We start from the raw sequence: 136,561 nt of genomic DNA, 5'->3' as shown, positions 1-136,561 counted from the left end.
AGAGAAGGGAGCTGGGGATTTGGGGGCGCACAGAGGGAGGAACGCGTGGCCGAGGCCGCAGGCAGAGGCTGGAGAGACGGGACTGCGGCCACCAGCCCCGGGAGAGAGGCCAGGAAGGGCCCCTCAGAGCCACCAGGCAGCGAGAGGACACACGCCCGCTGTTTTGTCACGGCAGCCCGGGAAGCTCACACACCCTGTTACATACGGTCAGTGGTGGAGACATGCTGTGTCCTTCCCTGTCTTCATGTCCCCTGAGGTCACCGTGTGCCTCCAGAGTCAGGGCTGGAGCTGCCCTCGTGGCCAGGCAGCAGCTCACCAGGGGGCTCCCAGGCTCCTGTATCTCGTAGCCGGGACTGGACAGGTGACCCTGTACGTCCGGCTTACGTCAGGGTGGACAGTGCTGCTCCGTCTCCCTGATGGCGGCTGTGATGGGCGTACGCACTAGGACGGAGGGGACAGCTCTCAGTCTTGCTTCCGCAGCCCTCTCCTTGTCCCCTGTGTCCCGCCCCAGCGTGGGGCTTAGGACCCGGCTCCGGCCTGAGGACTCAGCGTGAGCAGCCCCTGGGGCCACGCCGGAACAGACCGGGCTCCCAGCGAGGACACAGTCAGGACGCGCCTCCGTCTGAGACACGCCTGTGTCCCCTGGTGGGTGCTTTCGGGCACCTGCAGGGAGGAGCCGTCCTCCCAGGTCCCCAAGGCCTTGCAGGGCTCTCTCCCAGCCCTGTGTCATGCGTCCCCTCACACGGGCAGCGTGTCTGCTCCCTCCTCGGGGTGGGGGGGCGGAGACATAGGCTTTCCCTGGAGCCTGAGCCCGGAGGCCCTGCCACCCAGACTGCCCTGCCCACGCCTCCAGCCCCACCGTGGGGACAGGAGGACCCCATGACTGTGGCAGACAGCCCCACAAGCTGACGGTGACAGGTGAGGAGCCACTTCAGCGTCTGAGACCAGCTTCCGCACTGAACATGGCTCCTGCCTGGAGAGGAGGCCGTTAAAGGCCAACAGGCGGGGGAGGCGGCCACACCTGCCGTCCCCGCACTCTGGCGGCCGAGGCGGGAGGACCACTGGAGGCCAAGGTTCAAGGTTACAGTGAGCTATGATGGCGCCACTGCACTCCAGCCTGGACAACAGAGTGAGACCCTGTCTCAAAAAAAAAAAAACAACCCCAAACCAGACCATGGCCGGCAGCTGCCCCTGCTCAGCTCAGGCCCTGGCCGGCAGTCAGGAGCTCCGGGCATTTCTTTCTTCACCTTGTGAGGCTTCTCAGGCATGTCCCAACCTCACCTCAGTGTCCCCGGGAGCCCTCACCCCCACAGCCAGGTGCTGGGGAGGGTGAGACAGGACCCGCGGGCCGCATGCAGTGGGGCTGCAGGCAGAGGCCCAGCACTGGCTTCGCACTCTGGTGACGTTCAGCGGCGCACTCACACCCCCCTCCCAGAGCCACCTCCGCCTCCCACGGAGTCCTGCAAAAAAAAGTCCTGCAGAGCTTTCTGCCCTAGAAATAGCATCTTCTCGTCCTTTCAGGCAGGAGCCCAAATACTGCCACCAGGAGGGGCGGGGAAATTCCACGGTTTTATTACAGTGAGGTGTGTGTTAGATGCGTCTTTCTGGAACACAGCTGTGCATGCGCACGTGTGTGTGTGTGTGTGTGTGCACACGCTTGTGCGACAGAGAGACAGAGACAGAGCCGGAGCAGCCACCCGGCCAGCAGGCGAGCACAGAGCGCCCAGCGCTGCGGCAGGCGGACTGGGCGGGCAGGTTCCCCAGGAGAGAACAGGAGCGGCTGCTCGCCCCGCCCCCCTCACCTGGCTCGTGACTCAGCCCAGGAAGACGCCGCAGCCGCCGCACCGACTCCTCTGGGAGACGAGGAGGAGGAACACATCTGGGGACATGGCGCCTCCCTGTTCCTCCCCCTGCACCACTGCAGGATCCAGGAACGGGAGAGACTGGGTGGTGCGTTGAGGCTGAAGGAGGCCCCTTTCTTGTCACACCCTGGCCCTGCCTCCGGCCGGGGTGTGGCGAAGGACAGCCCGCCTCCTGCAGCCGGAGCACTAGCGCGGCTTCCAGTCCTGCCCTGGCCACTCGCTCCGCAGCTGCCCGGCCAGGAGCTGGGTGCTTCACCGCCCGAGCCATCAGCGTCTGTATGAAGAGGACACTGGTGACCCTGGGCCTGCAGGTCACAGGAGGATGCAACTGGTCAGACATGTAAAGTTGAGGACAGGGCGCCAGGCACGCTGCCAGCCGATACACGCTGTTGTGCCTTCCGATGAGCTACCATGCCCTGGCGCGTAGCCAGGCTTTGAATTTCGCCCAGCCCCGCCACCTGGGTGGGGGGAGTTATCCCGTTGCCCAGGTGAGGAACCTGGGACCCCAAGCCCAGACTCACCCACTGCTGCCAGGAGCAACAGGGCAGGTGCCCCACGAGGAGTCGGGGACCCAACCAAGTCCAGCTGTGCCCTTTACTACTCAGGCCTCAGTTTCCTCATCTGCAAAATGGGGAGAAATCACCACTGTTGCTGCAGCTGGCTTGGCGAGGCCTAAATGAGGTGATAGGTGTGAAGGCACCTTGCCCCACACCTGGCTCCACGTCTCTCTCCCTCATGACCACACCCAGCCACGCCCACCCCGAGCGGCTGGAGCCCCGAGGAAGGCATCCCTGAGGGGCCTTCTGTGAAAGGGGCCCCGGTACGCTCCAACGTGCCCTGGCCACCCCAGCTTTCCCAGGGAGGCAGCCAGGCGCAGTGGGAGAGGCGGGGGCTTCCGGGGGTCTCCGCTGAGCTTGGGGATCTTCATTATTAACTAGGCAGCAGAGCACAGCGGTTTCGAGCACAGCTCTGCAGCCCAAGCCCTGGGGAGCCAAGCCTTACTCACCTGCTTTGCCTCGGTTTCCCCACCTGTAAAATGGAGCTGACTATGACAAAACCAGCCTCATAGGACTGTCAGGCAGCTTAAATGAGTCCAGCGTCTAAAGCCCTGGGAAAGGGGACAGGTGTCTGATGTGAGAAGGTGCCAACAGCTGTGTCATTAACCCCACGTGGTCAGGAGACGAGATGCATAGAACCTGGGACAGGGCAGGGGCTCCACAACAGGAGGCCGTGGGGTCCTCCCGCAACCCCACAGACCAGCGTGCCCAGCAGTTGCCAGCGTGGCGATTTCTGGAACCTCAGCGCCACCAGCCTTTGCGGCCACTCGCTCTTTGTCCTGGGGGCTGTCTGTGCCACAGGGTGCGTAGCAGCATCCTTGGCCTCTGCCCACTAGATGCCATTAGCACCCCCGAAATTATGACACCCCAAACTGTGTCCCGACATTGCCCAGTGTCACCTGGGTACGGGAGGCAAACTCGCCCCTCTGAGAACCGCTGTCCCAGGGAGCTGGACTGAAACAGTCCCGGCCGGGGACTGCGCTCGGCCTGCTGCAGGGCAAGGCCCTCCGCGTTCTGCATCGCAGACACACCTGTGTGGATCATCCATCCGGACTGGGCAGCCGGGCGGTGCCAGCCGGTCCTCCTCACAGCTGGGCTCTCGGCCCCCAGCGTTCCCTAAGGCCACCGCTCACTGGGGACTCGGCAGCTCACGAGGTGGAAACCGCTGTCGGCATCGTGGCCTATTACGGGTGAGGAAACCGAGGCACAGGGAGTGGCACGAACCTACCCAAGGCCTGCGCGGTGTGCTCCCAAAGCTGGTGCCATCAGCACCCGGCTCCGCCAGGCTCTGCGGCTCTTCACGCTCCGCTTCCTGCGACAGCCACCCCCACACGCGCGGTGTCCCTTTGACAGCCGAGGAAGTCAAGGCCCGGAAGGAACAAGTCGCTGCCCAGGGATAGAGCCACTTCCCGGCGGCAGCAGGATTCAGACTCACCTCTAGTCAGGGCTGTCCCCTTCACCTCGCTGCCTCTCCAAAACCGGGCAAGCAGCTGGCAGGGGCTCCCTAAAGCGTCAAGACTTGCTGTGCAGCGGGATGGACTCCGGACACCTGTCGCTGCACCCAGCGGGCGGCACACCCTTATTTCTCGTGTGGCCGTCTGGCTGTTGCCGGACTCTACCAGAGAAGGGCTCAAGCTTCGTCCAGACTCCACCCCCTGAGCCCCCGCCCTGCTGTCATCTCTGGGCCCTTCCCACACTCAGCCAGGTGTCCCTTTGACCTCTGCCCTCAGTAGTGTCATTTCATGACATCCAGGCCCCACATAGCCAGCATCAAGTGCCTGGCAACTTGCCCTGCCTTGGCCCCTGAGCCCTGTGCCCTGGGGGATAGGAGCTTTGTTTTTTCCCCCAATTCCCTGCGGATTGGCCCCAGCAACCAGCAATTTACCAGGCTCCTGGCGGTGGCACCCCAGCTTGGGCAGAGGCTTCGAGGAGCAAACTGGCTGGTCTTGGCTGATCCCACGCTGTGCAGACCCTCTCCCGGGGAGGTGGAGGCCGCCTGCCGCGGACCCCACGGAGCAGGGTCCCACCATGGCGCTGAGCATCTTGTCTGAGCAGCTCTGCATCCCAAGGCCTCGAAAGGTGACTGTGGGGTTGGACGCGGCTAGCCCCAGGGTAAGCTTAGAGCAGGTCCAGGCAGCCCACCCACCTCCTTAACCCGTGCCCGCCCTGCCCGCCCGCCCATTGGGCAGCTGGTGCTTCTGCCCCCAGCTGGAGACCCAGCATGGGGTCTATGGGCTGGGCCTGGGCGTGGCTGAGGCTCAGAGGGGAAGAGGGGTTTGGCCGGCTGGGGGCAGAGCGCCCACATGTTGTTGCTCCAGCTCCAGGGGCTGGGCAGTGGGACGGCAGGCTCACCCCCACAGCCTTGCCTTCTGGTCTTGCATTCTGGCCCTGGTCCCCAGGCTTGGGGGCCCCCGAATGCACCTGCAACCCAGCAGGGCGTGAAGACGTGGCAATGCGCCTGTTGGCAGCAGAGCCAGACCGTGGGAAGGAGGCTGGGGCTCTCTGCCCAGGGTCAGCCCTGGCCCTTTTAAAGTTCTGTTTGGAAAAGGCTCCTCACCCTCCCAAGTTCTGCCTGCATCCGGGGACATGCCTGACAAAGTGGGCCCAGCTCCCAACTCGCCTGGCCGCTTGGGGACAGACACTAGAAGGAGGACCCGGAAGGGTCCCAGAGCACCTCAGGCTTGGGGGGTACTGCTGGGCTCAACCAGGAGCTCACACCCACCTCAGGGCCATGGGCCAGGGAAGGGCTTCTGCGCTCCTATCTGGGGGCTGTTCAGAAGAATTAGAAAAATTGTCTTTAGGTGCAAGAGGACGAGGGGGGGCTCTAAAAAGGTCCTGGGGGGCAGAAGGGATGAGGGGGAACACAGGACGAAATGCACCGGAAGATGCGTCCTAAGTGCCCCCATAGAGAGGTGCAGTTAGAAACATGCAGTGTGGCGGAGGGTCCTTCTTAGCACACGCAGGTCAGGGACAATGGGCTGGGGGTTCTGGAGTTCCCCTGTGTTCTGGTGGCTTCCGTGACTGGGGGAGAGAGTGTTACAGGTTCCTGGGCTCAGGAAGGTAGAGGAGGCACCTCCTTCTGGCTAGCGTGGGGTGGGGCGTGCACCCCTACATGCAGAACCCCGGAGGCTGAGCCCACGCCACTGTGCACCCCGCCCAGCCTCGAGGCCACTTTCAGCGGAGCGTCCCGACCCGTGGCCGTCAGGGTGCGCGGGAGCCCCGGAGCGCGCCAGCGGGAGGGGAGGGCGGCCCCGCGCGGCAAGGACCGGGGTCTCCGCGGCGCCCGCTCCGGCGCGGCCGATCCGCCCGGGTTTTGCGGCCGCCGCGCCCTGCTCCCTCCGCCCCCTCGCCCGCTCGGCCTCCTCCCGCTCCCTCGCTCCGCCTCGCGCGGTCGGATCCGTCCTCTGGCATTTCCTGCGGCCGGGCCGCGCCGCCCGCGGAGACCCCGCGCGCCGGGTCCGAGCCGGAGCTGGCTGCACCGTGGGCGCACGGTAGGCGCGGCCGGGCGCGGCGGCGAGGGGCCGGGGCCGGCGGGAGGGCCGCGGGGCCGGAACGTGCGGCGGGCGGCCGGGGCCGGCGGCGGGGTCGGGGGAGCCCGCGCCGCAGCCCCGCACCAGGGCCGGGGAGCAGCCCGCGGCCCCTGCCGGTGCCAGCGGGCGTCCGCCCGGGCGGCGGGCCGGGGAGCTGGGGGCGCCTGCGGACGTCCCGGGCCGAGCTGGTCGGCGCCCGGCGCGCTGGGGCGCGGGTGGGGCCCGTGGGTGAGGAGCGGCGCGCCCAGCCCGGCTCCCTACTTGGTGGGGCTTAAAGAAGCCGGAACTGGAGGGAGGGTGGCTGGGTCCGACCGCCACAGACCCTGGCTAGTGGCGGGGTCTGCGTCCCCAGCTCGGCAGACCCAGGTTCTGGAAGGGGCCGGTGCGGGGGACGCGCGTCTGGATCGGGGTCTAGGATGTGGGGTCTGGCATACCGGCTCCCGGCTTGGTTTGGAGGGGGCTTGCCTGGGTCCCCAGAGTGGGGATCTGCCCCTAAAGATATGGAGCCTCAAAAATTGTTGGGAGGACTTGAGTCTCCAAGAGGGTCTTGTGCACTCGAGGATTCCCTGCGGTGGGGGAGGGTGGGACGTGCAGGTGGGAGGCTGGAGGTGGGCAGCCCCTCCCAGGCACAGGCCTGCCTGGGCTTCCCAGGCGCTGCCCTGCCTCCCCGCCCCGCCCCCCACCCCAGCCAGCTGGGCTGTCTGCTGTCAGTTGCTGCTGGAGTTGGGGTTTTGGTGGCTCCTACGGTGCGGACAGGTCCCTCCAGGGAGGAGGCGGCTCCTCTGCCCCTCACCATCCTGGGGCTCAGCTGGCCTTGCTGGAGCAGCTGGGTGGATTTCTTCTCTTTGGCCATCTCAGGGTGTCACTAACTTGCTACTCTCTTGTCTCCCTAAGATGTAAGTTATGTCTGTCCTGCCTGAGCCCCCTCAAGGTGTCTTCTACAGGCAGACTTCTGTGACTGTCCCTGCTCGTTCAGCCCCAGCCAGGGGCCGGTGGCACATTGGGGCCTGGAGAAGTGGGCGCAGCCTTTGGGGCGGAGCGTTTGCCCTCTGGAGTCTGGCTGCACTGGGGCAGATCCAGGTCCCAGACTGAGGAGAGACCCTGTCCCTCCAAGGATCACGGGCCCCCGCCCGTCTGTCTTTGCCCTGTGTTCACCCCACTTCCTTGTTTATGCAGGGCCTTGCTGTTCCTTGAGCTTGACAGGGCGAGAAGAGCCGAGGGCTTTGCAGGTGTGAGGCAGGTGGGCGGCGGGGTGGCGGCAGGTGCCTGGCTGCTCCAGCTCTGCTCTGCAGTCTATTGTCTGCTGCACGTGTGTGAGGCCGGCGGGGTGCCCAGGAGGCAGGCTCTGTGTGTGTCTGTCCGGTCTGTCTTGCAGGGCTGTGTCAGGAAAGGTGACAAGGCAGAGCAGATGGGCAGGCCCCTGCGGCCTGCAGGCCCAGGCCTGGTCTCAGAGAGGCTGCTTGCCGGCGTCTGGGCGTCCAGCGCAGGCTCCTTCCTAGGCTCAAACTGGGCCATGAATCAGCCGAGTTCCGAGCACGCTCTCTCTGCAGAAGGCCCGGACGCAACAGCCCCGCCCCCACCCCGCCCGGGAGTGTACTGACTACGCTGGGAACGTCTGGGATCAGTTTCTCGTCTGCAATCCGGGCTTGGAGCCCCCGTAGTAATCTGACATGCTACACCTGGGGGAGGGAAGAAAAACTCTGTGACAAGCCAGTGGTGTGAAGATGGTTGTGTGTCTGCGACAGCTGTTTTGGGGACTCGTGCTCTCTCCTGATTCGGCGGTGAAGCCTGGAGGCACGTGTGCACACACACAAGGTACAGGTGGAGAACGCGCCCAGGGCGATGGAAGTGTGTCCTGCCCCTCTCCCCGCTTGTCCAAGGGACAGGTGATTCTGTGTGTGTGGCCACCGCTGAGAAACAGTGCAGACCCAGCTCCCAGTCCTCCCAGAGAGGCCTGGCGACCGTGGAGCTCTGGCCCGCGGGGCAGGGGCTGTAGAAGGGCCGAGGTGCTAGGGGTGCACAGCACAGAAGGATCCTGGTCACCTGATGCGAGGGGAGCTGTCGGGTGCAGATCCCACCGTGGGGTCTGCGCTTGGGTGGGTGGAAGTGCCCCAGGGTTGGCCGGGGAGCCCAGGTGAGCGCTGCCGTGTGCTGGGGGCCAGATGTTGGGTGGTGCAGAAGGACAGTGCCATGGCCCCTGATGGTGACAGGCATGCTGCCCGGGATGTCCTCGTGCTGCTCATGAGTGCCGTGAAGGAGCAGAGAGGATCGTTTGCCTCATGACTTACCGAACCCGCGGCTCAAGGAAGCAGTGGGCGCCTGAGGATGCAGTCCCTGGGCTGTCGGCGGCCCTGAGGGTTTTCGGGCCCTGGCCTCGCTGGGTAACTGGGGAGATGTGTGGGCGGAGAGCAATGCTGTGGGATGGGGAGGGGACTTGGACTTTGGGTCGAGTTGTTCTCTCAGCATGGCAGTTGTCCCCAGCGGGCCTATGCACGGGGTGTGAAGTTGCCCTGGGCTGGCGTCTCAGCTGAGGGCGATGGGCCCCAGCTGTGTCCCAGGACCAGGGCTTGAGATGAGGGAGGAGGGAAGCAGCCCCAGCTTGGAGTTTCTGCCCCGCAAAGCCTGGGGAATTAGCCAGCCAAGGTGAGGGATGTTGCAGGACCAAGACGTGGGGCAGCTGGAGCTTCTTCAGGAACCCGCCAAGAAGGAATCGCTATGACAAGGACTACAGACCTAAGGGTGCAGAGAGGGGGCTTGGGAACCATCCAGCCTGGCCCCAGGGGTGGCCTGGGGCCATCAGAGCCTTACCATAGTCATCCAGGTTCTGAGCGATGGCCCCTGCCACTCAGGAGGTGAGCTTTGTGGCCGGCTTAGAGGGCTCTAGAATACCCTGAGGGCCTCTCTTGTAAATATCAGAGCCACCCAGGCTGAGAGCAGATGCTTGCTCGCCTCCCAGCCCACCTCAGCCAGCTCTTCCCCCGTGCGGCCTCCACGCTCTCCCGGCCCGCTGGCTCCTGCCTGGAGGTCCACGTCAGCCGCCCAGCGCTCCCTTTCTTGCCCCCCCAGTCCTGCTGCTGCCAGCAGCCAGCATGATCTTTAAAAAGATAAACCACATCGCGTAATTTGCCTGCTGAGAGGCCTTGGAGAATCGCCCTGGGTCTCAGTAAGTCCGGGCCCTTTTCCAGGCCCCATGGGGCCGAGACGCCCTGGCCCTGCCCACCTCTCCCTGCCTCCTTGCTGGCAAGGATCTGGCCCCAGGCCCAGCTTTTCCTACCCCGGGGCCTTTGCTCTTGCTGTACCCTCTGCTGGCAGCCCTTCCCCAGATCAGCACGTGGTGGGCTCCATCTAATTCGGGCCTCAACTCAGCCGTCACTTCCCTGAGACCCTCTGTTTCTGACCTAAAGTACCCATTCTAAAGTATCCTGGGTTGCTGAGTTTTGACTTCTCTTTATTTATCTGAAATGAACTCAAACTTGTGTTTGTTTAATTGAATGACTTCATATGGGAGGAAGCAGTTGGGCCAGAGCCAGGCTCACAGTGGATGCTGGTGGCGAATGTCATCTGTCACCCTTCACTATTGCCTGAATGTCTGCTCAGGGCTCTGTTCCCCGGGCCTGGCACACAGTAGGTGCTCTGCACTCGTGTGAGCACAAATGGAAAGTCGTGACACTGTCCTCACCCGGCTTGCCAGACCTGACCAGAGAGTTTCCCCGGCACCCTGGGATGGGCAGGGCGTAGCTAGCGTGTGGCCCGTCCCGGAGGTCCGGTCGTTTCTGAATTAGGAATGCAGCTCGCAGACTGGCCTCGCTTCCGGGGATGCCCGATGTTCCACGTGGTGAACGCAGGTGGATTGCACCGGCCTAGGTAGCCCCTGGGACCCTGGGACCCTGGCTGAGATGAAGCGACCCCTGGAGGGGGAAGTGGAGGCTCAACAATTGCACAGTTCCCTGGGGCAATACAAATTTCTAGAAAGCTTACATGAGAACATAGGGAGGGGGTGTGGGGGTACCCCACCCCGCAGGCCGCTGGCCGGGCTGCCCTCAGGACCAGTCTGGGGTCACCTTCCCCTGGCCCAAGGCCCGGGGAGTCTGGACTCCCAGTGTAGGCCGCAGGGGGCCTTCGGAGCCTGTCCCAGGAGGAGCGGGCCTCTGACAGTGCACCCCCACCCGCCCCAGCCAGGAGGGAGCGGGGCCTTCAGGCGCGCAGGGGCTGCACTGAGAGCGCTCGGTGGCCGTGCCTTTGTCCCTTCCCTCGCTGGCTGGGCGAGGAGCCCATTCTCAGCCTCTTCCACGCTGGGGACGGGCGCGGAGCAGCCGTGGCGCGGTGGTGGGATCGATATGCCCGTCTATTGGGGTGAATACGGCATGTGGGGCGGGGCGGGATCGTTTAAAGGGCCAGGGTCGGGGAAGGGCGGGGCTCCGCGCCCCACTTCCGGGCTGCCGGCGGGATTTCTGTGCCCAACTGCTGGGGGGATGCGACGGAGAGTCAGTTACGGGGTGTGCTGTTGTGGGCGCCGTTCACCGCAGGGCGACGGGACTTTACCATCCGTCTACTGGGGGAATGCGGCGTGGGGGTGGGGTCGCCTAAGAGGTCCCGCGTCCTGCTTTCTGGGCGGCTGCGGCGCCCAGCGGGGGATGGGAAGGCCACATTCCCTGTTACAGCGTGAGCCTCACTCCCTAAGCCCCTGCTGCGTCAGAAAGTCACCACATCCTGCGGGATTCCGGCCAGAGTGGGCAGGTGGGGCCCTGTTCTGGAGGGGAGCCCCTGGCCCCGCCCGCCCCGATTGCTGGAGGCCCTCAAGGCCGGGTGCAGACCCAGAGGCTGTGGGCAGGGAGGGGCTGGACAGGGACGGGGGACCTGAAGGCCTGGCCAAGGGAGGAGCTGCGGCGATTCTTCCCCGGGGCCAGGAGTTTCTTTGCCCCCTAAACCTCTGTTTCCCTGTCTCCAAAGTTGGGCTCGCAGCCAGCACGACGCGACCTGAGATGGTTTCGCAGGCGAGCGTTGGGTCAGCATCAGACCTCGCCTGGGTGCCTGGCGTAGCTCCTTGGCCCACCCCGCAGCTGTCAGTCGGGGGTTTCCAGCTCCAGCCACCTTCTCCCCTGGCCCAGACAGTCCTGGGCCACCCCAGCCTGCCGTGGCCCTGGCCCTGGCCCTCCCCAGGTGCGGGATCCACGTGGACCCTGCCTCTGGGAGACCCTCCCTGCACCGCCCCGGCCCCCTCCTCTGTCCAGAGCTCAGCTGTGGTCCCAGGCTGCCCTGAGCCGTCTCCTCCATGAGCAGAGCCCCGACTTGTGAAGGGGCAGCCAGTCCGTGGGACGCAGTTAGTGTGTGCCTGGGCTTCTCCTCGCACCTGGGCCCCTTGAGCCTACCGCCCTCACCTGTAGAGCAGGGATCACAGCACAGGGCATCCCTGAGCAGATGCCAGCCAATGAGATGCCTGGCCCCGGGCCTGGGGGAGCCGGGGCACCTCCATCTCTGGTTCCCACCCTCTCGCCCCACACTCCCTGCCAGCCAGCGCCTTGTGGGTCAGGATCAGACCTCGTTAGTCCAAGGCCGGGTGCTGTGGGCCTGGGATGTAGCATTAAAGCTCAAAGATGAGCCGCAGGTGTAGGCTGTAGACCCCCGGAGAACTGAGAGCTCACCCCGAGCCCCCAGCCACGACCTTTAGAACCTGCTGTGTGGTCAGCCTGAGGGCTCACGGTGTCCACCAGGCTCCCATTAGAGAGGGAGAGAACAGAGCCCCAAGGACGGCAGAGTCATTGTGCTGTCCCTCACTGGGCCTCAGTTTCCCCATTTTTAAGGTACCCCCGTCCCTGACATGCACCCCCGGCCAGCAGGTCCCAGGCTCCTGCGCACGGGCGATGGCGGGGCAGGAGCTGGGAGGGAAGCTCGGGCATCGGAGCTCCCCGGTCATTCCCGAGGCCGGGACCCGCCAGGGACCCTGTCCTCTGCCCCTGCTCCTCGAGCGGTTTTATATCTTGATGACTCACGCCAGGTTTTATGCAGAAAAACTTTCTGGTAATTTTTAAAAGTTTGAAAGCTGAGACTGTGATTGGAAATCTCTCTCCTCCTTCCTCCCTCCCTCTCTTCACGCACCCACGTGCAACCCCAGAGAGGCCTCCTGCATGTCACCAAAGCTCGCTGCGTCCGGCTTCTGCGGCGCTGTGTCCGGAGACAGGTCCTGCCGCCGGAGAGGGTGCCCCACTTTCCCACACGGCTTCCCTGCCGTCCCTGGGCTGGGACAGGGCTTTTCAGACCTGAAAAGCAGGTGCCTTGTGGGCAGCAGGCCCGTGGTGCTTTGTAGGGGCACGTGGCATCCTCTCCTCTCCTTGGGGCAGAGGACGAGAGCGGCCAGCTTTGAAGGGAACCCTCACCCACTCGGCGCCCACGCCGCTTCCACTTTGGGCCTGGCTCCCACAGGAGAGCACAGACTCCCCCTTGCTCCGAGACCTAGATTCTGCCTCTGCATGGCACACCTGTCCCCAAAGGGCAGGTCCTCAGAGAGCAGGCTGGGCTGCCGGGCAGTGGCAGGGCACTTGGCAGCAGGAGGCTGGGAGAGTTAGGGTGTGAGGAAGACCTAGGAAGGGAAGGAGGCAGCCCCAGGGCAGAAACCAGAGGGTGAGGCCCCTGGGGACAGGGCCTGGTTGCTGGTCCTGTCTGAGTGGCCACTCTGGGTCATCCTTGCTGGCCTGACAGCCAGGTGCTCATCGAGGGTCCCCAGAAGTGGGGACAGAGGTGTTTCCTGTTGGTGACTGGCACCCGAGGGGTAGTCTGGGGTGCTTGGCCTGGGTGTGCTGCTGAGAGCACGTGGCTGCTGTGGCCAAGGCCACGGTGACCCCTGCCCTGCCTTCCCTGCCACCTGAGTGCCACCTGCGGGCTCTCCTATGCAGACCCTCCCCGGTGGTGGGTGCCCACCAACAGCCAGCGCCCGTCCTCCCAGGAGAACTTCCTGGGTGCTGCGAGCCTGGCGGGCGTGGCTGGTTCTTCTTCAGTCCGAGCTACTCAGTCCTCAGCCAGCCAGGGGCGGGGCCGCCCTCGTCTCCGCTCCCTGGGGCTGCAGGGTGCCCACCCTCAGTGATCTGGAGGGGCAGGAAGTGTCCGAGCGGCCCCCACACCCAGCACAGGGCTCACCTGGGGGACCCCCGGACAGGGAGCCCACAGGCTGGGGCGGTCCATCACCTCGCTCCGTCTTAGCAGATGCCCTTCCCTGGCCTGGACACCCTTCTCCTGTCTGCATCCGGGGCGCTGACTCGGTATCCCTGGCGGGGCCTGGCACCTGGTGGCATGCAGTGACTGCCCGACAGCTCAGCCTCCGTGGGGTCTCGTGGGGGCGGCACCTTCCCCTGGAGCCCTGTCCCTTCTCGGTGGCCTGGCCTGAGTCGGGCCTTGTCCTTGTGTGTCCCCACCGCTGCCTTTTATGGCCCAGGGTCTCTCTGCTCCTGGCCCCAGCTCCCTTAGATCCGGGTGGCAGAGCCCACTGTTCCCTCCCACTGGCGCGGGAAGTGTCACTTGCTGCTTCCCTTGGGGCCAGTGAGCTGCTGTGTTTGGGTGTTTGCGAGAGGATCCTTAGCTCAGGGTGCCCTGGGCTGTGATGCCCGTTTCCGTGTGATCCCTGGAGCAAGTGGTTTAGGTCCTGCAAAGGTGCCCCTCGCTTTCCCTCCTGCATGCGTTGGGGGCTTCCTGCCCGGGGCGGGGGGTCCCCGTGGAGTAACCCATCTGACCTCGTGGACGCCGAGTGAAGTGGTAGTTAGACCGTGGGCTCGGCAGTCGGCAACGGGGTGGGAATCCCTGGGCAAGTCCATTAAGCCCCAGGCCTCAGTTTCCCCATCTGTCAAATGGGTCGTGGAGGTGCTGGGGTGTGGCCAGGCCCAGGCGGGTGGCAGCCTCGGCCAGCCCTCGCCTGTGTGGGGGAAGCCTGCGCTGTCAGAGCAGGGAGCCACCACCTCCTAGCATTGGTGAAAACTGTGATGGATAATTAAGTGTTGTGAAAGGTTTAAAGACAGGAACCACAGAAAAATAACAGAAGCAACCCTAGCTTCGTCACGGTCTCAGCGCTTGGCTGTACTTGCTTCAGGTTTATTTCGAGGCCCCGGTGGGCCGGCCCTGAGCCTCTGCTCCTGCTCCTGTCCGGGGAGCCCCGTCCGGGTTTCCAAGTGAACGTCCGCGGCCGCTGGGCCTGACTATATATGGACGAATCGTAAACACCCGCGGCTCCTCCGCGCCTTCGCAGACCTCATGTGACCCCCGAGGTCGCTCCGTCCTCTTTCTTTCCGATCTTTCAGTCTAGAGCAGTTTCTAACAGTAATCCGCAGCCTTCTGCCACCTCTTTTTACCTATGTGGTTCCATATTCCTTGTTCGTTTTCCTGGCTTTACAGACGTCAATCACAGTTTATTTCCATCCCGTGGAAGGACATTCCGGTTGTTTCCATTCGATCCCTGAGCAAGTTCTGTGTTCAGGTCTCCTTGGCACGGGTGAGGGCCGTCCTCTGGGGCACTGGCCTTGAGTGGGGTCCCAGGGCCCAAGGGGTTGCGCGTCAGCCCAGCTGGGGGCGACCAAGCCCCTCCTGCGGTCAGTTGCCGGCTCCCGGCCTCGGGGGCCCCACTGTGTCTGCCTGGCTGTTTCCGGAAAGGTGGCAGCTCTCTGTTCTCTCTCCCTCAGAGGGGGGCTCTTCCCTGCCCGCCCCCCCCCGCCTGGCCTCAGAACAGGGCTGCAGGAGGAATAGTTGCCCCCTAGGGGTGCACGATGGAAAGATATTTGGCAGGGCCCCCGGGGGGGGTCTCTCAGCAGCCAACATGTTTTATTAATTAAAAGCAAGAGGCTGGGTGCGGACGGCTCTCTCAGCACTTTGCGAGGCCAAGGCGGGAGGATCACTTGAGGCCAGGAATTTGAGAACAGCCTGGGTAAGACAGTGAGATCCCTGTCTCTACAAAAAAAAAAAGAAAGAAAGAAATTCAAAATTTAGGCAGTGTGGTGGCACCCACCTGTGCTCCCAGAGACTCAGGAAGCTGGAGTGGGAGGACTGTTTGAGCCCAGGAGTTGGAGGCTGCGTTGAGCTGTGATCACACCACTGCAGTCCAGCCCGGACAACACAGCAAGACCCTGTCTCAAAAACAGACAAACAGACAAACATATTTATAGGCTTGAAGCTGAGGCGTGGGAACCAGGAAGGGTGGGGCTGGAGCCGGGGACAGCACAGCAGCCCCAGGGCGCAGACACGCGGTGCGTGGCGTGTTGCCTCGCCGGAGATGAGCTCGGGCTCAGGCTCGCCGCGGCCGCATCCCGGGCTGACGGCATTTCCACACCGTCGGGCTGGGTGGAAGCAGGACTGCCGGCATGGTGGTTACTGCCCTGGTCATCCGGTCCCCCTGGGCGTGGGCGCAGAGTGCCGCTGGTGAGCCGGGGCACCTGCTGGGAAGTGACCGCGTCTGCCAGGCTGAGCCGGTGTCCTTCCTGGGAGAGGAGCCTTGTGGCACTTCCAGGTGAGGCAGAGAGAAGTCCCCGTCTCCCACAGGTGCTCGGGGTGACCTGTCCACGCGGGGAGGCCTTGCTGCGTGGAGGCGCAGTCCGCTGGGCTGCCACGGTCAGGCATCCAGACGGGCGGCTTCAGCCACCGACATTTGTCCCTCTCAGTCTGAGACCAAGGTGTCTCGGGGCTGGTTCCCCCCAGGCCTCTCTCCTTGGCTTGCGGACGGCGTCTTCTCCCTGTGTCCCCACGTGGCCGTCCCTCCGTGCGTGACTGTGTCCTGACCTCCTCTTCTCATGTGGACACCAGTGCTATGGATCAGGCCACCCTCGTGGCCTCATTTTCGCTTAATCTCCTCTGGAAAGACCCGTCTCCAAACACAGTCACGTTCTGCGGTGCTGGGGGTTGGGGCTTCAACGGATGGGTTTGGGGGGACACAGGTCAGCCCTCACGGTGGGCAGGGGAGCGGCCAGACCACCCGCGGGCCCCAGCCTAGCGGGAAGACTTGTCGGTGGATTCTGTTTTTATTTCCCGCGAGGACGGAGCGTCCGCAGGGTGTGGGATTTTGACGTGATCAGAGCCCTTCACGCCTGTGCGTGTGGAGATGTTCTCGGATTTCACCCCTTTCAGTCTTGACTGTTTCACGGCTGCCTGGGTAGCCCTGGCCCCGCGGGGACCCTGGGGAGCTTAGAGACCCACACTTGGTGGGCGCATCGTCAGAGCACACTCGCCCCCAGGCCGCGTGCAGTCACTGTCTCACCTGCGGGGGGCCACCCGGCAGTCCCGCCCACAGGGCCGCACTCCCTCCGACAGATCTGGGGGCTGGGCCTGCTGGCCACCATCACCTGTGCCCTCCAGCGCAGCCCGCAGACACCCCCACGGCGGCCCTGCGGGCACCAGACGTGGCCTTCCCTCCCAGGGCGGGTGGAGAAGGGGATGTTGGCTCTGCTGCCCGCCTGGTTCCCAGGTGCGGACTTGCTGTGTGCGGAGCGGGTGACAGGACCCCTGGCTGGGCCGCCCCACCCGGCCGTGCTTACGCGGAGCCTCTGTCCCCCAGGGCTCTGCTGACGACAAGCGCAGCAGAAAGGGGAAGAAAGGCTTTTCCGAGCCGCCATGGTGGTCGCCCGGCCACGTGGGCCACTCGGGTGTTTTCCCGACTTGGGGCTGTGCCCCCCGCGCCTCTCCCGCCGGCAGCCCCGTCTCGGTTTGGCGAAGGGCCACAGGCAGTAACTGTCCTCCCGCCCTGTTCGTCATTTTTAAATTGTTTTCTCTCTAGTGTGCGGAGAACGTGCCGTTTGTCTCTGGTGGCCGCCTGTTCTCCGGGCAGCCCCGTTCAGCCTTCCTGGGGCCTCGGCCCGAGCGCGGGTGCTGGCCTCGTCACTCTGCCACCTGGGAGCCACCTGTGCAGTCCACGGGGCTTTCCCAGACTGGGGCAGCTCGTCTGGCTAATGGGCAGGTCGTCAGCAGCATCTGCCGGGTCCCATCGAAATCTTCCCAAAGTGCGTTTCACGCAGCCTCAAGGCACAAATGAGAGACAGTTTAGCCCTTTTCCTGGTGACGTGGGTCATTACAATTAACTTTGATAATGGTTAACATTTATTTTATTGAGGCTTTTTAAGTGACTTATCTCCTTTAATCCTTAAAACAACCCTGTGCTTTAAGTTCTGTTTTTATCCCCACTTTACAGATGGGGACACTGAGGCCCAGAGCGGTGGGGAGACCTGCCCAGGGGGTGTCGACCGTGGGCTGCTTGTCCCTCTGCTAATGCCCGACTCCTCCTCTTCAGCTTCTTGCTGGGGACTATCAATTATCATTTCCTTTTTTAAAAACCCTCGTTTCTCCTTCCAGTCCACTGTTGTCTAGGAAACCAGATGGATGAGCTCGTTAGACGTGTGTGCGAAGCAGGAGCGGAGCGGGGCGGTGCCGCGGGAGGCCTGGGCTCCGTCCGTGCTTGTGAGCAAGACCTCTTTTTTGGGTCTTTTGTGGTGTTTAACGCGGCTGTTTAGAGGCGATTTTCCTTGCCGTGTTCATGACTGTTCAAAGTCCAGCGTGGAACGTGGTCTTGACAGCAGCCGACATGTGTGCACGCCCACGCACGCCCACGCACGCCCACGCACGCCCAGCCCTTCCTTCGGGCCTTGTGGGCATCAGCACTGGTCAGCTGAGGTGCCACTTTCAGTCTTGGAGCCCGGGCTTGGGGGCGTCGCCAGCGAGCAGAGCCCAGGCCAGACCTGAGCCCACAAAGCCCTCGGTCCACAGCGGCTGCTGCAGATAAGCTGCACGGGTCGGGGGAGAACGCAGATTAAGGGATTTAAAAGACGGAGGTTTCAAACGGGCAGGAGTTCGTGCAGTGCCCTAGGGATACAGCTCTGGTGCTGGGACCGCAGGACCACCAAACCGGAGAGGCTGGGTCTGCGGGCGGGCTGGGCTGTGGCTCCACTTTTGGACCCGTATCCTCTAGAACAGCCCAGGAAGCTGAGTGTTTGTGTGGCCTTCTGTACCTCTGTTCTATTTTACAACAAAAGGAGTTTGGAAAAGAAGCCCACAGGCCCACACTGCTGCTCTGGGGGGGGGGGGGACCCTGGGGAGAGGGACCCCTGAAAACCAAGGCCTGGAGGGAACATGGGGCCCCCGGGTCAAGGCCCAGGCATTTTCTTTCAGGGCCACTTTCGGAGTTCGCGGAGAGCCTTTGCAAGCCTGGCTCTGTCCTGTTATTTTAAAACTTGGTTCTTTAAATCAACTCACTTATTTTTACTTAAGAGTAAAGTACCTGAAAGACTGTCAGTCATGGCCGCAGTTGTAAACCGGCATTACCTGCAATGAGCAGCACAAGGAACCGGGAGCTCTGGCTGAATTTTGGCTCCGGATGCTCCGCCCAGGTGAACTCTCGCCGTCTGCCATGGGCTGTGGGCCCAAAGCCACCCGCCTCCCTTAAACAGGGAGATACGTGGGAAGGAGGCACCGGACTCTTGTCCCTTAATATAATTGGGAGGCTGGAAAAAGAATCGAAAAGGGCCAGCGGTGGCTAAGGCCACCCATGCCACCAGCGTCCCCAGGAGCAGGGGTGATGTGCACACCCCCCGCCTGGCTCTAGAGGCAGGGGAGGGGCTTTGGTGGCTGATTCTAGGGGACCTGAGGACACCCCTGTTGGGAGAGGACAGAGGAGCGGGTGGCTGTTGGGGCCGGGGGGCTGCCGCACGGAAGCAGGAGAAGGGGGTCCCCGCGCTGGGGCCTCCCGGGCGCCCTGCACAGTGTCCCGCGTTGCCTGGAGACCCTCCCCAGGGCGTCTGCCGAGTCACCGGCTGTTCTCCCTGGGATTTACGCCACGTGCTGGTCCCACTGGGACCAGCCTTTTGTGCCATGTAGGAAATAAAGGGGCGTGAGGCTTCACCTCCAGCCCCCTGGCTTTTTGTGGGGGGAGAGGGCAGGGCACCGGTGTGGACGTGCCCCCAGCCGGGAGCAGGGAAGACAGGCAGGCCAGGTGACCCCGTCGTTCTCCTGCTTCGTGCAGCAAGGCTTTCCTGCAGCCTGGTCTGTGCCCAGGGCCAGCGGGGCCTCCCGCGTGTCCCCACCCACCTCTGTTGGCCCCTCCCCTGCCCCCAGCTCTGAGTCCAGCCCGAGTCCCGGGGCCGCCACAGCAGACGACCACAGACTGGTGCATGGAAGAGCAGGCACGTGCGCTCCCACAGCCCCGGGCCGGAAGTCTGCAGTCCAGGCCTGGGCAGGCCGCCCTCCCCAGGCCCCAGGGAGGGTCCTTCCTGGTCGCTCCAGCCCCGGGGGCTGCGGCCTGCCTTGTTGGTGGCAGCATCACCCCAACCCACGCCTCCGTCTTCTTGTCACTTTCTCTGTGTCTGTGTCTTTGTCCCTTGTAAGGACACCAGTCATCGAGTTAGGGCCCCCCACTCCAGCATGCCTGCGTCTTAACTTGATGACATCCACAAAGAAGTTCAAGTTCACAGGCCGGGCTCCGCTTGCCCAGTTGACTGGAACTGGTGGGACGACAAGGGGTGATATTCTGGGATTTAGGGGGTGACATCCCGGGTGTGGGGGTGACATCCCGGGTGCGGGGGTGACATCCTGGGTGCGGGGGGTGACATCCCGGGTGTGGGGGTGACATCCCGGGTGCGGGGGTGACATCCCGGGTGCGGGGGGGGTGTGACATCCCGGGTGCGGGGGTGACATCCCGGGTGCGGGGGGGGGTGTGACATCCCGGGTGCGGGGGGGGTGTGACATCCCGGGTGCGGGGGTGACATCCCGGGTGCGGGGGGTGGCATCCCGGGTGCGGGGGTGACATCCCGGGCCGGGGGGGGGTGACATCCCGGGCCGGGGGGGGTGACATCCCGGGCCGGGGGGGGTGACATCCCGGGCCGGGGGGGGGTGACATCCCGGGTGCGGGGGTGACATCCCAGGTACAAGTGCTTCCCGATCAGGGCCTTGCTCCGTCTCCCCTGCAGCCCTGGGCAGGGGCCCGGGGGCAGACGGCTGCCTTCTTTCACAGATGAGAATGTCGGGGCCCCCAGTCTGTGGTTGGCAGGGAAGGAACTCTGGGTGTGGCTGTTGGGGAGACCCCCCCATGGGAGGAGGCGTGTCCTGCTTCCCCCTGGAGGAATGGTTGTCCAGGGAGCACTCATGACACCCACCCTGCCAGGCACAGGCCACTGGCTCGGCGTCTGTGGGACAGGAGACCTTGGTCCTCAGCATCCTGACCCTGAGTCATGGCAGGCCCCTGCTGGCCCGTGGCTCCTGCATCCGCTGACGTGGCCGGCCTGGCCTGGGCGAGTTGGACGTGCCCATCTGGGGCCTGGGCATGGCTCCCCCTCGAGCGGCTGCTGGCTCCCGCCTGGGCCGCGAGGCTCTCAGCCTGACCCCAGGCCCCAGAAGACAGCCTGCGAGGGAAGAGCTGTGATTGCATCAGACGTGTTTACCTGGGAACCAGAAAACATTCTTTAAAAAGAGCTATCTTAAAAAGAAAGAGGCAAAAAGCACTGTTGCCTGCCCCCCCCTTGGGACTGTGGCTCCTGAGGGCAGCTGCTCCCTGCCTTTCCCTCTGGAGGCAGCCTCGGGCCCGCGGTCCTCGGCCCCCGGCCTCCCCTGCCCGGGCAGGGGCCACGCAGGCAGGGGAAACAGCAGCTGAGTGGGTTCAGACGCCCAGGGCACCCTGACTTGCTTTGTGTGTGTGTGTACCCGTGTGTGTGTACGTGTGTATGTGCAAATGTCTGTGCATGCATGTGTGTATGCATGTGTCTGTGTATGTGTGTGTGCGTGCGTGTCTGTGCATGTGTCTGTGTACATGTGTGTCTGTACATGTGTATCTGTGCGTGCGTGTCTGTGCACGTGTCTGTGTATGGGTGTGTCTGTGCGTGTGTGTCTGTGTATGGGTGTGTCTGTGCGTGTCTGTGTACGTGTGTGTGTGTGCGTGTACGTATGTGTCCGGGGCGGGGGCAGTGAGCAGTCAGGGTGGGAGAGGACGAATGCAGGGCCGTCGTCCCACTGCCGTGTGTCAGCACCTGGTGCAGAGGTGACCACAGCTGGCCCCTGTGCCCAGGCTGCCTGGTGCCTGCCCATGGCAGGTCCGTGAGAGGAGGGTCGTTTGATGATCAAAGAGGAAGAAGGAACAGGGCCGGGGGCTGCCGTGCCTCGGGGGGCGCCTGTGTGCTGTCCTGTCCCAACTCCTAGGACCCCGTGGGAACCAATGAGATCAGACGAGATCGCGGCTGGGTGAGGCTGCCGCAGGCACCTGGTAGAAGCGTCTGCCGCCACCACCGCCGCTGCTGTTTGACGTGCGAACTGTCCCCACGGCCTGCAGGGGCGGCGACATCCCTTCCACGGCGCCAGCCTGGGTACAGCTGAGCTGCAGCGCGCTCGCCGCCTGCCTCGCCTGGCCCAGCACACGGCGGGATCTCGCCCCTCTCTGGGCCTCTGGACAGGGTAGGGCGCTTGGAGGAGTGTTCCCCCGAAGGGTGGCTGTCCCCCACGTCCTGGGAATCCAGGACGGCACCTGGGGCCCTGGCTCGGGTCCTCTGCCGCAGGCTGGCCCTGGGGCTCCCGGGGAGGTGGTGCAGCCCTGCTGGGGCCACTTCGGGTCTGACGAACCCCGGACAGCTGGGGGAGCCGTTAGCCAAGGCTAGAAGCCTCTGGAAAGGGCCTGTTGCTGAGACAGGGCTGGAGGGTCCGGGAGGTGGCTCTGCCATGGGCCGGGTGGGAGACCAGGGCTGGGGCGGTTCCAAGCTGCTGGACGTCTGTGTTCTCGGGAGGCCGCAACCCACCGAGGGGACCCCGCCAGCCCCCGGGGACCACGGCAGCGGGCACTGGCTATCGCCCCGAATTCTGAATCCCAGTCGCCCTGTGTTTTACCCGCTTTTGTCTCATGCTGGTTACTTGGTTCTTCACCTGTTAGAGGCCGCTTCTCCTGCTGGCTGTCACCTTTGCTGTCTTAACAACTCCCAGCGTCACTTGGGGAATGTGACTCTGAGGTTAGGCTAATTTCCTGTCTTGCTTTAAGGCTGTTGGGAAATTCTCCCTTTAAAACTCCTCCTGGTTGGTTGTCCCTGCTCCACTGTGACTTTGCTCCTTCCAGAGAAAGCTTCAGCCTCTCCTGTTTGGCTTCGTGTGATAGAAAGTGCCGGACACCTGTGAAAGCCCGAAGGACGGAGGGCCGAGCCCCCCGCGTGCCGACGGCACCCCTCTCCCGGAGCCGCCACAGCGACTCTGCACCCCTCCCCCACCCCCCGCCCGCCTCTCCTTTGTCCCGTCACCCGCCGTCATGGCTGGGGCTTTCCCAGGTGGGGGTGGGGGCTCCCCAAATTCACATGACAATTCTCACACAGGGTCCCACCTGCCAGCGTTGGATAGCAGGAGTGGGGAAGGTTCTAGAAGGTCCTGTCCCAGATGCCCCCTGTGACCTTGGGGAGTGCCAGGTGGGTCCACCCGCTTTCCCAAGAGATGCCCAAGAGAGACGGCAGGGGCTGCTCCTCGCACATCCCCCTTTCTGCCCTGGTGACTCATGTCTCTCAGCCAACCCGCCTGGCCATCAAGTACCCAACACGTACACGCCGTGGCCAGACTTGCCCAGGAAACGCTTGCTTCACACGGGGGCACTGGGGGTGCAGGGATGCGTCTGCCCCGCCTGGGGGTGGACAGGCCTCTGCCACAGAAGGTGCTGGGGTCGGGGGGAGACTAGGAGGGAGCCCGGGCTGCGGCCCCAGGCGAGGGGCAAGGGTGGGAGCAAGGGAAGGGGTGTGGGCCATCATGCCTGGGGGGGCGTTGGCTCCCAGAGAGGGTCCAGCGGCTGGACCTGGGCCTCTCCCGCCCCCCAGCACCCTGGGGCACAGGCTCCTCGGTCCCCTGCAGGCTCCGGCGCCTCTCACTTCTTACTTCAGCCTGGTGGCAGCTGGGCGTTTTCTCACAGTAGGTGACACTGTGCAGACCCACAAGACGGTCACACACACACACCCACTCACACGCACTGCCGCTGACACCGTGCGTCCCGGAGGCCTTGCGGCCCGCTCTGGTGGCAGCCTCACTCGGCGCCTTCCGAGCACCCTCTGTGCCCGTGAGCAGATCTCTGCACCCTCCGTCTGGCTGGGCCCAGCGTCCCACCGCGCGACACGCGTGTGCGTCCGTGGCGCTCTGGCTCCCAGAAACACCACCGCAGAGCGTGTCCTGCACTCTTCCCACAGGTGTGGAGCGTGTTAGGTTGCATTCCGGGGGTAAATTTCTGGAAGTCCACCCCTGGCTTAAAGGAAACGTGAGCACGTGACGTCCCGATCGAGTCCACAAACTGCCTTCCAGAGAGGTCTGCGCGGCACCCGCCTCCCTCCCGCCCCGGCCGGGACGGCATGTGGCTGTGTGCCCACGGCCAGGCTGACGGGGCCGACCCACAGCCCGGGGCAGAGGGGACAGCCTGAAAGCAGGCCTTGTCTTGTCCCCGTGGCCGGCCTCAGACTGTAGCTGGCCCTGCCCAGGTGGCTCGGGGTCAAGCCAGGTTGACCAGCCAAGGCGGGAGCTGTGCCCAGCCCCACGCCAGGCCCTTGGGGGACACAGGTGTGCGACGCGTTCAACACTGGGGGCTGGATCCTGGTGCCCCTCCTCCTAGGGCTGTGCCAGTGGCCACCTGGGCCCTTCAGGGCCGGGCCAGCCAGGCCCAGACACGGGAGCAGCCCTCAGGCCTCACGGAGGCCTCACAGCCCTGCGGAGGCCAAGACCACCCCCCAGTCCCCAAACCCCAGTCCCTGGGGACCCCGCCCGTGAGCCAGCCTGCCATCCTGGCTCCCGGTTCCTTCTGCTGTCTCTGGAGCTAGGAGCGGGAGGCCAGCTCGTCAGGTCCAGCGCCCTGGTTTTGTCTTTGGGGAAGCTGAAGCCGGGTGCGGGGAGACAGGGCGGGATCCCGGGGAGAGCTGGGCAGAGCCGGCCTGAGCCCCCCGGGCCGACGAGGTGCGGTCTGCACACCAGCGCTGCGGTGTCCACGTGCCCCCAGTGCAGATTTGCAGGAAGGGTGCTGGACCTGTCGGGCCATTGCCAGGGGAGCAGGAAGCGCCTGGTCCCCACTCGGGTCGTGTTCCGCCTCCTGCGAGTCCTCGGCGGGGACACAGCCGGGCCTGGCGGACCCCAAGGCTTAGCCGAGGACGCCGGGACACCGCTCTCCTGGGCACAGGGAGAGGATTAGGCTGACGGAGCAGGAGGGGCCCTAGAGCCGCGTCAGTCTCAGCAGGGAGCAGAGGGACAACTCCTGGGCCACCGTGCGGCTGCTCCCCAGGCCTGGAAGAGGAGAGACTGGGAGGTGTTAGGAAGGGACTCTTCACCCGACCCCGCAGACTCTGCAGCTGGGCGGGCGCAAAGGAAGAAACCGTAGAATCGTGTCACGTGGGTTTGTCTTGGAAGTTTGTCGTGTATGTTAGATGATTGATTGGCTCTTGGTTTGAGTTCAGTTGTTTTAACCCAGACTTCGAGCATGCTCAGCTCTGCTCAGCCCTCAGGCTGGAATGTCGCCCAACAGAAATCGCAGGACCGGATGGAAGGTCAGCGCTGGGGGACGGTGGGCTGGGCGGTGCGAAGAGACCCTGAGCTGCGCCGGGGCTGGGACAGCCTGTAGCGTGATCGCCACCCGCATCCACCAGCCCGGGTCCCCTGGGCCACCGAGGGCCCCGGCACGGACGGCGAACCTGAGTGCCTCTGGGTCCCTGGTCCCCGGCTCCGTCTGGAGCTCACCCCTCAGCCGCCTTCCGAGGGAGGGTTCGGTTTCTCAGCAGGTGGCTCCCTGGGGAGCGTTAGACGCCCGCAAAAGCGCCCTCCCAGGAACACGGGGGCAACGTCTGACCAAATATCTGGGCATCGGTGGCCTGGCCAAGTGGACACATAAAACCAGGTGGGGCCAGGCACCCAGTGCAAATCCCCCCTCCCCTCGGCAGCTGTGTTACCTCAGGCAGGTTCCCCACCCTCTCTGTGCCTCAGTGCCCCCCTCAGTGGGCCGGTGATGAGGGTGATGAGGGTGCTGCCTGCCAGTGGGGAGGGGTCAGTGGCCGACAGAGGCCAAGCGCTCACCACGGGGCCTGGAGCGAGGCTTTGCCGGCCGGCTCTGTTTCTGTCATTAGGATTGTTTTTATTCTTGTTCTCGGGGCCTCTGCACGAGGCCTGGGCCGGCTCCCCCGCCCCAAGGGGCTGTGCCCAGGGTCCCACGTGCCAGGCCGTGTCTTCTGTTCCGTGGTTTGTGACCACTGACCCTTGGCAGGTGGAGCCGGGGAAAGAGTGACTCCGGGCGTCTGTGTCCGGCAGCCACCCAGCCCAGTGCCCACTGGCAGGGCCGGGTCCGGGTCCATGGCTCTCACCGCTGTGGACTGAGCACAGAACATAGCTGCGTCACCCGTGGGCAGGTGGGGATAGGCGCCTGGCCTCGCTGTGGCCCCCCAGTGCTGGGCCGACCTGGCCTTGCTGCACCCCGGGGCCGGCTCAGCCCCTGGACTCGAGGGGCTGCCCCAGGCACCCCCAGGTCCCAGGCAGGGGCTGGGATGGGGGGAGGTGTGGGCAGCAGGTGACCTTTTTTGACCTCTCTGGTCTCCAAAATAAGGCGCCTATGGCCGGTCCTGGACTGGTGTGAGCCTGGGGAGGGAGACAGTCGCCGGGTGGGCAGAGGGCATGGGACGCACAGAGCTGACCCCAGCGGTCTGGCCAGGGAGGCTCCACTGCGCTCATCCCCTCCCTTCTCTGAGGGCTCCGCTTCTGTTAATGCGGCCCGAGCTGGTGGCTGCTGTTTGGGGGGCCCTGGCCGGGGGTTCCTCTGCAGAGGGAGATCCTCGGCAGAGGCGCAGCTTGGCGGCCCCCGGTGGGTGCTCACCCCCACGTGGCACAGCTGGGCGGTGCGCACAGAGGGTGCGGTGAGTGTTCTCACGAGACTGCTCTGAGAGCAGGGCAGCCACCCCCGCAGGCCCGCCCAGCACTGCAGGGACCGGCTCCGTCAGAGTCCTTGGCCACGACCCAAGCGCAGAGGGACCAACCACAGGCCAGGCCGTTAGGGTCTCACCCAGCCTCCACCTTCGGCCTCAGTGACAGGGCACACCCCGGGAGCCTGTGTTCCCTCGGGCGCGTGGCTGGGCCGCTGCAGCCCTCCCAGGGGGCAGCGGGGCCGGCTGCCTGGGAGAAGGGAGGCCCCGAGCGGGCCGTGGGGCTGGACCCGGGGTCCAGGAGCCCAGAGAGGGGCGCTGAGGGGCAGAGGGGAGGCTGGACCTCAGGAACCTCTGGCAGTGACTTCGCCCCAAATCAAGGCCTCCCTGGGGTGGGGGCACGTCCAGGGCCAGGGGAAGGGCGACCTGCAGGCGGGCTGGGTGCCTGGGCTGCTGTCTGCCCAGCTCACCGGGGCCGCTCCTCCCTGCCTGCCCCTCCCTGCCTGCCCCTCCCTGCCTGCCCCGGTGGGTGCGTCTCAGCACTGGGGTCTGCCGCTGCCCTGCAGGCTGGGAGGGAGGAGCCCTGGTCCAGGCCACAGCCGCGTGAGCCTCGTCTCTCCCTGGCTTTTCAGCCTTGTGTCCTCAGGTGGCCTCAGCCCAGCCACTTGTCCATCTGTCCCCCACCCAGGCAGGCAGTGACCTGCCAGGCACAGGGGCCTGAGTGGGGGAGCCGGCAAGGGGGTGACGCCGGCACCCCGGGAGAGCCCCCCAGGGTGCCGAGGGCCTTCGGGACCGAGGCCGGGCCCACAGCTCGGCGGGCGAGTGTGTCCCCCAGGGTGGGTGTCCGGTCCCCCCCGGGAGCCCAGGTCCACGTCCTGTTTCAGTTGTGGACAGTGAGGCTCGTGTGGCGGGTCCGAGGGTGGGTCGGGCCCTGGCCCCAGCTGGCTGCCTGCCGCCAAGTGCCACCCTCCTCTACCCGCCACCCCCGCCTGCGCCCGCCGTCCACATCAAGAGACCGGCCCCGGGCCGCAGTTTGTACCTGAAATCAAAGTCTCCTCTCGGTTGGGCCGGGCGGGCAGGGTCTGGGGGGGCCACACCAGGCCTGGCCCCCACGGCTGGGGCTTCCTAGGACTGGCCGGGGAGTGGTCTGCCGCAGGGGAGGTGGCCACAGCAGGGAGGGACAGCACTGAGCCTACAGGGCCCAGTGGCGGTCAGGAGGCGGGGGACAGGCACAGGGGACCAGGCTGGGCCTGGTGGCTGAGTCAGCCCAGAGGACACCAGGTAGGGCTCGAGGCTGCGCCCTGAGCCAGGCAGGCCACTTCCTGTCCCCTCCTGAGCCCAGCCACACTGTGGTCGCGTCTGGGGGAGGCCCGGCCCCCAGCCCCCGACCCGGGCGCCCTCCTGCCTTCCTTTCTGGGCCCCTCAGCTACCCCCAAAGTGCAAAGGGGACTTGGGGCTTGAAGCTGTGCTGCCTTGAGCAGACCCTGAGCATGACTTGAGCCACGACCCTCGGACCGGTCACTTCCCTTCTGGGGCCCGGCTTTCTGCATCTTCAGAATGTGACGAGACCCCACACCGTGCGGGCGTCACAGGAATCGCGTCAGACCTGGCAGCACGTGCAGAGGGTCTGGGGGGCCCGGGGTGTGTCGGCGTGGCGGATACACGGGGAAAGCCCCTGGCCCTCAGCCCAGGACGCAGCTCACAGCCTGTGGTGCGTGCCGGGCACTCTGACGGGGCCGCTGCTCTGGTGGGGGCTGCTCCCGCTGCCCAAATTGAGCCCTAGGCGGTCGTCCAGCCTGGGGACAGCAGCCTGGCATGTTCCTGGTCCCTCGTACTGGTGTCTGCTCTCAGGGACGGCAGCAGTTGCCGGGCCAGGCCATGTGGTGGTCTCCCTGGGGTGACTCAGGAGTCTGGGTGGCTTCCTCTTGGCATGGTCCTCATGGTCACTAGCCTTGGGACCTTGGCAAGTTTCTGGAATGCAAGTGTGTGGTGTCACCCTGATGGCTGCTGCCCTTTAACTGATGGCTGCTGTCCTTTAACTGATGGCTGCTGTCTTTCCTTGGGACCGGCTGACCTGTCTGTCAGGTGTTTGGAGAGCCGAGCACGTGGGGTTCTGTTGCCTCATCCCTGAGCTTGTCTGTGATTTCTGAGTGTTTCCCCCCAGAGCCGTGAACGAGACTCCCTCTGGTCTAGGCAGACGTGTTAGCGCAGGGATGTTGGTGCCGGCTGCCCGCTCACCCCTGCTTTTCCGGCCCCGTCAGCTGATGGAGCACCTGGCGGATAAGCCTCATGGCCACCCCAGGCTGCTTGCCCGCCTGCCCTGCAGCACAGCCGCGCCCAGCCCTGTCTCGCTGGGCTGTGGGTGAGGAAGCCGCCCTGGCACTGTGGGTGCTGGGATGGGCTCACACCCGCCTCTGCTGGCACCTTCCCCAGGGCCCCTGTGGGCCTATGACTTCTCCCCGCTCAGAGTTCGCCCCGCTCACCGAGGCTGAGAGAAGACCCTGGCTGGCTGAGGTCGCGCATCACGGCAGGGCTGGGCCCTTCCCTTGCGCTGTGTGGTCCCCCGACCTCTGCAGACCACGGGGAGGAGCTTGGTGCCGGTGGGCGCAGCGAGAGCCCAGGACTCTGCTGGCCTCCAGGTGCCCAGAGGGGAGCGTCCTCAGGGGTGCAGGGCTGGCCAGGGCTTGACCTGTGCCCCCCGACTGCTTGGGCTCTGAGCCAGCACCACAGGGGACCCGTCGCCCCCTGTTTGGGGGACTTTCATGCCCCAGACGGGAAGCAGAAGCGCCTGCTCAGGCCTGCGCGGGGTGGGCGCCCACTGACTCCCACCCTCTCCCCGACTCCGGGTGCCCGTGCACCTCAGCAGGGCAGGAGGAATTGGGGAGCCCCGAGCAAGGGGACCAGGAGGTGCCTGTGGTCAGTGGGAGGTGGCCAAACAGTGGCTCCTGGGCACGGGGCAGCGGGGGACCCTGCTGTGGGCAGGGCTGCCCCAGGTGTGACCGCCTGGCTGTGTCTTGGCGGTGGCCTCAGCAGAACAGCAGTGGCTGCAGGACACTCTTGGCCATGGTCAGTGTCTGAGAGCCGCGTGGGCCAGCAGCCCTGAGCATTCTCAGCCCTGGGCACAGACGGGTGCGGCAGTCTGGGGCCGGCCTGCAGGAGGGTGCCAGGGAGGGGTGTCCGTCCCTGCCTTGCCCGTCGGCCACCGGCGTGCCCTGGTGAGGCCTCAGGAGGGGCCTCTGCCCAGCTGCCACGGGTCTGGCTCTCTGTCCCTCTACTCCGGGCCCTGCGGGACGTTCCCTGGCCCTCAGCAGCTCTGGCCTCTCCCGAGCGCCCTTCCAGCGGGGAGCTGATTCGTTCTGGAAGTGCAGCGTCGGCCCAGCCCGGCGGGGTCCAAGGAGCTCGAGCAGGCGAGGACCCAGCCGGCCGTGAGCCCTGCAGCGAAGCCCAGCCCAGCAGGGTGGGTCCCACATGGGCCCGAGGGAAACACGGTGGGGGGCGCCAGGCCCCAGGGGATGGCGTGTCACTGGCTCCCGACGACGGGGACCAGGGCAGGGGTCTCGTGGGCAACGGGGCTGGGTCTTCGAGGAAAGGGGAGCGGCCTCCTGCACAGGGTCCAGTTGGAGGAAAGACTCGGCCCAGGGGCTGGGGTGGAGGAAAGGTGGGCGTCTCCCCGCGACCCCCCAGCCCAGGGGGCTCGCCCTCCGCCCGCTCCCCGGGCCCCGACCGGCCTGCCCACGCCATGCCTGCCCCTCGATGCTCGGGCTCACCGCCACCTGCACCCCAGGTCCCAGCGAACCTCGCAGGGATCCGCCCGGGACGTGCGCCTGGCCCCGCAGGCTCCCTGGCCTGGCCCCCGAGGCGGCCCTGCTCAGAGCTGGGTTCTTCCCGTGGGCAGTGCCGCCCTTGCGAGTTGCCCAGGGTGAGGGGTCCCAGGCCTCTGCCCCCCCCCCGCCACCCATCTTCCTCCCCTCCTCCCCTCCCCTCCCGGGGCCCCCACGGTGGGGGCGCTGTGCTCCCTGGGCCTGGCGCCTTCTCTGCAACAACAGCCCTGACGTGATACCGTAGGTGACACCCGGTGTGCCAGAGGGCCAAGGCATGGGAACCTCACCAGAGTGACAGTGGAAATCAGCCCCCAAACTGACCCTGGTCACCTCTCTGGGGACCTGCCCCTGACCTGGAGATTCGGAGTGGGGGCAGGGAGGCAGAGGACACCCCAGGGCACCTGCTCTGGGCGCCGTCACTGGGGCACACTCCCTGCACAGCCAGTCCCTGCCCTGGAGCCATGTGGCAGCCCGTGTCCCCCTGTGGGTACTGGGACAGAGCCGTGAACAGGTTAGGCATTGGCCACCCTTCTCACCTACAGCTTGCACCTGGTGAAGAGAAGCGAGTTCACAGAGAAGAAAGAAATACAGGCCAGGCGCAGTGGCTCATGCCCGTAATCCCAGCACTTTGGGAGGCCAAGGTGGGAGGATCCCTTGAGGCCAGGCGTCTGAGACCAGCCTGGGCAACATATTGAGACTTTGTCTCTACAAAAAATTTAAAAATTAGCTGGGCATGGTGGTGCATGCCTGTAGTCCCAGCTATTCGGGAGGCTGAGGCAGGAGGATCGCTTGAGCCCAGGAATTGGAGGCTCCAGTGAGCTATGACGACGCCACTGCACTCCAACCTGGGTGACAGAGTGATACCTTATCTCAATTAAAAAAAAAAGAAAGAAAGAAAAAGAAAAAGAATAAAGCAATGCGAAGGAGCGCTCTCCGAGAACTCCAAGTGCTCTGTGGAGGATTTGCACTGTGCCAGCCGGCAGGAGGGCCAAGCCCCTGGGAAGTGACATTTAAGCCACGTGTGGAATTTGAGAAGGACCCGGCCACGCAGACCCGTGGGCGAGCGCGGGGCCCTGCAGTGGGGACGGGCCTGGCATTTGGGGGAACATAAAGGGGCCAGTGTGGCTGGAGCAGAGTGGGTGAGGTGGGGGCCCGGCGACCAGACCAAGGAGATGAGACGAGATTTGTTCTAAATGCCGTGAGGGGCCCTGGGGACATGTGACCCAGATCTACCTTCAGAATGAACAAAACAGCCCCCCAAGGGGACTGGGGACCACGGGCCTCCCCAGCCGAGCAGTCGGGGGTGTCCGCCGGGCCCGGCCCTGGGCGCACAGAGCAGCAGTGCCTGGTGCACGCCTGCGTGGCACTCGGTCAGTGGGGTCTGTCCCCTGCCAGCGGCGCGGTGGTCGGAGACCACCCCTGGGGCGCCGAGTGTGGATGAATGGGGAGGAAGGGGACGACCGGCTGGACAGGTGCGTGCAGGGAGGGAAGAGAGGAAGGAGGGGTGGGCGGGTGCGTGGATGGATGGGGGGGGGAGTGTGGCGTGCGGACGCGTGCGTGGGGGAGCTCACATGCTGCCGGGTCTCGCTGGTCACCAGCGCAGCGGGGAGAGGGCGTGGGGGGTCTGAGAAGAACGGTGGCCGAGACCCCGTCCCTCTCTAGCCTGGCCAGGTGGGCCGTGCAGGCCAGAGCCCCTGTCCCTGCCTCGGGAGGCTCCAGGTGAGGGAGACGTGCCTGTGTCCTGCCCCCCACACTGCTGGGACGCCCGGGCCCCCTGTGGAGCAGAGGGCAGGATCGGCTGACCCACCTGGCTGCCCCTGGCCTGAGCCACACCTGGGCGGGGGTGGGGGTGGGGGTGGGGGGGTGTTCGCTGCGACTGTGGAGGAGGCGGGACCACCCAGGCTCACTTCCCGCAGCAGGTGGCTGAGTCAGGCTGTGCCGGGGGAGGGCAGACGCCCAGCAGCGGGTTGTGGGATGGGTCCCACTTGGCTCAAGGACAGGCTCTGCCAACTGTTAGCTGTGTGACCCGGGCCCAAAACCCCACCCTCTCTGAAACCAGCTTCCCTGTCTGTAGGTGACAAAGACAATGAGCTGATCCAGGTGTCCGGTGGCATGACAGTGATTAGGAAGGGAGGGGCCAGACCAGCCCAGCTGCAGCCTTAGAGCCCCTCACTCTGGCCCCAGGCAGCGGGGACCGAGGGGGCTCTGGGGCCCTGGAGAGAAGCCACCAGGACCACAGACACCCAGGGCCACCCAGCCCACTCCTGAGGCCCCACCCGGTCCCTAAGCCACAGCAGGAACAGCTCTGCATGCCTGAGGTCCCCGCCCAGGAAGGCCCAAGGCCATGGAGAAAGTGGGGCCTTTGTCCTGGGCCTGGCAGGAAGCCACGGGCTGCCCAGCAGCCCTGGAAAATTGGGAAAGGAGGAAAACCGGCTGGATCTTTAAGGGGCTTGTGCTCGGGGAGTGGACAGATGGGGGGTTAGGAGCCGGAGTCCCCACTCTGCCGACACCGACCAGGCCATGACCGGGGGCAGGGCCTTCGTTCCTGGAGCCACGATTTTCTCGTCTGTGAAACGGGCTGAGACCTCGGTGGGCTCAACTCCAAAGTGGCTGGGACGGGTGGGGCGTCGGAGCTGCTCTCTGCTGGCTGTGAGGGGGCAGGAGAGGGGGAGACAAGACCCCAGCTCTGACCCACCGGGAGCTGCAGACCCGCCTGAGCGGGCCAGAGTGCTGGGTGGCAGACGACGAGACCAGCTGTGGCCCTCCCGGGCTGCTCTGGCGGGACCTGGGGGTGTTTCAGGGGCTGTGCTGAGGCAGGGAGTTCGCTCCCACCAGGAATGTGACATGTTGGCCTGGGCGTGAATTCCAGGCCTGGCCCTGAGCGCACCTGAGCCTGCTCTCCCTGCCAAGGTGCGCTTGGGTGTGAGCGCTGCACCCGACCCTGCAGGAGGCGGACTTGACCGCAGGAGCTGGGGAGGGGAGGGCCCTGTGGGAGCCCCAGCTGGGACAGCTGCCCGGCCTGGCTCCCCAGCACGCTAAGGCCACCTGGCCTCGCCTCCCTGTGTTCTCCGCCTGACGGGCTCTCGGCCCCTCCCCGCCATGGGGCGCCCACACCTGGGAGGGACGTCAGGTGGGCCAGCTTGTGGCCCGGGGCCTGCAGAACCTGGGGCTGGGGGTTCTCGAGAAAGAACCTGCTGTGCCCTGTGACGAGCCCCTCTTCTGGGGGGGCTGCCCGGCCGGGTGTGGGCGGGGCTCCGGCACAGCCCTCCTGCCGGGCCTGGGAGAGCCCAGTGTCGCCACAGCCGTGTGCCTGAGGTCAGCCGCGCGGCCTGCCCTGGCCCCTCGGGCCAGCCTCAGCCATCTCAGGAGTCCCCTGAGAGGAGACCCGGGTGTCAGATGGGGCCACCCCTGCCACGTGGCTCTGACCTGCCTGTGGCCCCTTCCTGCCCCGGCATACCGGCTGTCCGGGCCTCCCCTGGGGTGTAACCCTGCGTCCCCTCCTTCCTCCCTCCAGAAGCCCCCAAGTGCCCACGCCATGAAGGAGGAGGCCTTTCTCCGGCGCCGCTTCTCTCTGTGCCCGCCGTCCTCCACCCCGCAGAAGGTGGACCCCCGCAAGCTCCGGAACCTGCTCCTCGGCGGGGAGAATGAGCTGGACCCGCTCAGCCCGGGTGAGTGCCCACCGCGCGGGGCGGGGCCCCCGCGCCCCCAGTTCTGCGCCTGGGGGTGTGACCTCAGGCGGCCTGTCCCCTCTCTGTCTCTCGGGGTCTGGGGGGTGACACCTTTGCTGGCTCTCCCCCGACACTGGGATTGCGCAGGTCTGACAGGCAGAGGGTTCGCAGCCCCTTGAGGGCCGGGTAGGACGGCTGCCTGGCGCCACTGGGGGCCGGGCACAGCCTTCGGCCCCGGTGGTCCAGGGGGGCTCCCACTGCCCAGCCTCAGGGGGACACTGGTCGTCCTTGGAGAGGGAGTGTGGTGCAGTCGTCCCAAACACAGCCTCTAGGGACAGATGGCCTGAGCCCCAGCCCTTCTGTCCTGGCTGGGTGACCCCAGGTCAGCTATGTCATGCGAGCCTCAGTTTACTCATCTGTAAAATGGAGACGATATTAGTAGTCCAATAGTAGTGACCTGAGGAAGTGGTTCTGCCCCGCCCAGGAGGCAGCACCGCACAGAGGCCCTCACGCAGCTCTGGGAGCGCCCAGGGAGAGGCCCCCCGGGGGTGAGGAAAGCCCCTCTGGCCACCCGCGGGCCCTGGGCTAGGGCACGGGGCACGGGGTGCAGGTGGGAGGCAGAGGCTCCCGGGGCCCGGCCGGGGACAGCGATGTCCGTGCACTGTTCCGGGGCCTTCGGGCAGAGTCACTTCCTCACGTCACCGTGCCGGCTTGTCCGGTCCCCAGCCCCTGCCCAGGGCTCTCCGGGAGGTGGGTCTGCAGAGCCCGGCTCTCCAGCTGGTCTGTGGGCATCGTCCTCCGTCCTCCGCGCTCCCAGCCCCTGGGGGTCTCACGCCCAGCCTTGCTGCCTCCCCGCCGCTCAGCGCCGAGGACCTGGGTGACGCAGCAGCACACGTGTGCATACACGTGTACACACACACAAACACACACACACACACACACACACACACACACGCACACACACACGCCCCGCAAGAAGCAGGCAGAGCGGTCCCGCCAGGGGTCAGGCCTCCCCTGCGGCCATTCCCGCCCACAGACGCAGCTTCCAGACAGACGGGGGCAGAGCAGGGGAGGCCTTTCCCCAGGAGCGAGTCCACACCCCGTCTCTCCTCCCTCCTTAGCCAGTCCGCCCAGGTGGGATGCATGGCCAGGACCGCCCTCCGCCCTCCGCGAGTCCCAGCACCCCGGGCGATGGTTTCGGGCCAGACGGCCACGTGGTCTAGGCACCCTGAACCCGCCGTGTGCCTCTGAGCCTGGATGTCACGTTCTTCTTTCAAAACTGGGGGACCTGGCCTTACAGACCCCAAACTACACGCCACACCAGGCCCAGGACGCGGGCTTCCCGCCAGCCCCCGCCCCGGCTTCCTCCCTGTGGGTTTGGAGGCCTGGCCAGAGCTCCTGAGTCCCTCCCAGTGGTGACGCTCGCTGGCACTGATTAGACCTCTCCGGCAATGTCCTGCGGCCGCTGCCACCCCTGCGGCTTCCTGCCCCTCCCAGGCTGCACCCAGCCCTCGCCTGCCACACGTTAGCAGCCCTGCCCTGCCCACACGCGGGCCTCACCCCAGCCGCTCTCTTGCAGGGAAGGACATGGAGCCCAATGGCCCGTCCCTGCCGCAGGATGAGGGGCCCCCGACTCCAGGCTCTGCCACAAAGGTGCCACCGGTAAGAGCCCGGCCACGGGAGGACCGGTGGGCGGTGGGCAGAGGACCTGGCCTGGGGACAGCAGGAAATGGCTGGGGACAGAGACAGCAGGGGCGCCGGCCCGGCCTGCCTTTCCCGCCTGCTCTAGCTGTGCTGCTCAACGGAGTCACAAACACGGCTTTGTAGTTGTTTTGTTATTAAAGCCACCTTGTTGGCGTATCACAGGGGACCTGGGTAAGGACGTAGCTGGTAGGTGGTGTCGGGGGCAGAAAATAACAACAGAGGTGGCCCCACAGCCTTCTGCTGTAGGGAGACCCACGGAGACCACCGAGGCACATGCCGCCCCTGCCTGTGCGGAGCTGTGTCCTCTGCCGGGTCACCCTCCAGGGTTCGGCCAGAGCCCGCACGCCCTCCCCGGGCAGGCCCTCGGGTGGGCCCAGCACCCCCTCCCTCCCCTGTGGGCCCCAGCCCAGGGAGCCACAGCCCCCGACGTGGACCGAGGGTGGTGGCCCCAGGTCCTGATGACAAGGCCCTGCCCCGCCCTGGCCACCTGGCACGCTGGGTGACCTTGAGCGACAGCCTTGCTTCCTGGGCCCGGGTTCCTCACCTGTCACACAGGCAGGTGGGGGCTGGACGCTCTGTCCCTGCGCCAGCCTCGAGAAGGTCCGGCCAGACCCTCGCTGAGTCCTGGAGCTGCCTGTCCCCCCGGCCCCGGCTGCCGGCTGCTGGGGACAGTCCGCGCCCCCCTCACCCCCACTCTGTGGTCACTGATTATTCACTGGTTTGCATTTAAAACTCTTACTGCGGTAGAACACACAGAGTGCGACGTTCAGCATCTCAGCCACCGTGAGCTGCACGTTCAGCGGCATTAAGCACATCCTCCGCGCGGCACAGCCCTCGCACGTCCGTCTCCGGAACTTTCTCATCGTCCCAAACCGAAGCTCTGCCCCCTTTACACAGTAATTCCCCTCCCCCGCCCCGGCCCCCTCCCCCTGTGACTCCGAGTCTGGCCACTGTGGGGGCCCCACGGACGCGCAGTCACGGTCTTTGTCCTTCTGTGTCCGGAGGTTCCGCTGAGCATAACGTCTTCAAGCTGCATGCGTGTCGGGGCGTGTGCCAGGATGTCCTACTCTGTACAGTCTGCCTCGCAGCCGCTGCGTGCGCGGCCCACGCTTTCTCTCTCCCTCCGTCAGCCGGCGGACGGCGGCTCGTTCCGTGTTTTTAGCCGGGTGAGGAATGCCGCTCTGAGCACGCATGCACACGGACTTGCGTGTCAGTTGTCACTTGTTCGGGTACCTACCTGGGGACGGAACAGCCGGGTCACATGGGAATTCCACGGGGATGTGGAATTCCATGTTGAACTTCTCGAGGAGCCGCCGAGCTCCTTTCCGCAGCGGCTGCACCCTTTCGCGTGACCCCCCACGGCACACGCGGGCTCCCGTTCTCGAGGCTCCCCGGCGCGCGCCAACGTCTGCTCGGGGCTTTTAACTTGCTATTGTCGCCGCCGTCCTAGCGGGTGTGAAGCGCGTCTCCTGGTTCCGGTTAGCATTTCCCTAGCAACGGGCAACACCGGCGTCGTCACATCCTGATCCACAGTCGACAGTCGGTCTATTCAAGGTCATTGCCCATTGTTGGATGGAGTCATTGGTCTTTCTGTCATTGAGTTGCAAGAGTTCTTTGTATGTTCTGAACGCCAGGTCTTTATCAGACGTACCGTTTGCAACTCCTTTCTCCCATTCTGTAGGTTGCCCTGACTCGTGTGTTCTAAGTCATTTTTTTTTTTTTTTTTTTTTTTTTTTTGAGACAGAGTCTCACTTTGTTGCCCAGGCTAGAGTGAGTGCCGTGGCGTCTGCCTAGCTCACAGCAACCTCAAACTCCTGGGCTCAAGCAATCCTCCTGCCTCAGCCTCCCGAGTAGCTGGGACTACAGGCATGCGCCACTATGCCCGGCTAATTTTTCTATATATATTTTTAGTTGTCCATATAGTTTCTTTCTATTTTTAGTAGAGACGGGGTCTCGCTCTTGCTCAGGCTGGTCTCGAACTCCTGACCTTGAGCGATCCACCCGCCTCGGCCTCCCAGAGTGCTAGGATTACAGGCGTGAGCCACCGCGCCCGGCCCTAAGTCATTTTTGTAGGTTGCGAAGTTCTGGTCAGACTTAAAAGTCACCGTTCTGAGCAGCTTTTCTGATTTCTTGGGGGCGTCGCTGTTGCAGCAGACTTTGATGTGCGGCAGCGTGCGGGGGGACCAGAGGGCCTGGCGTGCCTGGGCAGGGCGCCCAGCGTGGCCCTCAGGGAGGAGCAGCGGGCAGGCACTCCCCGGCGCTGGGCAGGGGCCGCAGTGACTTGCCCGGCTGGGGCGGGGACGCAGGTGTCTTCACCCCGCATCTTGCCTTCTCCCCTCCCCTGCCGGCCAAGGCGAGCACAGCGCCATTCGGCCATTCCTGGGGGACGCCGGGCAGCGGGGCGGTGGCAGCAGGTGCGTGCTTCATTCGCTCCTTCATTCGAGGGGCTTGCCAAGCCCCTGTCTGCCAGGGCTGAGCAGGTGCTGGGATGGGACCGTCCCCTGGTGGGAGCTGTGCACGATAAAAAGTTGACCGGAGAATCGGGTGGCGGCTGTCATTGCAGAAGTCCTGGGTGGGCCAAGGGCAGTGCGTGTGTCACCAGGGCCTGCTGCTGCGGGGTGGTCCAGCCGTCCTGCTCCTGGGAGGGCGGCCCAAGGGGCCTGAGGAAGGAGCAGGGGCGGCCCAGGGAAGGGCATTCTAAGCTGGGGGAACAGCATGTGCTCAGGTAGCTGAGTGCTCTGTGCACAAGGATCCCAGCTCAGGGGACTCCGAGGCGGGGAACTCGGGGCGTCTTGTCTGTTGGCCTGGGCCCCCGGAGGCCTGTCTCCTGGCCAAGGTCTGGCACACAGCTTGCCACTCAGATGTGGCTCCTTCCCATCAGCCCTCAGCCCAGAGACTGCTTCTGGGCAGAGCCCCCAGGCGCTGGGTCTTGCCCCTCCCTTCTGCGATCCTGTGTGCTCCTACCTGGCTGAGAGAGTGCTGTTCTGGAGTGACACTGCCTGGGTTCAATCCCAGCTTGCTCCTGTGAGCTGTGTGACTTTGGGCAGGTTTCTGAACCTCTCTGTGCCATAGTCTCCTCCTCTGCAGAATGGATAGTAACAGTGACACAAGCTGGTATTTAACATGCTTGTCCCGGGCACAGTCACGAAACCGTGCGCGCAGCACCCCCTGTGCCCTCACGCTCACGCCTCTGTGCGCTTGGGGACGGTCTGTCTCTCCCTCGAAGAGTCATGTTGTCTTTGCTTTCCAACCCCTGCGCCTGCTGCCAAAGCCCAGCATACAGCGCCGTCGGGACCACCAGGCCACGGAACGGCTGGAGTCCCCTCCCTGCCACACGCTCGCCCTGCAGCCGTGGGAGGAATTCTGCCTCCCCGTGGCCTGCTGCCCTGGTCATAGCACGGTCACGATGGCCCCACCTCGCGGGCTGTTGGACGATTGGTGAGTGAGTCGGGCAACGTACCTGCACGCGGCCGGTGCACCTGGGCGGACACGGCGCTGGCTCTGGTTCCCGGCCCTGGAGTCCCCTTGGGGCTGTAGCGAGAGCCCCACGGGCAGAGCGGGGCGGGCACACCTGCTCCGGAAAGGGCCGGATGACGTGTCAGGCTCTGCCGTGGCTCTGCCCCAGGTACTTGGCGCTGCCGTTCAAGCGCAAAAGCGCCACCAACAACGCGTGTCTGTGTGAATGGTGTGGCCGTGTGCCAAGGAAACTTCACTTGTGGACACGGAAATGTGGATTTCATACGATGCTCACATCTCACAAAATATTATTCTTTTGATTTTTTCCAACCACTTAAAAATGGAGCATCTGTTCTTAGCTTGCGGTTTGCGCAGAAGCAGCCGGCAGGCAGGATTCAGGCCGTAGCTTGCTGCCCGCCGGCCTGTGGCCTGTAGACCTGGGTCTGTGCCCCTCGGTTTCCCCATCTGTGGAAGGACTGTGGCCCCTGCCAGCCCCAGGCCTGGGACTGCTGCTCCCGGCTGTGCAGTCGGCGTGTGCCGGGCCCGGGCTCAGGAGAGGCCCTGGGCGTTGGCCTCTACGTGCAGCCCCCAGAACAGGGTGGGCGTCCCCCCCCACCCCCCGCACAGCCTGTACCCACACCTCGGCCCTGCCCGGAGCTGGACACAGGGCGATGGCCAAAAAGTGGACACCCCGATCTGTGGGGAGGGCACAAGGGGGCCGGGAGGCTGTTGCTTTGGGTGGAAGCAGCGTGGTGCCCAGAAGCCCAGCCTGAGGGCTTGTCACCATCCCGTAGCCACCACCAGAGCCCCCTCTGCAAGCTCCACCCTCTGCACTCTGACCGCCCCAGGGCCCGCCCTCCAGACCTGTTGGAACTCAGCCCTGCTTTTCCTTCCTGCCCCGCCACTCGCCACTCGCCTCGCCCCTGCATGTGCCCAGGGGAGGGTGGGTCCCCATCTCCTCACTGCTGTGTGCCCAGGGCAGGTGCGGGGGCAGGGCCTCCCCTCAGCCTCCTTATTCCTCCACCCCCAGCGGCAGAGCCAGAAGTGCTGGTGGACGGGACAGAGGGTGCCGGACGGGGTGGGACCCTCTTCTCTGACCTCTGCCCTGCACAGCTGTGGCATCGAGCCCACCCCTTGCCCTCTGCAGCTGCAGGCTGCACCCCGACGCCCTGTCCCCCACACCCACGTCTCTCTTTTGCAGGCAGAGTACAGGCTGTGCAATGGGTCTGACAAGGAGTGTGTGTCCCCAACAGCCAGGGTCACCAAGAAGGAGGCTCTCAAGGTGGGCCGGGGCCCAGGGAGGGGGCGCCGCCATGTCCCTGTCTGAGCAGTGGGGAGCTGAGCCAGGATGCCACCCCTGCCTGACAAAGGGAGGGGGACAGACCGTGGGCTGGACGGCGGGAGGCGCGGGGGGCAGCGTGGGCCCCTCCTGACCCCTGGCTTGGTGCCCGGCCCAGGCGCAGAAGGAGAACTACCGGCAGGAGAAGAAGCGGGCCACCAGGCAGCTGCTCCGCGCCCTCACGGACCCCAGCGTGGTCATCATGGCCGACAGCCTGAAGGTAGCCGCCCCGGGGACAGTGTCCCGTGCTTGTCACTGGGAATCTGGATCCGATTTCTGGGATTGCCGTAACAAATGACCGTAAACCGGGAAGCTTAAAACAACAGAAACACGTTTCCTCCCACCTGGCCCGTCCTTGCAGGTGTGGACTCGCCCCACCTGGTCTCTCTCTGCCTCCCCCCAAGAGACCCCATTTCCAGGCAGGGCGGGGGCTGTGCCACTGGTAGAGGTGCCAGGAACCACCCAGGTGGGGCCAGGAGGCCTTTGTCCAGCCCTGAGCCTCAGTTTCCCCTCCGTGCGGCGGGGGTGAGACTGCGCAGCGCTGTCGCTGCTGGGCGCACGGGGTGCCAGGGCCCGGGCACCTGCAGAGCCTGGCCTGGGCCGGCCCCTCCCACCCCACGCCAAGTTATGACCAGGAGATGACGTGCAACGGTGAATGTATATGAATATTTATAATGAGAAAAGAAATAACAGGTAGTTTCAGATTTTACTAAGCTGACAATGTCAACAGTCGCTACTCATCACTGGCCCCTCCCGGGACCCTGGTTGGCCTTGGCCTTGAACTTCACCCTCATGAACCTCACCAGTAAATCTGTGCCCGTGTATTTCTACCGTGTATTTCTTTGGATTCACCCTAACTTAGGGGCTCATTTTAATAATCAAGAGAGAACCCTGCAGCCCAGTGGGGCCCCGAGTTCTGCACGGAGCCCCTGGGGTACTCGGCAGCGCCAGCCCCTGCCCTGCACATGGCGGGCTGGGGACACCAGCCGGGGCGTGGGGGGCCGGCGGGGGTGGAGAAGGGCCCCTGGGTGGGCCGGCCTCGATGGCGGTGCCGCTCCTGCAGATCCGCGGGACCCTCAAGAGCTGGACCAAGCTGTGGTGTGTGCTGAAGCCGGGGGCGCTGCTCATCTACAAGACGCCCCCGGGGGGCCAGTGGGTGGGCACCGTGCTGCTGCACTGCTGCGAGCTGCTCGAGCGGCCCTCCAAGAAGGACGGCTTCTGCTTCAAGCTGTTCCACCCGCTGGACCAGTCCGTGTGGGCCGTGAAGGTGCTGCCGGCCGGCGGGGCGGGGTGCAGGGGAGCGGGACCCTCACTGGCAGCTGCGGAGCCCGGGGCTCGTCTCTGAACCCCCCTGTGCCCCCGGGGAGCACACAGCAGGCCACGGGTGGGGGCGGGTCACGCGAGGGCCCTCACCCAGCCGCGGGCCGGGAGGGTGGACGGTGCTGCTCCTGGTGCTGACTGAGGAACGGCCGCGTGTCGGGGGCCCCCCACGCCCAGACCTCACCCCTCGCAGCCCGGGGCCGCCCTGTCCAGGGCTGGTTGGGGTGGGGTGGCCAGGGAGAGTCCAGGACACCAGTTACATCTGGGTTTCAGAGAAACATCGAAGTTTCTTAGTAGGAGCGTGTCCCAGATACTGTGCGGAACTTTCTTCTGCCAAAGAGCGACTCACTTTCTCTGGGATCCTCGTGGACCTGGGCGTCCTGGGTTTGCTTTTGCTGGTTCTGGCCACCCGAATTCGGGAGGCCCCGAGCTGGACGCTGATGGCGGAGCCTCCGGCCGAGAAGGGGAACGGAGAGCTCATTGCCCGCTCGCCTCTCTCGCTGCCCCTGTGCTGCCTGGGGACCCTGAATCCGGGTCTGAGTGTGGGTCTGCGGGGTTCTGCGTGGCCTGTCTGTGCAGCTGTCCCTGCGTGTTGCCCCAGGTGACACTGAGCCTCTGCCCCCCCAGGGCCCCAAAGGCGAGAGCGTGGGCTCCATCACGCAGCCTCTGCCCAGCAGCTACCTGATCTTCAGGGCCGCCTCCGAGTCGGACGGTGAGTCCCCGCCCGCCCCTCAGCGTTGCAGCCCAGGGGCAGGTGGCCCCAGGTCAGGCCCTTCCCCTGCCACCCAAGGAGACAGCCTGAAGTCACAGGGAGAGCCCAGCTTGGGGCCAGGCAGGCCTGCCACTCACTGGGACCCCTCTCTGAGCCTCAGTTTCCCCGGGGGCAGAATGTGACTAATCACACTTGCCGCCCAGTGTTATGAGAATCCAGTGAGCTTATAAAAGCAACCGGGGAACAATTACTGAGCTCCAGCCACGAGCCAGGCACCATGGAGCCACCAGGTTCCACTGTTGTCCGCACCTGACAGATAGGAAACCGAGGCATGGGCCGCCACCAGGAAGAAGGTGCTAGAGCCTGGGTATGAGTCTGAATTGCGCTGACTCCCAAATGCATCACATGCCGTTGGTGTGCGCTGGACAGCAGCTGTCACCAAGGCAGCCACAGTGATGTCCTCACTGGTGCTGCCTTCCTGAGGGTGTCGCCTTCCTGAGGGTGTCGCCTTCCTGAGGGTGTCGCCTTCCTGAGGGTGTCGCCCTCCATAGCTGCTGCGCCCACTCCCAGCCCCCGGGGCTGGTGCCTCCCAGAGCTGTCCAGCTTGGAGCCCCGGCCGGCGTCTGGTCCTGCCAGTGCCACGTCGCCCCCTGGTGGCCCAGTGCCACCTCCACACTCCTTTCCCCGGCCCAACTCTGTGGTGGGTCCCACGGGGCTGCGGGGCTGCGATGGACAGGGCAGCCCACGGCCTCTGCGGTCTGATGGGAGACGTGAGCTGTCAGACAAGGCGGATCGGGCAAGGGGACGATCAGGGAGGGTGTCCACAGCCCCTGTGGGTGTCACAGGCCCTGTGGGTATCAGGGTGGGCTTCCTGCAGGAGGAGGCAGAGGCTTCAAAGGATGTGTAATGGTCAGGATGTCTAGTCGTCTGTGGCAACCACAGACACACGCGTTCAGGGCCCGAGGCCCAACTCGGCAGCTGTGACCGCCCCATGGGCTGCCTCCCGTGAGCCCCGCCCCCGTGCTGAGCAGCCCAGCCTGGGGCGCAGCCCAGCCGAGCCTGCAGGGAGCCCAGCAGGATCCCACGTGTCCCCCAAGACAGGGGCTGCTTCAGAGACGTCACAGCAAGGCCCCCCAGCATGTCCCCCACCCCCAGCGCCAGGGGTGCGCCCCAAGAGCAGGACTCGGTGGCTTTCAAAGTTAGGGAAAACGTCACTTGTCTCCAAGAGCCTCACAGGGTAAAGGCTGGAGAAGCAAGGAGCCTTCCTCGGGGTTCCCTAACCCTGCGCCCCACCCATCTGACCCTGGAAGCCTCCCTCTGAATAACCCTTGTTAGCAGCGTGACCCGTCGTTTGTGGGCCACCCGAGGGCACTGTTGTGTGCGGAGGAGCCGCTGTTAGCGGTCACACCTGCTAGGACACTCAGGCAGTGCTGGTCCCACCAGGAAGGGGCGGGGCCGAGGGCAGAGGTCGCAGACGTCCAGCTCTGCTGCCTGCCCCACCCCCACCCCACGCTGTCCACACAGCTGGGAGCTGCCTCTGCTCTCCCAGCCTCCGGCCCGCTCTCCGGCGTGTGACCTCGAGGGGTCACGGAGCCTCCTGGCCCTCGTGAGAGTGTGCCGTGCCTCCTCCAGGCACGTCCGTCTGGTCAGGGCCTGCGGCAAAAGTCCTTGGTCCACGCGGGGTCCCCTTATCTGCCCCCACAGCCCTGCTGGATGGGGGTCGGGGAAGGGAGGGGGTCTCCCTGGTGGGGGAGCGGGTGGGATGCCTGAGGGGACAGAGCGAGCGGGGGCTTCCTGGGGGCTCCTTGGGGGCCTGTACAGGGGCGGGGTGGGCCCGGGGCAGGCGGGGGCTGACCCTGTGTCCCCCCCAGGCCGCTGCTGGCTGGACGCCCTGGAGCTGGCGCTGCGCTGCTCCAGCCTGCTGCGCTGCGGCACCTGCAAGCCGGGCCTGGACGGGGAGCCGGGGTCCTCGCCGGACGCATCGCCCTCCTCGCTCTACGGGCTGCCCGCCACGGCCGCCGTCCACGCGGACCAGGACCTGTTCCCGTGAGTGGGGCGGGGCTGGCCCTGGCTCCTGGGGTCGCGGGCGGGAGGGCCGAGGGCTCAGGCTGCAGGGCTGGGGCAGTGACTCACTCCCGCTGTGGCTCCGGCAGCCTCAGTTTCTCTGTCTGAAAGGGGCCGACAGGGTCAGGGGCAGGTTGTTGGGGGGATCGAGTGGGGGATGTGGCTCCCGGCCCGCCGTGGGCTGCCTGGCCCTCGGACCCACGGGCGCCATCTGCCTTCCAGACTGAACGGGCCGTCCCTGGAGAGCCGCTCGGAGAACGACGCGTTCTCAGACAAGTCGGAGAGAGAGAACCCCGAGGAGTCAGATCCCGAGACCCAGGACCACAGCCGGAAGACCGAGAGTGGGAGTGACCAGTCGGAGACCCCCGGGGCCCCCACGCACAGGGGGACCACCTACGTGGAGCAGGTCCACGAGGAGCTCGGGGAGGTGAGAGCCCCCAGCCCCAGGCAGCCCCCCGCTTCAGGCCCCCATGCTAGAGGCAGAGGTAGAAGTGCCAAGGCCCCCCAGGGGCGGGGCATGAGGGTCTGGAGTGGGTCTCACTGCCCTGTCCCCTGGCGGCATGGCTGGGACGCTTGGGTGGACACGCTCCCCTCTTCCAAGAGAGGCCGCTTGCTGTGCGCCTGGCCGCTGGCTGGCGTGGGGGTGCGGGGTGCACTCGGCAACCCCCCCAGGCTGGGATGCACCGTGACAGGAGGACAGGAGGCTCATGAGGGCCAAAGCCCGCTGGACCAGTGCCATGGGACTTGTCCACAGCTCTGTGTGCACAGAGGGGCAGAGCGGCTTGCCTGAGGCAGCCCAGCAGGGTGGAGCCGGCCCCTGATGCAGGGCCTGCTGCCGGCTCCCCATCCTCCTGCCTCCCGGGGCAGCGGCCATCAAGCTAAGAGTGCAGACCGTCCTCAGTTCAAGTCCCACCTACGCTGCACCCTAGCTGTGTGACCCTGGGCAAGTCACTCGCCCCCTCTGCGGAGGGGGCAGGACCTCTGTCCCTGTGCATGCCCTGGGGCTGCCACCAGGCGCAAGTCTAGAGCAGGAAGAGCTGTGGGGAGGGTTCGATGTCTCAGAGAAGGAGGAGGGTCCAGGGCACCCCCTCACTTTGAGCAAACGAGGGGCCTTCCTGAAGGACGTGCAGGCCTCGGACGGGCGGGCGAGTGCAGGGCAGGGACCGATGGTTTCCTGGCCGCACTTGTCCCCAGACTCGTGCACTGTGTTCGTTCACGATCTAGAACTCTCTGTGCACCAATCACGCCTTGGTAAAGTGGCTAAAAATAAGAGAGAGAGATAAAAGAAATTTTAAAATAGTAATAATGGTTTTTCAGAAAAAGCAGAAGAGCAGGCGGCCGCCTGCCTCACCAGGCAGCTGTGAGGACAGGACAGGCTGAAGCCCCGAACGCCGGGCCCAAGTCCCACGCGTCCACACGTGGGCTTCATGGCCGGGTCTCCGCGGGGGCCCGGGTGGCCGGCGGGAGGGGGCGGGCCGGGCAGGAGCAGCTCGTCCTGCCCACCCTCGCCGGGGCCTGACCGCGGCCCCTCCGCGCAGCTGGGCGAGGCGGCGCAGGTGGAGACGGTGTCGGAGGAGCACAAGAGTCTGATGTGGGTCCTGCTGAAGCAGCTGCGGCCGGGCATGGACCTGTCCCGCGTGGCGCTGCCCACCTTCGTGCTGGAGCCGCGCTCCTTCCTCAGCAAGCTCTCCGACTACTACTGCCACGCCGACCTGCTCTCCAGGTGCGCCGCGGAGGGGCGCCGAGACCCTGCAGGTCTCCTCTGGCCGGGCTGAGCTCGGCCCACTGTCCCTGTGGCTCTGGCCTCCCAGGGACCCTGTCCCCGGGACCAGCCTGGGAGGCGCTGGAGCAGAGGGAGCGTGGCAGGCGGTTCTGAGGCTGTGGCCATTGGTGGCGTGTGTGGGGTCAGTGCCCAGCACCTGCTGTGTGTCCTGAGCCCCGCGGCCGCAGGCTGGCTGGGTGGGCTGCAGCGGCAGGAAAGGGGGCCAGGCAGCGGGAGCATCGGGGCCTTCCTGGAGGCGGGGGCAGCCTGGCAGCCCCGCTCCCGGCCCCAGCATGGGAGCAGCCCTGGCCCTTTGGGAGAACCCCCCGCCTTGAGGCTGCCCGGCGGGATGGGGCCTGGTGGCCTTTTTCCAGCGGAATGGACAGAGGTCGGATGGTAGGAGCGGGGTCAGGGACGCTGCCTGGGTCAGAGCTGTCCCGCCCCCCGCAGGGCCGCGGTGGAGGAGGACGCCTACAGCCGCATCAAGCTCGTGCTGCGCTGGTACCTGTCTGGCTTCTACAAGAAGCCCAAGGTAAGACGCGCTGGGCAGGGCGGGGCTCTGGCCCCCGGGTCTGGCTGTTCCGTCCGTGGCCCCCGCCCTGAGTCCCTGGCACCCTGCTGCCCACGGCCTTGAAGGTCCTGGTCATCGCGCAGTGGGCCCTGACTTCCCCTGGAGGGGCCCCTGGACAGCCCCCCAGGGTGGCCCTGGTTCCCTGAGGGACCCAAGCTGGGCGTTCCCCACCCCCAAGAGAGCAGCCTCAGCCCACCACGGTGCCGGGAACGGCGCTTTCCACCCTGAACAGCAAGGTGCCTTAGGGACCTGTGGTTTTCGTCACTTTTTAGTCATGGAACCCATTTTTAGAGCCCCAAACCCAGGACTCGGGCTGCCCTGGTTGTCGGGGGAGATGGGTGTGCAGCCCCACCCATGCCCCTCCCCCACCACGGAGCCCTGGGGTTCCATGGTACACAAGTTTGAAAACCACAATTCTGGTTCCACCTCTTCATCATGCAGTTGGGGAAACTGAGGCTCAGGGAGAGGAAGGGACAACCCAAGTCCCAAGCAGGTTGGGGGTGGCGCTGGGTCTGCTGACCACATGGTGCTTTCTGCAGGCAGCTTTCAGTGGGTCGTGTGTGGGCTATACCCGAAGTCCAGGGAGACCGTGACTTCATCGGGGTGTCCTGTCCCCCTCTGAGCCGAGAATTGGGCAGAATGCTCTAGGCTGCCCCCGCAATGTAAACCACCAGCAAAGCATAGTGTCCCCCGAGCAGAAGTGGGGTGCTGTTCCCAGACACTGGCGGCAAACCAGGCCGTCGTCCTAGAGCCCAGGGGACAGGCAGCCACCACACTCCGCCTCAGTCCATGCCACTCCCGGCACGTGAGCCCCTCCCCGCCGGCTGCTCCAGCGCCTTCCTGTCTGTTGCCCGCAGGGAATCAAGAAGCCCTACAACCCCATCCTGGGGGAGACCTTCCGCTGCTGCTGGTTCCACCCCCAGACCGACAGCCACACGTTCTACATAGCAGAGCAGGCAAGACCCCCGCGGCCCGGGCTCCGGGGGGCGGGCCCAGCAGCGAGCAGGAGCAAGCCTGACCCTGCGGGCACATTTCTTGGGGGCCTGCCCGTGGGAAGGGCTCCGGACCGGGGCATCTCGCAGAAGGTGCAGACACAGCCCGGCGGCTGTGACAGCAGGCGGTGTCTCCCTGGGGACAGGGGCTGGTGCGTCCCACTCCCAAGGCGAGCTCTGGGCTGATTCAGGGATTCAAGGCTGCCCTGAGCATCTGGAACAGGAGCCGGGACGGTCCTCTGCCTGGTCCCGGGACTGGGCACCAGGCGGAGTGGAGGGGACATCGGGCAGCCGGGCCCTCGCCTCCCTGGGGTGCTCACCTCGGGGCTGTGTCCAGAGCCGCCTCCCCGCACACAGGTGTCCCACCACCCGCCCGTGTCTGCCTTCCACGTCAGCAACCGCAAGGACGGCTTCTGCATCACCGGCAGCATCACGGCCAAGTCCAGGTTCTACGGTGAGAGGCGCAGCCCGGGGAGGCCTGGGCTCTAGGGGCCGGGGACACCCAGACCTCAAGGGGTGGCCGTGTGCATGTCTCTGCGTGGCCAGAGACCACATGGGTGATAAAAGTGCTCAGACCCTGGCGCTGGCAGAGCCAGTCCCACACCCAGTGCCCCCAGCTGCGAGTGGCGCCCCTGGCAGGGATGCTGTGGGCAGGTGGGGACGCGAGCTGCACCGGTCGGGAGCCTCTGGCCACACGTAGCTATTTAAAGGGACTAAAATGAGATAAAACACGGGACGCAGCAGCCCCTTAGTTGTGGGGGCTGTGTTACACGGGCTCAGCGGGCACACGTGGCTGGTGCCCCCGAGTGGGACAGGCAGGATCGAACGCTCCCATCTTTGCAGAAACTTCTGGTGGACAGGGCTGCTCTGGGGCCGGGCAGCCGCGGGTGCTCAGAAAACGTCCATTTCCATTCTTTTCCCATCAGGTGCATCCTTTTTGTCCTTGTCATCTGTGGGCAGGCGTGTGCTGAGCACCGTGCGTGCCCAGCTGTCTGCGGGGTGCGTGGAGAACACCCTGTGTGTGCAGACGTCTGCGGAGGGGTAGCCGGTGGCGTCTGCCCACGGGCTCGGCCCATCTTCCCAGCCCAGACTGGGGCGCGCCCTCCACAGGGGTGTATAAAATCCAAGAGGGGGCCGGGCGCGGTGGCTCACGCCTGTAATCCTAGCACTCTGGGAGGCCGAGGAGGGAGGATCGCTCGAGGTCAGGAGTTCGAGACCAGCCTGAGCAAGAGCGAGACCCCGTCTCTACTAAAAGTTGAAAGAAATTATCTGGCTAACTAAAATATATATAGAAAAAATTAGCCGGGCATGGTGGTGCATGCCTGCAGTCCCAGCTACTTGGGAGGCTGAGGCAGGAGGATCGCTTGAGCCCAGGAGTTTGAGGTTGCTGTGAGCTAGGCTGACACCACGGCACTCTAGCCCGGGCAACAGAGTGAGACTCTGTCTCAACAAAAGATAAATAAAATAAAATCCAAGAGGGGCTCACCGTGAGACTCTCTGGTTTAGTAACTGAAATGAACCATTGGCACATCAAAAGTTGCTGAGCTTCGCAGGGCAGACGCCACGTGCAGACCGGCCAGGGCCTTTCCAGCATCTGAAGCTCAGAGGGGCCAAGGACTGTCCCAGAGTCACACGGCCTGAAGGAGCTCAGAGCCTGTGACTCCCGGCTCACAGTCTGCGCTCACTGTCCCGCCTGCCCCTGTCTCCCCAGGGAACTCGCTGTCAGCCCTGCTGGACGGCAAAGCCACGCTCACCTTGCTGAGCCGAGCGGAGGAGTACACCCTCACCATGCCCTACGCCCACTGCAAAGGTGAGCGCCGCCCGGGCGGAGCGGGCCTCAGTGAGCGTGCCCGGGCGCTAGACCTTTCGGTTTTTATTTGCGTGAAGGTATCTTTATTTCACCCTCACTTGTCAGTGATTTTTAAGGCGAACGTGTAATTGCAGGTAGGTTGCTGTTTTCTCCCACGTGAACACGTCTCGTGTCGCCCTCTGGGGGCCTTGCTGGTTGGCGATCGACTGGCCTGTCAGTTACAAAGCCCCTTTTTCTCTGTAGCTGCCTTTAAGGTGGTCTCACTATAGCGCGTCCAGGTTTGGATTTCTTTTTTATTTTTTAATTCATAGACTTTATTTTTGTGCAGTAGTTTTAGGTTTACAGGAAAATTGAGCACAAAGCCCGGAGAGTTCCCACAGACCCCCACCATCGCCGTGTCACGCGGAAGAGTCTCACACCCCAAAATCGCTTACGATTAGAAGGACCAGACGAACCCCCCTATTCATCCCTCCCTCCCCGAACCCTGGCGACCGTGGATGCTTTTACTGTCTCCGCGGTTTTGCCTTTTCCGTAACGCCACGTGGCCGGAATCGCACGGGCTGCAGCCTTTTCAGGTTGGCTTCTTAGCACGCACCGGAAGATCCCTCCCTGTCTCTCTGTGGCTTGCCGGCTCTGCACTGCTTTTGTATTTTCGCCGATGGAGGGTTTTTGTTTGTTTGAACTCTTCGAATCTGAGGTTTCTTGGCTTTGATCTGGAAATTTTTAATCTGGAAATGTTCAGCCATTATTGTTTGTTCTTGGGGACGAGGCCTCGCTCTGTGCCCCGCCTGGGCCGGGGTGCGGTGGCACCGTCACAGCTCATGGCAGCCCCAGCTCCTCGCCGTGATTTTTTTTCCTACCATCAAGATTTTTTAATACTGCCTCACTCTTCATTTCTCTCTTTTTCCTAGAACTCCAGTGAGACATAAGCTAAACCATCTCCTTCCATGCTCAGTATTCCACAATGTTTCCGTCATCTCTTTTATCTCTTTGCATTCTAGATAATTCCTTTAGATACATCTGTAACTCTAACCTGATGTTGATTGAACTCACCCATCAAGCTTTCAGTGCTGATGTTTTGTTTTCCTAGAAGTTGTGCTTGGTTCCATTTCAAACCCGCCTGTTCCTTTGCTCTTGTTCCTTGGTCATGTTTGCAACCCCTTTCTAAAAACCTTTGAACATGACAAATACAAATGCTTTATCTTCTCTCCCTGATAATTCTAATATTCTAATTTGTTTGCCACTGTGTCCCCACTGCCACAGATATTCAGTGAGCGGCTGTATTTAGTAAAACCTGGGGATTCTGGTTTTCCTGGGCCCTCACCGAGAATGTGTGACTCCCAGGCTCACCTTACAGATTCGGGGACTCTCCGTCTGCAGTGCAGGGGCTTCCTGTAGCTTCCGCAGCTCTTCCTCTCGCTGAGGGTGCAGCCACCTGAGTCCCCGCTCTGTGCACACGTCTCCCAACAACTGTCCTTGTTACTCCGGCCCGGGGACCTAGCACTGCTCCCCGTGGGAACCTCAGAAACCAAGATCTGAGAGCAACAAACGCTCCTCCCTGGTCTTCCTCCTCCCTCCTCGCTCCTCCTCCTCCCTCCCCGCTCCTCCTCCTCCCTCCCCGCTCCTCCTCCTCCCTCCCCGCTCCTCCTCCTCCCTCCCCGCTCCTCCTCCTCCTCCTCCTCGACTTTTCCTTCCTTGTTTTCTCGTCCAGGGATTTCCCTGGTGTTGTTGTACACACACCTGCTCATCCGTGCATTTAAAAGAACATTATATACTTTTTTCACCTTGTATTATGGCAGCCCTCAAACACGCGTGGAAGTGCAGTGCAGGAGCCCACGGTGTGGGACGCCACCGTCACACTGCTGCGGACCCCACATATTCTCCCTCCGATCACCTGGACGTTCATCCCAGACATCATGTCATGTCATCTCTGTATTTTATTGTGTATCACTGAAAGATAAAGATTTCCCTTTAAAAAAAATTTTTTTTCTATTTTTTTTAAAGCCAGTCAAATTTAGCAGTGGGGGGTCATATACCAACTTCAGTGGCACGAGTGCTCATAAGCGCTGACAACCCCCTACGGTTGGACCGGCCGTGGTGAGCGTAACTCCCACCCTGAAAGTGTCTCCTCCAGGATTGCCCTTTTTAACCACAGCCACGATGCTATCATCACACCGAAAAAAAAAACAACCCAAAACTGAGGCTCTTTTCTTATCATCAGATACTCAGTCTGTGTTGGGAGCTGCCAGCTGGTGTGTGCATGTGTGTTGAGGCATGCACGTGCACACACGTGTTGAGACGTGCACGTGCACACGTGTTGAGACGTGCATACACACACGTGTTGAGACATGCACACGTGTTGAGACGTGCACACGCACACGTGTTGAGATGTGCAGTACACATGCATGTTGAGGTAGGCATGTGCACACATGTGTTGAGATGTGCACACACGTGTTGAGACATGCACATGCACACATGTGTTGAGATGTGCACACACGTGTTGAGACATGCACATGCACACATGTGTTGAGATGTGCATGGGCACACGTGTTGAGATGTGCAGTGCACATGTGTGTTGAGACAGGCACATGCACGTGTGTTGAGACGTGCATGTGCACACGCGTGTTGAGATGTGCATGTGCACACGTGTTGAGGCATGCACACGTGTTGAGACGTGCACATGCACACGTGTTGAGATGTGCAGTGCACATGCATGTTGAGATAGGCATGTGCACACGTGTGTTGAGACATGCACGTGCACACACATGTTGAGACGTGCATGTGCGCACACGTGTTGAGATGTGCAGTGCACATGTGTGTTGAGGCAGGCACATACACATGTGTTGAGACATGCATGTGCACACACATGTTGAGATGTGCATATGCACACGTGTTGAGACATGCACACATGTGTTGAGACGTGCACATGCACACGTGTTGAGATGTGCAGTGCACATGTGTGTTGAGGCAGGCACATACACATGTGTTGAGACGTGCATGTGCACACACATGTTGAGATGTGCATATGCACACGTGTTGAGACATGCACACATGTGTTGAGACGTGCACATGCACACGTGTTGAGATGTGCAGTACACATACATGTTGAGGTAGGCATGTGTACACGTGTGTTGAGATGTGCACACACGTGTTGAGACATGCACATGCACACGTGTTGAGATGTGCAGTGCACATGTGTGTTGAGACAGGCACATGCACGTGTTGAGACGTGCATGTGCACACACGTGTTGAGATGTGCATATGCACACGTGTTGAGACATGCACACATGTGTTGAGACGTGCACGTGCACACGTGTTGAGATGTGCAGTGCACATGCATGTTGAGGTAGGCATGTGCACACTCATGTTACAGCTCATTCGTCTGAGGAGGGCTCTGCACCAGGCTCACGCTCTGTGCGCGGTTTCTCTGTCTTTCCAGTTCCTTGGCGTCTCTCTTGCCGGTTTTCCCCTTGCATATTTGTCTGAGAAATGGGTCATCTTCTTGCGGTTTCCTCCGGGCGGGATTTCCGTGGCTGTGCTCTGTGGCGTGCGGGCACCCTCGGCGCGGTCTTCCCAACAGCACGCTTCTGAGGGGCCCCGTGTCTGCCCACAGCCGGTGTGCAGTGTGGGGTGTTCTTTGCCATGTTAGTGGATGTTGGTTCTCGTCCCTAGATCTGTCCGTTTGCTGGGTGTTGCGGGTGGTGACGTTCCGTGGCTCGTTCCGTGGCTCCTCCCTCACTTACCAGCAGGAAGCTCCCCGCCTGCTGCATGGCCGCCCCGTGGGCTCAGCGGGCTTTGGGATAAACGCCAAGTGTTTTCAGGATGAGTGTTTTCCCGCTACCCGCCAAAGGCTGGTGGCTGCGGTCGCCGTGGCTGTGGTTTTATTAACATTCGATGAGAACGTATTGAGTGGCTTCCAGTCACTCGTCACCCTCACTGACACTCACATTGTCTCTTCTTTGGCCGGGGGGCGGGGCCCACTGTTGGCTTCTGGGCCCTTCTACACACCGTGGCCACTTTGCTGGTGTGGCCACGAGAGCACCTTGGATGCTTCCTGCTCCGGACCCGGAGCGGCCATTTCTCTAGGGAGCCCAGTTCCTTCCCGTAGGCAATGAGGTTTGGAGACCAGGGCTGGGGCTCAGATCTGCTTCTCTTTTTTGTCCATTTTTCTTATTGTGATAAAGTGCACGTAACAAAATCTGCCACCTTACCCATTTTTAAGTGGACAGTTGAGTGGCAGGGTGACCATCGCCACCACCCTCCCCCAGAGTGTTTCTTAGGAGAGGCTTGGTCATTGCTTCTGAGACTTCCCGGTGAGCTGAACATAGAAACCTTCTTTGTGGTCGGTTTAAAATAGATCCCGAGTTCACACTCGCGCTTAGCGGGACGCAGGGTGGCAGGATGCTGGCCGTCCGCTCACCTGACACCTCATCCTCCCGCCAGGCCGAAAAGCCCCGTTTTCAGGGACACAACCGTGGTGACTCCTGTTCATGTCCCGCGTCACACATGTGGCCGTCTAGAATACCGCCACAGTACGATGACGATGACAGTGTGCGGTTGGATTTGTGTGACCGTCTCTGTCCTAAGTCTGTCCCACTGGGACTTTTAAGGTCACCTGGAATCGGTCTCCTCTGAGATCCTGCCACCAGCCGCCACTCAGTTCAGGTTTCTTACTTCATGTTACTTGTGGTTTCTAGGAATTGCTCTTTAAAATTCTTTTATAATTCTAATTTTTAATAATTAAGCTAAAATATCTAACTGTACTGGGGGTCGGGGCCGCGCTGTCTGGACCCCTCGGCACGCGCGGACCCTCCTCGTTCCTTCCGGGCCGCAGGCGTCTCCGTCGTGTGCGCGGGCCGGGTGCGTTCGACCAGCCCCCCGCGTGCGGGGGGATCTGGGGGTGTTTCAAGCCTCCGCTATTACAAACAGCTGGTCTTTTTTCTTTCATTCTTTCATTTTTGAAAGAGACACATTTTACCCCATATTTCCAAGTGTTTCGGAGTGGAAATATTTTGGTTTTCTGGTGTGTTGGCTTCTTTAATTAGATTGCGTCCCCCATATGGCCCGGGGTAGATTCATTCTTTCCTTTGCTCATTGACAAAAAGACGGATTAATTTTTAAACGTATGCCAGGTGCCGTCCTGGGTGCCGGTGCCCACGGTGTGCAGGGCGCCGTCCTGGGACGCGGCAGTGCGTGGGGACGACACCCGCCGCTGGGAGGGGACGTTGGAGCAGGGACTGCAGAGGCGAGAGAGCGTGCCCTGCGTGTCCTGGGGGCTCTCGGGAGCCTGGGATGGGGGTGACCCCGGGACCTGAGCAAAGGCCCCAGCGAGGACCAAGAACCCCTTCCTGGGGGCGACGGTCACCGAGGGACCAGGCCGCAGCCCAGGCTCCGCCCCTCCACGTGTGGCTCTGCTCCCGGAGCTCCTGTCTTCTCCACTCTCCCTTCTCGCCCCCCCGGGATGTGACACAGGCCGCCCAGGGCTCAGCAGGGCCGGGGGGGCCCGACCCCTGACACCGGCTGCATTTCAGGAATCCTGTACGGCACAATGACCATGGAGCTGGGCGGGAAAGTGACCATCGAGTGTGCGAAGAACAACTTCCAGGCCGAGCTGGACTTCAAGCTCAAGGTAGTGCTGGCCGCGGCCTGGCGGGGGTGAGGCCTGGAGCTGGGCCAGGGAAGGGACGGGACCCTGGGATCCTCCTGCCACCCTCTCGCTCCCCAGGGAAGGTTCCCCAAGCAAGGCACATGGGGGAGCAGCCCCTGGCATGCTGTATACAGACGGGGCCCCAGGAGGAGCAGAGCTGGGGGGCCCGGCCCCTCCTCCCGGGGCCTGCATCCGGTGGGGGCACTGGGCAAACCCGGCCTCCTCCGGCATCGAGTCTGGCTCCGGCCGGGCTCCCAGGCACCCCGTGAGAGTGGCTGCTCCGTGTCCCCGAGGATGTGCCTCGGAAGGGCCCCGCCCCTCACTGGCTCTGTCCTGGGCCCTGCAGCCCTTTTTTGGGAGCAGCACGAGCATCAACCAGATCTCAGGGAAGATCTCGTCGGGGGACGACGTCCTGGCCAGTCTCACGGGACACTGGGTAAGGGCGTCCCCCGGGCGAGCGTGGCTGGACAGTCCTCGCCCAGGCCAGCACCTCTGACCCTGCCCGGCCGTCTGGGCAGGACAGTGACGTGTTTATCAAGGAGGAGGGAAGCGGCAGCGCCGAGCTCTTCTGGAGCCCGAGCAGGGAGGTCCGCGGGCAGAGGCTGAAGCGCCGCACGGTGCTGTTCGAGGAGCAGACGGAGCTGGAGTCCGAGAGGTGAGGCCGCCCGGCACCGAGGGCCCTGCTGACCGCAGTGCTGTGAGCGTGTCCCCAGGATGTCCCTGGCGGGGAGGGCAGACCTCAGAGTGGGCCCCTCCTGGCAGATCACATGTCCTGGCAGCGCGGTGGAGGGGGTGAGGCCTGGGGAAGAGCAGGCTCCCCCTGCTACCCCTGTCATTGCGGGCAGGTGACCGACAGCTCCTCTGGGAGGTGCCTGAAGGCAGCAGGTGGGAGCTCAGTGCAGGGAAAACCATCTCACGGAGAAAAAACAGCACCTGGGAGATAGGCTCCCTGCAAGATAGTGAGCTCCCTGTCACTGGAGGCAATCAAGCAGAGGTTGCTCTGAGCCTCCCTTCCAGGGACAAGGGGCCCTGACTCCAAGCTGCCTCGGAGTTGGGGCTGCCCCAGCTCAGGGTGGGTCTGCTGCCTGCAGGCTCTGGCAGCATGTCACCAGGGCCATCAACAAGGGTGACCAGCACAAGGCCACGCAGGAAAAGTTTGCGCTGGAAGAGGCGCAGCGGCAGCGAACCCGCGAGCGCCAGCAAAGCCTCACGCCCTGGAAGCCGCAGCTGTTCCTCCTGGACCCCGCCACCCAGGAGTGGCGCTACCGATACGAGAAGTGAGCGCGGGCAGGCGGCAGCCCTGGGGGCCACGCGGTGGGGCTGGACCTGAGCCGGCACCTGGAGGAGCCGGTGAGGGAGAGGGAGGGTCGGAGCCCCTCCCCGCCAGCCCTCACTGCCGCGGCCGGTGGCAGTGGATGCTGTCCTGGGGCCCTGGCCACCGGTGGGAGCCCCAGGGCTGCCCAGAACGGCCCCCTCTCCCCGAGGCCACTGCCTCTGCCGACACGTGCCCTCTGGACCCTCCAGCCGCAGCCCCTGGGACCCCACGAAGGACGTCGCCCAGTTTGAGCAAGACGGGATCCTGCACACCCTGCGGCGGGAGGCCGCGGCCCACCAGGCCCCCTTCCGGGGCAGCCCGGGGCCCAGGCACGAGGTCAGCACCCCCCGGCCCAGCCCAGGGCTGTTCTCAGCTGCAGGTGTGGCGCCCCCCACACCCTCGCCACCCCGCCGCCCCCTCCCTGGGCCCCAGCCCCTCGTCCCCCCATCGTGGGACCCAAGACACGTGCGTTTGCAGAACACTCGGTTCCCAGCACCCTACCCTCGCCACCCTGCCGCCCCCTCCCTGGGCCCCAGCCCCTCGTCCCCCCATCGTGGGACCCAAGACACGTGGGTTTGCAGAACACTCGGTTCCCGGCACCCTGATATGTGAGGCACTGAGCCAGGGTCTGCTGGACGCCAGCCCACTGTCCCCAAAGTCACCCTCCGCCAATGCAGTGGCCACATTATCCCATCTACCGAGGAGGGACTGAGCCCGGGAACCTTGGCCAAGCGGGGAGAGGAGGGGCCAGCGTTCGTTTGCACAGATCTCGGGCCCAGAAAAGGCGGGAGGGCGGCAGGCAGCCCGGGGAGGAACATGGAGGCAGGGAGCAGCCTTGGCTCACGTGTGGCTTTTGAGGGGTGCCTGGGGTCCCCATGGCGCCGTGCCACGGTGGCCACCAAGTGGTGCCCAACTCACTGGGCCGCATCCACCCCCAGTGCCCGCGGCATCCTCCCCCATCTCCCCAGCCTCGGCCACCCCATGCCTTGAGGTCCCAGGGTGGTCACTGCTGATCACTTTGTGTCCAAATCCACCTCCCCCCTCTCCTACCCACCTGTCCCAGCTCTGACCCACCTCCGACGCTGTGTCCCTGGCACCTCTTGGCCCCTCTGGGCCCACAGGCCTGGTGTCACGTGGGGGCAGCCACAGTCCAGTCCTGCTGTTTGCCCAACCCCTGAGCACCAGCCTGTGTCCGCGCGGCCTTGTGAGCTCCAGTTGCAGCCAAGCAGACGAGCCTCACCTTGGCCACACCTGTGCTCCTGGGGCTTGTTAGCAGCCGGCTGAGCTGGGTGCTCCCGGCAGAGACGTCCCGTCGGTGTGGGGGGCCCCAGCCGTCCCATGTTCCTGCCAGCACACACAGTGGCCTGAGCTGCTGCCTCGCGCCTCCCGGGTCAGAGCCAGCACGGCCCCCGTGGCGACCTCCCTGCGTCTGTCGGGCACGAGCCTGTGCTGGGCGTGGGGCAGACCCGTCCTCACTGCCTCGCAGGCCCCGCCGCTAAGGAGGGGTCAGCAGCCCACATCACCAGTGGGAAATAGGCCCAGAGGGGCCATGACCAGGGCCCAGACTCAAACTGTCCCGGCCACCTACACCGCGGGCAGCTGCCTTCTCTGCCTGCAGCCTCCTCTAGCGCTGCGCTGGCGTGAGCGGGCCACTGTGTCCCCGAGGGCCCATGCGGGGGCTGGGGGGGCTCCTGGCCACAGCAGCTCTACCTCTCTGCAGAGGCCTGGCCCAGACCGGCGGCTCCGCAAGGCCAGTGACCAGCCCTCCGGCCACAGCCAGGTCACCGAGAGCAGCGGCTCCACGCCTGAGTCCTGCCCGGAGCTCTCGGACGAGGACCAGGATGGAGACTTTGTTCCAGGTGAGCCCTGACTGGTTGGCGCCTCAGACACGGACCTGGCAGGAGGGCAGCTGGGGGGGGGACCGGCCGCCCCCCAGTCCCTCTGCAGGATGGGAAGGGCCAGAGAGGCACCTGCCCAGGGTGGGGGCCTCCCGGGCAGGGACTCCTCTGCCTGCCCTGACCGTCCTCCCAGCGGGCTCTGCCCTGTCGGAGCTGGGGGGCAGCCCAGAGGCTGATGGGGACGTGGTGGGGGTGGGGGAGGAAGGGGCGGGCCCAGGCCAGGGCTCCCTAAGCTGGTGGGGCCGGTGTGGGCAGTGTCCACCTGCCCCTGTCCTCTGGTCCTGCCCACCTCTCTGCTCTTTCGTGTCCCTGGGCAGCCTGTGTCTCCCAGACTTTGTCCCTGCCTCTGTGGGAACGAGCACACCTGGGCCACATCTGCCTCCCGGGGTGCGTTAGGGGCCAGCTGAGCCTGTCAGCACCCCTCCCTCATCAGCACCCTCCCGTGTCTCCCTGTGCCCCCGGCTTGGTCCGGCGGGTTTCCCATGAGCTGGGCGGACCCCGTGACCCACATGGCAGCCCCGGGCCCGCGGCTCATCCTTGTCTCCCCTCCCCTCCTGTGTCTCCCCGTCCCCTGGGCCCACCCAGGCGGCGAGAGCCCGTGCCCTCGGTGCAGGAAGGTGGCGCGGCGGCTGCAGGCCCTGCACGAGGCCATCCTCTCCATCCGCGAGGTCCAGCAGGAGCTGCACAGGTGGGCCTGGTGCGGGACGGCTGGGGGGCCGAGGGAGGCCTGGGAGGCCACGGCCTGGGCTGTCACTGGAGCCAGAACCTGAGGGTCCTGCTGCAGGGCGGGGACCCGAAGAAACCTCCTAGGGTCCCTTCCTGGTGAGCCAGCGTGTGGGGGTGGTGGGTGGCACAGGGCGTGGTGCTGGACCAGGCTGAGGTGGCAGTGCTCGGTGGACACGGGGCCGCAGACTTCAAGGAGCCCAGAGGAAGGTGCCAGCCCCGGTGTAGGCCTGGGGGTAGCCCCAAGAGAGACCCCAAGGTGCGTGGAGCCAGGTGGCAGCCTGGGCTCACTGCTGGCCCGCCCGTGCGGAGTGGATCCTCAGGATGCCCGAGGGCCGCACTCTGTGACCCGGATGGGTGGCGCCCCCAGGCATTTGCGAGAGGCCCCTCCCATCCCCAGCTCCGCTCTGTGTCCAGCACCTGGTCAGCACTCAGGGGCACCCGCTCGGCCTGTGGGAGGGGGGCCATGCCGGCCCCGTCACAGTCCCCGTGAGCTGCCTCTGTCATTGCAGGCACCTCTCGGCCATGCTGAGCTCCACGGCACAGGCCGCGCGGGGGCCGGCCCCGGGCCTCCTGCAGAGCCCCCGATCCTGGTTCCTGCTCTGCGTGTTCCTGGCGTGTCAGCTGTTTATTAACTACATCCTAAAATAAGAGCCTGCGGGGACAGTATGAGCATCGCCTGCAGAACTCCCAGCCAGCCCCAGCCTCCCTCCCAGGCACCCAGCACTTTAAGCGTGGAGGTGGAGGGGCCCGTGGAGCAGGGGCTGCAGCAGGGACCCGGGGGCCACAAAGGCGCGGCGGGCCGGGCGTGCTGGGCCCTCCCGGGGGTGCTGGCCTCTCCGGCAGGGCTCTCCGCCCCACCCCGGCCTTAACGCTAAAGCCAAATGCAGCTTCTGCTGTGCAGCGTGTTCCCGGTTGTCTCGCCTTGTCATTCCCAGTCCAGCCCCCCTGGCCGCGTGGGATGGATGGATCCGGCCGGGAGGGCCCGCCCAGGCTGTGGACGGTCACGGCCCAGCAGTGGTGAGGGGAGGTTTCGGCACGGAAGCCGGGAGCCCCGAGCAGGCCCGGAGTCCCCAGGGCTCCGACACACTGATGCACAGGCCTCCGTCCGGAGACGCTGCCCACGGTGCCGGGGCCGCCCTGGACAGGCCCGCGCTGCTCTGGGGAGGACGTTTCGGTTTTTTATTCTGCTGTGTGCTCTTTGGATGGGAGCCCAGTGCAGACGGGTCCTGGAACCTCCCTCCCCGCACGGCTCGGGCGCGGCTGCCCGGGGGGTGCGTGCCCAGGCGGAGGGGGGTGTGAGTGCAGATGGGAGCGGGTGGCAGGGCACAGGGCCGAGGCCCAGCTGGCCCCGTGTCCCCAGGTCAGGGAGGCTCAAGTTCGCCACTTCGCTCAGACCGACGCACAGTCTTCCTACTTCACACTTTTTTAATAAACGTAGCTGCAATATTCCCGGCCGGCTGCGAGCAGCGGTCAGCCTCCGGCGCCTGGCCGCGGTCCCCGTGTCGGTGCCGCCTGCGTGTGTGCGTGCGAGTGTGTCCGTGTGTGCGAGAGTCCACACGCACACACACATACACAGCCTTAATACGTTGTGGCGGTGCCATCTGAGCATAACTGATCGTTTGTTCTCCCATTTTTGTACCCATGTCCTGTCTCTCCCCCGTCCAGTTTGGGGACATGTCTATGCTCCATGCCTTGAAATAAACAGACACATATGTGTATGTGCTCTCTTCTTGGGGGACTTCCGGAAACAAGCCAGGGCTTCTCAGGGAGAGGCTCAAAGCCAGCATGGGGCTGTCCCGGGCTGGCGGCTGCAGAGTTCGCAGGGCGTGGTGGGCGGCCAACCCCCCCTGGGGAGCAAGGCCAAGAGGCCGGGGTCCCGTCAACCATCGGAAGAGCCAGCTGAGGACACAGGAGTGGCACTGCCACAGGGCACCCCAGGCAGCTGCCAAGACTTGCCAGGGGGGTTGGCACAGCTCACGCCCCTGAGACCCCTTCTGCCCGGTCGCTGCCCCTCCCCTGTGCAGGGGAGACCCCAGGCTGGGCCACCTGACCCGCTGCCCCCAGCCCACCCCTTGCTTCACATCCACTGTGGCCACTGTCCCTGGTCCTCAGCCACCACGGCCAAAGTAGGTGGGCCTGCCCTGTGCTGGCACACCCAGGGTGGCCCTGACGAGGGGCTGGGGCACCTGAGCACGGTCCCCACACCGCAGCGGCGGGAGCCTGGGCGTCCCTGGCTGGAGAAGGGCCTGGAAGTGGTGAGGGTCAGTCTAACGACGTTTGTCCCTACAGATCTCCCTCGGCCTGCACTTCCTGCCCTCGGTGATAAAAATGGCACTTTCCTTCTAGCTTAGGGAGGGCATCTTTCACATGGGATTTCAGCTTCTGCTTCTGAGAAACAGAAAGGCCGGGCGCGGTGGCTCACACCTGTGATCCTAGCACTGTGGGAGGCTGAGGTGGGAGGATCACTTGAGGTCAGGAGTTTGAGACCAGCCTGGGCAACATAGTGACACCCTGTCTCTATAAAAAATGGGAAGAAGAGTGGCCAGGTGTGGTGGTGGCGCCTGTCGTCCCAGCGACTGAGGAGGCTGAGGCAGGAGGATCGCTTGAGCCAGGGAGTTTGAGGCTACAGTGAGCTATGAGGACACTACTGCACTCCCGCAGGGGTGACAGAGCAAGACCCTATCTCAAAAAAGAAAAGAAAGAACCAGAAGGTCAGTGTGATCCTTTTGCACCTACTGTTTTTCCAATGCTTTTAACTCAAGATAGTCAATGTGCCGGGGTGGCATATTTTGGGGTGGCAGGTCCTTAACGCCTTTGATTTATGTAAGCTCCACAGTCCAGTGGTGTCAGCATTTTAGTAGTTTGAGTCAAGTGCAGAAAGCTTTAATCCCCCAGATTATAATAAAATTGCCATGAGTATTTCCTTTGTCCGCATTGGGTGTCTTACCAAACGACGTCATCATTTTTGCATCGGTCGTCAAATGCAAGTTAAAAAACTCAGGAGAAGAGTCTGTTATATTTACCTGTGTTTTTCCTTCCTTCCTGACGGTCCACGCCTCCTTGTTTTATCGCTTCCTCTCGTTTAGGAACCCTTGTCGCCATTCTTACAAGGGAGGGCAGGGTCTGCCGCAACAGTTCTCTTCCTGGGAAAGAAAGCCTTGAATCTGAATTCGATCCTGGGGACATAAAATTCTGAATTGATGGTTCTTCTCTTCCAGTGCTTGAAAAACGTCCCTCGCCTTCTCTCTGGCCTCCGTGGGTTCTGGTGAGAAGTCTGCCCTGTCCCGCTCTCTTCTGCGTCAAGTAAGGGGTCCCTTCTCTTCTGCATTTCGGGGTTTTTCCTGCCTCCACTTCTCAGAAGCGTGACTACAGCGCGCCTGGTGTGCGTCCCTTTGGCCTCGTCCTGCTGAGCGTCCGCTCGCTTCTTGAATCTATAAGTTTATGTCTTTTTCCAGATTTAGGCAATTTCTAGCTATTCCTCCTTCGAATGCGTTTTAGCTTCACGCCCTCTCACCCCTTTCCTGGGGCTTTGAGGATGTGTCTCGGGACACAAAGAGGCAAACATGAAGAAGCCGTGTTTCCTCTCCCTGCTGCCGGCAGGACTTCACAGAAGCCCCCGGCGGGCTGAGCGCAGCCCTCCGGAGGAGCATCTTCCCGGGGGACAGTCGTCCTTGCCCGAGGCAGGGCGTTTCTAGAAAAGATGAGCTCAGGCTCCCCTGCCTCTTCCGGTGCATTGGGCAACACCGGATGGGTGAACGGTTCTGCCTCCGTGAGCTGCAGCCAGACAGGGGCTCCCTCGCCCCAAACCCCGCCGAGATTTGCCCGGCTGTAACGTCCGCGCTCGCGAGGAGCGGCTGCCCCGTCTGGCCGCCGCCCTGGGCGGCCTCGCACAGACCCTGCAAGACTCCCGGGTCTCGACCCTCGATGCGAATAAAACTCACCTTAATTCTTTAAAAGCCTGATTTCTCTTTAGTTGACAAATTTTGGATTTTTTTTTCTTGTCCCACAGGTAGTTGCTATTATTCTGTCTTCAAGTTCACAGACTCAGTCTTTTGTCCCCTGCGCTGTGCCGTTGATTCTGCTCTTTGGGTTCGTTTGAAATTTCAGTTCTCCCTGCACTCTGTGACCCCGTGCGGTTCTGCTTTATGTCCTGATTCTCTGCCGAGAGTCCCCATGTCCTCCCTCGGCGCAGCCTGCCCGCCTGCCTGCGCCTCCTCGCCGAGGCTCCTCACCGCGGCTGCTCGAAAACCCCTGTGGGACAATTCTGACATCCGTGTCACCGCACTGTGGTTGCCATTCGTTTCCTCTTCTCTTTCGAGTTGACATGTCCCTGGTTCTTGGTACAAGTAATTTTTTTTTTTTTAATCGTATGCTGGATGTTTCGGGTAAAATGTTTTGAGACTTAGTATTTTACTTAAATCTTGTGTGTTTGCAGCCTCCTCCGACAGCTCATGGGAGCGAAGGGGGCTCAGCCTCATCACTGCCGGAGGAGGTGACATCCAGGTTCCCACGTGACCCACAGCGACACCCGCGGGGGCAGAGGGGACCCTTCCAGTGCTGGGGCAGGCTGGGGGTGGGAGCTCAGGCTGTCCATACAGATCCGCTGCCACCCCCTGCCCGGGAAAGGGAGGGTCCCCTCAATGCCACCCCCACCTGGTCCCCACAGACCCTCCCTAAGCCTGGGGGGAACGAGAGGTCATGGCGGTCATTGTCTCCCAGTCCCCCTTCCCAGCCCCCCTTTGCCGACAGAAAAGGCTTTTCCTTGGCTTCTCTCGTCTTCGCCTGTTGGCGTCTCAGACTTGCCGGCTTTGCTGGCACCCGTACGGGATATCTGAGGCAAAACCAATACAAAACACAACACAGAATCCCACAGGAGCCCCTCCCAAACCTCCGCCGTCCGCCCCAGCTGCGCCCCAGCACCCCGTGTCCCCGTCCTGGCGTGGCGAACGGCAGCGGCCTCCATGCCGTCCTGCCTGGCTCGAAGGCGAAGAGCTCGGGTGTGTCTCCCGGACCGCGGCTCAGTTTCCACGGCCCCCATATGACTCCATCGTCTTGCCGCCCCTCCCGCCCGCCGAGCCTGGCTTTCCTGTGCCCACCGCCCCTCCCCCAGCCCAGTCTGCCGGCATCCCTGGAGGAAACCCGCTCTGCTGCCAAACGCCATTGTCAGGCAGAGGGAACTCATTCATTCCTCTCACTTCTGGTGACTGTCCTGGTGCTCTCAGGGGACCAGGCTGCAGAGGAAGGCAGGGATGTGGACAGGCCGGGGAGCCGGGCGGGGCGGTGGCAGAGCTCAAGGCGGAGGGGGCTTCCTGAGTGGCCTTCTTCCTCTGCCAGAAAAAAGAAGTGAGACAGTTTACGCTTCGGTTCCACAGCAAATCGACTGCTGGACTCTCTGAGCCTCAGTTTTCTCATCTGCAAAATGGGCAGAGGACTCAGAAATCCTCGTGATCACAGTGTCTTCTGGAGTCGGGGAGAGAGCTTTGGTCAGGGAGACCCTGCCCACTGCCCCCCACAAAACCCCTCGGCTCCAGGCCTTCAGACAGGAAGGCAACAGCCGGCTCCTTCCGTGTAAGTCCTGCCTGGCAGGCGGGGCTACTGCCGGCCAAGACGCGCAACCACAGCCTGGCACCGTCCCGCTGGTGTAGGCGTGAGCCCGGCAACCCTGCCGAGGCCGAGCCCTGAGGACCTGGTCTTGCGCTGCCTGGGGAGAGGCCCCTCATTCCACTGTGAGGCTGCAAAAACAGCTCCCTGGACGATCAGTTTAAGCAGAGAGTTCATGAAGGTGCTACTGAGCAGCTGGCAAAACTGACCGGAGTTCAGGCTTGGAGATCCTCAGTGACAGCAACGCTCAGGCTCCCACCACAAAGCAGGCCGGTGTGGGCACGCCCGCAGGCCACCTGCCACCCCTCGCCCCCTGACAGCAAGACCTGGGCTCCACCGCCAACACCAACACCGCCACCCACAGCCTGGCCTGCAGACAGCCCCTTGCAATGCCAGCTCCTACACACACCGGATGCCAGGTTCAAGTTCAAGGCCAGGGCACCCCTCAGGGACCAACTTTCTGGCTTCTCCTGGGACCTTCTCAGTTTGGGGACTGAAATTTCAGTGTTCCAGGCAAATCAGAACGGTGGGCACATTTATTTCCTGTGGCTGCGGCAGCCAAACACCATGCACTGGCTGACTTCAAGCCACAGTAATTTTTCTCAACTCTGCACACGGCCGGTGATTCTGGGTGGGGTTCGATGCCTCCCTGGTGTTTGCTCCTGCCGGTGAGGCCAGCTCTGCCCTGGCAGCCTGCCAGCCCCACCCACGGCCCCGCTCTTGCCCTTGCCCCTGCTCGGCCCTCTCTCAGCCCTGGGCCAGCACCGGCAATGCTCTCTCGCAGTCCTGGGCTCCCTCGGCCCATGTCATCCCCGCACGGCAGGGCCAGACCCACCCGTGGAGCTCCAAGCCAGAGCCTGCCCCTCACCCACCTGCGCTGCTGCACACCGTTGGGCACATGCTTGGCGTAACTCCGGCTGACCCCAACACCGCCTGGCAGCCACCTTCCCCGGCCTGTCTTGTCAGACTCTGCACCAACTCCAGTGCCCTCAGACCCCCCCCACTCACTTTCGGGGTGCAGGGGTGTTACTATTCCCCAAAGAAAAAGACAGAGACAGAGACAGAGAGACAGAAAGGTGGACTTATTTTAAGGAACTGGCTCACGTTCTCGTGGGGTCGGACCAGCAGGCGGGAAGCCAGGCGGGGTCTCCGTGCCACTGGCCCGAGCCCGGGTCCTTCTTCCCCAGGAAGCCTCAGTGTTGCTCTGAGGTCCCCAGCTGGCTGGGCAAGCCCCAGCGAATGGAGGGCGAACTGCTTCACTCGGAGTCACTGATTTAAACGTTAATCACGTCTGAAAAACCCCTTCACAGCAACGCCCAGACTGGAGTTTGACCAACAACTGGGCACCGTCCCCGGCCGAGTGGACACGTAGAACTGACGATCGCAGGGGGCCCTCCTGGGACAGCGGGTCTAACAACCCTTCAGGCAGGGATTATGGGTGACCCGCCCCCTCAGAGACTGTCAGCTCCAGAAGGACCGAGACGGGGCTGGGCCAGCTTGCTGTGGAACTTCCTTTCCTTGTACAGTGTGTGGCTCGTGGGGGGCGCTCCATAAAGGAATGACATTGCTCAGGCCTCAGCAGGGGCTGCTCCCCCCAGCACGGCATGGAAGAGAGAAGCCCCCAGTGGGAACTTCCCCCACCTCCTGTCTCAAAGCCTGAAATCTACATTCCCCCTCCCTGGTTCTCATAGGAGAGAGACACAGTTATGCCCTCCTTCCTGTGGCAGCTAAGGCCCCCCGAACCCTCGTGCTCAAACACAGCCCCTCCTGCTCTCCCTATGAGCTACGAGTTGGGTGTCCAGAGAAACGGAACGAGACACACAGAGTCAGAGAGAGATTTTAAGGAATTGGCTCAGGCGATTACTGGCCAGTGTGTGGGGCGTTCTGGCAGGTGGAGACCAGGGAAGAGCGGACGGTGTGGTCGAGGCCAAGGCTGTCTGCGGCAGGGGTCCCTCTTGCCCTGGGAGGTCAGTCTTCCTTCTTTTCAGGCCTTCACCGGACTGGGTGAGGCCCCCGTGCTATGGCAGGTGTGTGCTTTGCTCAAAGTCCACCCATTTAAATGTTAATCCCAGCAAAAACAAACAAACAAACAAAAACACACACACACAAAAAAAACCTTCACAGAAACACCCAGAATAACGTTTGACCCCATATCTGGGCACCATCATCCGGTCACATTGTCACATGCAATTAACCATCACCCCTCTCCCCACCAGGCTCCACCCAACCCCCGCCCCCTCTGGGGAGCAGCAGGGAGGCGGAGGCCACGGTCCGCTCTGCCTAGAGACCCTGAGCTCACCTCCGGGCAGAGCCCTCCTGGGACCCTGGCACGGACTGGCAGGTCCTGTGGCCCTTTAGACAAAGGTGCCCAAACCGTGTGGGGCTGGGGTGGCAGCAGAGAAAGCTCTGATCCACAGCTTCTTATGTTGAAACATTCCAAGCCATGTTTTTAACCGATCACAAGTCAAAGAGTCTTTAAACCCACCTATAACCTGTAAGCCCCCCTTGGAGATGGCCCACCTTTTCGGGCCAAACCAATGTGTTGATTTATGACTTTACCTGTAACCCCTGTCTCCCCGAAAAGGATAAAACCAAACCGTAACCCAGCCACAGCGAGTCCACTTGCTCAAGGCCTCTTGGGCGTGGCTCCGGGTCATGGTCCTCAAATTTGGCTCAGAGTAAATGAAATTATTTTACAAAGTTTGGCGTTTTCCCGGTTGACAGGGGACACTGGGTGCACAGGAGGGCAGAGATTGAGGAGATGCTTCCAGAGGCCGAGGAGGGCCGCGGGGTCTCGGGAAGAACCTGGCAGGCGCCGGCCAGGAGCAGCCTCCCACCTGGAGCCGGCTTCCCCGCCCCGCGCCCCGCCCCCCGCCCCCGCGAGCGGCCCGCCCCGCCCCCCGCCCCCGCCTCGGCCCCGCCCCCGCCCCGCCCCCCGCCCCCGCGCGCGGCCAGCTCCGCGCCGCCCCGCGCAGTCCGCCCAGCGCAGTCCGCTTCCGCGCAGCCATGGTGGCGCACGTGCGGCTGCTGCTGCTGCTGCTGCTGGCGGGATCGGTGAGTGTGTCCGGCCCCCGGGGACGGCTGTGAGCGGGGACGCGGGCCGGGATGCCGGCGGGTCCACCTGCTCCGGCGCAGCCTCAGCGGACCACCCTGTGCGCCCCGGTCCCCGGTCCGTGGGCCCCGCGCCCTGCTGGGGCTGGCTTGGTGGCCCCCTGGGGACCTGCTGGCGGCGGAGGGCGGGCGGCGGGGCGCGCGGGAGACTGCGCCGCCGGGGGGTGGGGAGGGTGGGGGATGGGGAGTGGGGGGGTGGGGGATGGGGAGGGGGAGGGGGAGGGGGATGGGGGGAGGGGGGTGGTTCCCCACTCCCGCGCCGGTGTTTTATTCGCTACAAATGGACCGGACCCTTCTTTCCTGCGGTCCGCATTCAGTCGTGTGTAATAGGAACGGTTTCATACAGATACTCTGTCTCACCGCTTCCCTGACACCGTCCTCAGTTTTCAAGAGTCATTCCCCGTGATTCACAGTAAGTGTCACAGCATGTTTGCGAAAGCGGACAAGGTGTGATTACTCACTTCCTGTTAAGGGTTAACCTCAGGTCACGCTGGTGAAAGTGGGGAACCGCGGGTACCTTGAGTCTCTGCCTTGCACGGCCGCGAGCCAGGGAGACCCCGGCTTCCACCCCCACGGCACTGCCGAGTTTTCCTGAAGCCGCTTTGTCCACAGCACTGATAGTTTTCTCCCGTGAAGGCGGCACCTCTCCTGTTCTTAGCACTTTTAACCAACTTCCAGTCTGTTGTTCCAGTCCCCGTGCTTTTCTGCCTCAGGCGGTGCATGCGGGACACCTGGGAGGGGCCCGATCCCTGCCTGGCCCCGCGCCCTGCTTCCCCAATGCACTTGGCAGGCTTTGGGCTTCTGCCGCAGGGCACATGCGCAAGGAGGCGGTGTGTGCCCGGCTTACTGCTCTTTCCTTCTCTCCTGCCCGCCACACTGCTTGCTTGTAGCTCCCTTTATTGGGACCGTTTGTGCCCAGCGCAGTGGGACGTCTTGCCCGTGATGGGCGGTAGAGGCCCGCAAGGCCCCGTGGGAAGCGTCATGCAGAGAGCCCTCCCTGGGTGTGGAGGGACTGGTGTGTTTCTTCAGGTACTTCCCTCCTCCCTGTTCCTTCCTGCCTCCTGCTGCTTCCAGGCCGCAAGAACCTTCCTGCTCGCACCCTCTGGGTTCAGCCCACAGCCTGCTCTCCCCTGCCTTGCTGCCGCCCAGCGCTGAGCATGTTCTCAGGGTCCCCTCCCGGTGCCATTTACAAGCAGTCTTGGCCGGTTCACGGTTCTTTGCCGGCGGGGGACTCTGCCTCCTCCCGGGGCCACAGGAGGCAAGCAGGGTCACCAAGAAAACTCACTTATCAAGATAATATTTTAATGAGGTGTTTTTAAAAATGAGAAATCCATGCTAAAAATGCATGAGGGAAAACAATGGAAACATTTAAAAAAAAAAAAAAGGCAGGGGCCCCGTGGCACAGCCTGGAGTCCCAGTGGCTCAGGTGGGAGGACTGGAGCCTGCACCTGCACAGCCGTGCTCCCTGCCTGGCGTGCCGGTCCCCGCCCGCTCGCAGTAAAACTTCCTTTACGAAAGCTGATGGCAGTTCGAGGGTTTGGAGTGTCCAGAACACCATCAAATGCTGTGTATCCTGAGTGCTGAGTTTTTGGCGCCCCCTGACATTTTGCCCCTGCCCTGGGCCTGGGAGGTCGGAAAGCTGGCGTGGAGGCCGTGGGTGGTGCCGGGGGCCGCCAGCCCCACAGCCAAGGCCCCTCGGCCCCCCTGGCCCACCTGGGGAGGACGAGGGACTAGCGGGTGGTTTAAAGTGGGAGGGGGGGCTGGCGGCAGAGGGGACGCTTCAGATGGAGAATTCTAGGGGGCTGCGTGGGGGGAGGAAGGGGGCCCGACAGGGAGGGGGCGTCTTGGAGGGCCGAGGCAGTCAGGTGGGGAGCCCCGCTGGGTGTGTCCTGGTGGGCAGACCCCAGTGATGGAGCTGCCTTCCTCTGGGCTGAGATGCTGGTTTTCTTTTTTTTTAAAAGTTTCATTTTGCAATAACTTTTAAAAAGTCATCAAAATAACCCCGATGGTGGTGTAATAGTGCAAATGTACTAAATGCCACTCTACACTTTCAAACGGTTACTTTCATGTTAGGTGAAGTTTATCTCAATTTTTAAAACACCAGCGCTCTACAAAAAGCAAAATTAAAATAAAATAGTGCAAAGACTTCCCACAGCTGTCTCCCAGATTCCGCGGGTGACGACACCTTGCAGGGAAGTGAAAGCTGACACGTGCAGACACACCTCGCGATCTGCCACCTGACGCCGAGGTCCTTGGGTGTGTAGTTGGAACACTCCTCGGTCTGCCTTTCCTTGCATGACCTTGACACCTTTGCGATTGACGATTCCTTGTGATTAAATTCCTGTTACGTGTTTTTTGACAAGAATACCCCAACAGTGATGCGTCCTGGTAGCTGCGTTAATGTCACCAGACACATGATATCGTTCTGTCCCTTTACTGGGGCTGTTGACTTTGATCACTTAGTTCAGCTGATGTTCTCCAGGTTCTCCGTTGTAGCTACTGTTTTTCCCCTTTGTGATTACTAAGTAGCTTGTGGGGAGTTGCTTTGAAACTAAATATTCTGTTTTCCCTCCTACTTTCATAGCCTAATGTCAGCATTACTGACGATTCTTGCCTGAGACTGTTCTCACTATGGTGTTTGCAAGCTGGGCTTTCTTTAAACCTATCTAAATGCTTTTTTTCCCCTGTTACTTTTTACTTCATTTTCCCCCAAGTTAACATAAATGACTGAAAAACTAAAAACAGAATCTATTCAGGTTCTCCAGAGATGGGGGAAAAACAAGGTTGGGAGAGGAACACAGGAGGAGTAAGGAAAGCAAAGCCAGAAAAGAGGCCAACAAAAAAAATCAGAGAAAGTCTGATGTCAAAAGCACAAAATAAGGCCAGGCACAGAGGCTCACGCCTGTGATCCCGGCACTCTGGGAGGCCGAGGCAGGAGGATCGCCTGAGCTCAGGAGTTCGAGACCAGCCTGAGCAACAGCGAGACCCCGTCTCTGCTAAACATAGAAAAATTAGCCAGGTGTGGTGGCACATGCCTGTAGTCCCAGCCACTCAGGAGGCTGAGGGAGGAGGATCGCCTGAGCCCAGGAATTGGAGGTCGCAGGGAGCTATAATGGTGCCACTGCACTCCAGCCTGGGCGATAGAGGGAGACTGTCTCAAAAAAAAAAAAAATAATAAAAAGCACAAAATATGATGGTAGAAATAAAGCCAAATACTGCAGTAATCCAATAGGTAGAAGTAAGTTAAACTCACTAGTTATCAGGTTGAATTAGAAAGACAGATGCAGTGATGTGGCATTTCAAAGAGCTGCCCCTACACAGGGAACAGTACAGGCGTGGGGAAGCGGAAGGTCAGGAGGGCGGATGCCAGGCACGTCCTCACCTGGCGACTCAGCAGCGAGTTTTCAAAGTCAGACGCGAGAGCTCAAGCTAGAAAGCGTCGGTCGGGAAAGGAACGAGCCACAGAGAGGAAGACAGTCATTCTCGCATCTGAGGCACTTACGTTCTGTACAACTGCCTGTCAGTTATGTGGTTCCAGTTTTTTATATATGTGTATGTGTACACGCCCCTGCACACGTACGAGGTACGCAAAATGTATACACACACACAGGTGCACCACTCAGACTCGCAGGGTCCCAGTTCCCAACTGATGCATCATGTACTTTCTTGACAAAGTGTATGTGCACCTGCTGAAAAACTCAGCTGCATACTGGGACAGACAGATGCTCACTGAATTCTGAAGGATCACAAACTGAAGAACACACTCCCCCACCTCACTGCTAAGCACTTGAGCAAAAAGAAAAAAGAAGGAAAAATGAAAAAAAAAAAAAAGATCATATTCCCCCAACATAATACCTACCTGCTCCTTACTACAAGTCGAACAGTACGGAGGAGTGTAAGAAAAAGTTCCAGCATGTTCTTCCCCAGCGCAGGCCACCGCGGGCGGGACGGGTCTTCCAGCTGGCGGTGGCCAGGCCGCCCTCTCAGTGCGGAGGCGCACGTGGGCAGGGGGCGGTGCCACCGGCCACAGGGCATCCTCAATAATGCCTGTCTCCCTTTCTGATTGAAGGTGACCTTGGCCACCAGTGTGACCTCATGTGGCCCAGATATGTACCTTTTTGGGGACCTCTGCTGCAAACTCTGCCCAGCCGGTGAGTCCCAGGACACCTTCCAGAGCCTTCTGGGCTGACCTGCCAGCTTGGGAGAAGGGCCTCAGGCGCCCGTTTAGGGCCTAACTGGAAACTGCCCTGGGTGGGAGAACGTGGCTGATTAGGGGTGGGTGGGCCTCTCCTCGGAGCCCCCTCTGGTCATCCCCCACGCCACCTCGGAAGGGCTTTCCTCTGCCCCTGGGGATATGGGGAGCACCGGGGTGAACAGAGAGGGGGTCAGGGCCTGCTCTGAGGTGGGCAGGCTGTGTTCTGGGGGGCTCGGAGGACAGAAGGGGGGGCACAGCCCAGGCTGGAGGCTCCTATCTGCCCTCCCGCTGGGAAGAGCCCAGACGGGCCTGAGGATGGAGGCTCCTGGCGAGCAGGTGGCTCAGTTTCTCCTCATGGGGGGCTCTGGGGTGGAACCTGCCCCTTACAGCCGGGGAGAAGCCAGAGGCTCCGCCCACCCCACCTCTCACCTCCTGATGGCCAGTCACTGCCGGCAGCACCTGGGCTTTCCTGGGAACTACTCAGAGTCCGGCGGCCGTACCCGCTGCTTGCCGCTGCCCCTGCACAGGCGTGCGCACACACACTCACGCACACACACGCCCCACGTTTTATCCACCAGCCTGTGCCTTTATGAGGCTTCTGGTTCAGGGACCCAACAGCCACACCTGGACCACTCTCCCCCCACCGTCCCTCACGTCTGCACACACACCTGTACGTGCACATACATCTACACGTGCACACCTCATGCACACCTAAACACTCACCTGCACAAGTCTGTACATGCACACATCAGTGCATACATGTACCTTCACACGCCTGTCTGTACACATCTATGCACATGCACACCTGCACACACGCCATTTCGGGAATTGTTGCAACATCACTGGCCCAACACGAAGCCCTCTGAAGCCCTCTGAGTGCAGCGTGTGGGCAGGTGTGGGTGCTTAGGCCTCTTCCCCAGGAGGCCGAGACCGGGCTTGGGGGCCGGCTTTGCTGTGGTTCTGAAGCCCTCACGAGGTGAGCACTGGACTAGGAGCTCCGTCTTGGGCCCGGGCAGACACCTTCAACCTCCCCCTATTGGCCCCTGGGAGCCGCTGAGCCTGCCCCGGGTAGTTAGGGGCGGGGGGCGATGAACAGGCACCTGCGAGCTCTCGGGGGGGGGGTCAGCGTGCAGGCCGGAAACCACCTGTCTGCACGAGCTGCAGGACATTGGAGAAAGCCAGGGGGATTCAGGTGCTCAGTTCCTGGGACGCAGACGCATTGAGTTTATCATGGGGGCTGTGGCCGGGCATCAGTCTAGAATGTCCCAAAGGTGTTGGGTCCCCAGGTTGGGCCTGTGCTGGAGCAGGGTTGCGCTGGTCCCCCGCCTCACCACTGTCCTGCCTCTCCCGTAGGTCACTATGTCAGCAGACACTGCAGCACGAACCACAGCCGTGGCGAGTGCACGCCGTGTGCGCCTGACGCCTTCATGGCCCACAGCAACAGCAGGCTCTACTGCCAGCCGTGTAACCAGTGCCGGGAAGGTGAGTGCAGCTGCAGCAGGCGCAGCGGTTCCACCGAGTGTCACAACACGCCCCTTCCCCCTGCCCTGGGGGATCTCTCCGAAGGAGGTGACTGCAGACACGCAGGGAGCGTGAGCCACCACAGCGTCCCTCCGGTGTTTGGTTTCGAGAGGAAGAGCTGGTTAGGTTTTTTGCTTGTATCACGATGATACATGTATGTAGTTAAAGATTCAAGAATCAATCTACAAATTATTGGGGGGGGTTTTTTTTTTTTTTGAGACAGGGTCTCGCTCTGTCACCCAGGCTGGAGTGCGGTGGTATAGTCATAGCTCGCTGTAACCTCAAATTCCTGTGCTCAAGCCATCCTCCTGCCTCAGCCTCCAAAGCAGCTGGGACTACAGGTGTGCGCCATCACACCTGGCTAATTTGTAAATTTTTTGTAGAGACTTGCTGTGGGTTCTCACTGTGTTGCCCGGGCTGGTCTCGAACTCCTGGCTTCAAGTTATCCTCCTGCCTCGGCCTCCCAAAGTGCTGGGATTACAGGCGTGAGGTATGATGCCCAGCCTTACAAATTATTAAGATTTTTAAGACCATTTAGCAAAGCGACTGTATACAAAATTAATGTATAAAAGTTCGAGTAAGTTTCTAAATACCCCCAACAAATTGTTATTTAAAAGTGTATCTTTTAAAAAGATACCATTTGCATCATTAGCAAAAAATAAGATACTTTGGAATAAATCTAGCAAAAGATATGTAAGATGTTTATGGGAACAAACCACATTTAAGAAGACCTAAATATGTAGAGAGAGGTAAGAAGCTTCAGGAGAGAAAACTGTGTTTTGAGGATGTCAGTTTTTCTACATGGAAGATCCCAGCAGGAACCTTCTTGAAATGTGATAAGCTGACAACTTCCAAAATACTCCCAAAGAATAAAAACGAGATAGCACACCGGTCTCCCGGATGTCAAGACTTTGTATGAAGAGACTATTAAGATAACGTGACATTCACAGGGAAAGGACAGGTGGGCCGGGGGCCTCCCCCTGCGCAGGAGGAAGGGGAGAATCCGAAAAGGGGGGTGATTCACTGTCCACACGGGAAAGTCCCCGTGCAGGACGGGACGTTTGCACTGTCTCCACCTTTCTCTGTACATAAAAATCAATTCCTAGTGCATGAAAATCCTTATATGACAAGTGACACGCTAAGAAGAAAATACAGAGTGTCTGAGACTTGAAGGCAGCAGAAATTTTTTATGTAAATTATAAAAATCACAAACCACAAAGTAAGATTGATGAACGTGACTACCTTGGAATTATATGCTTTGTTCATCAAAAGACACCCAAACTTGCAAACTTTGCCATGAAGTGGGATAATTGATTTCTGATACAACTTACGCAACATCAGTATGCAGAACGTATAAAGGATGCCCACTAATCAACAAGAAGACATTTTTAATGGGGAGAGACAGACATTCCAAAGATGAAACATAAATGGTAACAAACAGGAAAACATTGGGGTGGATGACTGGATACACAGTTTCATGCCCGCCAGGGTGGGGGATTTGCCAAGTGCTCGCAGAGACACACGGCAGCGGAGATTCCAAGTGACAGGAAAAGGGGGCATCGAAACAGCCGCTTTGGGAACCTTTCCGGCATGATCAGTGGTCCTGAGAACGTTCCCAGGCCACCACCCGCCCCTGCCACGTCTCCACGTGGATCGGAACAGCTCTCGGCCACGTGTGGCGAGAGGTGGGGAAGGGTGTGTCGCAGCGCAGGACCGGAAGCTTCCCAAATGCCCACCGACAGGCCGTGGCACGCTGCACGGCAGGGGGGCAGGGGGTGCGGTGGACGAACGGGGTCCCTGCCACAGCGTGGGACGAGGGGACGTCCCTCTGGGCACACCTGCTCAAGGACGTCGAGGAGGGTGCAGTTCTAGAGAGAAGACGAAGGCTGGACTCGGGGCCGGGGACACGTGTTCTTGGCATCAAGCTGGGGTGCAGGTCTGAGGTCCCCTTTTATTTCTATTATCTCTCACATACAGTTCTTTAACTCTGTTCGAAGAGGGAGCGTGGCAGATGGCAAAGGTATCTGCTGTGTGAGGCTCCTCGCCCCGTGTTTAAACTCTGCCACCCGAGACTCGGGCGGGTGTGGTGCCGCGGCGGGAGCGCAGGGTGGCATCCGGGAGGGCGTCTCGCCGGGCGGCAGGGCTGTTGGCAGCAGGCAGGATTGCGGGTGTCCCTGCTGTCAGACGGCACGTCTGCCTTTATCTGACGATTTGTTCGTACAGAACACACAGTAGTGGCGTTTTCTTTGGGGGGCAGACGATGAATGATTTGGGGCTGTTTCTGAGAGGCTGGCCCCGTTGCTCCCCCTGCCCGGCTTGCGGGGCACCCACCGGCCTCTGCACGGCCACCCCAGATCGCAGGGAAGCAGGTCCGGCCGGTACCTTTTCGTGGTCCCTGAGCTAAAAGATCAGGTAAGCGCAGACTCTGCACCCAGGACTAAGAGCAGGTGACGGTGACGTTGCCGTACCGTGGCGCGGTGCACGGCCGACGGGGGCTTGGCGCTGGGGGCTGACCTTAGCTTTCCCTTTGACAGACCAGGAGCCGGTGACCAACTGCTCCGCGACCAGTGACCGGGAGTGCCAGTGCAAGACGGGCCAGTACTACTGCGACTCTGCGGACTGCACGGAGGGCTGCTTCCGCTGCAGCAGGTGGGGGCAGCCCAGGGGGCAAGGTCATGGGTCCCCGCTCCTTCACTCATTGCCTGTTTGGCTTTGGGCCACTTACGTAGCACCCCCAGCCCCAGCCTCCCCACCTGCAACATGGGGCTAACGGGGTAGCCCCTGCCCCATGGAGGTACCGCGGAGATTAAATCAAACAGATCGCCCCGATGCTTCTGCCTGGTGTCAGTGCGCATTCATTCATTCTGAATGAATGCCGCACCCCGCTGTGGCCTGCGGGTGGCGTTGCAGGCCTTGGGCCCCTAGCGGTGGGGGACGCGGACGATGAAAACGCACATACGGTGTGAGATGAGCTAGTGGCGGGTCCGTGAAGCGTAGAGGGCCGAGGGGCCATTGTAGACTCGGCAGCCGGGGACGGTCTCTGCGGAGGCCGCCCTCAAGAAGAGGCCTGAGGGAGAGGGAGCCACAGAAAGTTCTGGGGAGGGGGAGCTCTGGGGAGAGAGAATGGCAGGACCGGGCCCTGTGCCCAGAGCAGAATGACTGACCACTGTCACTGTGTTAGTATCCTGCGGCCGTCATGACACGTGACCACAAACTGGGTGACTTAACAGAAATTTATTCTTTCATATTTCTGGAGACCAGAAGTCCGAAATCAGAGGTGTCAGCAAGGCCTCACTCCCGCCAAGGGCGCTAGCAGAGGGTCTCCCCTCCCCTCTTCCAGCTTCTGGTGGTGGCTGGGCAGCCTCTGGCTTGTGGACGTGTCACTCCAGTCTCTGTCTCCCTCGGCAGGGCCGCCGCCTCTGCGTGTCTGGGCCTCTGTGTCCAGATTTCCCTCTTGTAAGGACACTGGTCATTGGATCAGGGCCCACCCTGCTATAATGTGACCTTATCTTAATTATGTCTACAAAGACCGTATTTCCATGTAAGGTGACATTCTGAGGTCCCAGGTGGGCGTGAATTTTGGGAGGACATTCTGGGCAGACATTTACAGTGATAAAGCCACTTGCAAATAGCTCTCATTAAACACAACTCCGGCTGTCTTGAACTGTTGGCTCATATACCTGACAAGTCTGAAGTAAGGACTGCATTCGGGTCTGGTTTGATCAAGGCTCTGGTGTCTCTGCACTCGCTTGCTTTTCCCCTTCTCCATGGCTGGCTTCGTCTCCGGGCTGGCTTTCCTCTTGGTAGAGGCATGGCTTCGGCAGGCCCCGTCCTCTTAGCCAAATGCTCTATCCAGGATGAGGGGGAAGATAGAGGTTCTTCCCCCAGATGCCACGGCAGACTCCCAAGCTTCATTCTCCTTAGACTAATTTGGGCCACGTAGCCTGGGAAACGCCAGGCATCCATTGCCCGAAACATGGCAGGGCCATCCCAGGACCAAGGCTGGTCCCTGCTCACCCTGCCCTGTGGGTGGTGATGGGGCTACTCTGGGCTGAGCCTGGGTGGGGAGAGGTCACACGCCGGCTCTCCCTTTAGGTGTCCTGAAGGCAGAAAGCCCCTTCGGCCATGTAACGCCACGGCGGACACAGTATGTCCTGAGCCAGGTAAGGGGCTGATTCCGTCTCTTCAATCCAGGTGAGCAAACCTTTTCTGGAAAAGTACATGTGTGCCACGTGAGCCCCGGAGCCGTCTCTGGCGCCTGCCCTCGCGGGGCTCTCTGATGACAGGAGGACTTGAGGGCAGGTCTCGGGGCGGAAGTGACCCCGGCAGCCTCAGCCCTCGCTTGCCACCCGCGTGAGCCTCTCGCCCGTGTTCGTGCCGGGTTGTCTGGGGTTGTCCTTCCTTTCTGTTTTTGGTAACGATTGATAGACGTTGGTCGTGACGTATGAGCTCGGGACACACGCCCACGTGCCGCAGGTGTCTCCTCTGCGGGGCCTGTCACCCACCCCGGGTGTCTCAGTGCTAACGCGGGTCGGTTTGCCGCCATTTCCTGTGCGGTTGCTGCCCTTTGTGTCCGTGTGAGCCACCTCAGCTCGCCCGAGACGCCCTCTGGTGTGACCCGCCCTCTGGTGTGACCCGCCCTCTCGCGTGACCCGCCGCCGTGTTGCTCCTCTCGTTCGGCTCCACCGCGAGCCTGGACGCGGCTTTCGCGCAGTGTGAGGCGGGGCCGGGTCCACCGTGGTTTTTCTGCGCTGTGCAAGTGACCCCGCCCCACGTGGCAGGGACGAGAGGACGGTTCCCCCGCTGCTCTGCGCCTCGCTGCCGTCCCAGACCGAGTGTCTGTGTGACCCTGCGACTGTCCCTCTCGCCTGTCCCCCGCGGTGTCGTCTGACTGCTCTGGGAGCTCGGCGTGTCACTTTACTTCTGATTAGAGAGACACGTAAACACTTTCAGAGGATATGTTAATACCAAAAAAGGGGCAGGTCTAATCTGAGAGTAAAGAAAAGCCTTTAAATTGGTGACAGCGTTGTATGAACGTGGCTCCACTGGCTTCTCTTGCTCGTGGGGGTCCCCTGGAGGTGGCCTGTCCCCCCTCCCCGTGTGTCTGTGCGTCCTGGCTCTGGCCGTGCTGTGATTCCACGAGGGGTGAATCCAGGACACCCAAGTGGTCTCATCAGATGTGTCCCCAGGGTGGGCCTGCCCTGTCCCTTGGGCCAAGGTGGCTGGCTCTGCTTTGACCAGGACCGGCACGTCCTCTGCCACCTCCAGGCTCCTGGGCGTCGCCTCCTGCCGCTCAGGAGCAGATCCTGCAGCCGGGACCACCCACACGGGGCCACCCCGGGACGGCAGAGCCTCTGGCTGCGATTCTAGTGGGACAGACCTCCTGCCCCTTCCCAGGACCTGAGCTCCCCACGTGCTCCGAGCTTTGGGACCTGGACAGACCGTGCTGGGGAATGGGGACCTTTGGTAGCACGTTACTCTGATAGAGAGAGCTGTGCTTCGCTCTGCCACGGCCTTCTCTGTTTTGCTTCCTTCTAGAAAATGCAAACTGGTATTGGTTATTCCTCCTGGTTCTGCCTGTCATTGGCATCGTCATCATCGTGGTCATTTGTTGTAGAAAAAAAGGTAAATTAGGGCTAGATTGATGGGCGAGAAAAACAGACCAGCAGCCTGGTCAGTAGCTCAGAAATGGGGCAGTTTTGTGAGGTCCTCGCTTTCTAACTCTGGACAGCCCAGAGCTCGCTGGGGGGCGGGCAGCCATCCCCTGGGAGGCCATAGCGTCTCGGCTCAGCCGGCTGCGGTGGCAGCAGGCCTGGAGACGGGCCGTCCGGGTGCTGCTGCAGCTGGGGGTGGCGGGGGCGCTGGGTGGGCCACGGGCTGAGCTCGCCGCCTCTGCTCTCCCAGGGGGACACAGCGTCCAGCAGTGGATGGGCAAGTTCCTCACACGTAAGTGCACTTTCTTCATTGTGAGCTCAAAAAGTCCTTGTCCTGGGTAATATGAATTGATTTCATGACTCTTGTTTTTAGTTGCAGGAGAGTCAAATGAGTCAGGCATCTCTGTAAGTATCACACTGGGGTTTGGGCTCAGCCTTCCTGCAGGTGCCTCATGGTGGCTTAGGGTCCCAGTCCGGCGCTGGGTGTTTAGGCCTTGGTGGCTGTAAGGTCCCCAGAACTTGCAGGAGTGGGTGTGGGCAGCCGCAGGCCTTCCCGCCTATGCCCTCCCTTCAGCTTGTGCAGGGGGCTCGCATCCACCTTGTTCGAGCCCCGGCTGCCTGTGCCAGAAGAGGACTGAAAGTCTGGTCATTCAGACCACCTAGTGGAAACCGAGGCATGGCGGGATTTCCAAATAAAGTCGCAGTCATAGGTGCCAGGGGTTAGGCCATGGACTTATCTCTCTAGGGGCCACGGCTCAGCCCACAACAGCTTGTGTTGGGGCCCCCAGGGCGTTGGTAGCAGAGCTGGGCCCTCACCGTATGTGGTGTCCGTCTCTAAACCTGCACAGCGCCGGCTTGCAGGCCACGTGGCATTTCCTTCTCCAAAGGTGACTTGGGTAGGGCCTGTGGTGCCATCCCCGTTCACCAAAAGAAATAACTCTGTGCTTTAGTTTACTCCAAGCAGCAGCCTCAGGGAGACGCTACTGCCCACGGAGACGCCGCTGCCCACGCCCACGGAGACGCTGCTGCCCACGGAGACGTCGCTGCCCACACCCATGGAGACGCTGCTGCCCACGGAGACGCCGCTGCCCGTGGATGCCGACAGGGACCATCCAGACCCTGGTGTGGAAACGACAGCGCTGTTGCAGGAGGAGAACTCGGCCTTGCCCCCCGAGGCCGAGGCTGAGACCAGCCCTGGGCCCCTAGAGGCCCCGGGGGAGAGCCCCGTGGGGCAGGTGCTGGCGGCTGAAGGAAGCGCAGCTGCCCCAGAGCAGGCGCCGCACGCTCGTCCTCCTGCTGCCCGCGGGCCCCAGGGCTGCACCAAGGCCACGGCCCCCCTAGGTGACCTGGAGCAGGTAAATGAAACTTCTGGGTGGGTCTGACTAACAGCGACGTCTGCGCTTACTGGACACTCGCCGTGTGCAGGGTTCTGTGCTGGGTGCCAACGTGCTGCTCTGGGGAGATCCCTGGGTCCGTTTGCTAGGGCCGCCACAGCACGGCTCACACGTGCGGTGGCTTCCACGGGAACTTGTCTCCTCCCAGTTCTGGAGGCCGGGAGTCTGGGGCCAGGGTGTCGGCAGAGTTGGTTCCTTCCGAGCTGTGAGGGAGAGTCTGTCCCAGGCCTCTTCTCGAACGTCCTGTGATTTCCCATGATCCTTGGTGTCCGTGCGTGTAGAAGCATCACTCCAACTTCTGCCTTTGTCTTCACGTGACGTTCTCTCTGTGTGTGCCTGGATCTGCCCGATTTCCCCTTTTTATAGGGACACCGGTGCTGTTGGATTAAGGCCCACCCTGGTGACCTCGTCTTACAGCTTTACCCTCTTCAAAGATCCCGTTTCCAAATAAGGCCCCAGCCCAGGTGCTGGTGGTCAGGACCCCGCATCTTTTGGGAGTGATTCCACCCACAGCAGCCCCCAACCCAATGAGCTGTCCCAGGGGACCGTGACCCCCAGGGGCACGCAGGGCTCAGGGTCCTCACCCAGGTCCTGTGGCTGGGCTGCGGCAGCACCGAGGACGTGGTGGGGCCCTGGGGTGTGGCACTCTTACCCAGGTGTGGCTCAGCACCCCCGAGCACAGAATTTTCTCCAAGCTGCGCTTGACAGAGCTCGGTTAAGCACCTCCTGTATACCAGGTGCAGCATCCAGAGAAGGCCGGCAGGGGCAGGCTGGCGGGAGGGAGCGGGGAGTGCGCATGTCCGTCCGTGGGAGGGCCGGGCGGGGGGAGGCGGGCTCCAGGTCCAGCCTTGCACGGAGGAGAGCAGCCGTCTCCGTCCTCTGTTTGGGGCTGCAGGGAGCCTGTGACTCCTGAGTAGGGTTTGGCAGGATGAGGAGACGCCTGCCGAGTCGCCCTGGGGAGAGGGGTCCTTTGGGCAGAGGAGACAGCGTGTGCACCTGCTCAGAAGCGTTGGAGAACGATCAGGAACCCTGTCTCTGGGTCCTAAAAGCACAGGAGGTCAGGTGTTGAGGGAATGGGGCCAGGGAGGAGGTCGTGGACCCCTGGGACACCCCAGCATAGGCACTGAGGTTGAGAACTCTGGGAATTGGGCACCGTGGATCCCATGCCCTTGGGTGTCATTTCTGCAACTTTCGTCAGATTCTCCAAAGGGTCCTATTTGAGGAAGAGAGGTTAGGACCCCCAGCCCTTGTCACTGAGAGGCACTGAAGGGGGCAGGGCAGTGTGTTGGGCGCCCCTGTTGGGTGGTGCTGAGGGCGGAACCGTTACTGCCGCTGGTTTACAGGTGAGGCAGCCGTGGCAGGGAGAGGGCAGCGTCGAGGACGGCCAGCAGCTGCCACGAGGCAGAGCTGGGATTTGAACTCACGAGGTCTGGCTCCAGGCCCTTAGTGATCCAGAGGGAGCCCCTAACCTTGTCCCCAGGCCCTGGGAGCCTGGAGCAGCCCGTGTACGTGGACAGTCAGATCCAGGCCCTTCTCGTCTAGGACACGCTCAGATTTCCCCGAACTAGAAACCCACGTTTAAGTCAGTGATGTTTTTCCATGATGCATCTCTCTGGACCAGTGTCCTCTGCTGGTATTGCCGAAGCCCAGAGTAGAACAATCACCCCCAGGTAACGTCACCCAACTGTTAACAGCCGGCCCCCCGCCCAGGTCGGGGAAGGGTCAGGGGTGCACACTCAGAGCAGCTGTGCCCAGGCCCCCTGCCCACCCACCGGGCAGACCAGCCCTGACACAGCACGGGTGTCCACCCCGGCCCCCAGCAGTGTCCCAGGGAAGCGTGACCTGGAGGACGTGGGTGGGCTGCGAGCTCTCTGCTACCTACAGTGGGGCACAGTGGGGCCACCTGCCGCCACGAGGGAACCGACCGGTTCTGTCAGAGGCCCTCCAAGGGGCTGGACAGATTTCTTCTCCAGGAATAATTTCATTCTCTTCCCTCCACAGGGATACGCACAAAAGTATTTTTTGAAGGATAAGTCCTGTGACGGTAAGTAATTGGAATTCTCCATTGTAGCAACTGTTTGGAGTTAAATCTGTGCGAATGTCTTTATTTCTGAGAAGCAACGTCTGCCTCTGTGCAGCTATGACGAGTTTTCCTGCACATTGAGGTTCACTTTTCCGCATGCACTGCTGACGTCAGGGAAAACAGTCTGGTGTCAAATACAAGTTTTGTGGGCTTAATCAGGAAACACTGGGCGTTGCTTTTGTTTTGTAGTATTGCCATGTTTTTATGAAAAGACGTGAGTGGGTGGTAGAAACACTTGCATGACCCCAGATGAGCAGGTCCCTGCTGGCTACGATGCTGTATTTTGTTGGCAGAAAAGTGAGGATTTATTGAGCACGTGCCACAGGCCAGGTGCTTGCTTTATCTCGTCCTCACTGCCAACTCTGCAAGACCACCCCCATTTTGCACATTTGAAAATAAGACGACTGCAGCTCAGGGCGGTTAAACTCGCCCCGGGTCTCAGATCCTAGTGCTGACTGGCCTGGCCTGCTGGCAGCCGGGGCCTTCCCAGTGGGAGGGAGGAGGGGTGGGGAGGACCGCGACAGACCGTCCCCACGAGGCTTCGGACTTGCCTGGGAGCCTCGTTCCTTCTCCCAGGAAGGCTGGTGGCCATGTGGGGCTTGGGTGACCCATGGTCCTACAGTGATGGATGGGCGGCAGGCAGGGTGAGGGTTGGGGGGTGGTCCTGGCCCAAAGGTGGTCTCCAAATCCCGGGGTCTGGTCCCTTCTTTGGGGTCAGCTGGGGCCGCACAGAGCCCCCCACGTCCTGGGCAGCAGAGTCACAGCAGATGCTACGAGGTCTTTCCAGAAATGTAAACAAACTTTCCCTTCTTGTTTTTGTTGTTTCAGCCACCAATAGAATTTATTATGAAATTGGACATGAGGTTCCAGAAAGTAACTGGAAGATGTTTATGAGATTTATCCAACTTGAAGAAAATGAAATTGAGATCTGTGAACACGAAAATCCAGGAAATGTGATGGAACAGCACCATAAGATGCTCCTGCGGTGGAGAAATAACCTTGGAAAGGACAGTTCTGTTTTTAAACTCATGGCTGCCCTCCATAAAATGGGGTTGGATGGGCCTTTGCAAAATATTATAAGTAAATTACTTGCTGAAAATATCTTAGGTAGGCATGCTGGGACCCTAAGTTAGAGTCTTTGTTGGCACATTTGATGTTAAGCAGTGGCCTGGAGGAATCGGATATGAGCTGCTTCTACGAGCTCTGATCTTGTTGGAAGCTTCACAAATCCCAGATACGGCTGTACTTTCTATACATATGAAGCTTTTGGTGGGGAGGTCAGTTCTGTGTGTGGGCAAGGGTGCTTCTCTGCCAGAGAGCTGTCCTTGGCCTCTGTGGCTGAGATGGATTACGGAGGTTCCAGAGGAACCGGCTGCCTTTGCCTGTTCATGGTCCTGGAAGCCTCTTCCCCAGGAGCTGAGGCTGGGATGATTTGGTGGTTGTATTTGTGCCTTGACCATTGGTTCTCATAGTCACTGTGCTGCTCCTATGGCTAGAAGAGGGTGCGGTCCGGACAGCTGTTCCCTAAATATGTATGAGTAAGTCACCCACAAAGGCAGCTTGCTGGGCACTCTGAGCAGTTGTGGATGATGGGCTGCAGCAGGCACTGGGATCAGAATCAGTGCTTTTAGGCTGCCCCTGGGGTCTTCTGCCTGAGGAGAAGATTGAATTTATACTAGACCCCCACCTTCTAAACCAAGATGAGCAGGTGTGGGGCATGGTGCCAATCACAGAGACCTCTTTAAGTGCCTTAAACTTTTTAAGTATTGAGGCCAAACATGCTCTTTCACCAAATATTTTACAGTTTAGGAATATGTGCCATAATAATTTTTTTTTTTCTTGGAGACAATCTCACTCTGTCGCCCTGGCTAGAGTACAGTGGCATCATCACAGCTCACTGCAGCCTCCAACTCCTGGGCTTAAGTGATCCTCCTGCCTCAGCCTCCTGGTAGCTGGGACTACAGGTGTGCACCACCATGCCTAGCTAACTTTTGTATTTTTTGTAGAAATGGGGTCATGTTCTTGCTCAGGCTGGCATCCTAAAATGCTAGGATTACAGGCATGAACCACTCTGTCTGGCCAGTAATTTTTCTATGTAATAAAATTGTTTCCAAAATAGTGTTTCCTCTCATTTGGGTGGGTGCACAAACCTTGGGTGGGATATCTGGGAAGGTGACATCATGCACAGAGAAGGCAGGAGCTCCAAGCAGCCTGATGGGGTTGGGGTGGGGGAGGACTCTGGAATGGGGTTCTGAGAAGGAGATGGAGCAGCCTGTTCTGGCTCCTAGGTCTTCCCAGGGGTTTCTGCCCCCAGGGAATGACAGCAGGGCCCACCTGTTCTGCTCAGAATGTGAGCCCTGCTCTGCCCCTCTCTCTCCCTCACTCCAAACATCAAATCTAGTACCAGTCCTTGGAAATACTCACAAATCAGCCTGCTTGTTTTCATCCAGCACCAAATATCTTCAACTTATGGGTTCATCATTAAAGCAAATGCCACAGCCACCCAACCAGTCTCTCTCAGTCCAGAAACTTGGGTGTCATTCAGGACTCCACCATCTCCCCATCCCCCCAGCCTCCCACGCATCTCAGATCTGCTCGCCTCAGGAGTCCAGGCCACCCTTTCCTCGCCAGCAGACGACGGAAACCGCTTCCTGCCCACGAGCCCTTCTGCCTTCATTCAGGTTTTCCGGAACCCATGCCCCCCCTCCACTCAGCACTGTCAGAACGACGGCTCCGAAGCACACATCTCCTGGCTGCCCCTGTCTGAGGCCTTCGGGATGTCTCTGCCATCCTTGCCTTTGCTTACAAGGGCCTTCCGGAAGCCCCATCCTTGCCACGGGCCGCTGTGCACCTCGCTGTCCCGGTGGCTCGCCTTCTGCCGGGGTCGCCGGCAGGACCGCCCTCTCATCCCACCCATCCCCAGCCCGCGGCCGGCTCTGATCGCCAGGCTCGGTCTGGGCCCCGGGGCACTTGCCGCAATCGTGACCCAAACGCTTGCGCCTGGGACGCGGTCTCCTCGCCGCCGGACCGAAAGCTCCGCGCGCCGGCACGGCCTGCGCGGCCGGGGAGGCTCCGGGGCGCGGGTCACTGGGGAGGCAGATCGCAACTCCCAGCATGCCCCGGGCCCGCGGCGTCAGGAGCGGGCGGCGGTTGCCTAGCGACCGGGCGGGTCCCGGAAGGCGGGCCCCGCGCGGGGCGGGACTTCCGGGGCGGTGGTTGCATCAGATTCTGGTAAATGTCTGTCGCCGCAGCCGCTGGTCCCAGATTCCCAGGAATGGCAGGTTCCTCTGCGGAGCAGGGTGAGAGGCGCGGCCGGACGGGGGCCTGACTGGGGGCCGGGGCGGCGGGGTCTGGGGGGCGGCCACCGGGGTCCGGGGGCCAAGGGGCGGCGGGGACCCGGTTCCGAGGGGCGGCTACCGGGGTCTGGGGGCCCAGGGGCGACCACAGGGGTTCAGGGTCCGAGAGGGGCTGCGCGGTGTCCGGGGTCTGAGGGGCGGCAGGGGCCTGCGTCCGAGGGTGGCCACCGGGATCCACAGTCCACGGGGCGGCTGCGGTGTCCGGGGTCCGAGGGGCGGTGGGGCGCAGGTCAGAGGGGCGGCCACCGGCTGCTGGGGACCGAGGGGCAGCAGGGTCCCGGGTCCGAGGGGCGGCCAACGGGACCCCGGCAGGCGGGGCTGTGGAGAGCCCCTCGGGATGGAGCGCGGACCCCGCGGGGACACGACCCCTGCCCGGACCCTGCCGAGGCCACTCCGCATCTGCAACCTCAGTTTCCGCATTGGGTTTCAGCGGAGGCCCCTTGCGCCCCAACCTCGGGAGGTGGCCCTGCGTCAAACTACCCCTCCACGACCGGTGCCTGGGCCTGGCCTTGCCCCCTCCTACCTCAGCTGAACTTTGGGGGAGAGGCAAAGGCCCCAGGGCTGTTTTGATTTTCTACTTAGACCAGGTGGGCGGAGGGCACCTGAGGCTGGCGCTTAGGGAAATGGGGCAGAGGAAGCCAGGGGTACGCGTACACGCACATAAAAGGGCTTGGGGTTTTACGAAGGCTTTTATCTCCAGTTCCGCCAACAGTCACCATTGGGATCTGCCTGGTCAGAGCATTACTGCCCCACTTTACTGCCAACCCCGCAGGTTCCCGTAGGAGGCAGCTGCCCTGGTCACTCATGTCTCCAGCTGGAAGACCTCCAGAGAGCAATGGGTCTTTTCTCACTGTCCCTGCAGCAAGATTTTAGGTGCTGGAAAGGCCAGAGACTCTGCCCAGATTCCCAACTGTCTGGAGCACTTTCCAAAGGAAACATTCTCAGTATCTGTTGCAGTTTTTAATTCTCTTGGCTGGCAGAAAGTAGATATAAGTTCTTCTAAGACACCTCCAGTCGCTGCCCGTTTCGGTCGTACCAAGATTTCTTTGGCCTTCTGTGGTGCCCCTTGCTCCTGAGGGTTTGCTGGGTTCCAGGTAGGTAGCTCTGGCCACTTGGGTAAGCTGGTGACGTGGGGGTGCCCAGATGACAGGCCTGCTACTCATGGCATAGGGTACACTCCTTTACCTGGTGGCAGCAGTAATCACCTTCCAGGCACGCTGCATTCCACCCTACCTGCATGCCTGGATTCCAGCACCGTCTGCACCCGCCCCAGAGCCAGGCAGCACTCAGAAGTCCACCCAGACTCCTGTAAAACAGCAGTGAGGCTGCCGGTCCCAACTCCAGAGCCGGCCTGGAAGGGCCAGGGTCCCAGCTCTGCTCCTTCCTCACTAAACGGAGGTAGTGGTTCCTACCTCGGAGGATGCTGTGAGCGTAAATGAACTTAGTGGATGAAAAGGACTTAGGACGGTGCCAGGCACATAATAAGCACCATGGTTGTTTTTTAAGATAGAAGTGTTTTTGGCTTGTTTTTGAACATAAATGACATATTGGGGGTTTTTTTTTGGTTTCTTGTTCTTTAAAATTGCTTCAAACCTTTAGGTGTTCAGAATCTTATAAGAGTTGGCTTATTTTTGGAGCTTGCTGTGTAGGGTGGGATGAACCCCCAGGCTGTCTGGGCAGTGGACAGGTTTCCCAGTCCTAAGCGTGAGGGCCGAGTCTCGGGCAGCGCTCCCCAGGCGGCCCCTACTCCTTTCCTTACTGCCCTCTCCCCGCCCGCCGCCCGCGCACACGGTCCCTAGGCTCACCCTCAAACATAAGAACATAGTCCATCCTCCGAGGAGACAGGAAATAAAACAAAAAGCACTACCGGAGTTCTTCTAGATATTCTTGGTTTCCAGTTTCTGAATGTTTTTTATTCCCAAAGTTGAATTCCTCAAAAGTGACCATCTTCCCAGGTGTTTCAGGGATGGGTCCCCATTTCCAGATTATCTTCCCTTAGTCAACTCAGAACGTCGATTTTTTCTTCACGACCTCACTGGTTTTACAGCTTCTCCTTTGTAGTCTTGAAGGTGCACAGGCTCAGCGCCCGGCCAGGCCCGGTTGTCTCCGAAGGACGAGTTTCACTTTCGATACTTCCAGGGCAGTGGCGCTTACCCCAGGGGCCTTTCCCTACAGATGGGGACACCACTTGGTGCCTGCTTGTTAGGGCAGACTTATAGTTTAATTTTTTAATACAACTCAATTCAAGGGTCTTCCTAATAATACAGCCAGCATTTTTTCAGCAGGAGTCTGTTCCAAGCACTGCTCTAAATACTTTACATCTGTATCTCCTGTAATCCTCAGAGTAGCCCCTTGGGGTGGGCCCTGCCGACATCTTCCTGTACAGGTGAGAACCCTGAGGTTCAGAGAAGTCAAGCAGTTTGTCCACTGTCACAACTGGCCAGAGGCAGGCGCAGGGGCAGGTGCAGGGTTCCAGCCTTGGGAGTTTGACTGCAGTGGGATCTTGGCCACTGTGCTGTGTTGCCTTTGATGCTTCTATTCAGAATAACCAGAGCTTCCTGGGTGAGCTCAGGCATTCAGGAGAATAAAGCTGATGTACTTTGGTGTGTTTCCCAAAGCAAATTGAAATGTACCTATTTATAGGCTACAAATGTTTGCTCATCTGTGAACTCAAGTACCATGTCTGCTGGTGTTTACTTTTTAAGAGTCTTGGCTGGGTGTGTTGGCTCACACCTGTAATCCCAGCACTTTGGGAGGCCAAGGCAGGACGATCACTTGAGGCCAGGAGTTTGAAACAGCCTGGGCAACATAGTGAGACCCTGTCTCCGTAAAAATATTAAAAATTAGCTGGGCCTGGTGGTACACACCTGAAGCCCCAGCTACTTGGGAGGCAGGGGCATTTTGGTGGAGACTAAGCCATTTCCAGTGGTGGTGGCATCTCATCACCCCCAAGTGTCTCAGTTTGTGAGGGACATAGGATACTCCCAATAATCAATAACTTCCTTCCCGGTAAGGAGGAAGGTGAAAGTGCTTTTCCTGGGGGTGAGAGATGATGCCTGGGACACCCCTTTGGATGAGTGACAACTGGATTTCAGGGGCAGGTGCTCAGGAGGGAGCTGGGAGCCCTCGGCCTGTGGGAGGCAGCTTTGGGCTCTGAGGACCGGGTGGTGTTGCCTCCAGGGTGGTGAGAGCAGGCTTGCACACACCTCTGTCCTCTCCAAGAGTGTCATCCCCTTTCTGAGAGCTCCTTGGGCTGGGGTGGGGTGGGCCCAGGAGAGCGGCTGTGGAGAGCAGTGGGGCCAGGGGAGCTGGGGGGAGCCTTTGCAGAAAGGGAGCGATCTGCAGGGCAGGCATTGCTGGGACACCTGCAAGATGAGGACCCCAGTGGGACCTTCGCAGGAGCAGGGTCAGCAGGCAGAAGGTTGGACTGAGTGAGGGGTGCAGACCCCTGCTGAACCGAGGAGCTTATTCAGAGTGTCTTGTCACCTGCGATGCAGGGGTCTGCGTGTTGACAAGCTGCTCCCCCCCTGCAGGGTGAAACACTGAAGTCTGGAAGCCCCAGTACAATGCCACAGTCTCCCAGAGGCTGGTTTAAACCCCACGTCCCGGGCCCACCCCAGAGGTTCTGATTCGGCAGGTCTCAGGTGGGCCCAAGGACGTGGCTTCTGAGGAGCTCTCAGGTGTGCCGATGCGCCGGACCACGGCCACGCTGCGGGTGGTGCCGGGAGGTCCTCTGGGGCAGTGGGGACAGGCGCGGGTGGCGAGAGGTTGAAATGCCGATGGAAGGGAGCCAAGAGGGGCATGTGGCTCACCTGGCGAGGTTTGGATCCACGCCGGTGCTGAGCCATTGCCTGCTGCTTGCGTCTGATTTCAGTAGATGCTTTGTAAAGACTCCAGCTTCGTAGGTTGTGATGGTCACTGTCCACCTCTGGGACAGTCCCACAACCAGAGGGTGTCTGTCCTGTGGCATGTTTGGACCTGAGCTGCAAAGTCACCTGGCGGTGGAGGCAGAGCTGGAGTGTCAGTGGGGTGTGCGGACCCCGAGGTGAGGACAGCCTGGCAGAGCAGGCCCCTGGGGAGCCGTCTGCCTGCTCGGAGGTGTCTCGTCTCCACCCAGTGTCAGACTGACAGGCCGCGGTCCGGCTCAAACCCGTGACCACTTGAAAGCTGACCGGTTTTTGTTTCCTCGAGACACACACAAACGCAGCTGCCACAATTACCTGAACGACTGCCTCTGTCTCAGGGAGGCCGTCACCCACCCGCGCGTCTCTGGGCACCAGCACCTTCCCGTCCTGAGAGGATCCTTCCCGAGCCTGGCTTCGCTCCTTCCGGCGGTCAGGGCTGCTCCGGTCGGTACATTTAGAAACGAGCAAGTGATCCCTGGGTAAACTCCTCCAGGGAACCTCCGGGCGTAACACGGGGCTGCTGTAATAATTCTAATAATACAGGAGTGATTATAGTAATAATGACGGCAAACTGGGTGCTGGCCCTGTGCCAGCTGGCTTTTAAGCATTTTACGAGTGTAATTGCACTTAATGGGCCACAGCTTTACGAGGCGGATGTTGTTATGAGCGTGTTTTACACGAGGAAAGGCGCTCAGCCCGGGTGGCGGGCCTGGGCTGCTGGGGGCGTCGCCAGCCTCCCAGGAGCTTGTCCCGCGGGGCCTTGAGTTCGCAGTCTGCTTCTTTAGCAGTTGAGAAACGTTGCAGTCGTTAGAACATTTTATGTTTTTCTCGTTTTAAAAACGGCATATGCTTGTCGTGGAGAATGTGAGTGATGTAGAAAAAGAGGGAAACAAACTCAGACCTGTAGCCTTGTGCATCAGCGATGGCCACTGTCGGCCTTGGGTGCGTCCCTGCGGTCTCTGTGCGTCAGGGTCGTTCCGAGTGTGCGAGGCACATTTCTCTCTACTCGCGGACGGGGTGAGGGGTGGTGGCTCTGGGGGCTGACACGGTGTCACTGTGCTCAGAGCAGTGCCATCGTCTCTCTCTGTCCCTCTCGCTGCCACAGAGCAGCTGCACGAGGGCAAGGCTGGAGAGAGGGAGCCTGGCGGGCCAGCAGGGGACGGCTTCCAGACGAAGGCTGGCCCCGGGGGCGCGGCTCCCCTTCTGGCTCTGTCCACAGCTCTGGCCATTCTCTGACGTATCTTTAGTGAACGTCATTTTCTTCATCATAAAATGGAACTATTGCCGGCAGCCACCTGCAGGCTGCTGAGCTGTTGGCGGGAAATATCCAGGCAAAACAGAAGTTTCCTGGAAGGAAGTTGCTCTGTGGAAGAGTTTCTGAAGAAGTCTGATATTTGTTAAGTTTTCCTGGCCCTGGCTTAGCGGTGCTCAGAACCGCCATGGCGGGGCCGCCGCCTCCTGCCTGGGTCTCGCTTCTCCTCGCAGAGGGAGGCCCAGCAGGGCCGAGGCCGGGCTCTGTGGCCACCCGGGCTGCTCCTCAGAGCCTCCTGCTCAGGGAAGCTGGAAAGCTGGGGGCCGCCAGCCTCTCAGGGGCCCCCGGGACCCCCAGCACCTTCAGCAGGGGCAGGGTCTGCCTTTGTGTTCCCCTTTGCTTCATGTGATGGTCGCAGGGACTGAAGGGGAGAGTGACTTGTTCACGTGGCTCTGGCCCAGCAAGCCCCTGGAGGCCAAAAGCAGCAGAGGCCGTGGCCAGCCACAGCCCTGGCTCCTGTGCGTGGCGTCCTTCAGAGAAGGGCATCCAAGGCCCCAAATGATGGGTGGGTGTCAGCCCTGTCACCAGCCTGCTGCCCACTCATCCAGTCACTCAGCAACTGTTCCAGCCTCAGGGTGCGGCTGAAGAGAGAGCAGCGAGTGTAGCGGTCAGGGCGGGGGGGGGGGGGGCGGGCAACAAAGGAGAGAAATGGGAGGAAGCGAGCGCTGTGGAGGGACACCGCAGGACGGGGGTACTGGGCCGTGCTCACCTGCAGGGAGCCCTTGAGGGCTGGGTGGGACGTGGGCCCCGTGCAGAGCCGAGAAGGAACGAGGAGCCTGGTGGGGTGTGGGGTCAGCCAGGTGGGGGTGGCCAGCCCAAGGCCAGCGGGAGGACCAGCCTCTGCTGCTGGGGAGGGGGCTAGGGACAGTGATGTGAGCCTGCACTTCTCAGCAGGGCCCCGAGAGCCGGCTGGGAGTGGGAAAGGGCCAGGCCAGGTTGGCCCGCGGTGGCAGTGTCTGCCTTGCAGGACTCCAGGAGAGGGGACTGGGGCCGGGGACAGCGCCTGATTCCCAGCCCCCATGTCCATGGCGATCAGAGCAGTGAGACAGACCTCGCCAGTGACTGCTGGCAGCAGGGAGACCTGGGCTCCGTCCTGCTCTGGCAGCGTGACGTTGGGGTTTGAAGGGCGAAGGAGGGAGGAGGGGGAGCAGGGCCCGGGACAGTGTGGATGGGCCAGGCAGCTGTGACTGCCACTGGCAGCTGGGGAGTTCTGCCCGACCTCTGGCGATGACATTGCTGCTCGGTGGCTCTGGGGCCTGGGGAGGCACTGCTGAGCGGCAGGAGCGCCCGCACTTGAGCGCCCTTTTTAGCAAGTGCTGTAAGGAAGGGCGGTGGGGCCTGTGGTGCTCTCCAGGCGGGCTGGGCCTTAGGGCGGGCTGGGTCCTCATGGCTGTGGCCTGGAGCTGCTGGCAGCCATGCGGGATCCTGGGGTCTCCCTGCAGGGGTGTGGCCAGTGTCTGTGGTCCCATGCGGGAGTTCTGCGCCTCTCCCCACCCTCATCCCCTGGCGTCCGTCCAGAGGGAGAGGGGCATGGGGATGGTTTGGCTTTTGGCTTTTTTTGTTGAGTTTTCTTAATTGAGGTAAAATTCACATCGCACTTCTTACCTGGCAGGGGAGATTCCGGGAGGTGAAGGTGGTTTTTCCAGAGTGGGGCTCGTCCCCTCGCTGCACTCGTGTGCAGACCCCTGCGGCGTCACCACGCGTGGGAAGCTGCACTGTGCAGTCTGCGGTGTGGGGGCTGCGTTTGTGCTTTCCACTGAAATAAAAAACTAAAAAGTTTCTTCAAGTCACGTAACGTGAAATCAACTATTTTAAAGTGCACAGTTGAGGGGCATGTAGTGCATTCACGATGTTGTCAGCCGTCACTTCTGCCCATTGCAGGACATCCCCGTCACCCCAGGGGAGACCTGTGCCGTGAAGCGCTCAGTCCCCAGTCCCCTGGCAACTACCCATCTGCCTGCTGTCTCTGCGGGTGGCCTGTTGTGGACGTTCCGACACCTTTTCCTTGTGTTCCACACGTCCCCCCAGGTCCCCTGTTCTTCTGAGGTCCCGGCAGCCTGCCTGATGTCCTGTGCTCTCTTTGCAGCTCCTGACTACAGGTCCATTCTGAGCATTAGTGACGCGACAGCCAGGGCACAAGCCCTGAACGAGCACCTCAGCACGCGTAGCTATGTCCAGGGGTACTCACTGTCCCAGGCAGACGTGGACGTGTTCAGGCAGCTCTCGGCCCCGCCCACTGACCCCCGGCTCTTCCACGTGGCTCGGTGGTTCAGGCACATAGAAGCGGTCCTGGGCGGCCCCTGTGACAAAGGCGGGCCCTGCGGGCTCCAAGCAAGTGAGTAACAGAGCGGGTTCCCCAGCCGTTAGAACATCTCCCCAAGGTCATGCTTTCTGCATCACCCCTCGGGGACCTGGCACTGCCTGGCAGCGGACACCCCAGGGAGAGCCTCACCCCAGTGTGTCTCAAGCACGTGGCCTGGCGGGGAGGCTCTGTTGCCGCGGGAGAGGTTAGGGTAGAATCACGCCCGTGGAGTTGGTTCTTCAGGAATAAGATGTTCCCGTTGTTGGTGTAGCGGAGTTGCCCTGGGTGACAGGGTGCAGAGCCACCACGACTGAGGGCCACTGGGGGGGCCCGGCAGCACGCCCAGGCCACAGGCCCATCCTTGTGATTTTCAGCTAAAGCTTTGCCTGGCTCTGATTTGACTTGGTTCTGTTTTTAAAATTTTTTCCCATAAGATTGCAGTGTCTCCTCCGGTTTTACAGTCATTAAATCTCAAAATGTTGTTAATTCGCCTTGAACTTTTTAAAATTCAGAAATAGGTTATTTTTCCTCTTTGAGATGAAATCAGTCCCGTAGATTCAGCTCCTGCTGCCTGTCAGTGCTGGCTGTGTCTGTGCAGCGTGGCTGCAGGGGTCTGTGGGAGACACTGCCGGAGGGTCTCGGGGGCTCAGGGACAGCGTGGCTTGTCACTCCCCTGTGGTGCATCCAAGAGTGCTGTGTTCGTCACCCCCGGATGCCTGGGAGTGGCTTGGCTGTGGGCCCCCCCACCCGTCATGTGGGGGCAGGCTTTGTGCTGTTTCTGGTGGTCCCCACTGTGCCTCCAGCGTCCGGGGGGGCTTTTCCAGGTTTCTTTGGGGCAGGGGATTTGGAACCAGCTACCCTGCTTCTGCCAGGGCTCAGGCCTCTGCTGGTGCGGTTCAGCCGGGGCGGAGGTGGGGATGCGGGGTCTCCTAGGGGAGGGCCGTGCTCTGTGTTCCGGATAGCCCCGCACCAGACCGCGTGCCGGTCGTGTCCTCCCTGCTGCAGCTGTTCCTGCCTGTGAGTCCGGTGTGGTCACCCAGGTGACATATGTGCTCTTAGGTGCCACCTCTCCAGGGTTCTAGTGTCAGGTTGTCCCCTGCCACGCCCCTCTGGGTCTCAGCCCGTGGGGGCTGGGACCAGCGGGGGTCACTCAGGTGTGGCCTGTGCAGTCCTCCGTCACGGGTTCTTGTTAGAGGAACAAGGCAGACACGCGCCACCATCCACACTGTGAGATAAAGGAGGGTTTTTGCCCCTGTGAGCACCTTTTAACCCACAGAGAGGACACAGAGAGCCTGTCTGCCGTGTATCAAGGGGGTGTAGAGCCATGGGCCTTGGACAGCACTAGCAGGTGCCGCCTCTGGGTTCCAAGTCCCCTGACCACCCAGGCTGCCTAAGGGGCCACCAGGGACCGTGTGTGCCCAGGAATGATGGACATTTGGCCGGGGGTCCGCAGGCCAGTGCACATGAGCCAGGGCTGGAGGTGAAGGGGGGGCTGGGGCCCGGGGCCACTGCTGATCATCCAGTGTCCTTGGGTGGGACCCAGCCCCCTCGGAGCCCAGTGTCTTTGCCCACGTCCCTGGGACAACAGTAGCTGTATCTGCCGCCACGTGGCTGTGAGGATCGGAGCTGCTGCCCACGCCCACTCCCGGCACGGGGGACTCGCGCCCCTCCTCCCCCGTGCCCTTCCACCTCTGCTGGCCATTCCGTCCGAGTCAGACGTGCCCACGTCCAGCCCTCAGCACACTGCCCGCCACCTGCTTCTCCCGTGTGTCCTCGGTCCTCTCTCTGAGACCATGGCCTCTGCAGCCTGCGGGATCTGCTCAGCCACGGCGGGTCAGCAGGGCTCTGCTTGGCCCTCAGGGACTGCTCCTGTGGAGCCCTCCCGGGGTGAGGGCCCGGCTCCGCCCAGCCTGGCCTCTCTGCTCTTTCTCCCACCCTGTCTCACCAGCCTTCTCTCTGTGGCTCCAGCACAGAGATCCACTGGATCTCAGGGCCTTGAACTTGGTGGGTGCTTCTTATCCCCAGCAGGGGTTCAGCCTGTCCAGCCCCCAGGAAGGAGCGTCAGGTGTACTCTTCACTGAGGACAGTAGCTCTGTCGGATGCTGAGCCGTGGCGTTAGGAAGATGAAAGTTCAGTGTCGCTCCCTCCTCTCAGGCGGGTGCCCTTGACTTCCGTACCAAGCATGTTTCTTTGCGAGTGCCCGCCGGGGTCCTCTCTGCACCTGCCCCGCGGGCCTCCCCCGGCCGAGTGCCTGACGCCTCCGGGTCTCTCCTGCCATCCTCTTACCTTCAGTCTCCCCAGGTCCCCGTCTCAAGGTGTGTCTCGTAAGTGACGCGTAGTTATTCTACCATGGGTTCTCTTAGGTCAGGGACTTTGTTTCTCCATGGCATTCCTGTGCCCAGGACAGCGCCTCGCCCACAGGGGACCGGGTGTGTGTCTGTGGAGTGAGCGAACGTGTGTTCACTGTTTCAGAGGAAACCGAAGCAGAGATCAGAGCGGCTCAGTGTGCTGGCTGCTCTTCTTAGCGGCCTGTGGGAAGCACAGTGGGGACACCGGTTAGCAGTGTCAGGCCGTAGGGTGTCACACAACCGTAGGGAGCTCTCGATAAAGGTGAGCCCAGTTAACTCAAGGGAGGCAGTCAGTTGTGGAAAACAAGGGCCCTGTGTGATATCTCCCAGCCCTTCCATTGTGCACGTCTGAGTTTGTATGTGCCAAATCTCCTTGGAACCTGTCACCAGCTATGTGCCAGTAGCAGCCTCTGGGGGAGCCAGAAAGCCAGCAGTGGGCTGGTTTCTCGCCAAGGTGTCAGTCCTGTGCACCTGGACCCTTCCTGCCTAGCAAGGGAAACACCATGGTCACATGGCCTCACCTTGGCTGCAGCCGTGGGCAGCATCCCCAGCCGTCTGAGGTGGCAGCAGCATCCTTGTTGCAGGAGCTCCAGGGTCTTCCCGAGGGAGGTGGAACACCATCGGTTCATGAAACAAGATTTTCCTTCAGCGGTGTGTGATGCAGCTAAAGCAGACCCGTGGCCGGGCGCTGGTCTCGCCTCTGAGAGCTTTGGGAGGCCGAGGCAGGAGGATAGCTTAAGCCCGGGAGATGGAGACCAGCAACATAGCTAGGCCCTTTCTCTACAAAAAGGAATTTAAGAAATTTAGCCAGGAGTGGTGGTGCACACCTATAGTCCCAGCTACTTGGGAGGCTGAGGTGGGAGGATCACCTGAGCCCAGGAGTTGGAGGCTGCAATGAGCTATGATGGTGCCACTGCACTGCAGCCGGGACAACAGAGCGAGACCCTGTCTCTTAAACAGAGAAAGAACGAGAATCCATGAGGCTGCACTTGGCCTTAGCATCAGTGTTGGATTAGGATTCAGGATTTTCCACGCGTTAGAATCTGTGACCACCTGTGACTGCTCCTGCGTGGCTCTGTCTGTCTGTCTGTCTGTCTCCCCATCTCTCGTCCCAGACACACACACAGTGCAGCCACCTCCCTCCTTCCCCTCAGCCTGGTAGTCACCAGTGTCCTCCGTCCTGGCTCACATGGCCTGGGCAAGAGTGGGGAGACCAGGAAATGGCAGCACCCAGGACCAGCTTCCCCACGACTCGGGCAGAGGGCATCTGTGTGTGGCGATGTGCCGGCCAGGCTCAGCAGGGATTTGGGTGAGGCCTGTACAGGGTCTCACCTGTCGGCAGACCCTCTGGCACAGGAACCAGAGACAGGGAGGAGGAGGGAAGCAGGCGCCCTAGGAGCTGCCCGAGGACTGCTAGGGAAGACGAGATGGGACCAGGTCAGTGCCAAGAGCTTCCATCCTGGAGGCCTGTTGAAGCCCCTCTTGGGGCAGATGTCATGCCCGGGTCACAGGTGCACGGCAGAGCGTGGCTCTGGGCAAGGACTAAGGAGCAGAATGGGTTCGGCAGGGCAGGCTCGGTGAGTAGCAAATCACCAGGTGTGCTTGAGGTGCTGTCTTTGCGGGAAGGAGGCTGCAGGTGTGAGTAATCACCCTTGTAGCTACTGCAGGCCCCAGGGACGGCACCGTGCCCCTCAGGGCCTCCGAAATGCAGAGTGTGTAAGGACAGCCTCTTGCTGAGCTGGCAACTGGGCCTGGAAGCAGGAAGGGCCTTGGGTGGACATGGGCAGAGGCTGGGGCAGCCCCCAGGTTTGGTGGGGGGAGCGGCCAGAACACACCGAGAAGGGCACCTAGGTGGTGGCAGGAGCAGGGAGCAGAGCACCGCCTGGGAGGAAGTGCCTGGCTTGAGGGGCCAGGTGGGCCAGCGAGGACCCGCTTGAGGGCTGGGGAGGAGCTCAGGGCTGTCTCTAAAAGGGACAGCAGGACAGAGTGTTGTGGCTCAGAGCCGGAGCGTCTGGATCAGAGCTTGTCAGGCTGGGGGACCGGAGCTGGGCACCGGCCACTCGCCTCCCAGCCTCTGGGTGAGGAGGGGCTGGCTGGAGCCATGCTGGCCCTGCCTGCCATGCCGTGGGGGTGGCTGTTTCTAAACTGCCCCCTGACCTCTGTTGTCAGGGCTTGGAGGTGGCCCGTGTCCCACAAAGCGTCCCCAAAACCCTCACCTTGCCCAGGAGAAGGATCCTGGGAGGGGTGGTTCCCAGGGCTGCAGTGGCACGGACCGTCCCAGTCGGGCCACGTGCAGGCTGGTGAGCACCTCGGCCCCGCCTGACCCGCAGGCCACAGGCCGCGTGTGCACAGCCTGCAAGAGGCAAATATTTGCAGAGCAGTGGCATGCGCTTGGGAACGAGGGGCAGGTGCTCCTCAGTCCTGCTGGGGCTGTGAGGGTTCACCGGGAAACACCGCCACGCAGAGCGGGAGCACAGCAGGGGAAAGAAGCAGTTGTATTTGACATGGAGCGTTCAACATTGTCTCATGTTTCATTGAGAATGATAGTCCGTAGTGGAAACAAAGTCTCCAGATGAAGTGGCCACTTGCGTTTCCCAGCACCCCGACCTTAACCCTGCTCTTTCTGCCTCCCAGGTAAAGGCCGTTGCGTGCAGCCTCAGTGGTCCCCTCCCGCTGGGACCGAGCCGTGTAAGCTCCGCCTGTACAACAGCCTCACCCGGAACAAGGTAAGGAGGGCTCAGACAGTCGTGTCGTGTGCCCACAGAGGGGCAGGGACGGCCTGTGGGCCTTAGGTAGCAGACTGCTGTCTGTTCATTGTGTCTGTCTCGGGAGTCCCATAAATCCAAGTTTAAGACCCTTCCGTTGCTCACTGTGTTGTAATCTCTGTCGCCGGGGGCAGGGCTGTCCCCGGAGACTCAGACACATGGTGTGCCAGGCCTGCTGGGAAGCCTGCCCGTTGGCTTCCAGGCCGGATCACCCTGAGTCGTCTCCCAGGCCCTGCCGGGTGTGAATGCACACAGCCACCCACAGCCAGCGGGCGCTGGCGGCCTTTCAGGAGGCCACGTGGTTGCAGCAGAGGTCAGCGCGCTGGCCGAGCAGCAGCGCAGAGTGGCGGGCCTGCAGGGTGGCGTTGGCAGCCCAGCCGCTTTCCAGAAGGCAGAATTGGTTCCTGCCTGAACAGGGTTTACCTGGTTCATTCTGCTCAGGGCATGGCTGGTGGCTCCAGAGATTTCAGAAAGGGCTTGGCCGTGGGTTGACTGGAGTTTTCATCAGCGAGCACACTTAGGAGACAGGCGGAGAGGTGTGGGCAGTTCCTGGTCCTCCTCATGGAACTGGTTGACGATGACATCTCTTGAAGAGGTCGGAGGGTGTTTGGGCGCGGGGGGAGTGTGCCAGAGCGGCTGCAAGCAGGACTTTGGTTCAGGGGTTTCGGCTGCACAGGGACAGACCCCCGCCAGTGCTCCCAGCCTGAGTCTCCTCAGCTGTGAAAAGACAGTAAGAACGCCGGCCTCCTAAAGGTGTCGCATGGAGCAGACGTGACTCCGTTTGAGGGCTTAGCTCATGCCTGGCACGTCACAGGTGCTCCATAAACATGAGCTGTGATTGTTGTCAAATACACAGCATTTCAACCAAAAATACGAGTGTGTGTTGCGCTTATCGCCTCCCGCCCACCACAGAGGGGCAGAAGAGGCTCGACCCACCCAGGGCCCTCTGTGGGAAGGTGCCACTGACTGAGATGGTCTCACGGTCCCTGCCGAGACCTTTGTGACTTTCCACAGTGAAACAAACGGTCCTTGATGAATTCGTTTGTACAGAACAAACCACACTGTGATACTTGTTGCTCGTACTTTTGGTGATCCTGTGTAGTGTTTTTGCATTTCTTGTGATTGTTGTTCTTTAACTCTTAACCAAGGACGTGTTTATACCTCAAGATGGCAAGAAGGTGACGTGGTACTGCTGCGGGCCGACCGTCTATGACGCGTCTCACATGGGGCATGCCAGGTAGGGCCCAGCGGCATCCGCATCTGCCACAGCACCTGCGCTTTGCGAGGAAGAGCAACCCTGGGCTTTTCTGATTTTTAAGATGAAAATTTTAATTCCATAAGAAATCCATATTCACTGCAGAAAGAGTAAAGGTCACCAAAAAGAAAAATGCTCGTAGTCCCATTGTGAATATCCTGGACTCTTCCCCGACACTTTTCTGTGTACCTTAAAGTTTTTCCTCGTCCTTCAAGCTTTGGTGGGGGTCCCCAGGTGCTGCGTGTCTGTGACACTCAGACCTGAGGCAGAGTCAGCTGTGAGCCCCCGCTAGAGGGTCACGGGGAGCCGCCGGCTGTTGGGATGGAAGCCACAGAACCCCGTGACGTGCACATATTGTAGTTGCTGTGCCAAGATTCTGCACAGTTGACCCGTGAATAACACCGGGGTTGGGACACCGGCCCCCACGCAGTTGAAAATCTGTGTATGAGTTTTGACTCCCCCAGAACTTGACTCCTAATAGCTAGTGCTGACTGGAAGCCTCCCCGATGTCGTGAACAGTCGATGAGCACATGTTTTTGTTATGTGTGTTATATCCGTGTTACAATAAAGTGCGCTCGGGAAAAGATAATGTTATTAAGAAAATCCTAAGGAGGAGAAAATATATTTACTATTCACGAAGTGGAAGTGGATCATCATGAACGTCTTCTTCCTTCTCATTTTCTTGTGGAGTAGGCAGAGGAGGAAGAGGAAGAGGAGGGGGTGGGTCTTGCTGCCTCAGTGGTGGCAGAGGCAGAAGAAAATCCACTATAAGCGGACCCACACGGGTCAGACTGTGTCTTTCAAGGCTCAGCTGTGCATGTTGTATTGTTTGGAAATGTTTGTTTTTCATTGCTTTAGGTCCTATATCTCTTTTGATATCTTGAGAAGAGTGTTGAAGGATTACTTCCAATTTGATGTCTTTTATTGCATGAACATCACAGATATTGATGATAAGGTAAAGGGGTTTTCAAGATTGGGTTTTAAATACATTGGATGATATGGAGAAAGACAGGACTTTCTGATAAGTAAATAAAATAATGTAGGCTTGAGCTGGCTCAGGTCTTGACCTAGTAAACCTTATTTGAATCCCCTCAATGAATCGATGCTGCAGTTCATGCTACTGATGTAATCATATGTACGAATGTTTAGACGCTGTGAGAAACCCGCGTGTTTGGGGATCGAGTTGGTTAAGTGTCAGTCACCCATCGTGCTTTACGGAAGGGAGAGCTGCTGTGACACGTGCTTCCGTGTAGCTCCGCCTGGGAAGCTGGGGGCCACGGGGCTTGTTTGCTGAAGCACTGGAAAGATCACGGCAGACCCTGGGCCCTGCATGGCGGGTGGGAGGGGGAGGGCGGGGTTCGTCTTCGATGATGCTGTGCAGTCTGGGACCCACGGCTGCCCCCACACCATCCTCACCCCCCTGAGTGTTTGCCAGGTGTGAGAGCGGCCTGTGGTGCCCGGGCGAAGGTGGGCTCTGAGTGCAGCCCCAGCGTCTGCTTCCCTCCACAGATCATCAGGAGAGCCCGGCAGAACCACTTGTTCGAGCAGTACCGGGAGAAGCGACCCCGGGCCGCGCAGCTGCTGGAGGACGTGCGCGCCGCCCTCAAGGTGGGCCCCTCACCCTCCGCCCGGGCCCAGGCCCTCGGGTCCCGCGTAGGTCACTGTCTCCAGGGTAGTGTCAGTCTCAGCTTACATTTCGTGAATGGTCCTTGAGCCAGTTCCACTGGGGGCACTGATGGCCCCTTGGCCTGTGAGAAGGTCACCAGGAAAGACACGCTGAGATGGAGTGGAAAGTAGGTGGTGTCCTGCCTTTTTAGGGACAACTGAATTTATCACGATACCACTAATTACACTTGCATGTAAAAATCTTACTAACATTGCTCTCTAATCTTCAACATCAAGGTCACAACTAAATCAAAAACTTCTGAGATGCAGAAGCTGTGCTAAACTTCTGAATTGGTAATACTGTACATTTTCAGAAATTTTTGAAAAAATCAGTTCTCTCCAGTTTAACATTTTCATTCTGAGTAAGCATTATTATAAATGTATAGTTCTTTATATCACACAACAAGATTAGAATAAATTGTTTTGGCTGGTGGTTCCTGCCTGTAGTCCCAGCACTTTGGGAGGCTGCGTTGGGAGGATGGCTTGAGCCCAGGAGTCTGAGCTTCAGGGGGCTGTGCTGATGCCACTGCACTCCAGCCTGGGCAGCAGAGTGAGACCCTGTTTTCAAAAGAAAAAAAAAAAACATTAGAGCTTAGCAGTCTTTTGGCTCAAGTGCTGTCGTGATGGAGGTGCTGCCGGCACATCTCAGAGCTCCCTGGGTGTCCACTTTATTTTCTCCCCTGGAAGTACGACCCCGGAGGACCGTTCTCACACTATTTGCACTGGAGAACCTGAAGCACAGAGGTTTAACGCCCACCTGAAGTCACGTGTCAGGAGGGGCAGTGCCAGGCGTGCCTGGGCCAGGGGCTTCAGAGTCTCTTGGTTGTCCCCCTGCTGCTTGGAGCGTAGACTTCTTTATTGCCACGGAGCACCGGGGAAAACTAGTCTCTTTCCTGCCTTGAGTCACCTTTGTGAACTCTGGGTTTTGCTGAGCGGTGTCTGATAAGTTTAACATCTCTTTGTGGTTGTAGCCATTTTCAGTAAAATTAAATGAGACCGCAGATCCCAACAAAAAGCAAATGCTGGAGCGGATTCAGCGTGCGGTGGAGCTGGCTGCGGAGCCGCTGGAGAAGGCCGTGCAGTGCCCGGTCGCGGGAGAGGAGGTGGACCGCTGCGTGGAGGTGAGATTCGGTCGCACCGGCAGTGAAGTGGCCCCACGGCCTCGCCCTGCGCCTCCCGGGCCCGACTGGCAGCTCTGCCGTGGGCGGCCCGGTCTGTGGTGGCCGAGTCGGGGCCCGCCCGTTCTGCACCCACTTGTCCCATTTCCCAGGGGCTCTGCGCCCGCTTGCCCCGTTCCCCGGGGCTCTGCACCTGTACCACTGGGGTGTGACGTGGGGTCCACCGGAAGTCCGCCCCGTGCCCCTCCCGTCACTCCCACCGGACAAGCAGGAGGCGCACGGGGACGGTAGGGGAGCCGCCTTCGGTGGGAGTCGTTACCAGATTATGCACTGGGCGCTCCTCAGCATTTCTTAGTGGCGGCAACTGGAGGAAGAGGAGCAGGAATTGGGGGTGAAGTGGGCGTTGGGGCCCTCGCCTTGGCCCGTCCGTGGCTGCCGCCCTGGGCACGTCCAGGCGGCCGTCCTCCTGCGCGCCGGCGCCCCCTGCCGGTCGCCCTTGCAGAAGCTCCGTGGAGCCGAGAAGGGCGGACGAGGCCGGCGAGGGGAGACACCGCGAGACACCGCGAGACACCGCGAGGGCCGGTGATGCTCGCCCCCGCCCCATGGCCCTGCCTCGGCGACCAGTGGCCTCAGTGCCGTGTCTGCCCTTCGCGCGCGCGTTCCTCTGCAGTTTTGTCTCTGTGCCCACACGCCCGACCGCTCGGTGGCGCTCATTTCGGGCTTTGAGAACGAGGCGCGTGCGCATGCGCGTGCTCTGTGGCGTGCTTGGGCCGCGCTTCTGGGGACCCGTGTGGTGGCTGTCGCTCCTCCGAGCGCGCCTGGCCGAGCCATTTGTCTGCTCTCCTGGGCCCCGAAACTAGGTTTCTTTGTGACCCACTATGCTGCTGTGGTTTCTTTCCCTCAGTCTTTCCACATTTTAGAAACTGTCAAATTACACGTAAAGTTTACCATCCTAACCGACTGTAAGTGCGCGGTTCGGTGGCATGAAGTGCGTCCACCGTGTTGTGCAGCCGTTTATTTCCGGGGCTTTTCCTCTGTCCCCACTGACCCCGCCCCGCCCGCTGTCTCCGCGTCTGGCTGCCCTGGGGAAGCCCTGCGGGTGGCGGATGGCGTCTGCGGCGCTTGTCCTTTCTGTGTCTGGCTTGTTGCACTCGGCACCGCGTCCTCACGGCTCCCCCGCGCCGTGCCAGGTTCAGGACTGGCGTCCTTTTCATGGTCGAATGATGTTGCATGGTACATACGTAGACCACACCTTGGTCACTCGTTCGCCTGTCGCTGAGCACGTGGGCGGTCCCACCTTTCAGCTGTCCTGAACGCAGGTGAGCAGACACCTGCTCGCGTCCCTGCGCTGGCTGCTTCTGGGGGTGGACACGCAGGTGGCATTGCTGGGTCGTCCCGTAGTTACACTTTGACATCTGAGCAGCGCTCTGCCGTTCCCACAGTGGCCGCACCGTGGTACGCTCCCACCGGCAGGGCACGAGGCTGCCGTCGTCCTCACGTCCTTGCCGACGGGTGCTCTCTGCGTCCGTTTGATAGCAGCCACGCTAGTGGGTGTGAGGCGGTGCCTCCCCGTGGCTCTGGTTTGCGTTTCCCTGAGGACGGGTGGTGTGGGGGTCTCTAGTTGTTCTGTATCGTCCGTGGGGTCCGTTCGCAAGACTTTCTTCAGGCTGCGCACCTGGGAGTGGGATTGCAGGGCTGCAGGGGCCACGTCCGGCTGTGTCGGGGCTCCCAATGCCACCTGCACGAGCTGGGATCCTCTGAGGACTCACAGGACCGGTGGGCTCGGCACAGAGCAGTTCTCCTATCTGAGACTCGTCACGGCTGCACAGCAAGGACACGGCAGGGGAGGAGGTCAGGCAGGGCCTGCGGGGATCTGGGAGCAGGCTTGCGACGCCCCCCGTGCAGGGGGCACGGCACGTTCCCCCCCACCAGGAAAAAGTGCAGCCGCCGTGTGAGATGTTCCTCCCTGGGAAGCCCGTGAGAGACCCTGCCCAGGGTTCAGTGGGCGCCGTCACCTGGGTACCCCCTGCCTGCAGGGGAAGCTGGGGTTCTGTCTGCATAAACCACTGTTGGCTCAACAGCCCACGGCAGCTGCTGTGGCAGGGCAGGGTGTCCCAGCCTCTCAGTGTCGGGGCGTCCAGGTGACGCCAGCCCAGAGTGACCCCGCAGGTAGGCCTTGGCCAGGGTGGAGCCGTGGGCCTGCTGTGCTCGCTCTCGTCGGCATAGTGACCACGTCAGGAATGTCTGTGCGGACTTCTCCTTCCACTGCCGTGTGCTGGTGTGCTGTGTATCAGCACACACAGCCAAACTTGCATCGTCGGGTGCTTCCTTTTCATCCGTCACGAATGCGAGGTGGTGATCGTTGTGGTCTGAACTTGCCTTTCTCCGCCCTCTCCTGAGCCTGCGTATCCTGTCTCGCGCTCACTTCCGGCTGTGACTCTGCGCCCCTCGCCCTCCCCTCTCCCACGGGGTGAGTGGTCTTTCCCTTACTGCTCCGTAAGCATTCTCCCGTCTCCCAGATTGCTATGGTGTGAATGTCCCCTCCGAAACTCATGTTGGAACTTAACCCCCAACGTGGTGGCATTGAGAAGAGGGGCCTTTAGGAGGCAGAGCCCTGTGAGTGGGTTGGTCCGTTCAGGGAGCAACGGGCTCTCGTGAGAGCGGGTCTGCGAGGAAAGCCGGTGGGCTCTTGGTGAGCACCCCACCACGTGATGCCCCGCGCCGCCCCCAGACGGCAGAGTCCCCACCAGCAGAAGGCCCTCCCTGATGTGGCCCCTTGACCTTGTCCTTCCCAGACTGTAAGAAATAAATTCCTTTTCTTTGTAAATGGCCCGGCCTCAGGTGTTCTGTTGCAGCCGCACAAAGTGGACGAACACGGTCACCCCTCTCTGGTACCTGTCGGGTCTCTGCGTGTGTCTCGGTTCTGTGCTTTGGCCGCATTGTCCAGCCCTGTCTGTCGCAGGTGTTGGGTGGGGAAAGACACTGCGACTTGGCTTTGTTCTTCAGCTGTGGTCTGAGGCCCCAGCTTGTCGAGTTCCATGCGAGACACCGTTGGAATTTTAAATGCTGTGTCTGGAACCATCTCCGAGGTCCAGCCGGGCCGTGCAGATCCTCCGTGGTCCGTGCGTGTCGTCAGTTCCTGTCGGTTCCTTGTTACTGCTGCTTTGTCTTCAGCTTTAGTCTGCTCGTGTCTCACTTCCTGGCAGTTTAGCTCACTTTCTGGTTTAAGAATTTCAGGCCGTAGTATACAACCCTCCACTGCTAAATATGACTGGCTTTAAAAAATTTTTTTTTAATTAAAAAAAAAAATTTAAGGCCCTAAATTTTCCTTTGAGTGTCATTTTTGCTATGAATTTCAATGCCATTCACTTGTGAACAACTTTTAATAACCGTTTTCATTTTGTTTAACCCAGGAATTGTCCAGAAGTATGTTTTAAATTTCCAAATAGATGGGATTTTTCAGATTATTTTTTTGTTACTGACTTATGACTTAATTACTCAATGGTCAAAGAGCGTGGTCTGTCCCGCGCTGGACCTGTGGACAGAGACTCGAGCCGTGGCCTACTGTGTGCACTCGTTTCCGAGTGCGCGCGCGCTCTCTCTCTCGCTCTCTCTCTCTCTCGACAAGATTTTTTGTGTTCTCCTGTCGTTTGATGCAGAATTCTATGTGCTATGTAATTAGTCATGCTTGTTAACGTGCTTTTACTATTTTGTATTCTTCCTGCTGGTTCAACCTATTCACACAGAGTTTGTTAAACACAAACAAAACTTCCCCTCTGATGGTGAATTTGTCCATTTCCACCCGTTTTATCACTTTTTCAAAAGACCGCGCATTTTATAGAGCAGATTCTGGTTCACATCTAAGTTGAGAGGCTGCGTGTACCCCCTGCCCACAGACGCCCAGCGCCCCCCACCCTCCACACCTCCTCCTCAGTGGGCCTGCACTGACACATCGCTGTCACGCGGTCACCCAGAGTCCCTGCTTGCACTGGGGTCGCTCTCAGTGTTGTCCGTCTGCGGGTGTGGACAAGAGCGTACCGTCCTGCATCCACCGTCACCCTGCCACGCAGGGGGGCTCCGCTGCCCTGAACGTCCTCTGTGCTCCGGCCATTAGTCCCTCCCTCCCTCCCCTGAGCTCCCGACAACGGCTGGCGTTTTTACTGTCTCCATAGTTGTACCTTTTCTAGAATGTCATTGAGTTGGAATTACACAGTGTGCAGCCTTTTCAGATTGGCTTCTGTTTGAGACAGGGAAAAACCAAGTGTCTTTCACTCTCAATACAGAATCCTCAACCTGTGGTCGCCAAGGTGCACGGGGATTTCTTCCCCACCCCTGCCCTGACGACCAGTCGGTCCGCGAGCAGGCGGTGACTGGGTGTCCTGTAATTCAGTCCAGCTTTGACACCGTGTACCTGGGGATAGCATCAGATCCCGTGGGCCTGGGGGCTCAGTCCCACAGAATGCCCCCACGTGCCATTTGGAAGTGGTCGGTTGTCACCCATACCTTTGTATTTGGGGATTTTCCACGTATCTTTGCGTTACTGATTTCTGGTTTCATTCCATTGTGGTCTGAGAGCAGACGTTGCTGTTTGTTGCTGATAGAAAGCATTGAAGTCTTCAGCTGTGAAACTGGATTCATAACTTTCTCCTTGCAGTTCTGCTGGGTTTTGGCTCACGCGTTTTGACGCTCTGTTGCTAGGTGCGTGCACGTTACAGGTTGCTGTCTCCTTGGAGAACTGAGTCCCTCATTCCGTGGTGCCCGTCTTCATCCCTGGGAACTGCTCCGCTCTGGAGTCGGCTCCGTCTGGAATCATTAATAGAGCGCTCCTCCTGCTCTCTTGTGATTGTGTTAGCCTGGGGTATCTTCTCTATCCTTTTACTTTTAGTCTGTGTTTTTATATTTAAAGTGGGTTTCTTGTAGACAGCACATAGTTGCACCTTGTTTTTTCATCCAGTCTGATGATCCATCTTGGTGCATTTATACCATTGACGTTCAGAGCGATTATTTGTCACAGTCGGATCAATATCTGTTAAAACCATCCTTGTTACTGGTTTCTATTTTTTTGCCATTGTTTTTTGTTCCAATTTTTTCTTCCACTATTTTTTTTTTGCCTTTTGTGATTTTTAACTTTTTTTTTTGCTATTTTTAGTGCTTGCCCTGGAGTTTACAACCAATCCAAGTCCACTTTCAAATAACATTACACTGCTTCACCGGCAGTGCAAGAGCCTCACAATAACAAAACAACCTCTTTCCTCCCTCGTGTCTCTTATGTCATGCTGTCACTCGTTTTACTTTTCCATGAGCATCTATACATAAGCATATGTGGGGAACACATTATTGCTATTATTATGTTGAACAGATTATCTGTTAGATCAATTAAGAATTAAAAAATGGAAGTTCTATTTTCCCTTCACTATTCCTTCTTCAGTGCTCTTCCTGTCTTTACGTAGATCTGAGTTTCTGACCTTCATTTTCCTTCTAAAATTCTTTTAACCTTTCTTGCAAGGCAGGTCTACTGGCAACAAATTCCCTCAGTTTTTGCTTTTCTGAGGAGGTCTTTATTTCTCTTTGATTTTTGAAGGATAATTTCATAGGGTACAGAATTCTAGGCTGGTGGATATTTTCTCTCAATACTTTAAATATTTTACTGCACTTTCTTCTTGCTTATGTGGTTTCTGCAGTGAAGTAGGGTATAATTCTTTCTCCTTTTTATTGATAATGAGGGTCTCACTATGTTACCCAGGCCGATCTCAAACTCTGGGGCTCAAGCGACGCCACCCCTAGCCTGCTGAGTAGCTGGCATTACAGATGCAGTGAGCTCCTCTGACTTCTTTTAGAACTTTTTTCTTTATTTTGAGTTTCTGCAGTTTACAAATGATATGCCTAGGTGGTCTTTGGCATTTCTCCTGCTTGGTGAGCTTCCTGGATCTGTGGTTTGGTCTCTGACATGAATGTGGGGAAATTCCTAGTCGCGATTGTTTCAACGTTTCTTCTGTTCCTTTCTCTCTCTCCTCTCTTTCTGGGTTTCCCATTCCATGTTGTGGCACCGTTTGTGGTTGTCCCATAGTTCCTAAATACTCTGTTTTTTTCAGTCTTTGTTCTCTTTGGTCTTCCGTTTGGGCGGTTTCTGCTGAGATGCCCCTAGCTCAGAGACCCCTTCCTCAGCCTGCAGTTCCTCACAAGCTCATCCGAGGTGCTTCATCTCTGAGGTGTTTTTCATCTCTCGTGTTCCTCCTTGGTTCTTTCCTAGCATGTCCACCTCTCTGCTTCCATCGCCCGTCTGTTCCTGCCTGTTGTCTGCATTGTCCACGGGAGCCCTCAGCATGTTTTTTTTTTTTTTTTTGAGACAGAGTCTCACTTTGTTGCCCGGGCTAGAGTGAGTGCCATGGCGTCAGCCTAGCTCACAGCAACCTCAAACTCCTGAGCTCAAGCGATCCTACTGCCTCAGCCTCCCAAGTAGCTGGGACTACAGGCACGCGCCACCATGCCCAGCTAATTTTTTCTATATATATTTTTAGTTGTCCATATAATTTCTTTCTATTTTTAGTAGAGACGGGGTCTTGCTCTTGCTCAGGCTGGTCTCGAACTCCTGACCTTGAGCAATCCACCCGCCTCGGCCTCCCAGAGTGCTAGGATTACAGGCGTGAGCCACCGCGCCCGGCCCCTCAGCATGTTAATCGTAGTTTTAAACTCCAGATCTGATCATCTCAGCACGCCTGCCGTGTCTGGTTCTCATGCTTGTTCTGTCTCTTCAGACCGTGTTTTTTGCCTTTTCATGTGATTTTTTTCTTTTATTCTTCTCTTTAGATCCAGGGAGACAGACTGGATTGTGATGTTTTTCCTGCTAGCTGGACATGACGTATGCATCAAAGAGCTGCTGGGAATGGCTTAGCAATGTGGGGGTCACACGCAGGGGAGGGGGCGTCCTGTAGTCCCACAGTCAGGTCTCAGTCTCTTAGTGAGCCTGTGACGGGGGCTGGGAACTTCAAAGGTGTTCCTCGGCCACCCCCTGTTTACCCAGAGCAGGACGGCAGGAGTTGGAGATTTCCCCTCCCAGGTGCAAGGCCAGGCCCTGTTAGGTTTGGGTGTTTCCCTTTCTCGGGTAGATTCCGCTTTGATGAAACTTCGGCTCTGGTTAGGTGGTTGTCCTGCGGGCACTTGGTTAGGAAGAACAGAGTGTTCCTCTGGTTCCTTTTTCCTTCTTGATGTGGAAGCGCCAGGAGAGTTTTCTCAGACATTCACTATGAGCACCCGGTTGAGTTCTGGAGGGAAAGCCCACAAGCGTGGGGCCCCCTGTGACTGGGTCACCTTGGAGTTTTTAACTCTCAGCCTTGCCGACTCGGAGCCGGCAGCAGTTTGGTGGTTCCAGTTCTGCTTTTCCTGCCCCGGCAACTGGTTCCCACAGAGGTTTCAGCCTGGGAGTCTCGCCCCTGGTGATTGGGACTCTGCTCTCCTGATGGTCCCCTGTTTGGGGACAGCGGTTTTCCCTGTGCCTTCACTTCTCTTATGAGTCTAAGAAGAGTTGTTGGGTTTTTAGTCTTTTCAGCTTTTTACCTGTTGTTAGGACAGTGTAGCAACTTCCAAACTCCTTGCATATAAGGAACTGGAAACCGGAAGTCTCTAGCACTTTATTATATGCAATTTTGATTGGTAATCTGTGTGCCTGACCAGCAACTCTGAGTGTTATCTTCAGGCAAGTTATAGAAACACTGTTCTAGAAGGGCCAGTGGGAGTCAGCTTTTGTATATGTCGAAGTGTATGTACTTCACCGTGTTTGTTAAAGTTGGTTTTGCTGGACGTGCAGTTGAGGTTTGTGGCTCTTTTCTCTGAGTACTTTGGGGATTTTTCTGCTGTCTTCTGGCTTCTGTTGTTGGCTCTTTTTGAGAATGGTTGGCTGCCCTTAGAATCGCCTTTCTTTTGTGGGTAAATATATCTTTTCTATCTGGCTTCTTATAAAATTCTCTTTTTGGTTTTCTGCAATTTCAGTAAGACATCATAAGAGATTCTTTTCTTTTTTTGAGATGGGGTCTCGCTCTGTTGCTCAAGCTAGAGTGCAGTGGCATCATCATAGCTCACTGTAGCCTTGAACTCCTGGGCCCAAGTGATCCTCCTGCCTCAGCCTCCCAAGGAGTACTGGGATTGCAGGCGTGAGCCACCATGCCTGGCCTATGATATTTATTTTTACTAGTCCTGTTGGGTATTTTTTGTGCTTCCCGAGTCTGTAAGTTATTGCATCAGTTCTGAGAAATTCTCAGATGTGTCTTCAAGTATCACTTCTGCTCTAGTCCCTCTTTCCTCTCCTCTGGGATTCCAATTAGAAGTGAATCACATCTTTTTGTCCCATGCTTTGTGTCTAGTAACCTGTTTTTATTATTTCCTTTCTTATTTCTATTTCACTTTGGATGACTTCTTCAATTCTGTCTTCCCATTCACTAATTCTCTCTTCAGCTAACTTACCTATCCTATTGAGTGTTTTTATTTCATCAGTGGATATGTTTCATCTCTAAAAGTTCCATTCCTTTGTATTTTCACATCTGCCTGGGCCATTTTGATATAGTATTTTATTGCCTGCTATTGCTTATCCTCTTGTGATTCTATCTTTATTTCCTGAAACATTTAATACATACTGTTTTTTATTGTGTACCTCATAACTGTAGTATCTGAAGCCCTTGCAAGTGCCAGTCTGTTGTTTGTCATCTCCACTGACTCCCATTCATGGTTGCTCATGTCCTTGGGCATTTGGTGACCTTGATTAGGATCTCATTCTTGCTGGGTCATGATCTGTGGTGACCCTCAGAACACAGATGCTTCCCTGAGAGCCAGGGGCACCACCCACTCGGGGGCACCGCAGGCCCCTCGGAGGTTTCTGTCCCTGCACTTGTGGCAGTCCTAGTGTTTGCGCGCTGGGCAGCAGACCTGGCAGCCTTTGCCTCCCTGGGCGTCTGCCCTGCCTTGATGCTTGTCTGCCCCTCTGTGCCCCACTGTGACGGAGAGGGCGTGAGCATCCTTGCAGGTTTGCCTTGCCACTTAGCAAGCCCAGCAACACAAGTCTGTTTTATCCGGGAGCTGTTGGCAGGGAGCGCCTGGAGAGCCTGGCCCACGTGGGGCCCGGTGCCCTTCTCTGTCAGTGTTGTGGGCACTCTGTCCACCTGGCGTGTCCTCGCTCTCTGCCAGGTGGTTTTCTGCACTTGCTCTCTCCGGCCTCCGTTCTTTGCCTCCTGCTCCCATGGTAGACCACAGCGCAATAGCCCTGTCCCTGCTCCAAGTCACCATGCTGCGAAGACTAGATTCCTCCAAGGCAGGTCGAGGATGGACATTTTTGCCTGCTGACAAGAGCGCAGTGAGGACGTGTCTCATGCCAGCAGTGTGTGTGGTCATGGGGCACTGGTCACCCGGATGCCATGTTGTGGTGGACTGCTGGCTTTCCCTCCTGTTCTGTGGTGCGTGAAGTGGGATGGGTGTCTTCAGTCAGTGCCATCTGGGAGATGGCACCTTCGAGACCTCCAGGCCCAGGACCCGGCCCGTCTCTCCTGACCTTTGGCTGTCTCCAGCCTGAATCTTTTTTGAGTGCACCAGGTGTCGGTGCTGTAGGTGACACACTGTGTGCCCTCCTGCCCCGCCCCTGTCCGTGACCCCACCTTCCAGGAGCCCAGGTCGCACATCCTCCCCAAGCCCACCCTGGCCCCTGGCTCACCGAGCCTCCCAGCCCACGGCCCCTGTCGAGTCTGCTCTTGCATGTTCACGTGAGAACCTCCCACCTGGAGGGTCGTATTTGAGCATCGCTGTCTCCCAGAAGACGGCGGCTCCCCAGGGATCCGAGGATCGGGCTGTGCACGGCTCATCTTTGAACTCTGGGCACTGAGTGGCTCCCACGACTGGACCGGGTGTGCCTGTGTGAAACCAGCAGCCTGTTTGTCATGTCTGCTTCTGTCTTCAGGTGCTGCTGGAAGAGGCCAAGGATCTGCTTTCCGACTGGCTGGATTCCACACTCGGCAGCGGGGTGACTGACAATTCCATTTTCTCCAAACTGCCCAAGTTCTGGGAAGGAGAGTTCCACAGAGACATGGCGGCTCTGAACGTAAGTGTCGCAGCTGTCTCGTCCTCCCTGCCAGGCCGAGGGCCCTGATCTCGGAATTCCTGTTTTGGTAAAGCCGAGAGGCCTTGTGCGATTCTCACCGTCTTCACTGGGCAGCTTAATTAAGTGCCAAGTCAACAGTGAACTTGAGCTGAGGGGCGTAAGGTGCTTCTTGGGTTTGTTTTTTGTTTTTTCCCTTTTTGTGTGATGTTAAGGGCTTCTTGTTTTACAAATTGGTGACGTTGTTTTCATGGAGCATGTTTGCTGGAGGCTGCAGTTTTCAGAAGGGAGAATCCAGGGACTTTCTCTCGTCATGGACAGGTTCTCCCTCCAGACGTCCTAACCCGGGTTAGTGAGTATGTGCCGGAAATCGTGAACTTCGTGCAGAAGATTGTGGACAACGGTTACGGGTAAGCACGAGGGCCCTGCCTGGGGCTTCCACCCTCGTGGGACGGTGCTTTGTTCTGGCCACTTAGTCCCCAGTTCTGCTGCTGTAATTAGAAGTGCCTTATAATTAAGGCCGTCTGGGATTTTTATTTCTTACTAGCTACCATCGTGGCAGGTATCTACCTACTAGCTATAGACACCACCTCTTTGTTCGAGGCAGGGAGCACGGGGGTGGGGAGCGGGTGTCGGCTGTGCTCACACCAATCCCCGGGGCCCCTCGCAGGCTTCCTCCTGCAGCTCCAGGCCCAGCCCAGGACCTGGGTCTCCGCAGCTGGGGGCTGAGAGCAGGGGTCTGGCTGGCCAGCCCCTTCAGGCCAGCCCAGCAGCCTGCCCTGGGACTGTGGTGAGGACCCGGCCCAAAGTCTGCCAGGAAGGAGGCGGTCAAGACCCCTGGTCACAGGGGCCCCGAGCTGTGTGGTGGTGAGCGTGAGCACGGCCAGCTCCTTGGACACGCAGGCACCGTGGCGCAGGCACTGAGAGGGCTCGTCCTGGGGTTGTACCCAAGGGAGGGTGCATTTCATCAGCATCTTTGCTGAGATTTCAGTGGCTTTTTGTTGTGATGACATCATGCGCTGCCCTGCTGCGCTGAGCCATTCAGCCCCTAGAGTGGCGTTTTCAGAAATAGCCAGCAAACGGAATGGCAGCCGGGACCCGAGTGTCTGCGGTGCTCGGCACCTGCTCCAGGAGAGCCGCTCTGTGTGGCGGGGGTGGGGCCCTGTGCCCAGCCTCAGGTTACCACCCCGCACCTGGCAGGAGCCTCACGGACAGATGAGGAGTGAGAGGCTCCATGCACAGTGCCCAGAGCAGCGCAGGCTCTTAGCAAGCCATGGTGCCGCCCCCTCCCCCACTGAACACAAAGCCCTGTCGGGCAGCACGAGACTGTGCCCAGCTGAGGGACGCGGGTGAGCCCGAGTTCAGAGAAGGGAGGTCATTCTGGGCTGGCGTGACCTGGAGGGCTTCCTGGAGGCTGAGGGCCTTGGCTAGGCCCAGCAGGCAGGGAGGTGTGGACAAGGAGAGGCAAGGGCGTACCGCACGTGGACTGCACCACACTGGCAGGGCTGGAGGATGCCAGGCAGCAGGTGGCAGGGGCTGCCTCTGCCGTGGGACACGCCCTGTCACCACCCTGCTCAGTCCACACGGCTGGGGTGGTTCTGAGTTCCCATTGCGGAGAGTGGGGAGGAGCAGAGATTTGAGCAGGCCCCAGATTTCACAGTTTGTAACCCTGCTCGATGTCCCAGCTGTTGGCCTGGGAAGTGTCTCTGGACCTGTGAGAGCCCCGCCCCCAATTCCTTTCTTGTTTCCCAGCTATGTTTCCAATGGGTCTGTCTACTTCGATACAGCGAAGTTTGCCTCCAGTGAGAAACACTCCTACGGGAAGCTGGTGCCCGAAGCTGTCGGGGATCAGAAAGCTCTTCAGGAGGGGGAAGGTAAGAGGAGGGAGGAGGGAAGGGAGGAACAGGAGCTTCCGTAGCTCGGGACTCTCCGCTTGTGCACAGTCCAGGCTGTTCGTCCCGTGGTCACAGTGGGAGGTGCTGACCCCCGCTCAGACGCACGGAGTGTGCGTGTTCACCCAAAGGAATTTCAGGAGTTTTCTACATCAGACCCTGGAATGTATTTTTTTAAATTGATACATAATTATATTTATGGGGTACATGTGATATTTTGGTACATGTGTATGACGTGTGGTAAGCAAGTCAGGGTAATTAGGATGTCTGTCACCTCAAACATTTATCATTTCTTTGTGTTGGAAACATTCCAGATCTTCTCTTCTGGCTGTTTTGAAATATACAATAAATTATTGATAGTTAGCCAGGGGCAGTGGCTCATTCCTCTAATTCCAGCACTTTGGGAGGCCGAGGAAGGAGGATCTCTTGAGCCCAGGAGTTCCAGACCAGCCTGAGCAATATAACGAGTCCCCATTTCTACAAAAAAGTTTTTTAAAAATTTGCCAGGTGCAATGGTGTGCGCCTGTAGTCCCAGCTACTCAGGAGGCTGAGGCAGGAGGATCACATGAGTCCAGGAGTTGGAGGCTGCGGTGAGCTGTGATTGTGCCACTGCACTCCAGCCTGGGTGACAAAGCGAGACCTGTCTCTAAAAATATGAATAAATAAGTAAATAAATTATTGATAACTATGGTCATCCTACTCTGCTATTGAACACAAGGACTTACATCCCTGCTATCTAACTGTATGTTTATACCCAGAAACTAGTGTTTTTTCACTCCCCGAACCCCACCTCGGCCTCTGCCACCCAACATTCCAGCCTCCACCTCCTTGGTCTTCACTTGCTTAGCTCCCGCATGAGTGAGGACACGCGATATTTGTCTTTCTGTGCCTGGCTTATTTCACTTAACATAATGACCTCCAGTTCCATCCATGTTGCTGCAAATGACAGAATTTCGGTCTTTTTTATGGTGAGTTATTTTTTAAGGAAAAGAAAAGTGAGTAAATAGCTCTGTCTTGAGAAGCGGGTGGCCGCTGGGCCCTGCTTCTCGGGCTGGTGTTTGCTGACTGAGCGTGTGAGGTTTAGGGCAGATCGGGGAGACTGGGACAAATGCCAGGGGACGCCTGTGTCCTGACTGTACCCATCTGGGTCCAAATACTGAAAACACACACATCAGGCTTTTTCTAGACCTGACAGAATATTTTTGAAACACTTCCTTGGTGTTTTCTCCGTGCTTATTCTGTAAGCGAATCTGGGACATGCCCACAAGAGCCAAGAGTTGGCACGTTCCCGCAGAGCGGGGCCGGCTCTCTCGTGCCAGGGTACTTTCTGTGTCATCACCCCCCCCCCCACCCCAGCATTTCTAGAAGGCAATTTGGCCAGAAAGGGAACGTGTTCATACTTTTTGATCAAGTAATTTTACCTTCAGGGCTCTGTTCTAAAGAAATACCGGAACCTAAAACAAAACAACACGACATAGACTGCGAAAAGATCCGCTAAGCCAGACCAGCCGCGTTAATATCAGACCCAGCGGCATTTAAGCTGCAGCATTCGGAGTAGAGGGGCGAGTTCCTGATGGTAGAGCACCTCGACCCCAGAGGACCCGGGCGTGTGCCCGGGTGGACGGGGAGCCCTGGGCCTCCGCGTCCCCACAGCAGAAGAGACACGCCCGTGGTTGTGAGAGGAGGTCGCGTGCGCTTCTCGGGCCAAGAGTTAGTAAGGACACGGAAGGTGTGAAGCACAGTTAATGGGCTTGACCTAAGAGGTGGGAACTTTGCACTCGGAAGTTAAAGAACATCCATTTTTAAATTTATTTGATTCATTTATTTTTGTAGAGATTGGGTCTTGTTACGTTGCTCAGGCTGGTCTCCAACTCCTGGCCTCAAGCGATCCTCCCACCTCTGCCTCCCAGAGTGCTGGGATCACAGGCAGGAGCCGCCGCACCCGGCATCTTCCATTCCTTTAGACACACGAAGCCACAGGACAGGTGCACAAGGAGGTCTCCACCAATCCCAGAGAACTGCCTCTGTGGAGCCCTGTTCTCTGACCACCGCACAGTTGTTTAAGGTCAGCACTGCAGGGACCCGTGTGCCGTTAAAGCCACACTCCTGTGTGACTCCTGGGAAGGAAGCCACCGTGGGGGGAAGCAGCATTTAAAGCTGCGCAGCAACAGAAGTGCCTCCTTCTGAGACCTGGGGACGCCCCAATTGTGCCAAGTCAAGGAAAGTTACGTTTTTAAATGTAATTATTAGAAAACAAGGATTGAAAATCCGTGCACTAAACAGTCAACAGACTGGAAGAGGAGCGCCAGTGAACAGCAGCACAGTAGGGGGGGAGAGGAAGTTGGAGAGTCAAAGCCGGCCCTTCACGAAAATCAGTAACATGGAAAGATGCTTAGCAAGCCTGACGAATGACAGTAGAAGATTCAAAAATGTATTAGGACGAAAACTGAGCATAACTGTAGACAGAGTCAAGAGTTTTAGAAAGTCCTTGGAGGAAACCGTGAGCCACTCGCAGTGCATCTGACGCTCGGATGAAGGAGAACAGGGCAGGCTGGGGGTGCGGGCGGCGAGAGCTCACGGGACTCACCATAGCTCTGTGATGAGTCTTGCCATCTGGCCCCATCTGGGTTGTTCTTTTCCTTCAGTATCATTTATTCTTGGACTTGTTTCTTCCAGCCTGCATTTAGAATTGGTTTAAGCTCCAGGAACAGCAGGAGTAGACTCCAGCAGCTCTTGGGAGAGAGGAAGAGGGGCCTGCCCTGCCCTGGAGGCCGCCTCCCCCAGCCTGGCCCCCCAGCCTGGCCGTCAGGCCTGGTCAGGTGCCCACGCCCCGGCAGGGAGGTCTGGGAAGTGTCTGTCCTGCGCAGCCGCATGCCCACTACCATGGGCCCTCTGACAACAGAGAGGAAGAGGAGAGGGCATTTGGGGACCCTGCGTGGTCTCGTGGGATGGCCCCCCAAAGCCACTCCACCAAGCCAACGACCCGTCGGAGGCAGGCGGGCCAGGCAGACGGTTCCAGAAGGCACCAGGCGGCCTGAGTGGGGAGTGGGGAGCAGGGCCTGCTGTGTGGGCGGGTGCACCTCTGGGGTCAAAGCTGGGGACACTTGCTCTGGCGCTGGGGACGGACAAGTCAGGAAACCGGGAAGGAAAACTTAAGGGGATCATGTGATTTGTTTCTCTTCAAAACTGCGAAGCTGCCAACTTTCATATGAAGGTTTTTTAAAAAATCTGAAGCAGATAATGGGCGTCACCAAATAATGGCATTTGTCGGGGGCAGAGGGCGTGTGTGAGCGAGAGAGGATCCTGCCGTCTCTGTTACAGATTTTTTAAGTATATTTAAAAAAATGATCAGATATAGATTTTCATAAGTAACTATGTTCATAATAATGAAAAATTGAAAATGTAGAGTTACATTTTCTGTCACATCAGGGCAGCCAAAAGAGGATGTCAGAGCCGTGTCAAACTGTGCTTTTGAGCAGCCGCTGATGGCGGGACGGTGAGAAGACAGGAACTGGGACGCGGTCTGTCCTCTTTGTCGGATGTGCCAGTCTTGCTCGCAGAAATTATTGTAAATCTGCAAATTAATATACTAAAATGTTAAATAGTACTTATTCTTAGGTTAGAAGATCATGACAATTTTTTTCCTATTTCTTAAATTTTCCACATTGAGTATATATTTTATAATCACAAAGTTGGTGTTTTTAAAATCTGTTTAGCAGGGCTTTCCCCGTTCACTGCGTTTCTCAGGGCAGCTGAGCTGTGTTGTCTGATTAGTTACAAATCTGAAAGTGGATTTGTTGCCTGAATAGGTGGCACTGGGTTTGCGTCCCCTGAGGCCACCGCGCCAGGCCCCTGGAGTGGAGTCTGCTGTTGTCCACGAGGGGGCGACGGCACCCAGGAAGAGGCAGCCCCTACACTGGGCACCAGAAAGGGACGCAGGGGCCAGGCGGGACCTTCTGGCGCCCGGAGCTGAGGCCCCGGCTCTCTGCCTGCCGCAGACGCAGTGTGGTTCTCGCTGCGAGAAGTTAGCGCTGGCCTGAGGCAGCTGAAATTTCCCGTGCGTCCCACACGTGCCACCTAGGGACGTGTGTCCCTTCCTGGACACTCAGCGGCTTGCACTCCAGCTGGCCAGGTGTCACCAGCTTGGTGCCTGGAGTTGACCGAGAGTGTTGGTCCTCCTCCCGCCGCGGGACGCACTGGCGGTGTTCGCCGGCCGGCGATGTGGGCTCTGCCCGGGAGGCGGGCCGTGTACCGAGAGCAGCGCTCGCCTTCCTCGCGGCCTTTCCGGACTGTCACCTCACGTGCTTCGCCCCTTCCCCTCGGGAGCATGGGAGGGACAGAGAATGTCCCTTCACCACCTGCCCCCGCCAGGTCCACATCGAGCACAGCGTGGCCTCGTCCTCCCCGCTCTGGGGACCCGCAGGCTGGCGGCTGTGCGGGCTGTGGACACGCTGAGCTGCCGCGGCACCTCCCAGCTGTAGCCCAGGGCACGTGGCTCGTGCTGCACGCTGGCGGCCCAGGGTGCGCGGGACAGTGGGGGACGAGTGTCTCAGGGGACAGCAGCTGCGGCTTCAGGCCTGGCGTGGTCGGCTTAGACGCTGGTGTGCGAGCCAGTGACTTCGGAGCTTATCAATGGTGTGTCGTGGCCCTACACGGCTGGGTCAACACCAAAATCTGGTCCTACACAGAAACCTGGAGAAGCGCTGGAGCTAAGTTAACAAACAAATTAGCAGCATCGGCCACTGGACACCCAGAGTGGGCCTGAAGTGCGCCGCTTTGGCCTGTGGGCACGGCCGAGTGACCTGCTCTGCCTCCTTGTGCTTCCAGGTGACCTGAGTGTCACTGCGGACCGCCTGAGTGAGAAGCGCTCGCCCAATGACTTCGCCCTGTGGAAGGCGTCCAAGCCGGGGGAACCGTCCTGGCCGTGCCCGTGGGGGAAGGTGAGCAGGCGGCCCAGGAGGTCTGGTTTGGGGGCAGCGGGAAGGGCGCTGGCACCAGCCACTCCCTCAGTCCCCCGCGAGCGGTAACTCTGCGTGTGAAAGGCGTTGTCACTGGGGCCAGAGCCTGGTGCTGGTGTAGCGCAGAAGTGCCCGGTCGGGTCCTGGCGACCGGACCTCACAGAGACGCCCTGGGTCCCCTCCCGGGACTGCTGTTTTCTGGTCTGGGAATGGGGGTGCGAGCAGATTAGACCACCTCAGAGGCCCTGGTTCTGACGTTCTGTGACTGTAAGCTGAGTGTTCCCAGACGGCCCTCGGACATCCCTGTGACGACAGTCCTCACGCTGGGGTGCCCTGGGAAGGGGTGTGGTATGCTGCTGCCGAGGGCTGGGGGGTTCTGGAAGTCGTTCACAGACGGCAGCAAAGCCTCGGCCCACGCGAGGCTGGTTTTGAACTTCACAGAAGGTGCTGGCTGCCCAGTCTTCTCGCGTGTGAAATTCGACACCTGTCCAGTAACGTTGACGGGGCTCAAGGCCTGGGCCGGCGGTCAGGCTGCTCAGTCTCTGGTCTCTGGGTCTCCGCAGGGTCGTCCAGGCTGGCACATCGAGTGCTCTGCCATGGCCAGCAGCCTCCTGGGGGCCTCCATGGATATTCACGGAGGGGGGTTCGACCTCCGGTTCCCCCACCACGACAATGAGCTGGCGCAGTCGGAGGTAGGCGGAGACAGTGGCGCCTTCTGGAGGGGAGAGCGTGGTGTGCCCGTTGCTGTGGTGGAAGAAAATCAGGGGGGCCCTCAGGAAGGGCTTTTGTCACTAAGCTCCACCCCTGCGTCCGGGTTTGTCGGTAGAATCGAACCCTAATCTTTCAGCGAGGCTTCCCTGGTTTTGGCAGCAGCAGGCCGCATTTGAGCCACTGTGTTACCTGCCAGCTCCTTGACCCGCGTCCGTCCCTCCGGGTGTCAGTTGTCCCCCTGCAAAGGGCAGCACCCACCTGTGGGCGGCACAGAGAAGCGAGCCGACGGCACAGGCCCCGTGACACATGGCCGTCACTGTCCTCCCTCCTTCCCCGCAGGCCTACTTTGAAAACGACTGCTGGGTCAGGTACTTCCTCCACGCGGGCCACCTGACGATCGCAGGCTGCAAGATGTCAAAGTCACTGAAGAACTTCATTACCATTAAAGACGCCTTGAAGAAGCATTCGGGTAAACCTCGGTTTCTCCCCAGACCCCGCCGCCCTCTCGCCGACGTGCGGTGGCCGCGGCACGTGGGAGGTTAAGGGAGCGGCCGTCTGTTTCCTCCCGTCCCCGTCCCCAGCGCGGCAGCTGCGACTGGCCTTCCTCATGCACTCCTGGAAAGACACCCTGGACTACTCGAGCAACACCATGGAGTCGGCGCTGCAGTACGAGAAGTTCATGAACGTGAGTCCCCCGCCCCTTTCCCGAGGTCGGTGGGGCGGCCGCCCGGCACGGAGGGCACCTCGAGCTCAGCCGTGACGGGCGGAGGCGGCTCTGCTGCAGCCGGGCCGGGCCCGGTGCGCGGCGGCACGCGGCGTTCCGGCTCCTACTTTCCACTGAACGAGCGTCTGCAAGGCTGAAACGGGAGCACGTTTCTGTCTCCAGGAAACATCTCTCGCTTTCTTCTGGCCACTTGTGCAGTGTGGGTGCATTCTGCCTTTGCAGGTTCTACCTAACGTAGAATAACGTCAGTAGGACGGTTTATCAGCTGTTTCTGGATGAAAAGTCACCTCCACGCTGTTTTCTCACTGCAGGAGTTTTTCTTAAATGTGAAGGACGTTCTTCGCGCCCCCGTTGATGCCGCTGGTCAGTTTGAGAAGTGGGACGAGGAGGAGGCGGAGCTCAACAGGAAGTAAGAGCCCTCTCCCCAGTTCCTGCCCACGCCCGGTGTCCGGGACCGCCGCGGAGCAGGCGGTGACACCGCCACACACCGTGCGGAGCTCCCTCGGGCGGGACGCAGCCGCGGTGGGAGCTACTCAGCGTTGACCCTCACGGAGAGTTTCACAGCACACTCCTTCGTCTCTTGCGCAGCTTTTATGAGAAGAAGATGGCCGTGCACGAAGCCCTCTGCGACAACATTGACACCCGCACGGTCCTGGAGGAGATGCGGGCCTTGGTCAGCCAGTGCAACCTCTACATGGCGGCCCGCAAGGCCGCGAGGAGGACGCCCAACCGCGCTCTGCTGGAGCACATCGCCCTCTACCTCACCCGCATGCTGAAGGTGCGCCGGGCCCGGCCGGGGCCCCAGCTGTGTGGACACGGGGACAGGCCCGGTGACAGGGAGAGCAGAGGGCAGGCGGCGCCCAGCGTCCCTTAGACACAGTGGAGCATGTGTCGTCCTGGCTCCCCGCTGTGCTTTGTGTGCGTTAGGAGTGAAGCCTGGACGGCGTCCCCCACCTGAGCTGCTGCTTCCTTCCCCTCTGTTTCCCTCTCCTCCCTTGGACTCTGAACACACCCGGTGCGGGGCCCTTCCCCGGCAGTGCCCTGTGCCGTAAAGGGACTCTCTGGAGGCCGGCGGGGCTCCGGGTGCCCTGCCCCCTTGCCCTCTGCTTCCTGGTGTCCGGCTCCAGAGGCTTTGGCCGAGAAGGGGCCAAGAGGGCAGCTCCGGGCCAGGGCCGTCCTGAGCAGAGCAGGGCACCCTGGGCTCGGGATCGAGGCCTTGGAGCAGCTCCTCCCATCTCCTTCCCTGTCCCGGAGCCCACCCCAAAGGGCTGCCCCTCCTGCTCCTCCTGCAGACGTGGGAACATGGTTGGTGGCCTCACCATGTGCACCCACTCGGGACCTCTTCCTCCTGCCATGGCCTGTGTCCTCTTTCTTTTCCTAGATCTTCGGGGCCATAGAGGAGGAAAGCTCCCTGGGTTTCCCGGTTGGAGGGCCTGGAAGCAGCCTGAGTGTGAGTAGAGCACACCCCGGCCCAGAGACGCTCCCTCTGGGGCCTCGGGTCAGTGCCGCCCTCTCCCCTGCCTGCTGCGCCCCTTAAGGTCGCCTGTCCCACGGGGTCTACTCTGCGGGCGCTGTCCTGCCCTCCGTGCCCGCTGCCTTCCTGCCCGCGCCGGGCCCGGGCCTGGTGCCTCGTGTCAGTCTCGGAACCCGTCGTTGGGGCGTGTTTTTCAGACTTCCCGTGTGTGGTCCTTCCTTGGTGCTTTCCAGAAAGAAATCCCACATAGCTCCTTTGTTCTGTGCAAGTGATACTGAGAGATTTATTTTCTTGAAAAAGAAAAAACAAAATCACGTCTCCCGCGTTAAAGTCAGTCTGCCTTTGCACGTAGATGTTTTTAGTCCTAAATGCCGCTGTGGTGGTGGGGGCGCCTTGGAATGTGCTGCGCACGTGCACCCCCGGCCCCCACGCGGCCTCAGGAGGCCCTTTGGAAATCCGCACCGGGAGTGTGGTGAGCCTGCTGGCCTTGGACATCTTGTGACCCACAGTGCGTGGATTAGCTTTCACACCCTAGTGGTTTCAGGAGCAGGAGAGGTGGCTCCTAAGTCCTGTGCCACCTCCGCGTCCCCTGCTCAGCTCGGTGCTGGTGGGCTTAGCTGAGCCGCTGGGGCTTGCTGGCCCTATGAGACAGGCCACTGCCACTGTCCCAGGAGCCCCATCATGCGCCCTGGGGCTGCGGCTGGCAGTGTCTGGACGCCTCCCTCCCGGCCCTGCACCTGGGCCTGGGCTGCCTCTGGTGGGTGGAGATCCAGACCTAAAACCCCCCAAGGCCAGAGTGTCCACCCCAAGGAGTCACCCTCAGCTCAGAGGCGGGATCGGCCGAAGTGTAGCTGTGCTGTGTGTGTGGCCCACGCCCAGAGCCCCCGCAGACTCAGGAGGCTGCGGCAGGAGGATGGCTTGAGGTCAGGAGTTGGAGGCTGTTGTGAGCTGTGATTGTGCCACTGCACTGCAGCCTAGGCAACAAGGCAAGACCCCCGACTCTACAAAAAAATAAAATTTAGGAAGTTTAGCTCAGACTCAGGGCTTCTCAGCCAGCGTTTGCATTTGTTAGTGTTTTCATTGTGCTCATTGAGCTGCAGGGAGAGACCTTGCGCCAAAGCTAAAATACTGGAAAATAGGAGAGGTGTAATGGAAAGGCTGTCCTGGAGTCGTGCTCACGCGTGAACTCTGCCCGCTCAGCTTGCCTTTCCCGGCCAGCTCTCCCATCCCACGGCCGCCCGGCGTCGCTGCAGGAGGCTAACGTTAGGGTGGGCGCCGACGTGCACGTGGGCAGTAGGTAGTCTAGGAGCTCCTTAGTCTTGGACAAAACAGGCGCCCACGGATTGGCCCCTGGCCTCAGTACAGGTAAGGCCCCAGCCTGGGGAGTGACGCCATCGGGCCCCCGAGAAAACGTTCCCTCCCAGACACGGCCCGTTTGTAACCGTGAAGACAGGCTTTTTAACAACTGCACGTTCGACCTGAGAAAACACGTCACAGAGCAGCTGCTGGGCTCACCCTGCTGGAAGGAGAGAGGAGGCTGTCTGCAAGCTCTCTGGCCCCAGTGTCCCTGTGACTCGTGGTCTAGCAGGGACCACTGGGAGGGACAAGGCCTCCATACTTGGGGACACTGGTCACAGCAGTGCTGGTCCACGGTAGCCTGTGCCTGTCCCGGCCCCGCGGTGTGTCTTCCACACTGTTACCCGGCCGTGGACATGAGGGCTGAGCTTCTCCAGTGAACCAGACCATTCTCCCCACAGCTGGAGGCCACAGTCATGCCCTACCTTCAGGTGCTATCGGAATTCCGGGAAGGAGTGCGGAAGATCGCCCGAGAGAAGAAAGGTGAGAGGCAGGTGCTAGAGCTAGAGGGAGGCGGCCGGCACTGTGGGTGCCCGGCCAGGCCCTTCTCTGAGGGCTGCCCTGGGCCTGCTGGGTCCGTGAGCACCACACCCCGGCCGCAGGCCTCCCTGCAGGGCAGAACCACTCCTGGAGGGACCGCCGGGCGGGGACTGGAGTTCGTTCGCCTCTTGTTCTCCGAGCAGAGGTGGAACAAGGCTTCCTCTGACGGCCGGTCTCGCCTCTGCCTCTCAGTGCGCTGGGCTCCCTGCTCCTGGTGGCCCAGGGGGCGGGTGCGCGAGGGTGCCTTGTTCCTGGGGTGCAGCCCCGCCGTGTGGGTGCTGGGTGCGGCCTTCTGCAGGAGCCAGCGCTCCCGGAGTTACTGTTCTGCTTGGGGCGAGGCGGGCGAATGCCTGGAGCCTGGGGTCCACCCAGGGGCCCTTGCTGTCCAGGCTCGGCCACTTCTCCGTCTTTTGACATTCCAGAGGTGCTTGTGGGCGATGTGAGACTCAGAAAATGCTGGATCTGAGATTTCATTTCCAGGGCAGTTTTTAAAAATGGTTAAGCACAGCAACAAGCAGCATCAGGCATGTGTTTGCTTCTTGCTGTGCGCGGCTCTGAACTGGTGACAGCACAGCCGCGGGCGCGTGCCGAGGACACGGAAGGTGCTGGGCCCAGGTCAGCTCCTTTCCTCACGTCCCCTCGGTCAAGCTCGTGATTTTCCAAAAGAGGGAAGCAGAGTCCCAAAGTCGGAGATCGACCCAGGCCACGCTGACCTGCCGCGCGCGCCTCCCCCCCGCCCAGGGCCCTCCGCCTGACGCGAAGTCGCCCCTGGCATTCCTGTGGCCCCCATCTGTGCAGAGAGGTCGGAGGTCGTGGTGGGGGCCGTCCAGGCAGGGCTGAAGGTGGAGCCTCTGGGAGAAGCCGTGCCTTGAGGAGGGATACGTAGGCCTGGGCAGCTGGCAGGTCTGGAGCGGTGGGAGCCGGCCTGGCTTGGCCTCTTACGGGAGCGGGTGGCAGAGCCAGGGGCAGGAGGGCAGGCAGGAAAAGCCTCAGGCCCTGAGGACTGTGGGCGCAGAGCTCCGCAGGCCTGGGGGCAAGTGCAGGGCGCTGGGTGTGCGAGGAGGCGGCTGGATTCCAGGGCCGCAGCGTCTCCTGCAGGGTCCTGGGCCAGACTGCGCAGTGTCGGCTGTGGGGGGCGTTGGGTCCGACTGCATGAGCGTGGTCCCACCTCTGACGCCTAACAAACACCTCAGCGTTTTAAAGCCTTTGAACCAAGCTGAGAAGAGCCTGGCCGGCCCGTGCGGTGGGGACCGGTGCAGACTCCGATATTGTGGCAGCCCCAGTGTAGCGACTGCGCTGGGGTTGGGATGACCGTTCTGGAGGCAGCCTGGGCGTTCCACCGGTCAGGGACGAGGGAGGCCAAGCCCGGGCTGCAGCTCCCTTGAGGTCACACGAGGCGGCGTACCTGGCATCGACGCCTCTGGCGTGCTGCAGCCCCGGGAGGAGCGCAGGCAGGTTAGGGGGCCCTGGAGGAGACTGGCTGGGCGCGGCTCCCAAGCGTGGCGCTGACTAGGCAGGGCCTTGCTCGGGCCTGGAGAGCAACTTGAGCCAGCTGGCCTTGGAAGAAGTTTGGTTTTGCTTTTTGTTTGCTTGATTTTCACTTTGTTTTGCTCAGAGCAAGAAGACAGGACTGACATGGGCCCTGGGTGGGTGGTGGGGATCCCTGCCCTGCGTGCCCGTCCTGTGTGCCCGTCCTGCACGTGCCTGTGGACGAGGACTCACTCGAGCTGAGCCAGGGGCCCTGGGCTCCTCGGGCCTCAGACCTTCAGGCAGGAAGAACCTGGGGCGGAGGCAGCAGGGCAGTGCCCTCCCCCCCAACAGCAGCAGCCAACGTTTGCCGTTATATTAATCATTCACTACTGTCACCCCACTAGCTGTTCACGAGGCCTGGGTCTGGCCCAGGGGGCGGGAGCGAGTGTCAGCTCCAGGGTGGCCCTTTGGGCACTGGTGTCTGCCCAGCCCAGCGTCCCACAAACGTGAGGATGGAACCGTTGATCCAGACGTGCCCGTGCAGCCAGAGAGCACGGGCTGTGCAGCAGGGCAGCGGGCTGAGGGCGTGGCCAGGAGAGGCAGGGTTGGGCCACAGCCCTCCGTGCCGGGGGGAGATGGTGGTCGTTTCCTCATCACCACTTTTCTGTTTTCACTGTGGGAAAATACACAGAACACAAAGTTTACCATCTTAACTATTTCTAAATGCACGGTTCAGTGGCTTTTTGTTTTTTGTTTCTTTGGGTTTTTTGGGAGGCTGAGCCTGGCGCTGTTGCCTCGGCTAGAGTGCCGTGGCGTCATCACAGCTCAGCAGCCTCAAACTGCTGGGCTCCAGCAGTCCTCCTGCCTCAGCCTCCGTGTAGCTGAGAGTACAGGCATGCGCCACGATGCCTGGCTAATTTTTCTACTTTTAGTAGACACGGTGTCCTGCTCTCGCTCAGGCTGGTCTGGAACTTCTGAGCTCAAGCAGTCACCCGTCTTGGCCTCCCAGAGTGCTGGGATCACAGGCCTGAGCCACCGCGCCCGGCCTCAGTGGCATTAAGTACGTTCTCATTGCTATGCAAGCATCACCACCATCCATCTCCGGAACTTTCTTATGTCCCCAAGCTGAGGTTCTGCCCCCATTAGACACTAACTCCCTCTCTCCCGCCCCGGCACTGTCCCCGTCTGCTCTCTGGGTCTGTGGATCTGACGACTCGGGGACGTCCAGTCAGTGGAGTCACAGTGTTTGTCCTCCTGTGTCTGGCCCATGTCACTCGGGACGGTGTCCTCAGGGTTCACGCACGTGGCAGCCCGTGTCAGAGTCTCCTTCCCGCGTGTGCTGAGCAGTATTCCACGGTGTGCACGCGCCACGTTTTATCGGTCGTCTGTGGACGGAGTCCATCTCCTTCTGCAGCATCTCCTTAGCCCTCGTTTCTCTTCAGTGAATCCCCTGCTCCTGCTCCCCGTCTCGGCCGCCGGACGCCACCTCTGGCGCGGGTGCCCTGTGCCTGGTGCGCTGCGCTGCACTGGAGCTCTGTGAACGCACCTTCTGGAGAGCACCGGTGCCCAGCGCGTGCCGGGCGCTGCTGGCGGTGGGGGAGTGGTCGCAGCGTGCAGCCTCGAGGCCCTGCCAGGCTGTGCGTGGTGCTCCCAGGAGCTGCTCCCCAGCAGGCGGCCTCCATGGCCTCTCTGTCGACAGCGACGGACACAGAGCCTCTGCCCGTCCACAGGCTGTGAGGCCCGGGCAGCTGGCACAGGCGCCCCGGAGTCACCCCTTCTGGGGGGCCGTGTCCAGGGAAAGCCCATTGTCCTTTGCTGGGTGCCACAGTGGTTATGAAGCGTCTTCCTCATCTTGGGGGAAACTCTGCCGGCCAGTGGCAGCCACGCCTGCGTCGTCTACCTCCTGGGGCTCAGCGCCACCGGGTCCTGCTCCCACACTGGGCAGCCTGCGTGTTCGTCGGGAATCTGCCTGGCAGCGGGAAAGCTCCGGAAGCCTGAGACGCAGTGGGTGTCCGCAGTGCAGGCGACCGGCCAGTCCTCGTTGGGCAGCCTCACCCCGTGGGAGGGGCTGGCGAGGGAGGGCCCCTTCGGGTCCCAGACGTGGTCCTTTCTGCCCCCACAGGGAGTGGCTCCCCCTCTGTGCCCTTGTCCTGAGGTTGCTTTAGTGATTCTGAGACCCCGTTCTTCCGTGCATTGAAGAATTTGTTTGTTGAGTTCCTCAAAAACATCAAACTGAATTTTGCCTTCTTTAGAAAGTATTTATTGAGGTGAAATTTGCATAAAATTAACCATTTTAAAGGGAACGATTCAGTGGCGTTTAGCATGTTGACAGCCTTGCAGCCCCTGCGAGCCGGCAGTCTGCTCTCGGCCTGCAGGTCTGCAGGTGCCGGACCTGTCGCGGACGTGGAACCCTGCACCTCGGGGCCTTTCGCGACTCACTGGTCTCACGTGGCGTTTCCGCAGCCTGTCCGCGTGCTAGCACGTGTCGGAGCTTTGTTCCTTTTTAGGGCTGAATGCTATTCCTTTCATTGTGTGGTGTGTGTAGACCGAGTCTTGTCGATCCGTTCTGCAGCTGACGGACACGTGAGCTGTTTCCACCGCTGGCTGCTGTGAACAGTGCTGGTGCGACCGTGGGTGAACCTGTGTTCATTCCAGTACCTGTTTCCACTCTTTGGGGCACATCCCTAGGAGTGGGGTTGTGGGGTCACGTGATAATTCTATGTTTCAGTTTGGAAGGAACTGCCAAACTGTTTCCCGTAGGGGCTGGACCCTGTATCTGCCCACTAGCGGTACACAGGGTTGCAGTTTCTCCACGTCTTCACCAACGGTGACGTTCTGTTGTTTTTAACCGTAGCTGTCCCACCAGGCATGGAGTGGTGTCTGCGGTTTTGGTTCGCATTTCCCTAGTGACCAATAACGTTGAGCATCTCGTCACGTACTGTTGACCATGTCATCTCTGGAGAAGTATCCATTCAAGTTCTTCGCCTATTTTTTAATTGGATGGTTTGTCTTTTTATTGTGAAGCTGTGGGAGTTCTTTTTGTTTTTGTTCTTTTTTTTTCTTTTTCATTTTTTATGAAACGGGGTCTCACTCTGTCACCCAGGCTGGAGTGCAATGGTGTGATGATAGCTCAGTGCAGCTTCAAACTCCTGGGCTCAAGTGATCCTCCTGCCTCAGCCTCCCGAGTAGCTGGGACTGTAGGCCACGCCACTACACCTGGCTAATGGTTTTTTTCTATTTTTCCGAGAGACAGAGTCTCGCTATGTTGCCCAGGCTGGTCTCAAACTCCTGGCCTCAAGCCGTCCTCCCACCTGAGCCTCCCAAAGTGCTAGGATTATGGGTGTGAGCCACCGCACCCAATCAGGAGTTCTTGATATATTCTGGATACGAGACTCTTACCCAGGCCAGGTGCAGTGGCTCGTGTCTGTGGTCCCATTTGCCCTGTGGCTCCCCGGCCTCCGTGCATTGTGTCCCCCATAGGGGTGCCCAGCGTGGGCAGGGCCCAGGAGGACTCAGGCGCCTCCTCTTGCCTTGCTGTGGCCTAACCACGGGCTGGGTTGGCGTCTGAGGTGAGAGGCCCTGGCAGCAGCTGTGGGGTCCCCCCGACCTCTGGACCTGGCGCCTGTTCCTGAACACGCTTCCTTCTAGCTGAGCTCCGGCTCGCTCAGGGGCACTGAGAGACATGGCGGTGCTGGGCGTTCCCTGGCACTAAGCCCTCAAGAGCTCTTGACCCCACGGGTGTGCGGTGGAGGCTGCTGTGACTCCCCAGGGGGGCCAGGCTATAGCTGAGGAGAGAGGAGCCCTTCCAGGACTTCAGTGACGCAGGGCACAGGCCCCGCGTAGGTGTGGCTCTGGGCCCCTGGGCCGCGGGACGTGACTGGCTCCTTCAGAATCACTGTGCCAGGACGGTGGAGGCTCAGAGTTCCCGGACTCCTTCCGGGGTGACCAGGGCGCTTGGGGCAGTTTCTGAGCCTCGTTGTACAGCAAAAACCTGTTTCCAGGAAACAAGCTCAGCCCCTGGCCCTGGCTCTGGCTCTGGCTCTGGGTGGCCCAGACCTTGCCCTCAGCACCCCGAGACCTGTGTGTCTGGCGCCGTCCGAGAGCTGCTGCCGTGTCTGGGGTGAGGGCTCAGGTCGGGCTCCGAGGGCTCCAGGGGCAGCTCCGGGCCTGTGGTCACACTATGCGCCAGAAGCAGCGCCCAGGGCTCGCTGGCGCAGCGCTGCTGGTCTCGGCTCCTGCTGGCCCTCCCGGGCAGTCAGGCCGCTGGCACCCACCGTCCTGGGCGCTGGGGAAGGCGCCCGTTCCGTGGGACCTGCGTCCCCTCCTGGGTCTGACGGAGCCGCCTTTCTTTGCCAACAGTGCCCGAGGTCCTGCGGCTCAGTGACAGCCTGCGCGACGACGTCCTGCCCGAGCTCGGGGTGCGGTTTGAAGACCACGAAGGTGGGTGAGCCCCTCCCTGTGGGCTGTGAAGTCTCGGGGTCCCGCTGAGACGGGAGGGGGAAGAAGCTCGGGGGCTGGGCCGGGCCCGTGTGCTCGTGGGCGACGAGGAACCCACGGCGGTGCCATCGGCCTCCCGGGCGTGCCGCACGCTCGCCAGCTGGCAGGGCCGGCGCTGCCACACCTCCCGGGGGTTCGGCTGTTGGTTTCCACTCGGGCCTGGCTGTCGGCTGCCTGTGTCGCTGCCGGCCACTGGCCACTGTTCCTCACGCCCGGCAGTCACGGGAACGAGCCCGAGTCCTGCAGATTGTTAGCAAGTTTCACGCGTGTCCTCTGACTTTATGGAATTTTTTTCCTGGACTGAAAATCATTTTTTTATTTTTAATTTTTATGGCTACGTCGTAGTTATACGTACCTGTGGGGCGGTACGTGTGATGTTTTGAGACACGCACCCGCCGTCTGGTCCAGTCAGGGCGATCAGGATGCCCGTCGCCTCAAACACGGGCCGTGTCTCCGTTCCCAGTTCTGCTCCTCTGGTCAGTTTGAAACAGACTAAATTATTGGTGACTGTTATCGTTAACTGGAGTCGCCGGTCGGTCGTGCAGTCGGTCCTGCTACCAAACACTGGCTCCTCCCGCACCTGCCTGCACCTGGGTGGCCGACAGCACCCCCCCCCCACCTGCCTCGCGGCGAGGCCCAGCGATCTGTCTTGTGTCTGGCTCCTCGCTGGCAGGGCCTTCCCGCCTCACAGCTGCAGAGTCCTCTCCTGCATGGGACTTCACTGCCTCCATGGAGGATTTAGTGTTTTGTTTGTAATGTTTACCCGTTTGATCCACCTGGAATTAACTTTGGCTCGTGAGCGGCAAGGGAGGCCTGGCCCTGTCTTTCCCTGGCGGGCGGGGCAGGGTGGTCTGGGCGGGGCGGGGCTGGCCCACAGCCCAGCTGCTCACGGGCTGTTTGCCTTTCAGGACTGCCAACCGTGGTCAAACTGGTGGACAGAGACACCTTGCTAAAAGAGAGAGAAGAAAAGAAAAGGGTTAGTAAAACTAAATGACTTGAACTTGACATTTGTTGAAAACGTAAAAACCATTGGGGTTTTTATAGAGTTTACTTTTAAAGAGTTGATGTTTATACTTTTATTAAAATCACAGTTTTGGTTGGGATTTTAATAAATCTCAGCACTTTAGGAGGCCCTGGCAGGAGGATCTCTTGAGGCCAGGAGTTCAAGGCCAGCCTGGGCAACATAGCAAGACCCTGTCTCCCCAAAATGTAAAAATTAGTTGGGCATGGTGGCTCTCGCCTGTAGTCCCAGCTACTCTGGAGGCTGAGGCAGGAGGATCACTTGAGCCCAGGAGTTTGAGGTTGCTGTGAGCTGTGATGACACCACTGCACTCCAGCCTGGACAATAGAGTGAGACCTTGTCTCTTAAAAAAAAAAAAAAAAAAAAAATTAGATCATACTGGTTTTATGAAAGAAAAAAGAAAAAAAAAATCCCAGTATTTATAAATGTCAGAAAGGGAAATTAGGTAGGTAATTACGTGACAATTTGGTAATCAAAAAAGAAAACTGTCCCTTCTAATAAACAACTTATTTTTAAAAAAATAATGAAAGTGAAAATTGGTTACCTTTAGCAGCTGAAGCTGATGACATGTTTAGGTCCTACCCTGGCCTTACCTGGGGGTACCCGTCTGTCTCCTTCACCTCCTCCTCCTCCTGGAGTTCCCTTTAGGCACCTTGGCTTTCAGAGGCTTCCTGACCGCGTGGCGGTAGGAGGTGGGCAGCTGGCACAGGAGCCTGGGCACAGAGAATGCGCAGCAGGTGGCAGAGAAGCTGTCTCCCCCACCGCCCCCCGCCACTGCCCCCCGTGCTCCAACGCACCCTCCACCTGCCTCCCTCCAGTGTCCCCGGGATCAGGCACAGGCCCTGTGTTTAAGGACCTCGGTGCCCAGTAGGAGAGCAGACAGGAGCTAAACTGTGCGGTGTTAGAAGCGCTGGGCGCAGGGACGCAGGAGCAGAGGTTCCTGGACTCCCGCGCTCCATGGGAGGTGGGCCTCGGGGGCTGCCGTCTCCAGGGGTGAGGGGCCCCAGGAGGCCTGAGGGAGGAGACCACTGTGGAGAGAACCTCTGAGAGGAACTCCAGAAGCTGAGTCAGCGAGGTGGGTTGTGCAGGGTGGGGGCAGGAGTTGCTGCCCGGCCCTGGCCTGGCCCTGCAGTGAGGCCCGGGCGCAGGAGGAGAGCTGGCACCGGAGGCCAGTGTGGGCGGCTGGAGCTGGCAGTGCCGTGGAGGACTGGCCAGCGGGAGCCCCGGGGCCGGGGGGGGGGTGCGGGGCGCGGCGCTGAGGACAGGTGCCGAGTGGGGTGTGGTCTGCCGGTCCGAAGGAGCTGGGCCAACCTGCAGGGTTTGACACCCCCCCAGGCCCCCCACACTGGCTCACCCAGCCCTGGGCCTGCCCTGGCCCTGCCACGGGGTGTCCTGGGGCTGGCGTGCAGACGCCCCGTGTGCCACGCTTCTGGCAGAGCCCTCCGCAGGGACAGGAGGCAGGAAGTGCTCTCTTGTGGCTTCCTGTAGTTCACGTTTCCCAGCCAAGGGACTCTCGCCACAACCAACCCGCTGCCCGGAGGTGCCCTAGGGCGCAGGGCTGCTGTGGGGGCAGGGGTCACGTGAGCAGTGCATCGTCCCGCCTCTCCCTGGAACATTCCCACCAGCACACAAGCCCGTCCCAGCCTGGCTTTAACATGGAAAAGGCAGAAACCTGAGCGCGTCCCTGTGCCCGGCCTCCCCCACCTCGGCCTCTTCCCCTCGGCCGGCTCTGCCCCCCTGCCCGGGCCCCTCAGGAGCTCTGGACCCTGGTGGCCCAGCCCCTTCCGGGCTCCCGGCCCTGGTGCCTTCCTGCATCCTCTCCCCCAGCTCTGCGTGGGGGCACCCGCCCTCCCTCTCCAGGTGACCTCCCCCAGTCCCACAGCTTCCCCACCTGTCGTGGATTCTCGGCCCCCAGACTTGCCTGCGCCCAGGCTCCTGTGCCAGCTGCCCACCTGCTAGCTGCACTCGCTAGGAGCCTCTGAAAGCCAAGGTGTCTAAAGGGAACTCGTGACTTCCAACTCCCCAAACCTGTTCCTCCCTCCTGGCAGTGGGGGAACACTCTTCACGCAGTGGCTCAGGCCAGAAGCTCCTGAGGCAGCCTCAGGCCTCCCTCGCCAGTGCCCAGCCTTCGGGCTCCACCACCCAGCCCAGGCTGGCGCCGCCCCCCAGCCCCTCCCCGCCAGCACCACGGCGCCCTCACCCCACCCAGAGGCTGCCTGATGGCTCAGAGCGGGCTCCTGTCTCCTCACCTGGCCCCCGAGGCTGGCCGCTGTGCCCTGGCACCTGCCAGCCTCTGCCCTCCTCTCCCCACCTGCCTCGGGCCCGTGCTCCTTGCCTGCTCAGGGTCGGCCCTCGTGGTGCTGTCCTTGGTCACCACCCAGTAGAGCCCCTCCCTGAGCTGGGCTTGTCGTCCTGGTCCGTTTCTTCCTATTGGTCACACCTGGGTCTTTTAATGTTGGTGCTGTCTGTTCAGTGCGTCCCCCTTGTATCTAGAGCAGGGCCAGGCACCCATAGGTGCCCACTGAGGGTCCCCAGAGGGAAAGGACAAGGGTCCGTGGGCTACCTGAGCGTACGCCGCCCAGCACACGGCTCGCCTCCCCGCCGTGGGGTGGGCTGGCTCAGGGTCCAGGCCCCTGGGGAGGGCTCGTTCTGCTGGGCCTGGTGCAGCCCTGTGTCACCGGGCTCTGTGCTGCTCCCCTAGGTTGAAGAGGAGAAGAGGAAGAAGAAAGAGGAGGCGGCCCGGAGAAAACAAGAGCAAGAAGTAACGCACGTCTTTCTGTTTGGTGGGGCTCTCCCGGGCAGGAGGGCACCCTGACCCCGTGACCCCGTGCCCGGCTCTCTGTGCCACGGTGGGCTCGGCCAGGCACCTGGTGACCCCCACAGGAGGAGCTGTGCTCTCTGCCACCACCACCCGAGGCCGCCCAGGCCCTTCTCACGTGGTGCCCGGGGCAGGCCTGGCGCCAGGACGGCTGTGCCCTTTGGTCACAGGCTCGGGGACAGCTTCTGTGAACTGACTGCTGCTGTGACTGCTTCCAGCAACCTTCCCTCCATTCCCAAATCTGATTTAATTTTAAACTGTCCCTCCTTTAAATCCCCACTGCCCTGGCCGCCTCTTCCCCATCTGTTACAGCTCCCTGCACCTGAGGGCTGTGAGCAAGCTGGGGGCTGAGGTGGGAGCGGATGTCGTGGTGTCAAGCGTGAAGCTGCCGTGTGCCACTCGGCCGTGACGTGTCATGTGTCATGTTGCAGGCGGCAAAGCTGGCCAGGATGAAGGTTCCCCCCAGCGAGATGTTCTTGTCAGAGAGTGACAAATATTCCAAATTTGATGAAAATGTAAGGATTGTTTCTCTTTTCCTCAGAGCCTTATTAGACCACATGAAATTGGGGTGGTGACAATTTCCAACCCGGGGCAAGTGGGTTTTCTTTCTGGAGTAAGATCTCAGGGTAGGCTGAGGTCCTCTGGCACCTGCTTTAGTCCAGGCCTCCTGCCTGAGTGCCGAGGGCCCCCGGCTCCCAGCGGCCCATCCAGCGGGGCGGCCCCTGCCAGGGCTGCCGCACTGGGTGCCGCCGAGCTCCGGCCCCAGCACCGGGGTCTGGCCTGGCTGAGGTGCCACAGTCCAGGGATGGCTCGGCTCGCGGCTCGTCATTGCGCTGTTCGTGGCCGCAGCCCCCAGACCCTCAGACCTCTGAGCCCGTCAGAGCCGAGCCGCGGGGGGCCCTGGTGGGAGCCCTGCCCCCATCAGCCGTCAGGGCCCAGGGGAGACGGTGTGGCCGCTCGTCCCGCGTCGGGAAAGGAGCACTTAGACCGAGGTGGGGGCCGCGCCCCTGGTCACTTGGTGGCGCCGGGCAGACTGACAGCCCCTGTGCTCTGGCGTTGCAGGGTCTCCCCACGCACGACACGGAAGGCAAAGAACTGAGCAAAGGGCAAGCCAAGAAGCTGAAGAAGCTCTACGAAGCCCAGGAGAAGCTGCACAAGGAGTATCTGCAGATGGTTCAGAACGGAAGCTTCCCGTGAGGAGGTGCAGGACTGACTGTTGTCACTGAGCCGTCGCGGCCCGGCGGCTCCTCTGCCTCAGTGCCAACGCCCCAGCGCTCTGGTCGTGTTTACATTGTCCACGGGTCCTAGATTAAGAGTTGTGTCCATGTAGGTTCATGTCGTCGGCAGCTCTGAGACACTGACAATAAATTCTTGCAAACAGCGAGAGCCGTGCCGCCCTCTCTGCCTCGCCCTGCACGCTCAGCACTCGGCGGGGGGCCAGTGGCCGGCCAGGGCCGCTTGGTCAGCAGGTCACAACTTAGGTGCTCGGGTCAGTTGAGCCGCTTCAGCCAGCCTCGGACTTTGTCCCCCGTGGCGATGGCTATCGGCTAATCTCTGGTGTGTGGGCACATTTGGAGGTATTTGAGTAGGAAAAGACAGGCTCAGACTGGCAGAAGCCACTGAGCCCCGGACAAAGGCTGCTCAGTCTGCCCGGGGCCTGATGAGTGAGCACACTGCGGGCTGCCCGGGCTGGCACGTTCGGGCAGCGGCACAGTGGGAGGCTCAGCCGGTGGCCCTGAGCTGCCAGGACTGGAGATAGCAAGTCCAGGACCTGCACGGCTGACGGCTGAAACTGGGGGGAGGTGTATGTCAGCAGGGGGCCGTTCGTCCCCAGGGCCCAGCGTTGGGGAGTGCCTCTGCCACGGCGCCCGCACACCCGCACTCTCTGGACTGGGAATCGACACCCAGACATGGACGTGCTTCACCGTCCCCGACTGAGGAGGGTGTGAGCAGACGCCAGTGCCAGGCCAGATCCATCGGGACAAGAGACAGTCGCGGGTGCTGGGATGGCAGGCGTGGCACCCCATCCGGTGCTCGTGGAGGACAGCCGCGACCCGTGTGGGGGTGCGGTGTGTCTGCCCGCAGGGGTGCAGGAAGCTGTCCTGAAAGCACAGCGCGGTGCCTGTCCGGTTTGCTGCAGCCGCCTGCAGCATCGCCAGGGTCGGAGCCAGCCTGTCTGCATTCGCGGGAGCAGCTCGAGAGCACCCACTCGGTCATGCAGGGAGCACTGGCTGTGACTCAGTGAGGACAGGCTCGGGTGTGTTGACATGTCTGACTTTTGAACCTTGTCAATGTTTTACATGCCAAAAAAAAAAAAAAACAAGTAAAAACAAGGTCTCCAAAGCAAAGTGAAACAAACTTGTTCCAGTTATCGGTTGCTGCATAACAAATCACTCCAAAAGTCCACAGCTGAAAAGGATGACGCTCATCTTGGCGACTCTCATGGCTCTGGGTGGACCAGGCTCAGCTGACCGGTTCCCGGTCAGGGTTCCTCCAGAGACTGCAGGCAGACAGGGCCTCGTGAAGGCTCGTGCCTGGGTGCCAGGCTGGGGCTGCTGGGGCCCCGCATATCTCTAAGTGGTCTCTCAGCTGGGCGGCTTCAGTGTGGCTGCATTTCTCTCCAAGGGTTCAAATCCTGAGAGAGGAAAGGAGCTCTGTGTCTTTTTAGATTCTAACCTTGGAAGTCAGAGCCTGACTTCCACAAAGCCCCACTCATCCAAGGGGAGGGGTACAAGCACCACCCCAGCACGGCCAGGTTCCGGAAGAGTAGGAAATGCTGCCCCTATTGCAGAAACTATCATCTGCCGCAAAACCATAAATCAAACTGGCAACCTCAGAAAAAGGG

At 60.7% G+C, this 136,561-nt stretch overlaps 3 protein-coding genes and 1 long non-coding RNA gene across 8 annotated transcripts; 3 read left to right on the top strand and 1 right to left on the bottom strand.

Moving 5' to 3' along the window:
• Nucleotides 1-5,845: 5,845 nt before the first annotated feature.
• Nucleotides 5,846-59,739, top strand: OSBPL5 (oxysterol binding protein like 5). Its single transcript, XM_069470411.1, has 22 exons — nt 5,846-5,910; nt 33,126-33,279; nt 34,859-34,941; nt 39,641-39,721; nt 39,897-39,998; nt 40,842-41,045; nt 41,726-41,810; nt 43,682-43,856; nt 44,097-44,301; nt 45,413-45,597; nt 46,087-46,168; nt 47,065-47,163; nt 47,557-47,653; nt 48,911-49,009; nt 54,541-54,638; nt 55,003-55,092; nt 55,175-55,311; nt 55,748-55,933; nt 56,181-56,307; nt 57,692-57,830; nt 58,455-58,557; nt 59,105-59,739. Exons 2-22 carry the CDS (start codon nt 33,147-33,149, stop codon nt 59,241-59,243), a joined length of 2,649 nt encoding a protein of 882 aa, XP_069326512.1. The 5' UTR covers nt 5,846-5,910; nt 33,126-33,146; the 3' UTR covers nt 59,244-59,739.
• A 7,437-nt stretch (nt 59,740-67,176) lies between these two features.
• Nucleotides 67,177-84,247, top strand: LOC138385434 (tumor necrosis factor receptor superfamily member 25-like). Of its 2 annotated transcripts, none has more exons than XM_069471833.1 (11): nt 67,177-67,250; nt 71,377-71,458; nt 72,856-72,984; nt 75,558-75,672; nt 77,119-77,186; nt 78,562-78,648; nt 78,928-78,969; nt 79,051-79,082; nt 79,628-80,032; nt 82,073-82,115; nt 82,983-84,247. In XM_069471833.1, exons 1-11 carry the CDS (start codon nt 67,203-67,205, stop codon nt 83,285-83,287), a joined length of 1,356 nt encoding a protein of 451 aa, XP_069327934.1. In that variant the 5' UTR covers nt 67,177-67,202; the 3' UTR covers nt 83,288-84,247. The 2 variants fall into 2 exon arrangements, with proteins under 2 accessions (XP_069327934.1, XP_069327933.1); XM_069471832.1 differs by lacking the exon at nt 67,177-67,250 and adding an exon at nt 68,239-68,336.
• A 1,125-nt stretch (nt 84,248-85,372) lies between these two features.
• CARS1 (cysteinyl-tRNA synthetase 1) lies at nt 85,373-135,098 on the top strand. Of its 4 annotated transcripts, none has more exons than XM_069471834.1 (23): nt 85,373-85,453; nt 92,814-93,062; nt 98,012-98,103; nt 99,291-99,379; nt 100,256-100,352; nt 100,907-101,005; nt 102,034-102,183; nt 112,118-112,258; nt 112,577-112,665; nt 114,008-114,129; nt 118,975-119,087; nt 119,669-119,797; nt 120,156-120,285; nt 120,398-120,501; nt 120,852-120,949; nt 121,129-121,318; nt 121,922-121,990; nt 123,772-123,853; nt 129,740-129,820; nt 130,786-130,853; nt 133,600-133,659; nt 134,148-134,231; nt 134,779-135,098. In XM_069471834.1, the coding sequence occupies exons 1-23, from the start codon at nt 85,390-85,392 to the stop codon at nt 134,911-134,913; spliced, it is 2,535 nt and encodes an 844-aa protein (XP_069327935.1). In that variant the 5' UTR covers nt 85,373-85,389; the 3' UTR covers nt 134,914-135,098. The 4 variants fall into 4 exon arrangements, 3 of the variants coding, with proteins under 3 accessions (XP_069327935.1, XP_069327937.1, XP_069327936.1); XM_069471836.1 differs by having other exon boundaries at nt 99,245-99,379; XR_011233709.1 differs by lacking the exon at nt 92,814-93,062 and having other exon boundaries at nt 134,029-134,231.
• On the bottom strand, nt 129,873-132,129 carry LOC138385442 (uncharacterized). The gene is made up of 3 exons (XR_011233710.1): nt 131,696-132,129; nt 131,492-131,611; nt 129,873-130,826 (listed from the first exon to the last, which is right to left on the bottom strand). It is a non-coding gene; the product is annotated as an uncharacterized lncRNA (long non-coding RNA).
• Nucleotides 135,099-136,561: the final 1,463 nt, after the last annotated feature.

This window comes from Eulemur rufifrons, chromosome 6 (genome assembly GCF_041146395.1).
Source record: "Eulemur rufifrons isolate Redbay chromosome 6, OSU_ERuf_1, whole genome shotgun sequence".
Taxonomy (NCBI): domain Eukaryota; kingdom Metazoa; phylum Chordata; class Mammalia; order Primates; family Lemuridae; genus Eulemur; species Eulemur rufifrons.
Note: the sequence above shows the minus strand (reverse complement) of the source record. Positions and strands in the feature narration are given on the sequence as shown.

Bases quoted from the DNA above. Each gene is read 5' to 3' on its own strand.
- OSBPL5 (XM_069470411.1), top strand. From the start codon at position 33,147: ATGAAGGAGGAGGCCTTTCTCCGGCGCCGCTTCTCTCTGTGCCCGCCG. The intron at 39,722-39,896 runs GTGGGCCGGGGC...TGCCCGGCCCAG, and splicing joins CCAAGAAGGAGGCTCTCAAG to GCGCAGAAGGAGAACTACCG. The intron at 55,093-55,174 runs GTAAGGGCGTCC...CCGTCTGGGCAG, and splicing joins CCAGTCTCACGGGACACTGG to GACAGTGACGTGTTTATCAA.
- LOC138385434 (XM_069471832.1), top strand. From the start codon at position 68,250: ATGGGCGGTAGAGGCCCGCAAGGCCCCGTGGGAAGCGTCATGCAGAGA. The intron at 75,673-77,118 runs GTGGGGGCAGCC...CTCTCCCTTTAG, and splicing joins GGCTGCTTCCGCTGCAGCAG to GTGTCCTGAAGGCAGAAAGC. The intron at 79,083-79,627 runs GTAAGTATCACA...TCTGTGCTTTAG, and splicing joins CAAATGAGTCAGGCATCTCT to TTTACTCCAAGCAGCAGCCT.
- CARS1 (XM_069471834.1), top strand. From the start codon at position 85,390: ATGTCTGTCGCCGCAGCCGCTGGTCCCAGATTCCCAGGAATGGCAGGT. The intron at 112,666-114,007 runs GTAAGCACGAGG...CTTGTTTCCCAG, and splicing joins ATTGTGGACAACGGTTACGG to CTATGTTTCCAATGGGTCTG. The intron at 114,130-118,974 runs GTAAGAGGAGGG...TTGTGCTTCCAG, and splicing joins AGCTCTTCAGGAGGGGGAAG to GTGACCTGAGTGTCACTGCG.